The sequence below is a fragment of the Rhea pennata genome, chromosome 2 (genome assembly GCF_028389875.1).
Source record: "Rhea pennata isolate bPtePen1 chromosome 2, bPtePen1.pri, whole genome shotgun sequence".
Classification (NCBI taxonomy): domain Eukaryota; kingdom Metazoa; phylum Chordata; class Aves; order Rheiformes; family Rheidae; genus Rhea; species Rhea pennata.
Window position 1 is genome coordinate 51,923,021 of NC_084664.1, and position 144,179 is coordinate 52,067,199.

The 144,179-nt window shown below is 41.5% G+C and overlaps 1 protein-coding gene across 2 annotated transcripts; it reads left to right on the forward strand.

Moving 5' to 3' along the window:
- Nucleotides 1-11,953: 11,953 nt before the first annotated feature.
- Nucleotides 11,954-86,467, forward strand: STAC (SH3 and cysteine rich domain). 2 transcript variants are annotated; one of them, XM_062567892.1, is made up of 11 exons: nucleotides 11,954-12,231; nucleotides 35,942-36,218; nucleotides 55,134-55,234; nucleotides 57,530-57,611; nucleotides 59,354-59,469; nucleotides 63,810-63,891; nucleotides 67,606-67,670; nucleotides 68,718-68,806; nucleotides 70,637-70,688; nucleotides 70,815-70,952; nucleotides 83,961-86,467. In XM_062567892.1, the coding sequence occupies exons 1-11, from the start codon at nucleotides 12,115-12,117 to the stop codon at nucleotides 84,057-84,059; spliced, it is 1,218 nt and encodes a 405-aa protein (XP_062423876.1). In that variant the 5' UTR covers nucleotides 11,954-12,114; the 3' UTR covers nucleotides 84,060-86,467. The 2 variants fall into 2 exon arrangements, with proteins under 2 accessions (XP_062423876.1, XP_062423877.1); XM_062567893.1 differs by lacking the exon at nucleotides 11,954-12,231 and adding an exon at nucleotides 17,224-17,269.
- The last annotated feature ends 57,712 nt before the right edge of the window (nucleotides 86,468-144,179 follow it).

The following is a 144,179-nucleotide window of genomic DNA, read 5'->3' on the forward strand; positions in this document are numbered from 1 at the left end:
GTTCTATCTGATATCATGTGAGTGCATTTCATAACGAGATATTTTGGTGTGCCAATATAAAGTGCTGCCACCAGCTTCAAAAGCACTGCTCTGAATTCTACCATCAGTGTATCTGACCCAGCAAAACTAAATCCAAAAGTCACCTTCCTTATCAAGATCTGAGTTTTTAGGCATAAATAGGGGTACAAGATGAGAATACTGAGGGATAACAGAAAAATCCCAGTGTAATGGAACCATTTCAGTGATATAGCCCCAACACTGTGCAATATTTGATCCATTTTCCATTTCAAAGGAACATTGGTTCATACAGCTGACATCCAAGAAGAATTTTGCATCCAGAAGGAAAAGTTCATTTGAACAGTGTATACCCAGCAAATTCCCTCCTTTTATAGAAAGACCATCGCTCATGAGTACTTGCCTAGAAAAAATGGCTTATTCAAGGCACGCAATAGATAAGAAAGCAAAGCATTTACACAAGCATGCTGCCTTGTGTTCTCTTTTCATGAGCTCACATTGCTTGATCAAGGTCTAATGACTCACAGGTTTGAAAGGCTTTGCCCATATTACAAATGGTAAATGCTGGAGAGATTTGTCTGAAGACACTGGAGAAATTATGCATGAGGATTTCAGTGAAAGGCCAGGGTAGAATGTGGGTGAAAGAGAGAAGTTTACAGTGGCCTGGGAATGAGGGAATTATGAGATATGTTTGATTGCTCAATAAGTAGGTATAGATTTTAGCCTTCAGACTATATTGCTTAATGTTTTAATGTAGATGTGACTAAGGCATTACAATTGCAAAGCTGGTCTGTGGAAAGGCTTAACAGTCATTAGAAGGATACTTTTTTGTTGTTGATTTAGAATTTCAAGGAGTAAACAAAGCTTTTTTCCTCTTTGGTTTTAATGGCCAACCTTCCTGCTGGCAACAAGCTGGGAGAGAAAGCCTACAAGCCTACAAAGAGTAGATGTTCATTTCCAATAGATAGGGAGCAGTCGCTCTTCTCATCTCAGTAGCTCTTCTCGTCCACCTGAGGAGACAGCAGATTCATGACCAAACCCTAGCTTTATCCCCCAATATATCCTGAAGCTTTCCTGCAGAGCATTTCTGAATTCACACAGCGTGAACACGGGTACACTGGTTTTGTGTAAAAAATCCCCTCCATAACTCCATAGTCTCTCCTTTTGCCTAGGGAAGAAGAGAAGGTCCTTTGGCCACAACTCTGATCCACTAAGACCCATCTTTCAAGAAGCCTCATTCTTGGTGACTCCCTACTGAGTCTGCAATAAGTCTTTAATAAAGGTCAAGACACTCTCAGAACAACTCTCATTCTCCACATTAGGAAAACCTATCCAAATAGTAACAACACTATTTATCCAGTCAGCTACTGTTTCTCTATGTCTGCTAATAAATCCTACTATAGATTTGAGTGCAGTGGCATTCTCAGAGTAAAAAATACTTGGTTAAATTTGCTGAAGAGCACTGATAAATATTTGTTAGATTAGTCCCCAAGTATTAAAGCCAGCCCTGTGGGGAGTATATAAATCACTGACAAGTCCAGGAGCAATAGTGGAGTGTAAGGTGATAACTAAGGTGATTAATTAAAGCTGAAAATCCTTATTTCCTGAACTAATATGTAACATTTGGAAGGAATTAATAGGAACCCTTGAGGCTGAAATAGGGACATGGCCTTTAAACTATGCTGCAATGTGTAGGAATACTTGCACATGTTTGTGAGCCAAACTGCAAAGCAAAATACAGAAAACAAGAAAGTGTGCACTAAAAACAGGAACTGTCCCTTCTGAGTAGGGATGTCTGACAGCTAAGACGAATTAGTTCAGCTTTGTCATTTAAAGTAGTAACTGATATTTTGTCGAGTTACTCCCTCATGGGTAGACTCCTTCAAAATGAGAGCAATGATTCCATTAATTTGTGTCTCTTCTGCGGTCCCAGGTGGTAGAGTTAATATGATTTCTGTAATGCCAAGTTAATACTTACTCCTCCTATTGGCACATTCTTCTGTAAATTTGCCTTCAGCTCATAATATACCCTCTAGCAGTAGAACAGTTGCAAGCTGAAAACAGAGGCTTGATCTAAAAAAATTATAAGAACGATCAAAGTGAAGCTTCCACAAATGTCTTCAGAAGAAACTTGCGTGTCCAGCTTCCTTGCTTTCTAATACTGCTTCATGCTTCTAAACCTAGTTGCGTGAATTGACAAAGCTCCCTAAAATCAGCTGAGCTGTTTAACTCATCTGAAAAACCTCTGTCTCTGCCGCAACCAACACCTGGACTTTTCACAGAATTTTCCCTCTCCTTCCATTCATCTTTGTCTCTACTTTTCTTCTTTTCTGGAATGCTAAATCTGTGAAGAGCACAGTCCCAAGGCATCTTAATTTGGCTCGTGTGAATGACAGACACCTCAGTGGGAAGTATTTGGACAATGTTGCCAAATGCAAATCCGCTCCTGACTTGGGTAATGCTTCCCAAGAAACCAGGAGGAATGGTTAGTCCTCAGTCCTGGGACTATCTAGGAGTGGTCATCAGATGATCCCCTAACTAAGCAATTTTATTTCTTGAATTAGATGAAACAAGCTCTATGTCTATGTAGAGACAACTATTATGTTCTCAGGAAGGAATTTCATCTGACTCCTTTATGTATCTACAGCAACTAAGGAGATTGAATGGTTATTGATATTCTTCATGACTCTTGGCATCTATGAGTGGTCTCCTCAGAGGTGAAATAAATACTGGTGCAAAACTGTACTTTACAAAGTAATTTTGTATGCATTCAGGGCTCCTTCTCTCACAGTGGCTGAGAGAGATAACTGAGGTAATTCAGTACAGACAGATGGTGCAGAAAGTGCTGGAAGGAGATAAACATTTGAAAATAATATATCTTTGGTCACTTTTTTCCTTTTCTTCATGCCACTGGAAAAAGAAAAGTTAAAATGTAGTCAAAATTGAGACCGAGCTTTCAGGCTAATATTACCATGAGTGAAAAGTAAAGGGAAGTTTGGCTGTATTCCATTTTTTTTAATTCTATGTGCTTTTAGGGATTTTAATTTTTTCTTGGATAATTAGCTCTCTGACATTAGATGCATATAATTAACAGGGAAAATGGTTTTCATGCTGACTATAATAGCACTGTCTGATCTGTCTGGCAGATAACCGTAATGGCCTTGTTTTCAGAAGTGTTTTATTGCCACAGATATCACCACCCTTCCCTGCTTGGGACCCACTGTATCTGCTTGTGGGGATGAAATCCAGGCACCTCTTACAGATTTCAGCAGGCCAGGATTTTGCCTATGCCCTCAAGATTCTCCTTTAAGATAGTCCTCTTTCATAATATTTACTCCTTTGGTAGCTGAATGTGAATGAGTCCCCTTTGTCAGTAGAAGAATAGGACTGAAACTTCATGTGCAAAGTTGTATTGTTCTGGGAGGATGGTTTTCTTCACATTGTATTCCTGCCCATAGGCACATCTCTGTATTTAGAGCTGGCAGAGAAGCTTTTGCTGTGACTCTCAGAAGGTTCTTCCCTGGGTGGGAGGGAGACGTGTGCTCTTCAAACTAAAAATTAGCCTTGTCTGTCTTTGGTTAACCAACATTCAGGGCCCTGATACCATTCACATCTTTTGGAAAATGGGGCCAAAGTCTTTTTTAATAGCCTATTTACCAGCTATTAAGCAAACATCCAACAATAAAGTCTGAAAATAATATTCGCAGCTGCATGTTTTTGTGTGTATTGCATGTGTATTTTATGCTACTTACAATTTATGTCTTACATTTAGATCAGAATAAATTCTGGTTCAGGGGGAATAAAACTTTCAGTCATGACTTTCTGAAGAGTGAAAATATGGACACAAGGTAAATGAAGCCAGTCAGATTACTTCTATTTTTGTTCTTGAGTATGGGGTCCAGGAGTAATTTGTAGATGTTTAATGCTAAATAATAATAATAATAACAAAGGAAATAGACCTAGAACTCATTAGACCAAGTGGTGTTATAATTTTCAGCTAAGTGCTGGTTATGGTCCAACTGTTTAGTCCCGGTCAAAGGAAGACAGCTTTCTCAGCTGAGAGGAAGAGAAAGCCCCATGAAGCATTTTTGAAAATCACACCTGTGATGATTTGAGAATGGTATATTTCAGAACATGTAGGAATAGCTTTTAAGATGTATTGTAAGTGTCCTCATAAATCCATTGGCTGCAAAGGAATTAAAAAAAAAAAAAAAGACCAAAAAAAATCAGAACCTTTACTAACTATCTGCAGTTAAAACATATTGTTCACAGTTGTGCTCTTTCTTTGCTTTTCTGTGTGGAAGATAAAAATAGATTTGCTATACAAAGTTCTCATTAGGGAGTCACAGAAATACACAGCGGCCAGTGTTTCTAAATCGGATCGTTCTCTACAGTATTTCTTTTGATATACGGAGTTCTTACTGCAGTGATCTTTTCCGCACCTTGCTTGAGCATTACTGCCCATTATTGTCTACCACTCAGCGCAGTTACAATATATGAAGCCATTACTCTGCTGAGTCCGCGTGCATGAGATGTACATATATATAAAAACTGTTTAGCTTCTGCTCTTTTACTTTGATATCTTTGTTTAAGATTTCAGTCTTAAAAATACCATTGCAGGTTTATTTGTCATTTTAAAAATGTCTTTGTACTTTTTTCTCCAACTTCTAATAATCAGTTTAGAAAAGCATCTCAAACACTAGCCCTTCCTAGGAAGACATGAGGAAAATTTAATCAATTCTTCTATTAATCCACTACAGAATGCAGACAGTTAGGAACGTGGAAGGTAAACACATTTATACTTTGGCCAACTTTCCACTCCTTTTCTTTTATTTCTATTCTTTTCTGACATTTGTATTTCAAAAATCTTGACAGTCTCCTCTAGTGAAATAGTTTGCTCTTGCAGCTGAGCTTGACTCCTTTGAATAATAGGCAGCACTGATATGCACTTATCAAAAGAAGCAGCAACTCCAAAATGTTGTGTTACAATTTCAAATAGAAGCAAGCAATCACATTCTTTCCTGTCGCTTCAAGCAACAAAATATAACAGTTGTATGCACTAGAGCACTTTACAAAATTTATAACATTTCTGTGGAGAAATCTGGCTGGAAAGATTCTCAACTAGAATGCTTAGTGGGTTTATCACTGCTAGACTTAATAGTGAGACTTGGGGTTTTTTTTCCTATGTGAATTGCCCTCTCTGAGTCATTGTATAAAAGTATTGCTTATATTTGATAGTCTTATCTTGACCAAGAAGACAAAATTATCATTCTGTGATCGTTTTGCACTAGACTTTATGCCTTCTCATTGCTTTAAAATAAAATAACATACATCATACAGATAAATTCTTGCTGTGTTTTTAGGGTTTACCTTTCATTTTACTCTGTTGAAATTTTACTTCTAATTTGTTTCTGAATGGCTGACTGCATAGAGAGACAACAACTCATCTTCCATCAGTATTTTCTTTCAAATTTTGCATCTTACCAAGATTCAAGGAACAAAATGAATTTTGAGTTGTAAGATAGTCACCTTCCCACCAGATTTATAAGAGATTGAATATTTATATTCTTTATTTGTGTTTGAGAGCTGTAATAGATCATTGTGATAACTTACATAATGGTGGGCAACCCTCTTCAGATACACTCCTGTTCTATTTTACACATGCACTAATCTGATAGAGCGGAATGTTAATCAAGTTAGTGATGATTTCTGATATTTCTATGATGCCTTTCATCCTGTAGGATCCAAAGGTACTTAAAAGATTTATCATGTGTAACTGAGTCTTACCACCCACTGCAGAATACTTCCTCTTTCCTGACTAAGGTCAGGACATTTCCAAAGCAGAATATGATAGCATAACTGTTGCAGGCTTGCAGTAGGCAGTGAGGTTCATCTTGCATTCAGCATGCATGTTTGTGCCTAAATATTAGTGACAGGCATGCTGTAACTATCTAAGACAAGTAATGCTGTGCATGTACAGCCTTTTTAAAATTGATGCATAGCCATAAAATATCTGTAAGAAAAACATGCATATATATATATATATATCTCCCTGCGTTTGCCACCAGCTATGCTGGGAATGTTTGCCAAATCATATTTTGGATTCTATTTACAGCCTAAGCAAAACATTGCTCTCAATGCATTTTAACTGACATTAGCTCATTATGGTACAGTACTCAATACCAGACTGAATGGAGAAAGCAGGAACTTGAGACAACTCCAGTAAAGACCTGCAAGCTCTAACACCCAGTTCACACGCCTGGGAAGGCTAACAAGTGGAAAAAGGAATTTGAGGGAGAATTCAGGTCAGGGGAAGCTCTAGCAAACAAAGATAAGATTAAAAGCTCCCTCCTATAGAAAGCAATTGGGAGGGAAAAAACAAAAAAGACCATCATTTAGGGCAGAGACCCTGTGTGAGGCTTTTTTTTTCTCATTGCCTCTGGAAAAGACTGAGGAAAAGAGGTGGACAGAGCTTGCAAAGACTGTATGAGTATCTGAATTCTGAGTTGTATCTAGAGCTCTCTGGAAAAGTCTTAAAGGTGCGCTTCTCTGAGGGAGCAGGAGCGAGGATAAAGAAGAGTCCACAAAAAGTGGAGGAGATTGTATTAATTATCATAATTTTGACATCACCTTAAACTTTTGATGTATGGATACCCTGAAGGATACAGTAGGTTGTGCTTGCATGTCTAGATCTCCACCACAGCAACTGATTGAACAGGGTTGGGGCATTTGCACTACTGTCATATTGGACCAAATCCGTGAATGGCTACAGGAATTTCTGGGAGCATCTGTGAGTTGCAGGAAATGGTACTAGTGATTCCATAGGCGTCTTTTTATATCACGTTCCTATAAAAAGTGAGAAGGAATCACATTGCTAGCAGCAATGTAAAATCAGGTCGGGACTGTCGCTAGTTATTTAAAGGTATTGCTATGCTTTCTGTAAGACTGAACATATTACTTGCTGAATCTTGGCTAAATTCCATTTTTTATAATTACATCCTCTTCTCCCCTTCTCAGACATTTTCTGCTGTCACAAGAGGATGCAGCATTCTTTGTTTTCCTGAACTAGATGTCTGAGTAGCCGTGTTTCAATCTCATGGTGATGTCTTTACGAGATAGATTCAGGTTGCTCAAGATGCATCATGATCTCTGCATTGCTCCCTGTAGCATTGCTGCAGAAGGAGGAAAAAGATGATTTTGAAATTAATACTCAGGCAGAGGTTGCATTTTTCTCCCTGCTTAAGTACTAACACAAATCTGTTGGTTTGGGTTCCTCCACTGTTACTCCTTTGATACAGTATAATAATTCCTTGGAGCAATGGGAGGCTTATTACTTTAACTCTGCAAAGTACTTTGAGATAATTTTAGTCAAAATGCAAAGTACTGTTATCTCAATAGTACGGGAAATGCTTTCAGAGCATTGACTGGCTTCTGCTTCCAGCCTGATGAGCTGGTGATGGTAGCCCTTAGATGGCATTTTGATAAGCAAAATCCAAGAGCGCATTGTAACTCTCTTAGCTGTTTGATGAACTGCGAAGACAGCACTGAAAGCAAAAAAGAGGTGGGTAACTATAAGTAAATAAATATATATATACACATATATATATAAACTACCTGATGCTATTTAAATATTGTTTTCTCTGTGGGTACAGTGTTTGCTGGCTGAGAAGCACCTACAAACCTGTTACTTGGAAACAGGTGGATACTCCACTAAAGCAAAGTCTATTCTTTTCAGTCTAGTAGCCAGCTGTGGACTCTAGCTAATATTTGAGAGCACAGCCTGCTGAAAAGTCCACCAGTACATCTGGCTAAATGCACCATGCTGAAAATAAAATTCCCATCCAAAGAGGGGAATCCTGCTGCTAGTTTTCCAGAAAGAAAAAAATTGGCTTGATTAAGAAATCAAACCACTATTTCTCACCTGTAATGCTCACAGAACAGGACTGAGGAACTTGGAGAGAAGCTGACAGAGTCTCACTACAAGTGCCAGAACTATAACGTCATTTCTGTGTCTGATGCCTTTCTGTGGCACTCAATTTGCATCTTCTTCAAAGATGGACTTTCAGTGGACATCACTCATCTTTCCTCTGAGAGCTTTGCTTTGGTGACAGCTGGCCTGATTCCTTACTGCTTTGTACCTTTCTAAAGGGATGTACATAATGATTTAAAGCACTGCTGTTTGTGGGTAACATCATTTTATACACTCCCTTGTACTCTATTTGCTCTGGAGTACAAGATGGTTCATGCATCAGGTAGCAAAAAACCGACACCTATGCCCCCTCCCACTCCTTTATATTTCTTATTTTCCTCTAGTAAATACATGGGGTCTAAACAGAAATAACATCTTTTTCATAAGTGCTAATTTCATATCCTTATTTTTAGTGGAATCTAGTTGTGCTCACCTACCTCTTTTGTAGAAAGGGGCTCAGATATTGCAAAAGGAATGTCAGTAGTGGGAAATAAAGGTGAAGATGTGGCGTGTGAATGTGACATGTGGCACAATGGGATGTGGCATGACATGGCATGGACCAGAACACCTATGCCAGCTTCATCTTGTCACTATGGAGCTCCACACAGGAAGGACTTGGCAATATGGATTTAACTTGTGTTAATGATCAGAGTATATGCTCATGGTGCCAGGAGCTCTTGCACATTATTAGCAGTAGATGTTGTTGCTCTGTCTTTGCTGCTGGTGGTGTCCCATGAAGACTAGATGAAGTTAGTGGGGGTGTTCTACTTTCACTTTGCTGCATAAAGCAGAGGCAGAGCTGGGGAGGGAAGCAGGAGAGAATTAGTGTTGCCTCATCATGCCTCTCTACTCAGCCCTACCCAGGTGGCAGCTCGTGCCCTGTCTGTGCCACAGCTGGTGCCAGCCCTGATGGGCATCCCAAGGACCACTGGGCCAGGTCTGCTGGCTGTAGCCATTTAAGCCTCAGTGCAGCTGAGCAGGTGACTTGCTGACACCCTCCTGGAGCAGTGGGGCACCCCAGGCTCTATCTCCAGCAGGCCTGGAGCTGCAGGAGTCATTGAGGAAGAACTTCCCAAGCCCAGACTCAGAGGGGTGCTCTGCACTGCCACTCGCCACCCTGGACCCAAGCAGGCAGCTCCCCATCACCCTGCGGGGCAATTCTTGGCCGCAAATCCAGGCAGCGACAGAGCGCTTTCGTATATATAGTCAAACAACTTCAGCTGGGGCTGGGAATTTGGTCTCATGTTTTATTCATCTAAATTCCCTCTCCCCACTCCAGGAATCTACACCGATCTCTTTGCTAGCGAAGCTGTTCAATTTCCTCTCCTTTAGCGCTGTGCCGCAGCGCTGGCGTTTCCGCCAAGTACCTTCACTTAGAGACTGATCGACGCTAATCACAAGTCCAGCTTCTCAAGAGTGACGCGTGGGAGAGAGGGGGAAAATGTAGGTTCATCTAGTTTTGTCGATCTGTTTTGTTATGCTGAATATTTGATTTTGCAATACCAGCTCTTGTGGAAGCAAATAAAAATACAAGATACCCAGCTTCTTCCCCCCCCCCCTTTTTTTTTCTTTTTTGGTAAGATTTTAGGTTTGACTCATCTTTCCCAGGCTGATTGTCAAGTAACTGACAAATCAGTCATGGTTGACAAGTGAGTAATTTGGAGTAGAGAGGGGGTGCAGCAGGTGCCAGTACTAATTTGGTAAAACAACAAAAAAAAAGTAGAGAGTGGTATGATAGTCACTTACACAGTCATGATGTTACAAGCTTTTCATGCAAAATGTGTGCTGGATTTTACAACACTTAGAGCGTTAACCATTAACCAGCCACTTCAGCCCTATTTCAGAGGTAACTTACAAGTTCACTATTAGATGTGTTTGAACCTCTTACCACAGAAGACTGGTTCAAAACTCTCCTGGAAAACTGGAAAAAAATATTTCTCATATTACTGGGTTCACAGATTAGTCCTTGCAACAGATGTACCCACTGCCCTGTCCCCCAGCAGTGGTGCACTAGGCAGGACCATCAAGATGGACACTATTGCCCCAGCTGGAGCATTCAAGCACTACAGCCCCACCAAAACCTCCCACAGCTGCCTTAATTTCCCCAAACTGTGAGTCTGAGCAGCCTGTGTGCATTGCTAGAAGGCGGGATTTACAACAGCACCTAAACCTCTCCTCCTAGGTGGGAATTCCTCCGACTTAGATGGGAACTGGGTAAGATTCTGCTCTCTCTTAAAAATCACACCCTTGGAAATCAATTCTTTCACTCACCTGCCACTCTTGGCTCTGAATTTCCTTGCTTCAATCCTAGCTGTCATTGAAGCTGCCTCAACGAGCGACCAGTGTTCTCGTTTTGACCCCTGTAATGGTGTTAGTGACTGCAGGCCGAATAAAGGGTTATGCCAGCAGACTCCTAAGATGCACTTTTGCTCTGAGGTGCCTGTGCAAATAGCATTGTGGCATTTCATGTTTATTGTCAGGTAAAGACTTCAGTATCTTATTCGCTCTATCTTAGAGGACAAAAAGCATCTTCTTCCCCATCTAAGTGCCAATCCTGAAAATTCACTGGGGATTCAAAGAAAAGCTGAGTGTTTTCCTGGCTTCTGCATAATTACAAAGAATACAGAGGCTGCAGGACAATTTCTACTCTGGCTTTCATCCCTATCACTCCTACCGCTTTGAAATCCTGCCTTTCCTTTCACCCGTGGATTATTTGGGGTGGAGGGGGCCACAAGCAGCCACAGGCAGCAACTGTGTTTCTAAGGGATGGGACCAGAAGAGAGCCTAGTGTCCTCTCCTGAGCTATCAGTATTGCTCTCCGGCGCAAACCTCAGCAAATCACCTCCAAGTACATAGCAATGTATGTCTACGGGGCAAGATTTTTTTTTTTTCCCCCACTTTTCAGAACAAAAGTGCAGCTTATTGGAAACCTGTGTTTGGGTCGCTCTTTTATTTTTTTCTGTAAATGAAAGGCAAAGAGGCATCTCCTCGAGCTGTATGCGCAGCTCCTGCTCTGCAGAGCAGGACATCTGGTGAGGAGCGCGTCCATTCAACCGCTGGTGCTGTGCACCTTAAATCAGCAGGGAGGAGAGGTGACACGCACCTTTGCAGCGGATTAAATCAGTGGCAAACTCGGGCGAGAGTCAACACAGTCCGCAAAGTTACGGTGACCTTCTGCTGGTCAACCCGTGGCCCCAAGCGTGACTGCCGGGTGCCGTGTCCTCGCCTGCAGGCCCCTCTCACACGCTTGCTCCTCGCTGCCTGACGGAGCGCGATCCTGCTGGAGCGCGATCGCTATGGCAACCTGCAGGTATCGGATTTGTGCAGCTCCGGGGACCCCCGTCGCCTGCGTGGTTCTCGCGTGCGAGGTGCTCCCCTGACGGCGCTTGGTTGTGCTTTGGGGAGGGAAGAGCACATGGAGCCACAGGTGACTTTTCTGCAACAGTGTTTTGGGGGCACAAAGTGAGGGAAACGCTCCTCTTCCTCCTCTGTTTCTAGGGTTCTTTGGGAAAACGTTGGACCTGTAAGAATATAAAGCTGCACTTCAAACTCTGATTAAAAGGTAAAACGCTTGCAAACCTCATGCCGGCTGCACGCCTCTGCGCGTGCACGCGTGCGTTCATGTGCTCAGTACTTTCTTTCACTACTACGACAGCACACGCTCCTCCAGAGCGACTCAAGGCATCAGCAACACAACTCCTCCCTCCGGTGCCCCGTGCGTGCGAGCAGCTCAGGCTCGCGGCTCGGGCTCGCTCCCGCCCGACCGCGGGGCTGCCAGGCACGACCCCGCTCGGCGCCTCCGGGCTTCGCGCGGAGGGAAGGAGGTACCGAGGCAGGCGCACGACTGACCTACGGCACCAGCAGCTATTTGCTCCCCTTGCAGCAGAATTGCATAGGGGAGGAGGGGGCAGAGGGAGGAGGGAGAGGAAAAGAGAAGGGGAGGAGGAGGAGGAGGAGAAGAAGGGAAAAAAAAGAAAATCCAGAGAATTCCAGCCTGGCAAATATAGTGAAACAGCACGATCAGAGTTCATTCGCTCTAGAAGAGCAGAGAAGAGAGAGGAGGTTAAACTGAGCAAAGGGAGAAAGGTCTGTAGCTCTTTTCCCGATAGGAGCAGTGTCTCAGAGGTAAAATGATTCCTCCGAGCAGCGCGACTGAAGTCAGCGTGGACAGTGTGGAGAAGGAGCACGAAGTGGAGAGCACAGAGCAGCCCCCCTCTCCGGCGTCAACCACCAGCCAGGAATCAAAGGTATTCAGAGAACAGGATTTTCTTCCCTCCCCACCCCCCTTTCTTTGCTTTAAAAAGAGATGTGTTGCTTTGATTTTTATTTGGAGCCCTGTGGCAGGGTCTGGAACAGACTGCTATAAGCCATCTCCAACCTGACAGTCATACTTCTGAATGCTTGCCGGTCACCTGGGTGGCTCAGGGGTCTGAAACAGGAAAAGACCTGGCTTTTGAGATGTTGGGGTTTGGGGATTTTTTCTTTGTGTTTTCTCTTTCTTATTATGGGGGGTGGCGGTGGAAGGAGAGAGCCAGAGAGGGGATTGATTTCAGTTGATATTTTTAGCTATCGTAGGCTCAGAGAAGAGAACTTTGACTAGGGGGTCAGAGTGTTTCACCCGCCTCACCTCCTTGGCAGACCCATCAGTGAAGTTTCACCATTTAACAAGGCAGCAGTTGAAACAGGATATTAGTGACAGTTTTGGCACAAGAATCCTTATGTTCGCCACTCAAGAAAGGATTTGTTTTTCTAGCCTCTTATTTACTTATTAATTATTAAATGTGGTTCAATTTACCTTGCTGAAAGCCAACATCCAGCTTAAATGGCACGACCTCTAAATTTTTAATTGACTTGTATATGAAAAGTTTTTCTGTTAGATAGTGTGTGACTTGGAAAAGAGAGAGCTAAAAACCTTTCAGAATGAGTGCTCTTTATAGCTTACCTGGATAATGTACTTTTACATATCAATATCATGATAGCATCTGACAGCCCATCCCGTGGACCATATTCCTAGTGATGCTATGTGCTGTGCAAATGTGAAAATAGGGAGGTCCTTGTCACCAGGACCTTACAGCAGGGCAGTGCCTTGAGAAACACTGTGTGAACTAAACAGCTGTGTGACAGAGAGAGTTCGTGTTGCCCCTAGTTTAAAGGCACTGGCTGCCTGAGTCTAACGTAGGAAGAATCTACGTTGTTCTGAGTTATAACGAGGTTTCTGCAGAGTGAATTGCAATAATCTGTCTGTGTGGGTAGACTTCTGACGTGGGGTTCAGGATCTTTTTATAGAAGCTATACTCCAAGGAAGAGAGCTAAGGTATTCCCTGCGTGAAACAGCCTTTTTAAAAGAAAAAAAGGTCTTACAGCATCAATAGCACCCACTATTCACTATGCACATTCAGCACTACTGGGACATTGCTATGCTATTCCTTGATAATGGGGAGTGACAAGTAAAAGGGTTATTTGTTTAACCTCAGATCCCCAAAGGATCCAGTGCATTGATACCCTAAATCTCCCAGTGAGAGCACTTCCCTGGAGCTGCTGTATTGTTATTTGGCCAGTGGGAAGACCAGCCCTCTGATGAGGTCCCAGAAGAGAGTGGAGCCTCCATCGGATGGCCGACGCCACCTTCTCACCTATGCTGGGCTGCGCCGGGGGCCGTGCAGGCTGCGCGCTCCCTCTGCTGCGGCCTTCGCCCCCTGCCCACTGCACGGTTGCAGTGCTTGGGGTGCCGTGCTCACGGTCAGATTGCAATGGTGTGCTTGAGGGACTTCCCTACCAAGCACTGTGCCCAGTCTACACTGGCCAACAGGACTCCTCAAATAAGAGAAAGCGAAGTGCAACGTGCAGGATTCCTTTTGGCTGCTTGCACATTCAAGGCACTCATATGGATCACAATAGGAATTAGGCACATCTGGCAAAAAAAAAAAAAAAAGAAAAAAAAGAAAGAAAAAGATTACTCACTGGTTTATAATCAAATGTTGTTATCATCAGTTTTACCAGTCTTGTGAGTGTTTGAAGTGATGCAGGGGAACAAGAGAAAGCTATGACTGTCTGTGCAGATCAGTCGATGCCATTATTTGCATACAGATATTTTCAGTAAATGTATAATCTGTGTATTTACATTTTAAGACTGCAAACATGATCAGAAAGCCTGCTGCATTTTCTTTTCAATAGATGGAGTCAAAAGAGGCTTCTGATCACTAGGGTAATGAGATTACATTTGTTTTTTTTTTTTTTTTGTTTCTTGCAAACAGGAGGATGGAGGAATTCTCGGTGATTTTATAAAGATATTGTTTGTACAAATTTTTTCCAAGGGAATTGATGTGCTTCAGAAGCTAGAGGCTGTGACACATGCATAAGTCAGTGTGTGCCAAGGGCTTGCATGCAAGCTTTTATCTCGCAGTGCCCCTGCTGAGGGAGATATCCTGTCATTCATAGAGAACTCAGCTTTCTTCAGGTACCTCTTCATTGCGTAGAGGAACCACTGCATGTCCACTGCAGTTACTGCAGAAGAGTTTATGCAGCATCTAGTTACTAGGTCTTGTTTCTGTGGCAAAACCCTATTGTGACTCCAAATATAGCAATAGAAACAATACGGATAGCAGCAACCTTCAAAATGCGCTGGAAGCATTTCAGCAGAACAAAAACTTTGCAGAGCTAACGTAGCAGAGTTTTCTTGTTTTCAGTTCTGTATAATCATGGACAACTGTGACATATAATCCCTTACAGTACCAAGGTCCAGGAAATGTGTCCAAGCTAGCACACCCCAGACTGTACTCAGGAGATAACATGGAGGACACACAGTGATTCCTGACTAGCGTGAGTTTGAGAGGCAGAACTGAAATTTGGAAGATCATAAAGCATGACTCTCATACTAAAAATTACTAAAAATTTAGTAGTATACTAAAATATACTTCAGTCACACACCTCGTCCACAGTAATGGCTTTCACTCATAACAAACAGCAAAGCCTCGTGCTATCTCTACCTACGGATCGGGAACATGCTTACAGGTGAGCAAACTCAGATATTGAAAGTTGAATGACCAGGTCCTCATGCACATACTTCCCCTTATGAGCACCTCAATGCCGGTACTCCAGTGCAACTGCTCAGAATGAAGAAATTCAGACTAAGTTCAAAACTTACAATATGCCACAGTGCCTGGGGCCTAGCAGGAAGCCACAAATGCATTTGTAGAACCTGCCTGCACATTCTTTGTGCTGTAGTATATATAGTGTCATATAATGTGAATGTATCTTTTGGATTGTGTGTCCTCAGGCACTTTATGTGCAATACCCTAACACCCTCGATGTATTATCTCGTTAATATGATTTCAAATAGGTGTACAAAGTGCAGCAAATATGATAACTAGGCTTTCCTGTAGCAATACATATACTGCTGCTGTGTTAAAAATTCCACAGCAAAAATTTAGAAATGATGTAAAACCAATAATTAATTTATTAAATTAATTTATTGGCTCCCCAAAACATTTATTTAACACCCATCTATTACTTGAGTGAATACTTAAAGTATATTAGGAAAAGAAAATTATCAATTACATGTATTTATGTGCTATCCTTATAAATTTATTATGTGCATATGTTTGTGATTATAGCTCCTGTAGGTATGGGTCCTTCATGCCTGTCTTCCAAGAAGAAAAGTGGCCAGTTTATGGAAGAACTTTGTAGATTTTCTTCTCAGCAAGGGAGGAAGTTAGTAGTTAATGAATCCTAATGGGAGATTTCTTCCTGGCAGTAGCAATTAAAAGCACGCTGCACACTTGTACAATCACTGACTGAGCAATATAGAGGAAATCTACTAACAGCAATCAGATCTTATTCCTGATACCTCTTATGTAAAGGTACCTTGGAATTTAATAAAAAATAAAATTTGTGGGCGTATGGTTGAATCTAAAGAAAAGATTCCCACACCTTGTAATATTTCTTTACAATTTGGCATTGTTGGCATGTAACCTTGTTAGCTTTATCCTGACATTTCTATACGGAGAGGAGAGAGCCCATCTGCTGATTTCACTAATAGTGAGTCAAGTCACTATTGCTTTACTTCGAATAACAGCTGGGAGCATTCACAGGCGCTAGAGGTGAACACCTTAGAAAATACCATTCCTATTTTTAAGTTCTAGAGGAGCCTGAGCCTCCGTGATGTTTCAGTTAATATCAGCAGGGTTGGTCAGTACTGCTGATTTTCAAGCTCTTACAGTTTCATTTCAGGCATACTACCACTTGTCAGGTTGTCTCTCATATAGCATGGAAGAGCTGCTGGGTTATCTAGTCCATGCCATTGCAGGCCACCTGTCATGTAGAAGTTACTTGTTTGTAGATACCAGTGGACACCTGTGAAGGCCAAGTCCTCTTTTACCACATAACCCATTTCCATCTACTTTCTAAAAAGTCCTGTTATAGTTGCCTTGTATTGCAATCACAAATATTTGGGTGGGACAGCTGTAAATTTTTCCTCTGAACCACAGATTCGTTGGACCAACAAATTGCTTACACTTAGGTCAGGTAGACGGGTTGAGTAGCTTGAAGATGAGAAACTAGACCTCTAAACAAATATGGCACTTGGACTATCACAAAATAAATGAATCTGTCTCAGTTTGACACTTCTGTACACTGACTAGCCAGTGGCAAGTATGCAGGTAAATGCAGCCAATTATCTTCAAATTCAGTTATGGCAGTTCAGAAAATGTAACGTAATTGTTCAAGCATCAGCTTGTCCTGGTACGTAGTATATAAAGTGGAAGTTGCTGAAAAGTAGTAAGCCAAGAAAAAAGATCCAGCACTTACATTCAAGATGTAGACTTTATTTGTATCCTCAAATTGGCCAAGAAAACTGAACTTACTTTCTTCTCTCTGTTGGTCCAGTAGAGTAGCATCGTTGACATGAGGTTTTAGAACCAGGTGTTAATATTAGGCACTAAACTAATGTAAACAGCTTGAAACTCTTCGGATTTTAGTAAGACTTCATGGATTTAAATCATGCAGGATTTGTGCTATGGAGCTAAGCAGAGATCTTCCCTGCTTAAAGAGTTAATACTTCATGAGGCTCCATAGATGGTTACTGGTCAATGAATATTTAAAAGAGGCAGGGAGTGTGGCATAGAGTTAGTGTTTCACCCTCCACACTACTGATAAATATCCAGTATGCAAACTACTGCTGCAGTTTTCTTCAAGGAAATATCAAAACAGCTTTAACAAATCCTATGAAAGGCGAAGAAAAGACCAGCTCTCTTTCTTAAGATTAGTTACATGCCGCTGCATAAAATGGTGAGTACATGCTGTGAAGGCAAGACAAAGGAAAATAGTGTTTTTATATGCTACTTTTTGATGAAGTGTTAGAACAAATTACTTGAAGGAAGATTTCATTAAAAGCAAGAAAGTAATATTCTATCTCTATGAATAATTTCTTCAGCACACTTTTTTCTTGTGCTTAGGTTTATTTTGACTTTTCTCTTATCTACACACATCCTGATTAAAATACTCTGCTGTTGTTTTCTCTGTTCTTAAGCACATCAAGATATCACAGGCAAAATTCTCCTCTAACAGACATTTCACAGACATTCTCTTCTAACCACATTTTCTACCTTGCTATCAAAAATGAAGAATATGCCTATTCCCTTCCAACAGCTAAAGATGACTTGACTCAAGTCTTGTGTGGTAAAAATGGATTTACTAAAATATGATAATTTTCACTGAAACAAAACAAACTGTTTTCAAAGCTGGAAGACAGTCTAGTCCTACCATCACAATCTGTTATCCTCTACTCTTTTTCATGAGGTAATCCTGTTGAACCTTAAAAAATAATTTTTTTTTTACCATTATTTCTGAAAGGCTCTCCCAGCATCTGGATGCTCTAATGGATAAGGGACACTGCTGCCAACTCCACTGCCTCTGACTCGAGTCTCACTTTATTTCTCACTAGCTATATTATATATAGCTAGTTTATGTGACATTATACTTTTGATAATGTTACTTTAGCTTAAAAAGCTCTTTTCTACTCTTGGTGCATATCCCTATCATGTAGGAGTAGTCATTTATATCTCTTCCCAGCCTTTTACTTCCTAGACTAAACAAGTGAGGCTGATGTAAGATTAACTCTCCATTCTTCATTTCATCCTAATAATAGATCTATGCACCTGCTTCAATTTTGGATAATCTTTCTTGAAAATCGGTGACAAAAATTGCACACCATGTTATATATGAGGTCTTGTATAATAGCATTAGTACATCAGTATTTTTTCCAGAAATCCTGCTCCTGAAGTTTTTTTAAGGTTGTTACTTCATCTTGTTAGTGTCTCCTAGTCACTCTCTGGTCTACCAGGCACCACAGTGCTTTTTCTCCTCTGTCATTTTCAGTGAACAGAATAGATTAGACTGCCCTGGTCCAGAGCAGGCTGGGTCAGCTGTCAGGTGCAATAGCTTGTGTTTGTACTGCTGAACCACGTCACACTTCTGTGATTCCACCGCTGAAGTCCAGCTCCTCTTTGGTTTTGACAGTACCTTCACCCTCATGTCAGAAGGAAATGGCCTTCTGCCACTCCTAATCTTTGCACCAAACTCAATAATAAAAATACAGAGAACAAGATTGGCCCTAAGGCTGGGCCAGTGTTGTTCTTTGAAGAACACCACTATCAACCTTGCTTCAACCTAATGCTTCTTTCAACAGCGACCACCTTTCATTGAACTTGCTGTATGTCCCATCTTGTAACTTCTCTGCTAACCCCCATTTTCTCAATCTTAGGTAATATATTCCCATTTGGTACCATACAGCACAATTTTAATGAAATTCAAAAAGACTGAAGCTACCATTGACCTAAAACATTGTTTTTGTCTAGAAAAATGTTCATCTTTTCCAAGATAGCTGGTCTTGGATTACTTACCTTTAGTAGACTCTGGTTACATTGTATCCCATTTTCTTTTTACTAATGTTTTTTAATTGCCCTTTCCTTCAAGTTTATTAAGAAGATCTGGTCCTAGACTTGCAAAGTAGGATTTTGCAATGGAAATTATCTGGTTTCTTTTCTCCCTTTGAAAGTAAGATTTTGCAATAGAGATTATCTGGTTTCTTTTCTCTCACCTCAGCAGGTACACTGAACTGCTTGTTTTTTAACATCGTGTCTCCCATTTCTGCAACTTCTTTTCTATTTTTCATGTTATTTTGTCCCCAGGGTCATTGCTCTTCAAGGAAACTGAGACAAAGTGTTTGTTAGGTTCTCAGCCAGCCATTATCACATTTCTAGTGCACAGCAGCCTATATCCTCTTTTCCTATTCCTAACTTGTATCAATTCATTGATTTTTCCTTAAATACTTTGCAAGGTCTCACTTAACTTTCCTTGGCAATGAGCATAGGTAGACCTAAGCAACATAGGCTGAAAGGTCCAGTTTTATTTGCATAACAGCTTGAGGTTTTTTTTTTTTCTCTTTTCCTTTCTACACCTCCCCTCTCCACCATTCTTTGTGGACTCTTTGCTTATTTCCCATATCCTTTTTTTTTTTTAGTAACTCTTCATGCAGCTTGTCAGGAGCATACATCTAGACATTTATTTATTTCTATTCCAGTTTCCAGGTAGTTTTAACATACTTGCTTTGAAGAAATTCTATAGCTCCTACACATCCAAGCACATCCAAGTACCTGACAGTTTCTGTTCAGTTATCTTCATCAGTGAAGCATATCTCTGATCTGATAGCTCAAGGGCAGCAAAGGCCAAGCCTGGTCCAGAACTGGTGGCCATGCAAGTTCAGCAGCACCCGCTGCAAGCCAACACTTGTTAGCTGAGATGCAGTGACCTGCTTATGTAGCTATGCTGCTTTCTAGACCAGAGCTAGTATCTTTATGCTGTTCTTGATGCACATTAGTTCAGTCAGGCACCAGCTCAAGCATCTCTGTATCACTCCAAAGTGTGATGTGGCTTAAAATATATACCCAGGGAACTGAGAGCGCTGATGGCTTGGAATGTCTTCAAGTGAATTTAGTACATCAAAGGCTATCATCTTCTTGAAATCCAAAACTTTGATTAGAGGTTCATTTTCTTCCTTACACTTAATTTGATTTAAATGGAAGTAACTCATAATCACCTGGTCTGAGATTGTTCTCCATGATCTGCTGTTTTTAGACCAGCATTTCTCTTTTTGCCTGCCCAAGCCCTTGCTGTATACTCATGAAAGGTAAAAGATTCCATGAACTCGTATTTGGTGAGTTTGTCCTCATCTTTGTCAGACAGAAGACTATTTTTCAGATGCAGATGTGTGAGTTGAATATTCTTCACTTGTATTCAGTGCTGCACAGCCTCTGGTTGCAGAGGCAAATGGCCAATCAAAGTTAAATGAGCACTATCTTTTCCAGGCAGGTGAATGTCTATAGTCTAACTGAAGCACGAGCAAACTTTGCATGTTCATTGCCAAAGATGACCAACAGTGAAAATGAAAATCATAAATCATTGTTTGAATGACTGAAATAAGTTGACATTGATTTTCCTTTGACATATGCATCTTCTCGAGGAAACTCCTCTTAATTCAGGAGAAAGACTGATAGAGTATATGCTCCTTGACATGGAATTTAACACAGAAACTTTCTAAAACTTACCTGCAATGAACGTGAAAAAGACTTCTTGTGTCTGCCATCAGCAGTTATCTATGATGAATAGTTTGCAGACCTTCTTATTTAAAAAAACAAGGCTTTTATGTCTACTCTTGCAGAAACATGTCAGGCACTCAGAGAAGTCTTGTTCATGAGTGTATTTCTTAGCAGATCTGTTTTTAACTGAAGACAGTAGTATACAAAGCATGGACCAATAGAAGCGTCAAATTCAGGGTCTGAGGTGGTCAAACTGTTTAAAATGTCATAACAATAATAACTGCAAGAGAGAGGTGTTTCCCAGCTGCAGGAAGCTGCAAGTCTTACATGGAATTGCAGGCAGAAGCCTTTAGGTGAGTAACAGTGACAGCTTGAATGGTTTTCTTTTCTTGAAAGAGAAAATGCTCGTTTTCTCAGTGCCATTTAAAAGCTTTATTAAAATGCCACACACACATTGCTTTACTAATAAAGATTATTTTAGAAATCTGCAGTCCTGAATAGAAAAGCAAAATGCATCTGACCTACTGTAACTGATGATTAGGTTTAATTCAGAAAGAAGCAAAATACTATAAACCAGTGTTCACAAAGCTATTAAATTCAGCATTTGGGATATTTTTTCTTAGCTCATTCTTCAGAGTAAGACAAAAATGTAGGCTGTGTAGGCACAGCTCAGGTAACAGAGCAAAATCACCCTGACAGGTTGTTAGAGCAAATGCTGTTGAATAGGCTCTTAGAGACAGACTTGCATCTCCATTACTCCAACAGTTGACTCCATCAGCTTTTACACTTACTCATGCTCAGTGTGGAAGGCACCAGCTTCTGCTGCCAGAGAATCAGAATTCTCATGTGATGCACATTCGCCTCCTCAAATGTCACGTATGTAGATGTACTTTATTCATTACTGATTTGACAACGTTTACTCGGCCAGTTTAAATGCTGAGGTGTGATGATCCTCAAAACCAAGTGTCCAGGGATTGAATTGAAAATCCTGCTCCAGTTTCACTTGTCTCTGTGCGTACGCAGGGCGTCTGTCCTCACAAGTCAAAAAAATATGCTAGGCAAAATTCAACAAGGTAAACTTGGCAAACTGCCACTGACTTCTGTCCGGTTAAATCAAGGATAGAGCTCTTAAGAATTTGAGGTCCATGCTGATTTTTAAAATGTACCTTTTGTTAAGTCCTCAACTTGTATAAATCAACTCAAGGACCTAGCACAGGCCTTTTTTATTATAAGAACCCCTCTTAGTGTATTTAGTATAACTTATTTGTAAGTGCAGGCAGCTCATTTCTCGCTTATGTTCACACATGCTCTTTTAATTCAAATTCTCTAACTACAGAGATATTCACAAACAAATGGAAGGTAATGTGATGGTCTGCCAAAGATTTTTGGTCACAAACATTTCAATGAAATGTGTGCTTGTCAAGTGCTATTTTTTTCGTTTGTCAAAACCTATGTATTTGTGGAAGTTTTCAGTTTTCTTGATTGAGTATACTTTTGTCAGAAAGCTTTCTCTAGTTCTGGATTAAATTTCCAGTCAAATGAGGAGAAAAATACTTCCTAAGTTAAATCATATGGCTCAGCCTGCAATTAGAGACCTACTTGAGGCAGTTCAGTTAGTAGTTCAACCTCTCTGTATCATAAATGGGCAGAGATTGAGACTGATCGAAGAAGGGTGGTGTAGAGCAAAAGCTTGCCTTATGCACTCTGTATTAGCCTCTCCGAGAAGCATTCTTTTCTCATTAACTACTGTAGGCAGCTAAGAGCCTGAATTTAAGTAGGGTCAACACCACTGTGAACCTGCCAGAACAAGGTCTTGAACCTGTGTCTTTCACAAGTTGGTCATTTGTTCCCCTGGCAGGTTAGTCTGTCTGACTTTCCCCTCTTCTGCCCACAGCCCCCTCCAAGACATTTTGAAAGGCTGCAGTTGTTTTTTTTTTGTCAATGCAGAACAAAATCATTCAAACTTTGAAAATTTTCACTAAGTGGAATTGCTGTTTTCCAGCCAGCCTTGTAATGGAAAGTTATGTACCTATGACAAAAAGAGAGAAAAATGTGAGCCTATCCAGGCTGCAAAATGTGAAGTGCTGCTATTAAACTAGCTGCAAGATGAATCATGCACCAGCTCCATGAAGGATGGGCACAGAAGACTCTTTGGCAGGTTCACAGTAGTTAGATCCATCTCATCCATCTCCTGTAGTTAGTCCTAATGACAAATGTACTTCATTCTCATAGGCGTCCAAAACATCCAGACGACCAGTTAACTTTTTCGCTAGCTCACTCGCTCGCTTTCTGCTTCCAATGTTTATCCGTCTCTTCTCTCTGTTCCTATTCTCACCCATATGCTGTAATCTGGGACCAGGCTCTCTGATACAATGAGCCAAACTTTGTATTGTCTTTACGTGCCAAACTTCCAGAGGAGAGCTCAGCCAAGTTTGAAGTTGCCTACTAAGAAAATGGATGGTAGTCCTTCTGTTGGGGGAGGGACTGGTTATAAACACTACATGAATGCTGGTGCTCCTACTATAAGTACTCTTGAAAGAAAGCAAACTGCAAAGTTTGCACTTTCGCTTTTATCTGTACCCAAGCCCCAGTTACTTTCTTCACAAAGAAATGTTTTAAAAGTTGCATTTTAGTTTGCCTGAGTTGGCTGGTATTATGTGGTCACAAAAATTCAAAAAAAAAAAGAAAGCCAGACTTAAAACAAAAATTTTAACAGCCTCATCTACTTCTGAGGAGAACTCAGCTGTGACTAGATGTTGTCCAAAAGAAGCAGCCACTCCGTCAGGACGAAAAAGTCAGATATTCTTTAAACATGATGAGAAAACTAACTTATTTTTTTCTGGTACTGTAAGGGACACACTGCAATAAATACAATATTCCACAAGTAGTAATTGAGGTAACATCATTTGGTTTTTACCACCACCTCCTGCGTCACTAAAAATCTCCTTTCCATGAGATAATCATCCCTCCAGCGCACTTGTACTTGTGGCCACCACTGCATATAAAAAAATCAGCTGACAGGAGAAAACTGATATAAACCTCAGCAGTTAACTCTGCACTTGCTGTTCAGTCCAGCAGTGGTCCGGCTGTGATTTCTGCTGTAATCTGGCATGTGCCTTATAAATCAGTGCCACACCACTGATTCCAAAAACAGCGGTAGATAGGCTATGCTGACAGTAGATAGACTAGATTGAGGCGCTTCATAGGAATACCACTTTTGCATAGGTTTCTTATTCATAATCCTTGCAGCATGGTCTGTCCTGACCTGACTTTCCTCTCTGCTTCTTCTGTTCCCCTGTTCTCCTGCCTGCCTGACTTCCTCCATGCACCCCACTGCAGAATGCTGGTCCTGTTGAAGTCACTGCTATTATTTTTGTCAGACTAGGCTTCCCAGAGTTTTACTGGTTCAAGATCCCTTCATTTCCTATCATAAAAACAACTCCAACTAGTATCTGCTAGTGTCGTATGTCAATACCAACAGTTCTTTTCTCTATATATACCAAAAATATGAATTCTGAATATGCCGCATTTGTTAGGTGAGCACAGCCTTACGAAAACTTTATAGGACTTTTTTTGTTGTTGTTGCTATTACTATCTACACAGAGGGGAGTTTTAGCTCTTTTTGTGTAGGCTTTCATTAAAAACAGTTTAAATTTAGAGGATTCTGAGACACTTAAAAAATCTCTTTTAATATGAAAAAATGAATCTGTAGTACTTCAGAAGGAGTTATAGCCTTCAATTCTCTATCTTTCTGTTTGTTGCAGTCTCTATTTGTCTCTTTTTATACCAAGCTAGTATACTTCTCTCAGTATAAAAACACATTTTTGCAGTGTATTCAATCATTTTAATTTTGAACCTTTGACCATGGTAATTTGAGGAGGAAAGTTATCCAGCATCTCCCCAAAGTGTTGAGTAACAGTATGTTGTATACTTGATAATATTATCAAGTTAGACTCTTCACATGGACAGTTGCCTTATTCTTTATATAGGACACTAAACTTAGTTTTTGCTGGGCATCACTAAGCTGTAGTAGCCATAAGACAAAAGACAGACTGAGATGGAAACTTTCTGTACTAGTAACAGGTTCCTGGGAAATTGGTAACACAGGAACAGTTTTCCTCCAAGTTACTTAGAAGTACTTTTTGAAAATTAGAAAATGACTGGAGCTGATGTATTAAAAAAATAAACACATGCCATCATCTGCACTTTGAAAAGAGCTTTAACCAGAAAAACATGCCAGATCTGGACTCAATCTGAAAATAAATAGATCTCTGTCATAGCGGCAGGTACTATAACTGGATACAGAATGAGTCACGAGGAAGATGTTGCTGAGACTGGGGAAGTTTTCAATTGACACACCATTTGCCATGTATCTGTAAATCGCTTTAGGACTTCAGAACTGGAAATAGAAGCTCAGTGGCTTCCCAGGTGCAGCAGGGAAGCCCAGCAGCACGGCAGTAAGGTGGCTGCATGCCAGGACGCCTGGGTCCTCTCGGGCTGATCGTGTCAGAACAGACATGGTTAGTGCTGGCGGCTTGCACTGGCTGCATGCCCTGACCCCTCTCAGAGCTGTGGGGAAGAAACTACGTTTACAAGGCTGGACAGTGTCAATTCGCAGAAGTGATAAAAAGAAGACAGAAGGTAGAAAATCTGCCACCAGATTGCAAAAGTATGCACAAGAAGGAAAGGTAAGGGAAATAAGAAAAGTAAGAAAAATAGGAAGTGACCTGATGAACGTCTGACGAATATTTTTGAAAGCCTAAGTACCTACCATCATCTTCCCACAGAGAAGTCAGAGATGGTAATGAGTTGTACAATTCAGATTTGAATCTCTGTTTTCAGATGGGCAGCAAAGAAGAGCATGCAGGAATCTGTAGGATCAAATAAGGCAACGTTCAGATCTACATTCATAAGTTTTTTTTTAAGCCAACAGCCTGTATAGCACTCAAGTTCTGATACCGTAATAAGGTAAAATAATCTCAGAGTGAAGGCACTAGCTAAACAAGAGGTTTGGGCAGAATTAAGTCACAGTAAGCATAATTTAAAAACAAGTGACTAAGCAGAGACAAAAGAAGCCAGAGGAATAGGTGTCCCCTGGATCTGTCTATATTTGGTTGTGGAGAGGAAGAGCCTGACAGATAGAGTTTTTTTTTTTTAAGGGGGGGGGGGGAATTGAGCAGGGATGAATAAAGTCAGCCAGATAACAACATGCAGAATATGGCCAGGTGGCTCCACTTGTTGCAAAAAGCCTCTGTTTTTAATACATAATGTAAAACAGTAAAAAAGTAAAAATAAAATAAATAAACAAAACCGCAATCCAGCCAAACCCCAAGCCTGTACTCTAGAATTAGTCTCACTGAAGTCGGCAGGAGCTAGCAGTGAGCAAAGATCTTGGGATCTGGCCCAGTGACAGTAACTTTGTTGTAGAGCTGAGTACTTCTATACTTTCATTGTGAAGCAATTTTAACAGGCTAAGTTTGGAACCCCATAAACAGGAGTGGAAACACTGACAGAATATTAACTATAACAGCTCTCAGTGGATCTCGATCTTCCTTTTTGTTTTAAGACAATACAAATGTGATTATACAGTATGTGGGATCTGGTGCTGATATTAATTTGCCCTTGGTTATTATTGGGCTCCCTGCCAGATATATTTCCATATTTGCTTCAAGAGACATGCTACCATTTAAAGGATTACAAAACATCTCTGTTAAAAAAAAAAAAAAAAGTGGAAAAGCTCATGAGTTAAAGAAATTAGTGGAAATTATTGCCATAGGTGCACCAGAGCTTTTTAGCAGAAGGAAATCTTTTTTTCAAAGATCCTAGTGGGCCATATTGAGCTTTAATTTCTCACAAGAACAGTAGTAGAAAATAATGATACACACTTCTTAGATGGACAGACATGAGATACGATCAAGGATGACTGATTTTACATTTGCAGTCACATTCACTGCAGATTATTCATGAAAGGGAAAAGGAGTTAAGCTTAGGCCCCATTATTACTATTCTTTAAGATTCGCAGCAAGTGTATACTGACAGAGCTTCATTCGCCAAAGCAGGGCTGCCTGGATTTATATTACTCTCAAATCCAGCCTTTTAATCTCCAAAATTTGTGGTACCAGTTCCACTGCAGCAACGCTCAGTAAATGACTAAATCAAGAGTTACCAAAGGGAAATCACTGTTTCATTTAGAAGCTGAAATAGAAAAGAGATATCCAAACAGGGCAGCAAGACATGGGATTCCCAGAAGAGACCTCAGAGATAACGATCCAAATTCCTTGTACACCAAGAGGCAAGAGACATCCATATCATGTGCATCATCTCAGTGGGGACAAAGCATGGAGATGACCAGCTGCTTGGCAACAAGATGCCTGAAGTGAAACCTGAACTACCAAACCAGAAGTTGTAAACACATACCCATTTCGAAACTCAGAGTTACTGAGGGAGGTGAAAAATGGAAGAGCTATTCCTAACCTTCTCTTACTTTCTTCACCGACTTCTCTGCTGGTTTCAGGAGGAAAGCATGGAGAGGGTTTGATTACCCAGCAGCACAGGGAGAGAGGAGCCTCACAGGTTTGCAGATGGGTATTCCACCAGGCACCTTCTGTAGCCTGAATTACAAAAGATCTTCTGCAGCTTGTTCCGCCCGTGTTAGGACAGCCATTGGACAGCATCTGGGATTTACAGTCTTTTCTTCTACTCCAGAGAGCAGCAGCTCCTCTTTTGCTAGGTGAGGCAAGAGAAGAGATCAAAGGGGCAGCATGTTTTCCAACCCAATTATAAAACAAGCAACAAGCAACAAGCTTTGCTTGTGGCTGAAATGTTTCTGAGTTTGATCTGTAATGTGTTTTGACTTATACATATGTTTACAAAGGAGGAAGAACTAGCGATCACTGAGCCCAACACAGTGAACACAGCAGATGTTACTTTGGGACTACTAATCTGTTTTTTCATGATTTAGAGGATAAAACTGGGAAAACCACAGTAAAGCTTCTCTTGTTCTTGTGAGTAGTTAGCTTGATATACTGCAAACTGGAGAAAGATTCAGTGTTTTGCCTCTCTGCTAGAAGCAAGCTTATCACAAACCTTGATTAAGCAATATATATACAATGATAAAACATGACCAGTCTTCTATAAATATTTTCCCCGAATTAAACTTGAATCAAATCTGTTAGGAAATTTGAAGAGTGAATTTCAGTGAATTTCACCTTTTCTAATGGAGACTAAGTTGCTCAGGAATAGAAATAGTCTTTTGTTTCTAGATAACTGGTTGTGATTTAGCTTGGTTAAAAGAAAAAAATAGACAAATACACCAAAATAAGGCTATTCCAAAAAACAGAAGCAAAAACTGCTTTTAGATAGAAAGTTTGAAAGTTCAAGCTAAATAACTAAATATATTAAATGTATCTATTTTCAGCAGGGAAAAGAAAGATTTTGTTTGGTTTTAGATAAAAAAGGTTTAAAGTTTCTGGATATGATATGCATACAAATATTTTATGTTTATTTTGCATATGTTTCCTCTGTTTTACAAGCTATTTTAAAATGTTTAAATGACAGCAAGTCTTTCAAAGTTAATATGAAAATATATTTGGCAAGGAGGCTCATACAAGCTCAGGGTAAGCCACAACTGCCAAATAGCTAATGTAGAGCTTAATGTAGAGCTTACTTAAGACTAAATATATAGTTCTGAATACAATGGAGATCAAAAAAAAAAAAAAATTTCCCTTAGACTTAATGAAAATTGTTCATAAACTGTTCACAAACATAAGTAGTTCATAGACTTTGTGTTTCTTCAAATCTGCTACTCCCTAGATAGCATAACTTCATCCTATCAAACCTTATGCTGAATTTTCAGGATATATAAAAATATTTGGAGTACAGGGCAGACTTCTTCATAATACTTACCAGAATTAAGTCTTGGGGCCTTAAACCTTTCACCACTCTATTTCACATTTGTCTCACACTTTTGCCCATCCTGATTCCCTTTCAATATTAGAAAAAGAAGTGCTTGAAACTCTGGGGTACTTTCAAACCACCTGCAGGAGGATCTGTTGAGAACCAGATAAAGTTTTCAGCTTAGTTTGAACCAAAGTATGCAGAGAATTGTACAGTATGGACAAGTTTGATAAGCAAGCACACTGTTTGGCTACAAACGCAGACCGAATCTCTAGATAATTTAGAGGTCTGCCAATTACACATGCAAATGCACAGCTGCCAAGGCTGTAGTACATCAGGAGAGGGTTGAGAATGTGTAATTTGCAGTGACATTTTTAGGAGCAGTGACAACGGAACATCTCTTAGGATTTCGTGCTTTGGAACCCTTAGGCTCTTCCAGGGATTTTTGCTGTTACATCCTGACATGCCAATCAGTGTTGTATTATTCCAGCTAGGACTGTACATATGAAACAAACTCAAAGCAAGAGCCCTGCCTGGAAAAGTTTATAAACTAGATAAGTTGGAGGATCAGTGGGTGAGCTTCGAAAATAATGTGGGGCAGGAGGCAAGCAAGATGATGGCAGTTGGAGGAGCAAGAGCTGGCCACAATAGCTGGAGGTACCCAACAAATCACTAACATAATCATCAGGTATTACAGAAAAGGTCTCCCCTTTGAGTAGTCCAATACAGTATTCCAGTAGACTTTTTTTTTTCCCAACAGCAATAACAAACATACTTGTTCTAATGCCAGCTATGCAATCTGTTTGGGAAAATACACAAATATAATACATAGCAGATTCAGCAAGAATGACACTCCCTCTTTGTCTGTAACAGATTAGAAGGATAAAACTTCCAAGAAAACTGGGTAGAGCAGACACAAATTCATGGTAGGACCAGATTCTCGTACTTTATAAAATCAGCAGCAATTGAAGTCAGTTTAGCTAATTCAGTTTGTACTAGTAGAGTATTTGTGCTGTTCATTATTTGGAAAGGAGAAGGTAAAAAAGAGATCTGCTTTACTTACAAATTTTAAGGAGTCTTTGCCAATAAACAAAATGAACCTTGTAAGTGCTTTTTATGTTGTTAATGCTATAAGACATGGTACTTCTCTCATCAGCAGGCAAACACCCATATTATTTATGAAATTGCATACTGGCTTTATGGATATCGTAATGTTATTTTTGCTCATTAAAATGCCCAGGCAATGCATTTGTAAATCAAATCCAGAAAAAAATAACTTGTGTGTGCTCAGAAATCACTTACGTTTGTATCTCTCAAATTTAAGATCGTCAGCCCCTAGGCTCACAAAAAGTGAGCATTTCTTTTTGAGTTGGTTCCCCGTTCGCTCATAATCAGCAGAGCTAGCTGTAGCCCAGCACTGCGCCGAGGCCAGATAGCACCCTGGTGACATCCAGTTCTTCCACAAACTTAGTTAATTTGTGAAGTACGTTCCAGGGGATGCTAATGCAAATTGAATGCTCTTTGACCCAGCTAACAGATTGTGCTCAGCAGGACAACTTCTATTTGTCAACAATTTTGTCCCTTCCCTTATTTGAAAGACTCTTCTGGTAATGTACAGTGTACCCAGCACGCTCTCTAGTGAATCTATACAGCGCTGTCTGGACCCTGCGCACTGAAAGCCTATTATAACAATGTGACAGTCAAGTAATTTGGAAACTTAGGGTAAGAAGCACAAAGGAAGAAGAAATGTTTCCTCCTAGAAGGTGGATGTTTATCTCAGCAATGAGTTAAATCTGTTGCTGCTGCATTTTTTAGCCCATTTTTATAAACAAAATAAGTGCTTTTTCTAAAAACTGCAGGAATCAAACTGAGTCTGATGACAGCTCATTCCAGTTCTGTCAATACCCTGCATTACTTGTAATCCGTGTAATGATATTGCTAATGCTAGTGTAAAGAAAGGGACAAAAAAGAGCAAGCAAATTTTTTATTATTATTACTAGCATAGTAGCACAGTGACAGAGCTATGTCTGAAACTGAGGGGTTAGCTACATGGTCTGTCAGTAAGGGACAGTTGACAAGCCTGGTTCATTTGCTATTCTCTCATGGAAGACAATTAAGAGTGGAAACATATGAGAACAGTCTCCTTGTTGGCCTCATGCTGCACTGAGGGGTTCCGAGCCATCTCCTGCTGCCAACAAAGACGGTTAGATGTGACTGAGAGGGAACAAGACTAAATGTGCTGGGAAATCATACAATTTGGGCACTGTCCATAAGGGTTGCTCTGAACAGTAAAACTGATGATCTAAGCGAACCTAATGTGATACAACAGTTTGTCCTCCCGCTAGGCAGCATTCACCCTGAGATCACTGATGAGGGAGGCTGTGGTGTGCCAGAGAGAGGAATGAGATGTTTGCGTGTGGGACTTGGAGGGAGTGAGGCTCTGTCCTCAGCTTTGAATGGTGAGAAGATGTGATGGAGAAGTTATGCTAGAGAGATGATGATGGTAGTGGAGGTGCCTATATTGACATTTGATTTTGTTTGGGAGCATGGTTTCGAGATGGACCTGCTCAGGGCAACTGAGGTGCTTGTTGTGGAGCAGCCTGGAAGAGTGCAGGCTGCCTTACTCTGGGGCTTGGTTGTGCTCTAGCTGGGCACCTCATGCCTTACGGGGTTAAGGCGCATTTGGTCCACAGCAAGCTTAAGGTTTTCTGTGCCCTGAAATGCATACGGTGTGTATGTCGAGTCCTCGACACCAGCTGTGTCATTCTCCAGATCTGCTCCTAGTGAGCTGTGCTGTCTGCTAATGTAGATATAGCCAGAAAGGGCAGGGAGCTAGAGGTCCTAAAAACCAGGGGAACAGTTAAGAGCCTAAACAAATTATTCCTTGTGGTAGGGCAATTCAAAATCAGACTTTCTTATTTTCTTTTTGTAATTGCAAAGCCAGTAATTAGAAAACAGCTCAGATCACTGACATCTTCCCACCTTCCACGTGTTGCTTAAACCAAAATGTAGAAGATGGTCATATGCTTCCACTTTTTAAGTAAAACAAAGCCTTAGTGAAGGTAAGTACAGTTTCCATTCAAATCAAGAGCAGCTGTATCTGCAAACAGTAGGACTGAATTTCACCAACTGTCCTGCTGCCTCCTGTTTTCTGATTATAGCAGCTAAAGAATTGCAGTGCAAGGGAATTAGGGTATTAGGAATGGAGGAGGCACCGATAAGCTGTGGTTCTCCAGAGCATCCTGATCCCTTGAAGCATGAACATTCAGTAATATTGTGAGGAAGAAGGAGATTGTGCCGGATGATACTGAAAAAAAAAAAAAAGGTTAATTAAGCTCTGAGGTTTCGCTATTGTACTTACCTCTACCCTGCCTGCAGGGTAAGCATGTGCAGTCGCTGAGAGTTTGTGTAACTGACAAAATACTTTAACTTAGGGACAGACAAACTTTTCCCCAACTCTAATTGCAAACCACAAGAACATCCTGGATTTGAAATCAAAGGTTCATGTTTCTAAAGGGCCAGTGCTGTGAAGTCCTGCAGTTTTTATTACAAGCCTAGAAAAACTCTTGTGTTTGTGGAATCTCACTTCTTTTTTTTTATTATTGTTTAAATTAAAGCTAATTTGTAGCTTTCCTTGCAGAGAAGAAAATGTGAAAGGGCTAAGAAAAGTATCTCAAGTATGTGGCTTAAAGCCTTGCTTTGGGTTTTTTTTATTTGTTTTTCAGACCCAATACATGATTTTTCAGTGCATGTAGTCCTTCAAAACTGAAGCGATGAAGCAGCTCAAATGCGGAACTTCCCCAGCCTCATCTTTTTACGAAGTTTGGTAGTATTGCTATTGAGATTTAACTGTGGACTCATTAACTTTGTAGAATGAAATTAAGAATTCTAAAATTTGCCTTCTTTGACCCTGTAGAGACAGAGGAAGCTGATTTCTGTTTCGAGTGACTCCTACAGCAGCTCCATTTGGAGTTAAAGACATCACAAATGCATTAAATAAGTTTAAAGAAAATCAAAAACAGGCCAAATGCTATAGGTCTGTTTTTAACTGCATGTTTATAATCTTCCAATAAAAGAATGAGGCCAGGCCACAGCAAACTACACAATAAGGTAATCATGATATTTTAAGGAAGGAAAGTCATACTTACTTGACTATAGCACAAGGAAGCTTAGAAGCTTTCATAGGAGTTTCCATAGAAGCATAAGCTTCTCTGCTTTTACAATTTAAATTATTTGCACAACCAGCTGTCATTGCCCTTGTTTAGGCCATCTTTTCCTGGGTAAACAATCATACACCTGTACCATATTTCAAATTCTCTCCTAGGCTAGTTTTTCTTGCCCATCTAATATGAGGAAGGAAAGGTGGATCAAATTTTAAAATGTAGTACCAGATTTCTGTTGCCATGTCCTCTCATATACATTTATGCAAAATGGATATAAAACATTCGGGTATGAGAGATGCCCAGATACTTTTTTACAGGTATTTTGCAAGTACTGAGCAGAAGTTTGTAGTGATCTGTGCGAAATATTAAGCATTACCTGTGGACTGCATTTTTGCACACTCACTCCTGTACACATATAACCTACCCGGGATAGAATGACCACACACTTGTGCTGGTGCATTAAGTACATAATGCAAAGCAACTGCACAGGTGTCTTCCAGCCTGAATTCCGGCAAGTATGAAGTCCACATGTGGGTAACAATTAGGTTGATCACCTTGTTTGGGAATAGTTTAGGTATATTAGCACAGGACAGTGCCCAGGAGTCTTGGAGCGGTTTAGTAGCTTGTGCAGAGATGCCTGCCAAGTCTGTGGACTTGCTCTTGTGTAATTGTGTCCTGCTCTGTACCCCACTGGTGCCAATGCACAGAGCATATACACAAATTGTACGTTCACATTAGTGTGTGTACATATGTTCGGGCATGCGCTGCCTGGATGCTGTCCTACTCCTCCTTGGAAAACTACAGACTCTTCTGCCTAGGGGAGGAAGGGCTGCTGGTACATCCCTTCACTGCAAAAGAGAACAGACTAAGACTATTAAATGCAGAACTGCCTAAAACATACTGTATACATTGCCAAACTAGCAAGACAGTTGTTTCACATTAAAACAAATTCTGTATTCTACTGCTTAGTCCTCTTCCTGTGGCAGAAGCAATGTTTTTGAATTTAATTAACTTCATGTGGCACTGTAGAAATGGATGGCAAATCAATAATGAATGCCATTTCCATCACCTTGTGGTGCTGTAATTCTCTGTGTTTCACTACCCTAATTAGGTCTGACTTCTACGAGAACTGCTTCAGGAGCAAGGGGTGAATTATTGCTGAGCGCCTGACCGTCTCTAGGGAAATGAAGTAATCTCAGTTCTGAGTAAACTCAGTAATTTTAGGTGCCGGTAACTTAACATCCAAGTGGGAGAGGGAGGGTCCCACCATTTTTTGGTGCTGCCATGTGGTGGTTTTCAGGCTCAGTGAGTCCAAGAGTTAGGCTTCAGCTGAAGGAGTCTCATAAGCTGCTCTTGCCTCACACTTAGCCATGTAGTCTCTCCTATTTACACATCCTCCCCGAGACTGAGTGTGGGCAAACAAGTGAGCATTTCCTCTGTCTGAACCCAGGGCTCTTCCTGGGAGCCGGGATCACGTGTGCAGATGAGAGCAGCAGATGAGGGACCAGCCCCTCGCTGTCACCCATCCCTGCTCCTCGGGTCAACACCGAGGAGCAGTGCAGGGATTGGGAGGTTTCACTGTTAGAGAGCTGAGAAATCCACAGTGTGACAAACCCAAACATCGTCAACCCCAGGCAAGGTTGTATCTGCCTGGTCATTGGCCTCGGGGAGTTCACTGGTTTGAAAGGCGGGCAAAGAGGGTCTTTCTCCTGCTTGGAAAGCCCTGGGCATTGGAAGGTGGGAGAGACTACCGTGCAGGAGGGCACCATGCTTCTGTCCCACAGAGTGCTTTAGGCTTCATCGTTTAGAAAATGGACAGAAAGAACTGGTCAGAAACAAAAACGAGGGAGAGCAGTGCCTTGAGGCCACTATGTCAGTGTTACAGGCGGGTGCCATGCTTTTTTAGGAAAGTATGTGAACCTCTTCCTTTTATATTAGTGTGAATTATGGTTCCCAATCATCATTGTTTCTAACATAAACAGTTTTTAATACAAACCATCCTTGCTGCTTACCACCGACGAACTGTGTGGCATGGAAAATTTCAGTTGTTACATCAGGTTTGCCAGGAGAATTACCACAGGGATTGAAATCATTTTGCGGTGGTTGAAATAATACTGTGTGAAAGGAGAGATGGAGATATTATAGGGATAGTGTAGTGGTTATCACATCTGCTTTACACACTGAAGGTCTTGGGTTCAAGCCCCGGTGGAACCAGCACCAGCAAATCTTTGGGAGGTTGGACTAGATGATCTCCAGTGGTCCCTTCCAACCTTACTGATTCTGTGATTATAGGTAGCAAACATGAAGCAGAAACCAAACTGGCTCTCCCAAAGTGCTTTCCTTTCACCCTGACTGCACTCCTGAGCCTTCAGGGGTGGTAGCCTGCAAACATGTGTAGTCGATATCGTGATAGCTCCTATCCCTTACCTAGCACCCTGCTCAGCCTTACAAAACATCATCATGGGGAAGGATGAGAGGAGTTCTAATAAAGTACAAGACTGTTTACGGGTAAAGAGGCATAAAAAAAATTTGAGTTAATGATGCAATATTGTGCTAAATATTCTGACAACACAATATACAATACAATATACTAGAATATACATGAATGTGTGTGTTAAAAAGTGTTAGTTACTAAGTTAACTACTAGCTAATCAGCTATACAGAAACTACTGTTCTGGAGCCTCTTTTCCTTTAAAAAAAATAAAACAATAATTTCTCAGTCAAAGCTCCACATAGTCCTCGGTTTGCCAAGTTCAAGACAGTTAGGTATATCAAATCTGTTTGATGTATTAGTGCCTCCTGTAATGCCATTTAACAGCCTTTTTTGAAATGGCTTTACAGGCTGCTTAAGGACCAGGCAAGGGTGAATAATACTTAAATTTCTCTCATGCTTGAATACAGGGGTATATTCTGCTATGTGTACAACTTTGTGTACAGCTCTTTGCAGTGTGTAGAACTCTTTGCTGCATTTGTGCGTACAACTCTCTGCAGTATCTCTTCACTGTCACACCTGAAAATGGCAATAGGAGCATTCATTAGGGCTATCTGATTCATTTCCTGTTAGAAAATCTATGTAAAATGGTTTATTTTCTAATAGTATGCTGTTCTCTTTGCTCTGAAATTGGTCGTTAAACTGTAGAGTCAACATTATTTGAGCGAGCGGCTGCTCTGCTTGTGGACACTCTCCCCAATGTGCTGATAATGTCAACTGGGTTCATGCATCAGAAACGCACCCCAAACTCGAGGACCTTGCCTGGCTGTTCAAGGGAGAAAGGAAGTAATTGTAAATGGTTTGTTTGTTGCAGCTGCAGAAACTGAAACGATCCCTCTCCTTCAAGACCAAAAGCTTGCGGAGTAAAAGTGCAGACAACTTCTTCCAGAGGACTAATAGCGATGTCAAACTGCAAGTGGACTTGATGCCGGAGGTGAGCACAAGCACTGGCCAGCTCCCCAGCTCCGAGAGCCAGGCATCCTCCCCCGCAAAAGCCCAACAGCTGCCGGAAAACAACAAGGCTCATATCTTCCAGGAGCATATCTTCAAAAAACCCACCTTCTGTGATGTCTGCAACCACATGATTGTTGGTAAGAAACGATTTTTGAGCTCTCTGTGTGCCTCCCTTTTGGAAAACGCAGAATGACCTTTCCATAGCTCACGTAATCTCAGATGTGTACTTGAGAGTCCTAGTGCAGGAGAAATCTGAACTTGTGTCACATCTGCCTACTTTCTTGATATGTGCTTTTTGATGTCACAAACAGTGTAAGCTCCACATTTGCTCACTGATTCCTTCTGTTGCAGATGGGTCATAAAACATAAGTGAGGGCTTCACCTAGAGTCAAATTCTGCTCCCATTCAAGTCACACTGAGCACTGTTGCATGTTAGGCTAGAAACAGCAGAAATTGTTCTTGTGCATTTGGGTCTAGAGTCCTTATTCCTTCCCACTGCAGTAATTTTAACTCTCATGTTCCTCATGACTGGTGCCGAAACCCTGTGGTGCTTCCCGTTCCTGTTCATTATGGTCACTACGCCCAGCTTCCCAGCTTCCTCATGTGCCACTTTAATAACAGCTGGGGGGATGTCTGGGATACATGTTTTGGGAGGCCAGGTCAACAGAACAAATAATAGTTGAGTTCCCACTGAAAACTTTCTTAGGATTGTTGATTTAGGTCTTTCTCTCTTCTACCCAGTCCTTGTCACTCACAAAACCTCATACAAGCTTTATATCTTAGAAAGATCCTCCCCTCTCCTGTCTGAAACTGTCCATAGATATGTAAGTAACTGCCGTGAACTGACTGATAGACAGACAGGCAGACAGACATATATAATAGAGCTAATAACTTATTAACATCTCAGCCTTTGTAGTGAGCAAGGCAGGAAGTCCCTGTTGTCATACTCCTCGTTCTGCTTCCACGGTAATATTCACCACAGTGTGGAAGACCTACAAAAGTCCACCAGATGATCTGTGGGGCTTTGCAATAAGAGGTCAAGAAAGAAGTGTCAGCAGATGGCTGGAGGTGTAGAACACGCAACATCTGACAGAAGTGACCGTGCAGGAGCTGTTATTCAGTTGTCTGGTCCTATAAATTCACACCTTTGCAACTGGCCTGTTATGCATGTGATTTGGTCTTCTTGCTGCTTATTATCTAGTTGTCACAGCAAAAGGGAATAAGAATTAATCGCAGAATAAATTCAATGCCATTGTAACAATTTAAAAGTGTGCAAGTGATTGAATTTGCATGTTCCTGTATTTCCATAGGCAGTCAGTGGAGTGAAACACTGGTATAGTTTCATGTAGAAGTAGGAATACAAGTCTTTAAGTACGAACGATTGTCTCTAATTTTGTTAGCTTATTGTAAGAAGCTCTTGTCCATTGCCATGCAAGTTACTGCCTTTCAGATAACAGTATGGTAAGTTCCTGAAAGACATTGATTTTATTGCTTACCCTTTCTCAAAGAATGGTACCCCTTTTCACATGGGACGACTCAGTCTTCTCCCCCTGTAATGGAAATCATATTCTTTGGAAAAGGTAGCTGTCTACAGAATGTTAAATCTGATGTAAAACATCATAAATGCGTCCATAAATTGAGGTATTAAAAATATGAGGCCTGATTTCATCCTCACAGCATTGCTGTTCTACTGAATTCAGAGATGAGTTCTGACCACAGATTTTCAGTGTTATTCTCCAATGTTTTATGATTCCTTCTACTTTAAGGGGTAGAAAAAGTCAGAGGAGGAATGAATAAAGCATTAATATCAGGGAAGTTTATAGTTCAGAGATTGAGAGGAAGTCTGGAAGATAGGTAATTAGTTGCAATAGCTTCTTTGTATGGAAGCAGATCCAGAACTTGTCTCCTCCTCTCATGTGGATGAATGTGCTATCAAAGCTTAGTTTCACAAATATATACTGCAAATATAAATGCTTCACATTTCTGGGAAGCTTTTCATTGCAGTTGTATGGAGATTAACATGATCACAAATCTACACGACTCAGCAATACTGTTCCAAAACAGTGCTGCTCAAGACAGATTAGTACTGGCAGCAAACTTTGCACAGAGCTACTCCACTTCGTAAACACACATGCACTTTTGCCTTTGCTAGGCTTTGTGTCCTGCCTGAGATAGGGGAGTCCTGAAGCATAGCTGTAAGCTTCAAAACATCAGCTGTGACCCCACCTGCCTTCTGAACTTTTTCCTCTTCTCTCCTCTGAGGATTTCCCTTTTCTGTTCTGCATTTTAGCCCTTTTGTTAGAGAGAGAAGCCTTTCATGTTTGCTGAGTAGAAGATAATGCAACTTATTTTGTCAGGCAGCAGGCTGAATCAGCTGAATTGCTCTCACCTCCTCCAGCAGAGCTTCTCTTGGAGATATCACAGAAAAGCTGTTAAGAGTTTTACCTTATAATGCCTTTAAATCTAGAGGCCCTGATTCTCGTAGACAAGAGTCTGCCATATTCTAATAATCCTCTCTCTTTGATCCTTACCACCGTCATGCCTGGTTTCACTGTATTGTATTTTAAACAGCATGGGAGAGCTAGATGTTACTGTTTGCAGCTCAGTTAATCCACGTAAGTTGTGCAACTGCTGGTCATGGGGATGTTGAAGCAAAACAAGCAGCTTTTCAGGAAATTGTGTCAGTCCTACTCCCAAAGACATCTTGAAATTATTCATTTTTCTCTAGTGATTCTGAATATATCCCTGCAACACGGAGCACCATTTGTTCCCTCTATTTGCATGTTTTACTGACAGCGACAGCTGAGATTAATGAGTCTATGGCTTTAAATTCTTTATTGGTGAGAGTAAAGGCAAAGGCTGGTTATATGTTTTGAAGACTAGGGGAAAGAGTCCAGGAAAATCCCAGCTTGACTTTAGATGGCTGCAGTTTTGCCACCAAGGAGGGTTCCAGGATCACCTTAAATGGCTGTTTGATCTGTGAACTGAGTAGCGGTACAGCATGATGAGCAGTGCACAACACAAGCTTGCAGTATGAGCTTCGATCTTGCTCGTGTGCCAGAGTGGTTTTGTAGCTTCAGAGTGAGCAGGCCGCTTCGAGCACAGGCAGCAGGCTCCCTGTGCTGCTCTTTTCACTGACAGCAAAATTACAGCAAAGGAGCATGAAACATTATCTTCCTACAGAAAATATGTGCATCATCTCTCCTTGATCATTAGGGACTATAAGCCAAATTTTGCCTTTGAGATGCAGCACGTGCGCCTGTTTGTTCATTTGACAGAAGCACAGTCATAAGATAAAGGTCAAATATGTGTAATTGGTCTCAGCTTTCAAAGGAGGATGTTTACTAGGATCAGTATAATGCAAACTTACTCATTCAAAAGCTTTACATGCATCTCAGAATACACTGAAGTATATTCAAAAGAAGTTCTGTCTCTTTGCTCTGAAATAAGGTATTAATGGTGTGTTCTAAGCCTCACATTAAAGACATGAGTTCAAGTGTTCCTATAAACTGTACTACACTGGGGCAGAAGTTCCACCTCTAAACGAAAGGACTAAACAAAAGGATAATTTGCCATAGAAGAGCAATTTCCTCCCAAATCAACTATTATTTTAGGTTCTAGGGAATTCAAGAAGAGAATTCTCTTCTGCCATTATGATCTTCAAGTGTTCATCAGTTTGGGACTGAAGATTCAGCTCCATGGTTTGTTACGTATTTTCCTAAATACAAGGACATCCTCGTGTAGTTCACCCATGAATACCCTCTCACAATACGAATTTTAGAAACCACTTGATTTGTTGTTATTTCTGCTATTATTTATTACTCCTTTAGTATTTAGCCAGTGCAAGGAATCTAGTGGAATTTGCCAAAATATCATTCATTTAGAAGAAGCTGAAGTGTTTGCTTTACATCACTGTGAAAAAAGAAAATGAAGCTCAGAGGCATGTATTGACTACAATGTTGTGTGTTTTAGCAAGAATGCAGTAAAAACTTCGGCAATGTCCAATAAGGGGAGACAAAACTATCTGATGCCTGTAAAGATAGAAACTGTTAAATTAATGTTGCATCAGATTAGAGGCTTAAAGTATGCCAATCAGAAGCTGGTTCTTGGTCTTAGTCTCTGATGTGTCATCAGTCATCTCTGTGGTACTTTACTCTTGAAGAAAACATGATGTCAGTACTCTACTCTTGGAAAAACATTGTGTATTTTTAAAAAATCTCCATCTGTAGACTTCTTCTCAACATTTTACTCATTTGCAGTTCATTTCCTGTACTGACTCATGTGGAAAAAATTTTATTTTCCACACATTCCAAGCATATTACATGCAATTAATATATTCCTGTCTAAGTCAAATATAAGTAGTGTAGCAAAAAGTAAGCCACTTTGGTTTTATAAATAGCTGGCTTGGAAGTCAGTCCTTCAGAGTGTTTTAAGGAAATAGCCACTCAGTTTTAACAACATCATTGTATATTTCTCTCCCTCTCTCTCTGTGTGTGTGTGTGTGTGTATACATATTACATGTGTATATATACATGTAAAGTATATTGAAAGGTTTCATTCCATGCTTAACCTAAATTCTGACATGCACCTGTTTTACTGAGATATACATTGGGGTATCTTTGCCTCAAAAAGCATGCTATAATGCAATTAACTTTCAGAAAGACCAGACAGAATTGTGGTCTGCAATGACCAGTAATAGTCCAAAGTAGGTCCTTTTGGTTCATTCCATCACTGTGCAATCTTTGGATATTTTGTAATATTTAGACTATCAGCAGCAGCAGGACTACAAATCAATGCAGAGACAAAATGCACATATTTTTCATTAAAACATTGCATATAAGTAATCTATCCTCGAATAGATGTTTGTTCACCTTTCAAAAATTGCATGTTGTCATGGTTTTCCATGGCAGTGTAGATACTGAATTTAATTTAAAAGATGAATTGGACAATGTGGCCTGTGTACCTGAGGTAAATGTTTTTACAGTTAGTCTTAGGGCAATTAAGCTTTTGGCTGGGATATAGTCTCCAGACTTTTGCAGCCCCAGCACTCTAGTATCCTCTCTCAGAGAACTAACTAGGCTGCAGACAGGGAAACTTGTGGAAAGTAAGCAAAAAGAAAAAGAAGTAAAACCAGTAATCATGCCCTAGCACAGCTGACTTCCAATCTACTAGTCAGCAGCACTTAAGAGGTGAAACTCTGCTAGCTCTTGAGTATTGATTCATTCCTACCACTTTATTTTCAGCAATTTAGCAGTAATTTAGGAGTTTCAACCAACCAATTCAAAACATCACAAATATGTCTCTACAACCACATCTTTTAGAAACACTTTGTATTTATTTTATACATATATATACATATATAGTCTTTATTTAACTGTTTGGCCATATTATGCTGCTGTGGCTGTTAGAACTTTCAGCTATTTTCACCCCCGAAGTTGCAGTGTAGCATTCACCATAAAGCTAGGCTCAAAGTGGATAAACAGGCCTAGCTTTTCCAATGCTAGAATGAAAGAAAGAAATCCGAACTGGAGTTACGGTCCCTCATTTTCACATGTCGCTACATCTGTACCTCTTCTCCCAGGCTATCAGTGATTGCAACCAACAAGTAATGGAAAACTCCATAATTGGAGGGACTGTTTATATAACTGTAATTTATGAGGTTGTTTATTAAATATAACAAACTTCACAGAAACTATGACATCAGTACATTCTGTCTCCGGTCTGGTTGTCTCCCTCATAAAGAGTATTCTTGACATTTTTAAGCTTGCTTCCTCATTGCATTAAGCAAGTAAGTAAATAAACACTCTTTTTTAATCCAGAGCCTACATTTATTTCACTTGCTTCAGGTAGACAAGGATGCAAGAAACAGTCACGGGCTGGTCACCATTGCCTGACATCTACACAGGGTAGAAGTCCTGCTGGGCAGCGTAGCTGTAACTGAAGCTGTTCCCGGGACTATGGAAGTTTGGAGGTCTCCCCAGAGCTCTTCAAAAATGAATCCAATTTTATTTGCCCAGAATTTTCTTGCAGGCTGAAGGAAAAAATAATGAACACTGTTACTCAATCAGTGCTCATCCCTGCCCTCTCCTCCTCCCAGTCCCTATGACATCTCTCAGCTCCAGAGGGAAAAATACCTGGATTGCCACCACAACAACAAGGGAGTTGTCTCCTGTAGAGAACAGGAAGGCCACCAGTGGAGGAGATCCCTCTGGAGCAGCTTGCGGAGGACAGCTGGTGCCTACTCCATGAGTGTCATAGTCGAGCCTTCCCAGATCTGTTTCCCAGTTGGTACGGTACTACAGTGTAATATAGTGTGTCTATGTCTATGAATATTACATATTATTAATGCAAGAAGACAACGGACTTCCATTTGGAAATAAGTTCTCAAAAGCAACTGAATCCAGCCTTGTTTCGTTTTGATTGTGAGGGAAAGGGACAGTTTCATAGCTTTGTCAGTGACTGCTACCAGGTGCCATCCTATACATTATTAAATGGCCTAAAGACCCTGGCTCTTCCCCCCAGTAAATGCACTTGCGAAGGAGATTTAAGTTCTCATTCTACCTGACTCTGAATGGATCTGGGCACCTGAATCTTCTGGCACGTCTGAGAATCAATGTGAGTGAGAATTACTTCAGCCTCTTCTGATCTGTTGTGCAAGAGCTTAGGGCAAATGTAAACTTTTTTTTTTTTTTAACATGTATCTGTGGAAAATTGATGCAAAATAATAATTTTAACATACATATTAGCTTGAAGTTGAGCCTGACTCCTCCTAGAGTTTCTTTCTGGAGTTAATAACTCCCTTATATATAATGAGTTAATAAGCATAGAACTTCCCACTATTGAGAGGAGCTTTGTAACAGGAGCTTTACAAGAGCTAAGCAAGAGCCTTCTTGAGGTATGAAGTTAGGCAGTACATTAATCAAACTATACAGTTGCAGTTAAGTCTAGTGTTAGGCACTAATCAGGAATAGACAATATCATCTGGACTCTGTATAAACTTCCCAGGAACTGGATAGTTTGCACAGTATAATACATAAAATGTGGATGAACGGATAGGAGGATAGGTAGAAATACACACACTATGTATAATATAAATTTGCTTCATTGGTACCTCTCCTGTTTTTTCTATCCATGACTAGCAATATCCAATTCATGCAGCCCTACATTTGTAAATAATCTAAAGAGGGCCACAAATTATCCCCACATGAAATTATTATTTTTCTTTGGTAATAAGGAGCTAAACATACTTTAAAGCAATTATTGAAAAGCAAGTATATTTAGTTTGTTTATCCTCTGGGAGGGCTTCCTCCTCTGAGATGAGAATGTTATCAGTAAATTGGATAATCAGGAACTGCTTAGCTGAGAAAAGAGGGTGGAAATATATTTTAAATTCTAATTTGTCCTTAAAAAACATCAAGCATGTTTCACATTTGTTACTAGATAACTTTGTTCAAACTCTCTCTAAATTTCGGGAAATTGTGATTAATATTAAATTGCAGTTGCTCTCCAGTGAAAAAAAGACTTTAAAGATGTTGACCGACATTTGCTGCTTAACTAAAAGTAAAACAATAAAATTTTACAGTGCATCTACAATGAGTATTTTGAAGTCATGTTAGATAAGTCAATTTTGATGAAAAATGACATTGAAAAACTCCACCGTTGCTGAATTAATGTTTATCTTAGGTACTTTTGTGGTTCCCATGACCACTCAGTAGTGGCAATTTCTCCTAAAACCAGCCCTAGAGAAGAACATAATGGTAATCTTAAACTTTTTTGAAAATCTGGAATGAAGGAGAATGCAATACTTTTTATGTTCTATAAAGTACTCTTTTTCAAGCTCAAATGGGTCATTCGATGTTTCTAGACTAGCAAATTAAATATAGACTAGCAAATTAAATATAGCAAATATATTTATTTTATCTAGACTAGCAAATTAAATATATCTTTTTTGAAACTGACCTTCTAATAAAAATATTTTTCTACATGGAGTTTTTATCTACCAGGGTACTACTGTTATGTGGATAATTGTATTGCCAGATAGCTGATGAAGGTGTCATCTGGAGAGAAAATTATTAGGAGTTTCACCTTACTACAAGTTGTAGAAGGTGTAAAATGATGCAATTAGTAGAAATACTTCTGTGAGAAAATAGAACATTGACATCATATAAAGTTAAATGACTGTCCACAGTTGCTTGTCACTTGCAGAAGTGAACAATGTCCCTGTGGCTCATCTAGAGATTGCATGCTGAGACTTATCACCTCTGCTGGCCTCTTTCTGCTTTTATAATATGAATGCAAGTAGATGCGAGTTCAGCAATCAGTGCTAAACTAGGTAAAGTCTAGGTTGCCAGCTATACACAGTCTGTAACTTTTTTCCTCTGACGTAAGTTTACCTTATATGCTGAAGGATGCTCCACTCACACTGATCCCTTTCCCGGTTTCAAATTCTGAAGACATGCTATGTGTTTGGAAACTGTGATTACATTACAATTTCCTCTATAACATGCAGGCAGTATCCTAACCAAGACCTTGAAATATTTTGTTTAGACCACTAGAATGCTTAATATTACTGCTTAATAGAAGAGATGGAAGAAAAAGAAAAGATTGCTGTGTTCTCATCCCCACTGCTTGACCTTCCCCACCTAGACAGTAAATGGGATACAGCTCAGATAACCCCTGAGTCAGTGTGAACTGGGAAGCCATGGCCAATATTTCCCCAACTGACTTCCTTGGCAATGACAGAAGAGAGGCTGTAGAGTAAATGCCTAGGAAGATCTCACCAGATGAGGGTTGGTCATATTGATAAGGAAACTTGTATTTACACTGTAAATATTGCCCATTTTTCTAGCCACATCTCTCAGTAGCTTAGAGGTCACTCATAGCCCTAGATCAGTGACACGTGAAACACCTGGAAGAGATTCTGTGCTGGCATACATCTTTTCTGCAGCACAGGGAGTTGTGTAACTGGTACCACTTTACCTTCCCATTTGAGCACACACGCAGAATATTGGCATCACCAGGGATTCATCTGCTCATATGCTCACAGCTACACGGTGTGAAGTTGTTTGCTGTGCAGGATTTGTTAGAGCTAGTAAAAAAAGAGAGGTTATACCAAGATGCCTGGCAGATTTTGCTATGATGCTATCCCTCAACCCAGCTGAGGGTGGATGTCCATTTTCCGTTATTCAGCTCCGGATGGGACAAACAACCACTGAATATGACGCATCTCAAATGTCAGGAGAAGAGCAGATACAGGATGATTCCTCTTGAAGAGCAGCAGATGAGCAACAACCTCTGATGAACAATTGTTGTTTTCTGTAACGAGCTGATGAAACGCTCTGGCAGACTGAAATGTGCAGTGGTTTTCTCCCGGGACATCAAATTCTTTGTTAGCTGAAATAGAGATTTTTCTGAGGAGCAGTAGAGAGTTCAACACTTTGGTGGGACTTTGATAGGATTTGGGTGCCTTTCTCACAGATACTCTTTTAAAATGCCCCATCTAGGAAATTCAGGCTATTTCCTAACGAAAAAAAAAAAATCAGAAATGATTCTGAGCTCCTGTCACAGTTGAGACATAGTGAATGCTAACCCACAGTGATCTGGACACTGGGTTTTATTTAAGAAGCAGTGAGATTAGAGCTCTTACCCTACTTGATTATCTCATACACTCACTTGCTCACTGCCCCACACACTGCCCCTACATTCCCTAGGTCCGACCACATTTCCACTAGTCTGGGAATGCTGGGCAGAAAGTCACAACAGTTTGTGCTGTGCTGCTCCTCCCAGTCACCAGTCTCTGGTGTCACCAGCCATGGTCCCTGGGCATTTCCTGGCATTCAGCTCCACACATCTCCCTTTTCTCATGGATCTTCAATTGTTGCACCTAGGCTGAAAGTTTTCATTTGAACCTCTTTCCCCATTTAGTATTTCCATTTCTGATTTCAGGTTGGCTATGGAAAAGAAGTCAAAACACCTTAATTTTGCAGAAGCAAAATACTATAACTAACTGTAGGAGTACCTTCCCTGAAAACAGATCCCACAAACCTGGTATTTCAGAGGCTGCCGTTTCCCCTGCTGTGATAACCTGAGTCTTCTCCATTCAGACCAAACCATGCTGTCACTGGCACCCGCAACTTTTGATGAAGTCCTTCCCAGCTACATGTGTATCAAAGAGCAGAGCTGGCTTCAGAGCGGAAGCCTGCGTGTGACTGCGTGCTAAGTGTTTGGCGTAGATATGGGTGGTTATCCTCTGCCACTCCACTCCTCAGCTCAATCATCAGCTACTGTGCGAGAGGCACAAAACGAAGGGAGGGGAGTAGCGGTGACGGTAAGTTAGGGGCAGCTTTTCTTTTTCCAGTGCTGCAAGCACTGCCAGTCTGTCTGCGCTAACGAAGACCAGGTACCCAGCCGAGAAGCTGCTTTGATGGGGGAGCGTTTGTGCCAGTTGAGAAGAGCCAAAAAACTCAGCGAGTTCGAAACGGCAGAAGGCCAGAGAGCAATTGGCTGTTTACATATCAGGTTTTTTTAAACTAAACAACCTTTTATAGTTAGCTTGTTTTAGTCTTCTGGCACATTTAGAGCCTCTCATTTCAAGCCCATTGATAATGGAGCTCCACAAGCCACAAGCAATGTTAAAAGCCTTTAGCAGAGCAGAGAGGATATAAAATCTTTCACTGCAACAAGTGAGGGCAGGCTGTTCTTCTGTTCTGTAACTCTTTTACTGCATTTCAGCAAGGCCAGAGCCCTGCTCTTTGTTTTGCAGCTTAATCTTTGTTTGGATATTGGTTTTCTGCTTTCCAACTCCTCTATAATGATGCAAGGCCCTTAAAAGATCACAGGTTCTGCGTAGATAAGTTGCCCTAAAAAGTTCAGCTGTTTTTTCAAAGTGTCACAACACACAGAAAGGAACAAGCTGTACAGCTCTGAATGGTTCTTCATTTCAACACGTATAAGAACACAGGTGCAAGTAACTTGTGGTTGCAAATGTAAAGACCTGATTTGAAATATGACTTTCCTCATCTTAGTCTCAAGAAGAGTTACTAAACACATCATATATGCTAGTATTATTCAGACCAAGACTAGCCACTGATAACTGCTTGTCCTTTTGTGGGACACCAAGCCAGAATTAATTTTTCCATATCCTCTTGTCTATGCAGTTCTAGGACCCTCCTCAACACAGGAGAAAATCAGCCTCAGCCCCCACGGCCAAGTTCATGTCTATCTTCTTTAAGCTTCATATTTGCCATCTAGGCAAAACACACAGTACAAAGACTCACAAACACAGGTTCAGTAGTGCCAACAATTGTCTAGAGTAGTATCTGTTATTGACATATCAGCATCAGTTTGTTTAGAGCAAAGAACATTAGACATGGTTTATTGTGTTTGTTTTTTGGAGGACTGGATTTTTTTTTTCTTTCAATAATACATTTAGCTCATAATTTATTTATAACGGTCTTCCTGCATCTTAACTAACATTTAGATGATCAAAAACACAAGATGATATTTTAAGATATATGGAGGTGGATATTTCCTTTCAGGGACAGACATTTATAGCAAAGCTGCTGAATATTTAAAAAGTGCATTACAAAATCTTGTGGCTGATTTTTTGAGTAGGGGGCAGTGAGTTTCACCCTCTTCTGATCGCTAAGCGTTAAGAATGAGAATCACTTTGGGGCAAAAAGACAGGAAAAACCTATTTGTCTTTTTAAGTAAGTTTCACTGTTACTGAACCACAGAATAAAAAGGTTGGGAGCACTGTAAAGTCTTTGTAAAGGAGTTATAAAGCTGATCTGCAACAGGAATAAAGGCATTTTCTCTTGCTGATATATATATGATTTAAAATCATGATGTTAGAAAGGACCTTATTTTAACAGGGATATTTTTCTTCTCTGGAACAAACCTTGAAGAAAAACCTACCTATTAATGCCTCAGTTTCTGCTCAGCATTCTGTTTCTAAAGAAAACTATGTCACTAGGAAGTCAGTTCTAATTTTATGCACTGTTTTCTAGCCTGCCTACATACATGGCAACTTTTCTTGCTATTTCAACATTGGATTATTGTCACAAGAAGATGGGGTGGAATGGCCACTTGAACAGAACCACACCAGTGACATATAATCCAAAATTTATCAATTTGGCAGGAGAAGTGTAGCGGATGGATATCAAGTCCTATTCTATAAAATGCAAACATACAAATCAAAGCTTCTCACCACCACCCCCATTCAGGTTAGACTGACACAGGATGGACCCGGGGGAACGGGTCACTCACTCCGACCAACTGATGTGTTGGGTCCAGGACCAGTGCGGTGGGCCCGAACGTAGTGGTTCCTCCTTGGGTGTTAGCTTCTATACGTTGTTGACTATATCTGTGTCCCCTCACCCAAGGGGTTAGGACTTCAACCTCCCCACAACTCTGCACATTTTGAATTAGCTGCTTTAGCTATAAAAAAAATACCAACTAAAAGAATGAAAATTACTAAATCAATTTGAGGCTGCTGATCGCAGCATCGGCTAGGAAAACAAAGCGAGAGGGTGCCGGGTTTGGGGCAGATGAAGGGGTAGGTTCATGAGAGGGAGAGACGCTGAAGGTGGAGGAAGGGAGAGAAAAGGAGATCCCAGTTTACCCTGCAGACAAGGCCCCAGGAGATAGGTTGGGGAAAAGGCTGTGCAAGAAGGAGCCTGCAGGAGGGCAGAATTAACACCACAAAGCTAGACAAGAGCAGCAAATTGGGGGCTGCAAGAGTGGTGAAACGAGAGCTTGAGGCAATTTCAGTAGCACCATATGGTGGTATTTGGTGCTGCTACAGGTGTAGTAATACCAGCTGAGCATTTCAAAGGAAGCTTTTATAGTGAGAACAAGATTAAGGATAAAATCACTTCATATTACTAACCTCATGATTTGGGGAAATCTGGTTCATGTTTTCTTTAATTTTTTAAAGGGATGGATGTCTTGCATAGAAAATACCATTTTCTGATTTGGCTCCAGCTCCCGCACTCTGAGCACAACCGAGGGAGAAGGAGGGAGAGCATTTATCCGGTAGCAGCCAGCCGCAGACAGGAAGTAGCCATTGAGGAATTTTTAAAAATAGTCTTCATGTGTTCAGCATCAGAGCTTTTAAGTAAAAAGAATTAATTAAAAAATGTGAGGACTATGGGGGAGAGATTGGGCAAAGGCTAAAAGCTGGATATAGAGAAGCCAGTCCCATTTGAGGGACTTCTTGTTCTCCTTCTAAGGTGACATCCTAAATCACTCACAGCTACAGTAGTAGCCCAGCTTTCTTAAAAGTCTCCATTTCCCATAAATTCTGGCACAGAGACAGCTTTCTGGTGACAATTCCAAATGTGCTTGAGGAGAAAGGAGCAAGGCATTCATTATTTTTATCAACCTCCCACAGCAGAAGTTGAAGTTCTATGGAAAATATGTAATTTTAAATGTATTTATTTATCAAAGCTTTAAATCAAAACAATTTCTAACTGGCATGTTACTCTCGACTGGAACTACAAAAAATAGAGGTTGGGTCACAGCTGGATTAGCTGAGGTGGCAGTTGATCTGCGTCGCTCCCTTCCTCTTACTCCCTCTCTCTTACTGCTACAGATGCAAATTTCCCATGTATCCAGATTTTTTTTACCCCTTTTTCTTTTCTTCAACATGAGTGCCCAATATAGTTATCTTCATGCAGTCAGCGTAATGTCATGTTGTTACCAATATTTGCATTTTCTTTTCAAATTTCTCCAGGCTGTAAAAGTCCTTCTCCTTCACTGGCTATCAATCTTACTTTGATCTTGAAACAACAAGCATAAAGAACCAGCCTACCATGTCATGGCCATAATCATGCTGGCCAAGAAGATGATAAAGGTTCTTTTTGCAAGCATGCGACAAACCTAATTCTCATTTACATTCTTTGGGATAAATGTAATTTTCCTGAAATATAAAATAGCTTCCAAGTTACTTTTATGAGAGAGACAGATATTAAGACCTGGAATCAAATTTTGCCCTTTTCTGTCTCCTTTGTCTCTTTCTTCCTGCTAAGCTTCCCATTCGCCTATATTCAGATGTCTTGTTCCCATCTGGGTTCCTCCTAAAAAGATCTAGATATACAAAAGTGGTGCAGTGCGTGCTCCTGTCGAATCTACGGTCAGATCATCAGAACAGTTTAAGAATCAATTTTCTGTGAAATTTCTGAAAGATCAAGCCCTAGTTTAGATATTCAGGTGGGAGCTGACCCAGTCATAGAGTATTTCTGGCAAGGTATTATTAAACATGACCTGTTTTTCAAAACATTGTGACCTTCCAGTGCCAGATGTCTGAACGCGTTAGCTGGTACCTGAAGAAAATGACAGCAGCAGAACCTCATTTGCAAGTTTATTTAAGAGCTGCTTGGGTATCCTGATGTGAAATTCCCTCATTTGTTGACAGTGAAACTCTCACATTAAATAGGATTGTTTGTTTTGCAGTTTTACTTTTTTTTTTTATTTACAAAAGAATAGCAGACTTTACCCATAGTGAGAAAATCGTTAGGTACGTTAACAGATACGATGCAGAGCACACATGTGCACATGCATGTATGTGTGTGTTTTTATACGTACATGAATTTCATGACTAAATTGACAGGTACGTTAATGGACATTACAAGTCAGCAAAATGTGTGTAGTGTTTTTCATTCTAAAACTCCAGTATTGGCAGCTCGTAATTTTTACAGCCTAGACACCAGCTTTGGGGCCAAATTGTCACTGGCAGTGACACCCGTGACAGTTTTGCCCATTACTCCCTCACCTGGGAGCTGCGCCATGCAAGCTCTGTCAAACGAGCTCGTGTCGCGAGGCCTAAAGAGACCATGACAGCGGGCCCGTAGGAAAGCCCGTGAGGCTATTAATCACCCTGCATTAGGAAAGGGACTAACCCGATGCTTGGGAGGTGATGCATGAGGACGCACGCTGAATGGTGAAGCTAAAAAAGCGGCAGTGAATAGAGCTGCCCGTTCATTGAACGCTGTCCGCCCTGGTCGCTGAATGAAGAAGCGTGCCTAGCGTAAAAACAGCAGCGGTCACATCACCCGCTTGCAATCCAAATGGGACCTTCATTCTGGCACGCGCAACCCTTAACAATTTGATTCAGTAACCTTTATAAGGGTCTTTCGGGAAGAGGGAGGAGAGGGGGAAATGCTTACTTTCTCAAGGTGATAATAAAAATGCTGCCAAAGCTGTTAATCGTCTCCTCCTTTGAAAGAAAACCAGAGCAAAAAGTAGTTAGTGTGCTCAAAGTTTAGTTTTGTTGCTAAACCTTTTGTTCCTCTATTTCTGATGCACCGTAAATTGAAGTGACTGGCATGCTTCTGGTAGGTAAAGACATTTCAGTGAGTGCTTTATGCTGGTTGCTTCCAGCTGTGCTTTAAGGTTGACTTAGAGGCATATCTGCTAATGGGAATAAATGGTAGCCTGCAATCAGACTGTCAGCTATTTAGGAGGCAGGAAGCAAAGAGAGAGCGATGACCAGGCCTGCAGGCAATCAGAGGAGCGCGTTCACCAGGAGTCCGCGCGGGCAGCGTTTCATCATTCCAGACTTCCCTGGTCCTGCAGCACCGCCGCCGCCTCCGGATACTGCAGCAGCCGTCGCCACTCTCGCCCTGTTTTTTCCCCTGATCCATCCTTCGCTCTGCAGAAAGATTAACCCGGAGGGAATAAGCACAGAGCAGAGAGACTTTCAACTTCAAACACGTCCTGGTGCCCTATAGGAGATAAGGGAAACTATCCAAATTCCCCTCAGCTAGTCTGCCCCATGTGTCATTATTATTATTAGCATCAGCATTATTATTAGTATTTATACTTTTGGTTATCAATAACATTTATTTACTGTTATTTAATGTATACTCACAATGAATTCCCAGCTTTCCCATGCTCTCTAGGGAAATTTATTTGCAAATGATATTTCTATATGCTATGTTCCTAATATTCCTATATTCTGTGCAACTGCTTTAGACATAATGAAATATTTCTGTCATATTAGCATAGCTTTGCGCCCCCCCCCCCCCCCCCCCGTCGCCGCAGTCATGGAGCTTTATGGTTTATATGAAAGATCTGTGTGTAAGAAAGGTCCATGTTCTGTTTTTTTTTTCTCCTCATTTCATGCTACAGAGATGCCTTTCAAAATCAGCCCCATTCAGGCAACTGCAACGCCAACAAGCTTGCTTACATGTGAGGGCAAAAACCAGCACAATAGATCAAGCCTTGGTCATGGCATTACATGCCTGGAACGAATGTGGCTCTGGTCTTTCTCATAGTGTGAGCTGTGGCTGCGTCTCATCTTTGAATTTCAGGGACATTTTGGGCAGACATTACCAATGTGTAGTTGTCTAAACTCTGGCACACAGTTTTGAAGTGCTTAGCTGTGATTTCCTGAGCAGGTTTGATTTAAGATGATGGAGATCAGAAATTGGAAAAGAAAGAGTTATCCTGGGGGAAAAAGAACGTACATTCTGCAGAAATGCCTTTTTCAGAGCTTGGGGGGTATGGTAGTTAAGTGTCAATACAGAATAAACTCTTCTTTAAGCCTTTTGGTTATTCCACAAAGGGAAGCAGGGAGACGCATGCAAATTATATCTAGGCTGCCTGGTCACACGGTAAACTAAGTAGTTAGAAACGGCAATGAATTAGAGATTGAAGCTTTGGGTAGTTAAAGGCAATTTCATTTTGATTTGTAAAGACGTCTTGTAGACTCATGTGCGTGACTGAATTACTTTTCCTGTCTTTAAAGCTGCTACTTATGTGCTCATAAGTAACTAATGGTATTCAGCAATAGAAATATAAATGAAATATAAAATGTTGCTCTTCTGTAAATTATTTTCTTAAGTTGATTGTAGCTCACTTTTGTATGATCACAGATGTCTATTCTGAAAGAGCTGGGTTTTGTTTACTGAAAGTAGCTACTTTGCATTCATTTTGCACCTCATTTGGATGTGCAGTTACATCAACCAGTGAGTATCTTTTGTGATCATATCTTTATAACATGTAAATATCAATATCTGGCATGTAATGCCAAATTAAAATGGCTGGAATAGATAGCAAAGAGGACTGGGGAACTGACTGATAAAGCAAGTAGGATTTATGCCAGCATAGACTAGTGGAATTGAGACGAGGATCAGACCCAGTATAAACAGTGACATTAAATATGCGTTGTGTAGGCACAATGTTATGCCATTTTCCTTTCTCATTCCACACTATAAAATAATGTGAACAACATCCTGTTTTCTCATTGCTTTCAGTATTGGTCACTGACCACCAAGAAGGATGATTCAGTGTTTCATCCTCAGTAATATAAGCACACACCACAGAAGTCAATATTGGTTTGAGTGTAAGTTATTGGAAAGGACCAATATATAACTGGAAAAATCCTCATGCTCACAACACACTAAGCCAACTGCAACTGCACAGCAAAGAAAAAGAAAAACAGGGATGTATTTTTCTAGCATATCCTCTGTTTACTAGGAGAAACGATGCCAGGGATGGGGGCAGATGCCTGCGGGTACCCAGGTGGCGATGTGCAAGCCTCTGTGCACCAGCTCGGCCACACGGGCAGCGCTCGGGGCAGACTGGTGACCCATCGGGCGATGCGCCCCACAACTCAGGGGAGATGGGAAAGGAGCGCTCCAGAAGAGAAGGGCTCTTCAGTGCCGGAGACGTAATGTGTCTGGATTAGCTGCCTCTTCAGCTTCTCCAGTCAGCCGTCAAATAGCAGAGCGTGGCCTCTTTGCCAGGCATTGACGGCTTGTGCTGAATGAAACTTTCCCCTGACTAATGTCCGGTCCAGCCCCATTCACTCCCATCGGTTGCAGCAGAAGACACTGTTATCTCACCTTACGGGGGGCAGAAGTGAAATGCCTGTACCCCAGCCCACGGGGCCACCTCAGGATGCTGCTCGCTTTGAAAGCTGCTGCTTCAGGGTCCTCTTCCCCCCCAAAACAGCACTGTCAGTGCTCATATTTTGTCACCAACTTGATGCCCCCTTCCCTGAAGTGCTTCTTTCAAAAGTAGCAGCTCATCAAATTAAATCAGCAGTGTGTACATGGCCGTGACTACTCAAATAACCAACAGCTACATGAACGCTTTCAGACGTAGGACTCTTCTGACTAATATTCCTATCGTGTCTGACTAATGAGGGCCAGTTTAAAATGTCAAGAGATTTTTTTTCCTACCTAGTTCCTTACTCATTCTCATAGTAGATGATAATGAACTAGCATGTTGTTTACTCATTCCACTTTTACAGTCTTGTGGGGGAGGCGGGGAAGTTGCTGCAGCCTAAATGCTACTGTGTAGTTCAGGAAGTCTTATGGGGTGCATGAATAAGAGTGACTGCTCCTGCCTGGAAGCAGAGACACGCGCTTGGTCATTTAAGAGGAGATCTATGCTGAAGATAACGCAGAGCTACTGCCGTCTGAGTGGGAGAGGTCTTCTTCAGGCCCAGGGCATCCTCGCCGCCCTGCTCCGGGAGATACCAGATACTCACCAGGCACACGGAGCCCTTCCTGCCGCCCCCACACCGGGGTGGAGGACCTGCCATGGGAAAGCGCAGGAGCCTCCAAGAGGAGCCAGGCCTGGCCGGCCAGCCCACTCACATGCCACTGGTGCCACCAAAACCAGTGGTGCACGGATGGGCTGCCTGCCCAGGGCAGCCCCAGTGCTGGAGGCTCCTCCTGCAGACCCTGTGCCGCTCTCAACTCAGACCCCCTCGAAATGCATAGCCGGCTTTGACCCGGTGAGCTGATGCTCATGAGGCAGAGGCAGCACTGGTAGGAGTGTGACCCAACAGAGACTAATCCAGCATATATCCAAAGGTAGCATTGGCCTAGGATAGGGCCTGGGGGGGAAGTGCCTAAAATAGAGAGGCTGAAAAGAAAATGTGTGCGTGTATGTATGTATATAAAACAAAGCAGGCAAGATAAAAGCCATTGTCAATATTTACCCTGCTGCAACTGACCTCCCCCATCGGGTCTTTCAGGTCATTCATTAAATGCATGGAAACTATTGATTTTACCTAATTAAATCCGTGCATTTCACAGGGACAACCGCGAAGCATGGGCTGCGCTGCAAGGCTTGCAAGATGAGCATCCACCACAAGTGCGCCGACAGTATTGGACAGCAGCGCTGCATGGGCAAGCTGGTAAGTGAGCAGCTCAGGGCAGACCGGGCGGCCTGGCACACCAGCCCGCCCCCGAGCCACTCGCTTTCTCTGCATCACCTTCTGGCCCGTATTTAGCTGGTGCATTAACAAAACTGAACCCAGACCATGTCACTTTGGTGGGAAAAGTAATGCCAGGTGGTGGTTTATTATAAATTTGGGCAATTACTAGTACTTAGGAACCTGAACAGCATGCTACAACATAAATCGGTTCTGCTTTATGGATGTGACTACAAGGTCACGTAATTTAAATTTAACTAAATATCAGAATTAATTTCTGTGCTTTAAACTATGCTTGCTGTAGTCTCTGTAGTGCAAATATCTACAGATGATGCTATAAATTAGTGACCCTATTTCAGTGGAGTTTAACAAATGAAAAATCCTTCAAATTATATATTACTGTTTTTTCCACTGTTAAAAAAAAATGCAGTTCAGTTTAATGAGAAAACAAAGCATGTTTCATGGAGACACAGAGCAGGGTTTAAAGCATTTTTTCAGCAGGAGGGGTTAGGAGGAGACTTGCCCCCCTAAAACAACTCCTTAGCACCTGCGTCACCTTCTGAGCATCAAATTGTTGTGTTGGCAAAGGCAGAACACTACATCTGAGATTAGTCTAACCCAGCTTGCTGGCTCTTTTTATAGAAATATGATTCTTTAGTTTCCTTTGGAGAAAAATTTGGGAAAATGGCGGTATAGAATATGAAAACTGGTTGCAAATATTCACTTTTCAGATGTTCTCCATTTTGTTACAAGTACATGCCAAATGAAGGTACCTAAGACAAATCTGAGTTAAAAAGAAATAGCCAATAGCAATGATGACAAAAGCAGACATTCACTTCAAAAGAACTAAAAAATCCATCTCTCTGGAAAGATCTTTTTTTCCAAGTGTATTTGGGAAATCCTATTGTTGGTTATACACCTGAGGCAAACTTTATGCATTTAAACCTTCATCATAGACCTAGTGTGAGGCATTCTGGAATGGGAAATCAGTCTATAAAGAGCTGAATGAGCTCACTGCAGGTCTGGGACAAGCCAAATACAAAATCAGATGAATTGTTTCACACGATGCTTGATTCCAGTCCCAGCTCTTGTGGTCACTAATTTACAAAAGCAGAAAAGATGAGGAAAAATTTACAGCAGGAAGAAGCCCAGCAATGTCAGGGGAGTTTTATGGGCTCATGTTGTGTCCGAATTTGTTTGGGACAACCATGGCTAGGGAATCTAGGATTTATTCCTCCAAAAACTGAATTTATCCAACCTCTCATTTCTTCTCAATCCATACTGCTGCTCACTCATAATAGAATTAGTTCCATATGATTTTATAATACATTCTGGATGAAGGGTACTACTAATAAGCATATCCTCGTGAGGCTTTTCCAGTGGCTAATGGTTCTCACAGCCTGTGCAGTGGATGATTATTAGAAAATGGAGGGGACGTTCATGAAACCCTAATAGCTTAAAGGGCATTGCTGAAGATTTATGTGTTAGCACCATCATGTTGAATGCTCACCTTTGACTGAGGCATTTGCCAGTTGAGGTAATAAATCAAGAAGTAACAGAAAATATTTAATCTTTTAAGAACAGTTTTTAGAGTGGCATAAGACATCTAGATTCACCATACTGTGTTATTCCTTAATGTCATTGCTTAAGTTGCTCCAGTGCATTTCTCTGTAAATTGGCATTTAGGGGACATGATGATGATCTGGGGAGTCTTTTGAACTTGCAAGACCAAAAACCAGTGGAAGCTGCGGTCAGTAAGCAGCAGACTTTAGAAAAATCTATAGAAAGCCTCTATGTTTCTGGGGTTTCACACACGGATCCATGGGAGCATGGGGATTTGCAGTTAGGGTGGGGAAAGGATAGGTGCATGGTCTGCAAATGCAAACCAGTGCACCTTCACTCTTCATATATTCTTACGTTATCGTATTACATTACGTGGAGCTTTCTAGAAACTCCAGTGATTCAGCCCTTCTGCTGCAGCTAACTAGCTATGCAATTGTGCCAGGCAAAAGTAACAGAGGGCTTGAAAATGACCCCCCTGCTTCTCCTCCCAGATAAGTATAGAAAATTAGTTTTTTTCCAGCAGAAAAAAACAGATGAATCCCTGCTCTCCACACTCCACAGTGATTCAACAACAGCAGGTAGCTTACCAGCCTCACCAGGCTTTACCGCGAGAAATAGCTTCTGTTCTGCCACGGGCCAAAAAGCCAAGGTTATTTCTGTGGCTAAATGATGGCAGCGCCGCACTTCACGTGTTTCCGCTTTCTCTCCCTCCAGCCGAAGGGATTTCGACGGTACTACAGCTCGCCACTACTCATTCACGAACAGTTTGGCTGCATCAAAGAAGTGATGCCTATTGGTAGGTTTTGGTTGCTTTTCCCTTCAGTCTCCCTTTGGCGGTGCCATGCAACAGCAGCGGCAGACTCCCCGCCGTGGCATTTGCCCGCAGCAGCCTTCCAGCTCCTTTCGGTGACTGGATGTCCTTCTGCCAGCCCAGAAAAGGACCGCTTCAAAGATACAAAGCTGGAAGAGGAGCGGGTGTGTTTATCGTGCGTCTCATTCAAAGCACCGTGCAAATAACCTGTTAGCAATGCCTGTGTTTATAATAATAATGACCTGAGCTCAAGGTAGGAGTAAAAAATGGAGTAAACTGGCATACTGAGCTAAAGGTTTGAGCCGGGAAGAACCAGATGAGAGATAGTGATATTAAAACAGCAGGTGACTATTCAAGCCATTGGTCTGAGGTCCCTTGTAGGACTTTGTTAGCTTCCTATCCTTTTCCACCCACACTTCTCACTTTCCTTTTTTTTTTTTTTTTTTTCCGTGTTGAGCATTTCTACACACTGTTCAAGTATCTAAAAGAGCAGATTTTTTTTTTCACTGCTTTACCAAATTCCTGTAAAGAAAAATTTTGTAATGGAAATGTTGAGTTCTTTTTGGAAAAAATCCTTCCCTCAAGGCAATCTGACCAGTGCACAGCCTGGCAGTGCAAAAATGAAAGCCGAAACTAAACAGTCAGTTTAAAATGACATGTCTGTGAACACTGAGTCAGCTTAGTCAACTTTTTTTTTCTGAAATTGAAAAAAAAAAGTCAATTATGTGGGATTCATCTAAGATTCTGTTTCTGAAAAACATCTGTCCTTTTCATCAAAAAATCAAAACTTTTTGAGCAGACTCTGGCTGAAAATGAAGTGTGTTTTGCTGTGCTCAGGATTCAAAATGTATTTTCTCAGTACTTTGGCCAAAATTCCCTGCTTTCTGTACAATGTTACAAACTCACTGTATTCTAAGGGGCTACTATCTTGTACCCCAGAGAAAGCTGCGGTCTAATAACACAGTATATTTAAGAGGGTTTAAACCAGATGTATTCATGCCAATCAAAGATGCCCATTTAGCTGCAATGGGGGATGATGTCAGGGCCAGCTAAGTAGAGTGGGAGGCAGAAATGAATATATCAGTGGGGATGGAGGCATTTCTGGCTACACTCAGATTGAGTTAAGGAGTCTGAAGTGCATTCCCCCAAACAGGTGTTTTCTCGCATCTGCCTCCAGATCCCACATATCCCAATGGCAGTGATGTTGGTGCCTCTCTAGGAAGATCCAGAACACCCTGTTTACCCAGAATTAGCTGAGTAACAGCACTGAGAAGGTAGATGGCATAAAGGTGATGGCCCACCCACACCGCAGCGAAGCCCAGGCACAATGCAGATATTTACCTCCAAGCATCCAGTGCTCAGAGTGATCCAAGAGGTGAATGGTAGGAACAGGCATTAAACACAAATTAAAGTTGGTGTAGGCTCCATAAATAGTGATTAAGGAAGGAGGACTGCAGATGAGGAGAGATGAGGCAAGGATGGAGACCTGAAGAGCCTGCGTGAAGGAAGGGTGACTTTTATGGGAGCAGAGAGACAGCAAAAAAGTCACTAGCAAAAGCTATTTCCTTTAAGTTTATTAAGTACTTTTTCTCAGGATAACCTCTCAACTTGTATTTCTCAACATACATCCCAAAGAGTTGCTAAAGATATGTTTCTCCAAGTGCAGTAGGAACATAACAGGGAATGTTTTTGATGTGTTGATGTGTGTTTTGCTCCTTTTGTTGCAGCCTGTGGCAATAAGGTTGACCCTGTCTACGAAACTCTCCGCTTTGGGACTTCCTTAGCTCAGAAAACCAAGAAGAGCAGCTCTGGAAGTGGATCTGATTCTCCTAACAGGAACTCTGTAAGTATCTCATGTCCTCCTGCCTTTTTTTTTTTTTTTTTTTTTTTTTTCGTGGAGGAGTGGCACATATCCATTCACAGGAGTTCATATCAAAGTTCACAAAATTTGTATTTTAAGCTCTCAAACAAAAAGAAATATCTCATTCCCAGCTCACAAAATGGGACCAGCAAACACTTTATTCTTGTAAGCTCAGGTTTTAAGTATCTCTCGAGAAAAAGAAAAATTCAGAGTAAGTAGTAGAATAATCTTCTTTTATTAGATTTGAAAATTGTATGTTATTTTTGATGTTAAATATCTGTGTAAAAGTGGAACATAGATATTTAGCTGTAAAATATGTAATTCTAAAGCAACACTTACACCTTTTGTTCTGAACAAAAGCCTTGCAGCCAGAATGGACACATCCTGCTGTTAACAGTGGACATTTAACCCTACACACTAGCGTTAAGGATGGGTTGGAGTCCTCAGAGCCTAAATCTGCAAGTACAGTCATCTCCACTATTCAAGCCCAGCCAAAATGAAGTTGTTGCTACTGCAACAGGGCGATGAACTCATACCTGCATTCTTGCCCAGCATAGGCTAGTGAGGGACACATTGGAGATGTGGGCTTCTCACCTCAAAACTCCAACGCGAGGGTTTGTGTGCTCAGTTTGATGTATCCTCACCTTTGCCTCAGTCCCTGTCATTCACTGTCTTTTGTCATGAAATTCACCCTCTTCAAGACATGGCAGGATATGAAAGAGGAGCATAAGGGAAGAGAGACTCTCTCTTAAACTTGCCCTTGCCAAATCCATACCTAGTTCAACAACTGGAGCTATTCAAAACCCACCTGGACGCAATCCTGTGCAATGTGCTGTAGGTGACCCTGCTTGAGTCGGGGGGGAAGGAGGGGGAATAGATGATCTCCAGAGGTCCCTTCCAACCTCAACTATTCTGTGATTCTGTGAACAGTGCTGCTTGACTATTTGTGTAAGGAGATCAGTATTTCAATGCTATTGGGACCCATGCTGTCAGCAGCTCATTCACGAGGTTGAGGGAACATCTCATACCCTCCCACTCACATGAACAGGCATCTAAGCCTATGTTTGAGCCTCTTTTTCCAAGACATCATTCAAACAAATAAAATCAGAACTGAATCCACTGGAAACAAAGGCTGATTGTCATTTCTGAAAATCAGACCAAGGTTATCTGACAGTCTCTCCGAGTGGTAGTTCCTGCTCCACTACTCCTCTCAGAATTAAATTCATTCCAGACACAGAGATGCGATGGCGCTTCGTTTCCAGGCCTCAGAGCAAATATGTTTAAGCTTGGGCTAAAATCTATCTATGTTAAGTACAAAGGTTCACTGGCACTTAAAATGTATATTCTTTGACATTGCTGAAGTATAGCCTCAGATGGTACAGGTGGTCTCTAAACAGATGTTAATTTGTCTCAGATGGAAAGAAGACATACAAATTCAAACAAGGACCAAGCAAAATCTGCAAGGGAGTTATTACAGGACATGTCCTTCATCTAGTCTTATTTTTTGCCTTAAAAAGAGCGGGGTAATTTTTGTTCTTTTTTTTTAAAATTCAAAGTGACTCTCGCACCTGTCACATAGTGATTACAGTTTGTTCTTTCAATTATTTAATTTACTTTGAAACAGAAGTTCTACAAATGTAATTATTGCTTTCTGAATCAATAAAGCATTATGTTGAATTATGAATGACTATTCAGGCGTAGAAATCGTGAGCGCTGTGTCAGCTTGCCCTAGAGAGCTGATCACAACTAGGTGGGGTGTGGGTGTAGAATAAGGAATGCTGTTTCATTATGGGAATTTCTCCAGGGTACGCAGACTGAGAGAGAATGTGACACTTGTCAGTGTATGGAAAAGAGAAAACATTAGAGGACTGAATGAACAGATATGAGAAACTATAATTTCTGCCAGTGCAAGCTTGTGCGTTGAGACAAGGATAAAAACCAGGCACAACCCTGATCCAAATAATGGGGCCACGGAGCTTGATAACCATGATGTGTGACACAGGAGCAGGATCTGACTGGTGGCCAGAGCAGGGAGCTGACACAGAGCAGCACTGTGTCTCTTCGGCGGGGGCCTGCCCCAGCCCAGGGAGACAGAGGGTGCTTCTGGGATCTGCCATCAGGACCAAACCAGGGACACCAGTAACATGGTGACATCTGGGATCCTACCACACCTCTCAGGCAGCACCCAAGCTATTAAAGAGTTAGCTCTGGGTGGGAGCAGTGTAGCTACTTCTGTTGCATGTGATGCCAAGCTAATTAAAAGCAAAGGCAATTAGCTCAGGAGCCATGCTCTGCACCTACAGCCACGCAGCTTCCAGTATTATAGCTCGGGTCTGTGCACCATATAGAGATACCATCTTACTCTGAACCAGCCAAGGTATTTTTAACACGACTGAGCAGGGTGGATGCACCCACTGTGATTTTCAGCCTGGATACTGCATCTCCCATACAAGAAAACGGCCATATGTTCCAGATTTACTAGCTACTGCTTCCCTTGAACTGTGCTTCTGCAACCTACATTTATGCAGAGAGTCACTTGAGGTGATGTAAATGTGATATCAGTTCTTGTTAGTGTTTGATGGATCAGCTCACAGTTTTGTAAGTCTGTCATTTCTGTTAGACTATTTGTCATACATCTCCTGACAGAAAAGTTATTAAAGGTAACTGAGGTTACTTCAGGTGGTTTTGGATCAGGCTGTGCTGAAGAGATGGTCATTGCACTTCCATACACAATAATACACAGCAAAGTACTTAGCTAATCAGCAGTTATGAAGCTAGTTTATGGAGCTGAGGATCATGCCATAGTAAATAGCTGAAAAATAGCTGTGACCTACTGTTTCAACCAAGTCAATCTTTTCTTTCCTCACCACCTATCAGCTCGGAATCCCAAGGTCTGCTTTACCCTCTCTCCTTGCTAGTATTTCTATTGCAATGCCTTCTCATACAGGAATAACCCATTTATGCAAGATGCAAGACAAGCATCACCTGGTCCAGAAGGCATAGTCTAACAATATATAACAGAACAATAAAATAGAAGGCTGTGATAATAGCAAGGGAAATTAAATAATCACAATATTTCTGTGGCATAAATCTACTTACTGCCAACTGTCCATATTTAATTTAAGATATTTAATTTTCAAAGTGCTTTCCAAAAAAAAAAAAACACTTTGTTGTCAAAGTTAGAAAAAGGAAAAAAAATGTATAGAGAACTGTGAAACAATCCAGATTTTGTTCTCCTTGAACAACAATGGTGAATATTCCTGATCTAGTTTTTCTTCCCACAATGCAGGCAAAAAGCTGCAAAGCAGTGAGTAGAGCTGTGTGCACAGTGTAATTCTAGAGTGTCATGGAATAATTAAGTTAAATACTTCAATATGTCTTAAAATCTTGTTAAAAACAAATAAATAAAGCTTAGCCGTATACAAGGACTTACAGTTTTTTGGACTGTGAAAATCATCTGACTCTTGGATTTGAAAATTTCTTTTTAAGATTCTAAAAGATGCTTCAACCAAAAAAGTCATGGGTGAACAGTTCAGAAATTGAAGCTCATTAAGGTCAGGTTTGGACAGACTTGTTTGCAGTAGCTCCTGGTTCCTGTCGGGCTATACAAGGAGAAGCCAACTACTCGACAGAGGAATCCGGTGTTGTATGCAGAGTGTACTTCTGAGGAGTGGGATTATGTCATCCCATGTTTTCCTAGACCTCTAAAACAATGGGTCCCTAATCATGGCTGGCATTAATATGGTACAAATAAGAAATAATAGTAATCATAACAAAATTACTTGAGTTTCGTTTGTCTTTGCTATACCAGACAGATGACTATTTAAAAAGAAATTGAGAGCAGACATTTCAAGACTGACTTCACCAGCTCCTTCACACTCTAGCTCCTTTTTTCACAGCATATTAAAGGAATTAAATTCACACTTAAGTTGGAGTTATTTTACTGAGTTATTTTATTCAGGGTTAATAAATTAATAGTCAATGGTTTCAACTAACGGTCAATGAATTCATTAGACAACTATCTAGATACCTGCAGCATCTGTACATTCCCCCAGCTCCTTCCTCCTCCTATTTTGTACAGATGACCACATTGTTTAGCGTAGTCCTCTTTCTCCTTAACTTTCACTTCACTTTACTCTGCAGAAATCTTTTGCACTCTGGACTGGGAACTTGGTCTGGAGGTCTTTCTGGGCTCTCACTGCTCTCTGCTCTTCTCTGAAAGCACCTAATTGCTGCATTCCCCTGAAGGCTCTTGTGTAGTTTTATTTCTTTTCATCACTTTCTGACTTATCCTATGTTGTTTTCTCTTTCTGTATCCACAGACTTCCGACCTGGCAGAAGTTCCTGAAGAAGCTGATAGCTCTGGAGGCACTCTTGACATCAACAGGAAACGGAGCAACAGTGGTGAGTGCCCCCAGGCCAGCCTAGCACCTTCAAGTGTATTGGCCTCGTGCTAGGCATGAGCACAATCTATTTCAGACTTTTTTTCTGGCATGACCATGTTTTAGCAGTATTTTTGTCAAGAAGGCAGGAGGAGTTTGGGGCAAGCAGTTGGTGTAAGAATCTGGTGAGCACTCTTTGCCATTCAGAGGAGATCCAAGCCACTGATTTTCTTAATTTGTTGTGTCCTGACACTGGACAAAGGTTCAGGTCTGTTCTCTAGCTCTTCTGCTTCACAAGCATGACTTCAGACTAACCACTTAACATACCTCAGTTCCATATTGATGAAGTGGAACAAAAATAATATTTCCTTTCTCTTGCCATATGTCTGACTTGTCTACTTGTGTCTATATGCCATAATTTCTTTAGGACAGGGACTGATTCATATAATAACCATTTGGCTGCAAAATATCCAGCACAATGAATCTTGATCATAATTGCAACCTCTCAGTACAGCTATAATATGTGCCACAGTAATATTAATAGCCCAATTTGTTTGTCTGCTTTGCACTAATGTTTTTATGGCATTGGTATGATGGGATTTCAAGACCAGAGCTAAGTGATGAAATCTGACCACTGAGGGATGGTATTGATGACCCTGGTCTCAAATTCAGTCATTGTGAGAGAAGCAATAAGCACAAAAAAAAAGTCTGGAGCACTCACCAAAGCTTCAGGTCCAAATCACTTCGGTGTCTTCTCGATCAGCACGTGGAGGCTGATTTGCTGGATCTCAGCTGAGATGTACATTGCCGTTGTCCGTTCCTCTTTTATGCCACCTCCTTCTTATGCCCTCCCATTCCTCCTGGCCCTATACTTCTTCTCATCATGTTGAATCATTTTCTCCTTTCCATCTTGTGAACATCCCATCTTTGTTATCTGCCTTCTCCAGACAATGTATTTAGCTTTTCCGTTTTGAAAGTGTGAGTTGACCTGACTGGTTAAAAGATGGAGACTTCACATTGTACAATCCTGCCCACCTGAGATTAATGTGGCCATATTTGAGTGTTCAGATAACTTTTTCTCATTGTTGTTCAGTAATTTCATTTCTGAACCCCAAATAAACTTTTTTTCTATGAGAGCTGCATTCACTGAATGCACTGAACGGTATTCAAGGAACTTACTCAAAGAGATTAGTTTAAAAACTCAGCATGTGTCAAACCTCCAAATAACTTCCGTGGCATATTAACAATTCCTTTGATCAGCATTGGCTTTTTTACAATCCATCCTTCAGAGGCTCAGGCTATAAATTATGCATCAGACACTCCAAAAATTTCCCCTTGGTAGATTTTTAATAAACTGCCCATACTGTTTGCACAAGCCATGGAAATGGTAAAACCTTTTTTCAGCTGTCAAAATTTCCACATTCTTTTTTTCCTGCTGCTGCTAGGGCAAACAAATATGAAAATAGATGGATTTCTGTTATGTGGAGACATGAACTACATAGCTCTCTGACTTTCAGATTCATGCATTTCCTAGTAATATCCAGAGACTATGAGCTAAACAGAGATTAAAAATTTAACAAGTTCAAAATGTTACAGGGTGATTCACCACTCCTTTTTCTTTGGTTTTCCACCACTTCTTGGGCAGGCAGTGCCACACTAATACTTGCTGAATAAAGTCCATTCTAGGGGTTTTTTATTTTTCTCCATAATAAATCTGACTCCTTCAAATAAGATTTTAGGAAAATGCAGACTTGAGTCTCTTTGTTTAAAGGGAAACATCAAAAAAGACATAGCATACAGAAGGGTGGAAGGACTCAAAACCTGTGGCAGCGTAATCGTATCTATAGATAGATGACAGCAATTTCGAGGGAAACTGCTCTCATTCACACACTCGCACGCATACTGTAGCGAAGCTGCTTAGTTTACAACTCTAAGATGTCTTGCCTAATTTCCAAACCCTCAGCCTTCTCTAAACCAGTTATACTTCTTCATTGCTGTGAATTGCTATTAGTAACAGAAGTCCTGCAGGCCAGACTGTACTCTAAATGACATGTATGAGCCCATTTTCAACAGTGATATGAGCATTTACCTCCTTGAGTCAAATGTGGAATACCCTCTTCGCAAAGCCCAGTTTAATGAGCTTTTCTCTGTTATTGGAGTCTATGTGCATGTGTGAGCTCATGGATGTATGTTTATGGGGGCAGGTTTAGCTCAGTTGGTTAGAGCATGGTGCTGCTAAAGCTGAGGTTGTGGGTTCAATCCCCCTATGGGCTGTGCTGAGGGTTGGACTAGATGATCTCCAGAGGTCCCTTCCAACCTTACCATTCCATGATACTTTGTACTGCACCTTTCTCTTCCATGCGCATGCTCTGGCTGCCTAAAATGGCAGATCTTCCCTCTTTCACAACAGGAGCAATACATTTTTCAACATCTAAGTACAGATCTCTCTACTATTAAAGAAAGAGCCTTACTATCTAACTATAAAAACTTCAAAGACTATTTGCCTGGCTGTCATTTACAATATAAAGCAGCCACAGTAATATGTTCATAAAAGGACAGGTGAACAAGTGAAAATGAAAGAGCAGAGGTGGAGGGAAATTCAGGAGTTTGGTGGTTCCCTGACCCTTTTATTTCCCCTTGAATATATGAAACTGTATCACAGAAAAACAAAAGGAAAATACACTCAATCAACTGGCTTCTTGTTAGTGCTTTGGAGATTTCCAAATTGTTACTAGAGGCCACATAATCCAGCTTCTGTACATAAAGGCTGCAGAGGTAAATAGTAAGAGAAGACACTGACAGCTCTAGCTGCTTGAACACTCCAGCTATTAAAATCATACTGAGACTTCATCCAGAAGCAGAAAACATCAATCAATTCTTAGAAAGTGAAGGAGGAATTCAGTCAGTGTAGTAAAGCCACCGTGGGTTTCTGGAGAGAAGCTGAGGACAAGCATTAGTCAGCTCATGAAGCAATTAGGAGAGTGTAACTAGTTAGACAGCAGATACTGTTGGATGCTGCTCCACTGTGGCTGCTGTCTTATTCCCTGAGTAGTTAGTGGAGTTTCTGATTTAGTAAATTAGTATCAAATTTTCACATGTACAAGCTTGTATTTCATCCCCACCTAAAAGCACTAACTGTTGCAAAGAAGTCCTCAGTGAGCCACACTTCAGGTACATCTTATAAAAGCAGAAGTGAAGGTAGGGTGTTCAGTGCAGTAGCTGGAACAAATCTGAGATGATCCAAAGCAGAGGTGACTGGAGAGGGCAAAGTAGACCATCAAAAATTTAGAGACAGAGAGTCAAAGAGGGGGAAGAAGGGGTTTTTGGAGAAAAACTTCCATCTGTGTTGCTCATTTACATTTACCAAGTTTTGCAGTTGCTTTTAAATAGAAATCCTGCAGATCCTAAACATGATAATGCAACATTTAGTATGGAAAAAGACTGCTAGACTTTCAATAGTAATGTGATTGGGGCACCAAGGTTCTATTCCCAGTGCTGTGCAACCTTGGTTATTTATTTCATCTATGGATTTTATTCTTCAGGATAGGGATTGTGTAGTACCATCTGCCAAGTTCAGTGGCATACTTGCTTTTGTTTGGGGTATAATAGGATTCAGAAGAGAGCACAAGAAGGGATGGAAAGAAAGTAAGGAGGAAAGGGAAGAGGTTAACAAAATGCAGGTGATCCTGCTGAGGTGAAACTAATCCTAAAATGTCATGCGTCTGCTTTATTTCAGTGTTTACATACTCTGAAAACGGCACAGAACACTTTGGAGAAGAACCAAAGAGAATACATTCCCCGGTATGGGCAAAATCTTAGTAAGAATGCAATGGGAATGGGGAGTCATATAAAAGTTTTTTTTTTTTTTTACATACAGTAAAGGTCCTTGAGCTGTGAAATTTTTGTAGGACTCCTGGAAAACTCCTCTGGGGAAGGATCAATACCTGGCTACTATGCTCTTATACTCTTTCTAGACCATTGGCCATGGCTGAAAACAGTACGCAGGTTTTGATGGCTCTCTGAGCCATTGATCTGGACCCGTTATGGTCACTTTTATGTTTTTTCATCTGTTTATTACAAATTGAAACCGTGAGAACAAAAGATCCAGCAGGGAGGCCACATCATTACAACAGAGCTGCAGTAACAGAAATACTATGGATTTGACATAATTTAGAAAATTTTCTATGGTTTCTTGGAGATACTTTTCAACTCCAGATTTCCAGTGGTCCCAGTGTGAGTGAATATTAGGGAGAAGGGGAGGAGAGAGAGTAACCAGTCTTCTCTGTAGAAGGCACAGTGCAAACAGCCTTGAGTTTAAGAAAGTGCATTTTTCCCTCTCTCTTCTTTGGAACAGATACAGCTGTATAGCTGTATTTATCCGTAATGATGACTGTGTAATAAACATATTATATAATTAATTTTACATTGTGTGAGTAATATGAGGCTTGTACCATGCAGACATTAACAGAGAGCAAAAGGCAGATTCATTTTTAAGATCTCTCCCAAAAGACCAAGCATGCGCAGATTTCTTTATGTCTTTGGAAGATCGAAGTTTGATCTTGGGGTTCAAAAATCTTATTTCAAAATGAAGACCTTTACTACCTTAGTAGTAAAGATACATGGTGTATCTGGGCCACAGTCTTCCAAGGTGTGCATGCAATTCATTTCAAGATCCAACTCATTTCTTGGAAAATTGGGCCCTAGTCCCTATGTCTGTAGCAAAATGAACCAAATTCCTGGGTCTCCCATATTTCAGTAAGCTCCAGATATGGTACCCTGTGTTAGATCTCATTCCTAACACCATTCAGGACGAATATTTACATTTTCTCTTTATCTTTTTTCTTAAAGGGACCATTTTATAAAAACACATTACAAATGAACACCTATGTTGCCTTGTACAAATTTGTACCACAAGAAAATGAAGACTTGGAAATGAGGTAAAAAGCCAACATTTTTATTAGTTGATTTGACCCATGCAAACCAAGAATCATAGAGCTATATATGAGGGTTTTAGGGTGAGTGGTTTTTTTTCTTTCTGACATTTTTTCTAGACATTTTTTATAAATCATAAGTCATAGTTACAAAGAACCTCTCATAGACACATAGCCATAAAGCAGGTGAGCAAATTTTTGTCAAGGGCACAATATGTAAAATGTTTCAAAAACTCATCACAGGGTGGAAAAGTCAGGTTCAGATCCCACAGTATCAGAGAAAAGAGCAAGTGCCTGTTTCTCCACCCTTCAGCAGCAGTGATAACTGCCAGGCAACTGAAGCAAAGAGGTCCTCACTGCCGCCACATCCAGTTGCATCCTGGGCAGGTTCATATCTGCTGTGTGTGCTCTTCCAGGGCCCACCAGGTCAGACTCTGCAGTCCATCACATACTGTAGATGTGTTGTGCAGCCACCACAACTGTAAATTAAGTCCCACATTGTACGCAAGGAAAACTCGATAAATAGGATTCCACCATTAATTTTAATAAAACCAAAGAGATGCCTCTTATCCACAAAAATATGTTGAATCAAGTAGACAGAACTTTCTTAGATGAATCCATTTGGAAATGGACTGTCACATACTTTCTACAGTACAAATTTATTACAATTACATAGTAGTCTTGACAAAGTGCCACCAATGAGGGGAAGGAGGTCACACAACTGCTCAACTGTCTGCACAAAATCAGCTCAGCATGTTTAGCTATTAGCATTCCCAGGCAAATTATTCTCCTACCTCTACTTTGGAGCTAGTCAGCTGGATGCTGATACTTAGCAATTACAACCCTGCACCACACATTATAAAGGTAAATATGTCCCGTTCAAGTCAAAAAGACATTCCTGAGCAAAATTATATCCCTGCTGACTAATTGCTTTTTTCAGTTAAATAAAATTATTTTCCTGCTGCCTTCCTTCTGCAATCACAGCTTGAAAACATGGATGATAAAGTGATGTGTCCCAACAATACAAAATGTCTTCAAGTAACAGAATTATGCCTGTAACAAATAGGGTCTGGATTTTAAACAGTTTCTCCTTAAACAGGAAGCAAAAATTCCAGTTCACAGGATCTGTTGTCGTACAGTAAGGATCTAGCCCTAAGTGAAAATGAAAGATTGAGCATACAATATAAGGTCAGAAACCTGGTTTCACTGACAGAGGTTCAGTGAAGTCGGAATAAAATGTGAAATATTAGTGAGTAGCGGTGAATGTGTGACTGGCTGAAAGGGAAGCCTGCTGGGCCACACTGTGGGCACATCTACACAGACAGTGCGTGCTCTGAGCTAGCCGCATGTTGGTACAGTGCCTTGCAACCTTCTCCAAAGAGGAGACAATGACAAAAACACACATGGACAAATTCACAAGTATTATTTATCAGTTCAGCATCACAGATTTTATTTCTAGTTTGAATTTTAATTAGAACTAGTAAAACAATGCACCAAGATAAAGAAAAAATTCAAGACTTGGGAAATACCAAGACGCCTAAGAGTCAATACCCGATTAAACCCAAAAGGACAAAGCTTGCAACCAAACATCTTAACTTCAGCAGCTTTTATATCTACGTAACTGAAAGCTGAGAGCAACACTTGGCTGTTTTCAGTCGATATACAGAAAGTCCCTTTCTACATTACTGTATATGATTTGAATTCTTGTTGCCTCATTGAGTCTATCTATGCACAGATAAAACGACTAAGGGAGGATTGGAATGTAAATGTGGATGGTGATGTAGCATAACAAGACTTAAGAGTCATCTTAATCCATTTTTCTTCAATTAATTACAGGCCAGGGGATATGATCACTCTTCTGGAAGACTCCAACGAAGACTGGTGGAAGGTATGTGATCTTTATTTTCTATCTGTCTTATTTTCAAAGGAAAAGGAATGTTATTTTTCAGTACTGAACTGGTATTTAAGCTACTAGTGTTAACATCATTCTTTTGCCCATGTGTTTTCTCCACAGGGCAGAATTGAAGACAGAACTGGATTTTTTCCTGCTAACTTTGTCCAAAGAGTGCAACATGATGAAAAGATCTACAGGTGTATCAGGACGTTCATTGGATGCAAGGAACAGGGACAGATAACTCTGAAAGAGAATCAAGTAAGTGAACTTGCCTCCACTATGCCAGATCCCCACAGGACTTGAGCATCCAGGGCTCTGACTGAAGTGGCCAGAAAGCAAGCTGTGCAAGATGAGCACAGCTCATCTTCACCGTAATTTTATTTCTTCTTCAAGATTTATTAATTGCATAGTGATAATGTCTAGTAACCCGTCAGGAGCAGTGGTAGCCTTGTGCAAACACGTAATCCCCCCCTTACATAGCCCAAATTTTTAGTCTCATAGACATTCATAAAGAAGCTTAACTTTACGTATTATGCATTCTATTATTGACTCCAGAGGGACAGCTTGACGGACATAGAGTTTTAAAGATAGACTTCATATGACAAAAATAGTCTGCTTTGCTTCCCTCTAATTAGAGTTAATCTAATAAAAGACAGTAGCTGTCTCCTCAGATCTTGCCTTACCTAAATGTCTAAACACCACTATAAGCTTTGCAGATCACACTCAAGAGGATGCTCCAGCAATTGTGCATAACCTGTAACAAAGGAAAAGTGAAGGCAGAATTAGGGAAACAGCCCATAGAAAAGCAATTATGGAGAATTCAAGTTGCAGTTTGAGGGAAATGAGGTGTGCCTGCCTCCTCAGCCTTCCCCTCCTCTTGGCTACCTGCCATCAGGCCTCAGCAAGCTCTCTTCCTTCATCCTCTTTTTTCCTAGTCCCACTTCCAGACTGGCAGCAGCAGCTGGTAAGAGCCAGGTCCCATTAGGTGCCCCTTGCACTCTGTCCTTGCTCCTGATCTTTAGGGAGTAGTAAAATCTAGAGATTTCAAAATCATTCAAAGAGGGATTTATCAAATGCATCAGCCTCAGCTCACTTGCCGTGCAGCCAAAGCTCATTGCTTTGACTTCAGCAAAAGCAGAGTTAAGACAGCACTAAGCAGCTCTATAAATGTTACATTTAACCCACATTTACCAGATGTATCTGTAATCATTAACACCTTGTGATGCCACTTACATGCTTTCTCCACAGGCTATAATTTATTTTAAACTAAAATGCCACTGTGAATTATAGTACAGCATATGCAATGTAGCCTTGCAAGGTACATTCACCCTGGTGGACTTTCAGCAACTCCTTCTATTTACTGTTATTCAGATGGCTTCACAAGGTGAAAGCCATGGCCACCATTTTTGGGGAGTGTTTTTGATCTGATTTTAAATGTATCTTTTAACTTTGATGTGTCAAGTCTGATGATGCTGTTAAAGGATCTCTATGGGCCTTGCACTGGGATAAAGTGAAAGCAGAATATGGCTCAAAATCTGCATTAAAAAATAGTCAGGCTTTTGCATAAGCTCATATACACCAGATGATGGCTGACTAAGGTCTGAGCATAGTCTGGGTTCTCTAACATCTAAATGAAATAGAAAGCCATCTTTTTCCTGCTGAATCTTATGAAGCCTAATTTTCACCCATAACACATTCCTTTTCCTTTTGCATCAACAAGATGTGTTTGCCTTCCAGTGCTTGGAAGGTCATTGATTTTAGTAAGGTAGCGCAGAAAGCAGCATTCGCGTTGAATTCAGCACCATAGGTTTTTTAAAAGAGAACTTACGTAGCGCTTCACTATGGTGGTGGACATCATTAACTCTTCCTTTTGCTGCTGCCTTGCGCCATAGAAAAAAATATGTGTGCTGACAATCCTTGGGAATGCCCAGCTCTTTAAGGAAGCCCTAACAGTAGAGCAACCAGAATATATTTTAACCGTGCTCATATACATTGTGCAGCCCTGAAGTTCGTAGAACGAGATAAGGCACTTAAAATTTTGCTCACTGATGCAAATCAAAACACGTTCTTCACCACAGCCATTAACCAGCACTTTCATTGCTTATATATGGGCATACAGAGGGAAAAACATTATCAAAGCAGAACAAGAGGGTTTTGCACCCTTTGTGCTCTGTTATAAGCCATGCACAGAGCTTGGGGAAACTGGAGTGTGGGACCTGGATGAGCCAACACGAGGGAATGGTCACGGTCCGAGTCCCATCTTAACAGGGGCATGTCAGATCCCATCAGGTAATGCGGTTACTGCTACAAACAGGCTAATTTTCCTGTATCGTTCCTCGCAAGACCACAGTCTGCAAGCAGGCAGGTCTGGCAGCCCTGTCAAAACACGAGGACACCCTATGGCCCTCCTTTCATAGCAGGCTCCCAGTGGAGCTGGCAGTCGGGAGCGTTTCGCCATCTCTGTTCGGGGCAGGAGGTAAACGAAGGCCCAAAGCCATTCTTCGGTTAGCCCTTCCTCCCTTTTATGTGATCATATTCCTTTTGATCTCAGACCCACGCAAACGCCGAGGCTGCGCGGGAATATTGCCGGGTTCTCACACCACTTGGGAGACACTGCAGAAAAAGGAAAGGAGGTTAGTGTTTAGCATAAACCAGAGTGCTGAGATCAAACCCCTGAGTGCAGAGAGGAGAAAGGAAAGGAGTGGAGCCAACAGGTCCCGCTCCACCATCACACCAACTTTGCAAAATAGGGACAATCTAGGCACTTTTGGACTGCTTTGAGTAATTTCTAGGCAGGACAGTCACAAAGAGGCCGTGGCCACTCATCTGCTGGCCCTTGTGCCCCCAGGCAGGGCTCGAGCTCCGCTCTGTGATAGCCCACGGCGGGAGCTGGCAGCCGGCACTGGCCGCTGTGCAGCAGCAGGGGGCAGGACCACAAGGACACCCAGCCCAGCCTGCTGGCCGCGTGCCCACCACGGCACCCCCTGCCTGAACAGCACAAAAAGGTGACTGGTGTTCCGTTTGGGGTTTTTAGCCAAATACCTTAGCCTTCGCCATGGAACAACAGTTCTTGTTGTGAGAGATATTTTAACTGCTGCCAGGAGTTTTTGATTTTAAAAAATTATTTTACATTTCCAGAATTAAATTTCTTTTCTTCTTTCTGTTGGGTTATTTTCCATCCTTAATTTCTCCACTGTTTTCTCTGAGAAACAGGGTGGGTAGAAAAAGAAAAAGCAATCATTTGAATAGGGCTCCTCAGAAAATTTGGTAACTTTTCCTCGTTTTCATTCCATTTGGGGATTTCTGTGGGATGTAAGAAGCCATTTCGGCTGTGTCTGGGCACAGAGCGCAGAGTAATGTGAGTGCAATGTATGTACTATGTGCAAGGCACTGGCTTCCTCCAAGTTAGCAAGAAGGGGAGATCATGCATTGCTACCAGTTCCTGCCAGGCCTCACCTAGCTAAAAAAGCTCAATAGAAAAAAAAATCTTAACTCATTAACTGATCTAACAAATTCCTGTTATTGCCATGGGGCAGATTGTCTCTATTTTATATTGTTGATTCACTGAATTAACTCAATAGGCTGAAATCTGCAAGGTCTAACCCTGCAGAGTCCAGAGCTTTTCCTAGAAAAGGAAGGGGAGGAAGACATGCCAGCAGAAAAATTTAACCCATAACCATAGTGTAGATTTTGAGTATGCTGCCTGACATCATCCATGGTGTATACTGCAGGACTCTCTCCCATTTGTGCCTTGTATGAATGTTCTCAGGTTGGGCAGCTGCACTTGAAGGCAAAAGGCAAAAAATGGATATTTTTTACACAATATATGTAGTATATGGACATCAGTAAAGTCACATAAGTATCTTAAGATACTTTGCCATTTTAGGCAAGCCGAGACATTTTTAAAGTTTGAAGCACAGTGGATGAGACTTTATCTGGATTTGCTTCACACTTTCAAGCCCTGTGAATACTATTTTGAGTTTCTGCCTCATACAAAACCGATCCTTAGAGAGAGCAGGACTAGGGGAAAACAACACAATTTGTTCACACATCTTATGCAATATGCATAGGCTTGGCTTCACAAAGGATCCCTTGAAAATTTCTTTATGAAATACAAAACCTGGTGCGGAGAAAAGCGTTCTATTTGAGAGGTATCAACATTTTTGCAGTTTAGGGTTCATTGACAGATTTGTGGGTACTAAAGCCAATTCAGAAGGCAACTGGTTACCAGAAGGTTTAATCAGAAATCTGTGGGAGAGAAGGCAAACTCAGCCACTGGCATCTGTAGAGCAAGATTCTTAACAGGGAAACCAAAACCAGCCAATTTATGCTGGTCCTCCATTTGTTTAAGCCATCTCACACACAATACTGGCTGCATAATTTCCAACTATGACTGCACCATCACTCAAATATATAAAGTTTTATGCAGCCTATAACTTCTACTCCAGTCTGAATTCATTACCACACATTATACAAATGCTTCTTTGCTTGACTAAGGACTCTCATGTGACCAAAGGCACCATTTTGAAAAGGTGTATCTAAGTATCATCAGGGTTTGGAAAAGCATATCTTTTTATATGCCTTTAATATTTTTTATGGTGCTCATTTTTAAGCAAGTCATAATAATCTGTTGTTTGAATGTCTGTTTTTATTCCTCCCCTCAGATTCTACTTAAACTAAAGGAAATAACCTCTTAAAAAAAATAATAATAATCCTTCACTGCCAACCCCACTGACATCTACAGTCACATTAATATAAACCACTTCAGGGCTGAGCCTTTTGTGTTTAAATAACACAACTGATTTTAAAATGCACAAGTGATCTTATGCAATAGAAATGATCTCAAACTACGACCTTTGTTACAAGGCTGGCAGTCAAGCTCTCTGCTTCTTCCAAAAGTAGACTTTGATTTTACACAAACGTCCATGCAACAGATCCAATTTGCAATGGATGTATTTTCCAAATGTCACTAATGTAAACTAGCTCTGCTACAGAAGGAGTCTCCCAACTGGCTTTTGCAGTGACTGCAAATGGGCTGCTGTTACTGAAACAATCACAACCTTCAAAGCAGAGCTTTAAGCATTGCTGTCCCATAGCACTGGCTCTCAGAGGATGCACTTCACTCCTACCCCAACACCTCATCACCTATATTTGAAGATGAGCAACTTTTTGGCACATATACATTAGCAGCTGGATACAGCTCTGATCTTCCCCCGAAGTTGGACTTGAACACCGCTGATGCTGAAACTCCCAAACACACCCGAATAAAACAACTACCTTGGAAGAACCTGGGAATGGGCTTAAACCCAAGCCCAGCCTCTCCTGAGACTGAGTTCAACAAGGCAGAGTTGCAGCTGGGTCACTAGCCCCAGCTGCTCCACCAGGCTTAGGTTTTCTTCAGATTAGTCTGGGTGCTTTGTGATTTAGGTCCCCACATTTTTAATCCTAAACTATTCCAAAAGTAGCTGGACTTCTAACAGCATGGCTCAGCTGCCTTTGAAAACCAGCTGCATCACAGAGCTTTACACATCCAAACTGAACTATTTACACCACAAATCCAGCTCAGAAAGTGATATTGCAGTTCTTCATGTGCTCCCCTGCAATAAATGCTGCACCTCACAGGTAGGCTTAAGAGGAAAGGGACTTTTTTTTTCCAGCTATCTCTGATTTCCATTGATGTCGGTTTGGTGAACGGGGATATCTGTCCCTGTTCATTCAGAGATGCTCTGGCATACGAATTTTGGAAGAGTCCAGAGCATGAGAGCAACCCATTATTGATCCAGTCTAGTGTAAGTCAGCTTTAAAAACCTGAGGGCCAAGTGTAAAAAAAGCTGGTGTTGTCAGTCCAAAAGTTAATGAAACAGCTGGTATAAAACCCATCATGATCACAGGCACTATGATTGACTGGGCATGAAAGCAGAACAACTTATCATTTCCATCCATAAAGCGCACAGAGGCAAGGACTGTAATGCAGTGGCAGAAGTAGATGTAGAAACTGACAGTGCCACTGTGCTGTGTCATTCCTACAGATAAATAGATGACTGGAGCTTTCAGACCCCTTGGTCTGGCAGTGTCTGCAGGCTCCAGAACATCCCTTGAAACTGCATTGTCCTCATAACCAAATTCCTATTTGGTCAGAACTGCTCTTTGGCTGACATAAAGTTTAAAGATACAGGGAAGAGAAGAGTGAGCAAAAGGCAGCAACAAAAAAAAATAAGCTAAATAATAATAAAAAAAGAGTGTTCAAAGTTACTCCAAGACAAAAAGAATTTTCCATTTTTGCCCAAATTCAGAGTACAGGACTTAGAGGAACAGGAGAGAATTAATGAGCATGTAGCTTAAAGGATCGTTTCCTAATTACACAGAATCACAGAATGGTTGAGGTTGGAAGGGATCAACCAGGAACCTCTGGAGATCATCTAGTCCAACCCCACCTACCCCCCCCCCCCCCCCCCCGGCTCAAGCACGGTCACCTAGAGCATGTTAGACAACGTTGCATCCAGGTGGGCCTTGAAGATCTCCAGAGAAGGAAACTCCACAACCTTTCTGGGCAACCTGTTTCAGAGCTCTATCACACCCACAGTAAAGAATAAGTTTTTCCTCATGTTCAGATGGAACTTCGTGTGTTTCAATTTGGGCCCATTGCCTCTTGCCCTGTTGCATGGCACCACTGCAAAGAGTCTGGCCCTGTCCTCTTTGCACCTTCCCTTAAGGTATTTGTAGACAATGATAAGATGCCCTCTCAGTCTTCTCTTCTCCAAGCTAAACAGGCCCAGCTCTCCCAGCCTTTCCTCATAAGGGAGATGCTCCAGCCCTCTGATCATCTCTTTGTAGCCCTACACTGGACTCTCTCCAGGAGCTCCATGTCTCTCTTGTACTCGAGAGCCCAGAACTGGACACAGTACTCGAGATGAGGCCTCCCCAGGGCTGAGTAGAGGGGCAGGATCACCTCCCTCGACCTGCTGGCAACACTCTTCCTAACGCACCCCAGGATGCCATTGGCCTTCTTGGCCACAAGGGCACATTGCTGGCTCATGGTCAACTTGTTGTCCACTAGGACTTCCAAGTCCTTCTCCACAGAGCTGCTTTCCAGCAGGTCAGGCCCCAGATTGTACTGGTGCATAGGGTTACTCCTCGCTAGGTGCAGGACCCTGCATTTGCCTTTGTTAAAGTTCATGAGATTCCTCCCTATCCAGCTCTCCAGCCTGTCCAGGTCTCTGGACAGGCAGCACAGCCCTCTGGTATGTCAGCCACTCCTCACAGTTTGGTATCATCAGCAAACTTGCTAAAGAGGCACTCCATCCCCTCATCCAGGTCACTGATGAAGAAGTTGAACAGGATGGGACCCAGGACTGAGCCCTGGGGGACGCCACTAGCCACAGGCCTCCAACCAGACTCCACGCCACTGACAACGACCCTCTGAGCTCTGCCTTTCAGCCAGTTCTCAATCCACCTCACTGTCCACTCATCTAACCCACACTTCCTGAGCTTGTCTAGAAGGACGTTGTGGGAGACAGTATCAAAAGCCTTGCTGAAGTCAAGGTATACAACGTCCACTGCTCTCCCCTCATCTACCCAGGCAGTCATTCCATCAGAGAAGGCTATCAGGTTGGTTAAGCAGGATTTCCCCTTGGTGAATCCATGCTGGCTACTCCTGATCACCTTCTTTTCCACTGAATGCTTGGAGATGACATCCAAGATGAGCTGTTCCATCACCTTTCCAGGGATGGAGGTGAGGCTGACTGGCCTGAAGTTCCCTGGGTCCTCCTTCTTGCCCTTTTTGAAGACCTGAGTGACACTGGCTTTCTTCCAGTGCTCAGGCACCTCTCCAGTTCTCCAGGACCTTTCAAAGACAATGGAGAGTGGCCTGGCAACAACATCCGCCAGCTCCCTCAGTACCTGTGGGTGCATCCCATCTGGGCCCATGGATTTGTGGGTGTCAAGTTTGCCTAAATGATCTCTAACCCAATCCTCCTCGACCAAGAGAGTCTTCCATTCTCCAGACTTTCTCTCTTGTTTCCAAGATCTGGGATTTCTGAGGGCTAGTCTTAGCAGTAAAGACTGAAGTGGAGAAGGCATTTGGTAACTCTGCTTTCTCTGCATCCTTTGTCACCAGGTCCCCACCCCACTCAGCAGCAGGCCCACATTTTTCCTAGTCCTTCTCTTGCTACTCATGTATTTGAAGAAGCCCTTCTTGTTGTCCTTGACATCTCTTGACAGATTTAATTCCAAATGGGCCTTGGCCTTCCCTGTTACACCCCTGCACACTCTGGCAACATTCTTATATTACTCCCAAGTGGCCTGTCTCCTCTTCCACATTCTGTGTACTTTCTTCTTCTGTTGGAGTTTTGCCAGGAGCTCCTTGCTTATCCATGTAGATCTCCTGCCCCCTTTGCTGGGCTTCTTACACATAGGGATGCACAAATCTTGAGCTTGGAGGAAGTGATGCTTAAATATTAATCAGCTCTATTGGACCTCCTTTCTAGGGCCCTAACCCATGGGATTTCTCCAAGTAAGTCCCTGAAGAGGCCAAAGTTTGCTCTCCTGAAGTCCAGGGTTGTGATCCTACTTATTGCCTTGCTTCCTCCATGCAGGATCCTGAACTCCACTATCTCACGGTCACTGCAGCCAGGGCTGCCCCCAACCTTCACATTTCCAACCAGTCCAACTTTCTTTATTAGTACAAAGTCCATCAGGACCTTTGGCTCCTCCACCACTTGTGCCAAAAAGTTATCATCAGTGCTCTGCAGGAACCTCCTGGACTGTTTGTGCCTTGCTGTGTTGTCTTACCAACAGATATAAGGGTGGTTGAAGTCCCCCACGAGAACCAGGGCCTGTGATCATGAGGCTACTTCCAGCTGTCTGTAGAAGGCTTCATTGACTTCTCCTTCCTGATCAGGTGGCTTGTAGTAAATACCCACAACAGTGTCACCCATATTAATTTGCTTTTTAATCCTTACCCATAAGCTCTTGACTTGCTCTTTATCCACTGCTAGGCAAATCTCAATACATTCCGGTTGCTCTCTCACATAAGGAGCAACTCCACCATCTCACCTTCCCGGCCTATCTTTCCTAAAAAGCACATAGCCATCCACAACAGATCCATGACAGCATTCCAGTCATGCAAGCTATCTATCTCACTTGTCTCTGTAACTACAATGAGATCATGGCCCTGTGATCACACACAGATCTCTCTCTAACTCTTTCTCTTTATTCCCCGTACTGCATGAATTTGTACAGGCATTTCAGAGAGATAATCAAGCATGCAGGTTTCACAAGAAAGGTGCAAGAGGATCCTCCTTAGTCATGTCCTGTATGTAGTTCCCTGCTGCATGCACCCACTGGACGTATTCCAACTTGAGCCACATTTTGCTGACTACTCTGTCTCTATAACTCTCCCCTTCCGCCATCTTTCCCAGGTTAAAGCCCTCCTTACTACACTGGCCAACCTGCTGGCAAAGACACATGTGGCCCACTTAGTGAGGTGGATCCCACCACACCCCATCAATTGTCTATCTTCAAACAGGGTCCCATGGTCACAGAAACCAAAACTCTGTTGCCACCAGCAGCGCAGCCAGCTGTTAACTTGGAAAATCTGTCTACTCCTTCTCCTATCCTTCCCCCTCACTGACAGGATTGAGGAGAAAATGACATAGGCTCCCAGACCCTTAACCACCATGCCCAAAACTCTGAAATCCTGTTTGATAGCTTCCAATTTGCCCTTGGTGTCATTAGTGCCCACATGGAAGAGCAGTAGATGGTAGTAGTCTGACACATGGGCAAGCCTTGACAGTCTTTCAATGATATCCCACATTCAATAGCTATAGTGGCACTATGGATAGCTACACCTAGCTAGAGCTTCTCGCAGGAGGAGTTAAGGCCTCCTGTAGTTGTCCTTGCCTGTCTTTGCCTAGCTCTCAATCATCCTTGGGTCCCCAGAAAGCTCCCACAACTTCCAACAAGGTCCCCTGAAGTTGTAAGCAGAGCCCAGACACTGCTGCACAAACTGCTGCATCTGCTCACTGCCTCTGTTAGCTGCGCTCAATCGTTCATCTGCCCCATCTGCAGCAGAGCAGCCTGGTAGATGCGAATGCCTGAGAACAGAAGGTGTCGATAATTTCAGAGGACAGTCAGGATTCAGTTAGGTTTTTTGTTGGGGAATTTCTAGCAAAACTAGATAGAAGAATGTGTAAATGACTTTCTAGCATTACAGCTCATTTTCAGTTATTTCTGGGGGCTACTTGATGACTCAGAAACAGTTTGAGATATAGTTGCTTAATCCATGGCCGTTACTGATCTCTTGAGACAGGATCCTTTTTATTTTTGTTTTTTGAAGAAAAAAAAAATCTTCTTCCATTTGTGTTGCTACCAAATTCACCGGGGAGTTGCTGCTCGTTTACCTTGGCAGGCCAGCAGCCTTGCCCCAAAGCATGCCAGCCTGAGTAGCTTCCATTTTAAGCAGCTGCCCATTTACTGCAGCAAGCAGTTAGTGCCTGCTGGCAGCTGCAGTACCCTTGTACCTTCACAACGATCACACTTGCCATCTGTCACCAGGGCTCATCCACAGCGGCAGCTGCTTCATCAGGCCAAGCCCGAAACTCTGGATACCACTATTTAAATTCCTGGGTTTCCCCATGATTTACACCCACCTAAGAAAGCCAAGAGCCAGATCCCAAAGCTACAACTTGTGAGTGAAAACCTTGGGTCAAAATGAGCTCCAGGGCAGCGCTTGCAAAAGGTAAAGAGGACAAAAGTGGCTAAAGACCATGTTATGTTCTCTCATTTCTGAAACTGCAGCATTTGGAGTCTCTCCAGGGCTGCACAAAGCTCCAGCAGCTGCCGTAGCCCCAGAGGACCTCTGACTGACATAGGATTAGCAAAGTGTGGTGTACTGTGGCCATATTCTTTACTTCCTCCAGACACAGGCTCTTCCTTGGGAGGAAGTCAAAAAAAATCTGCCAAATGGAGCCAGTGCATGCAAGGACTAGTGTATTAGTGTGAGAGCATTTTGTCTGGAATTTGGGAGAATTCCAATTCATGTATTAGTATGTAGTGTGAGAGAAATTCTTGTGGAAAATATATGTACCCCTCATACTCAGTGAAGAACCCTCAAAACTTCTAAAAGGCCAAATCTACCATATTTTGTCATTGCAAAGAGGCACAACACAATGTTCAGGAAGTTGCTGCTTTTTATTTTGCCAACAAAACGTATCACTGACTATACAAGATATTGGGGAAAAAACACTGTTCTTGCAACACGTTGAGCAGAGCCTGTGGTTAAGCATGAGAGGCAGTGTTGCTAGTGAGCAGGGTGGACCTGCTGAGGAGCCTCATCTGGAGATGCTGGTTTGGGTTTGTTTTTTTTTTTTTCTCCTTACTCATGCAAAAATCTAGAGGTCTTGCAGACTTTAGTTAGAAAGAGAGCACAGAAGGGAGTCAGGTGTGCCTTGGGAAAAGCTAAGTCCATTTACAGAGAAGTTGTAATGGCTTTTTTTCCCCATATACAAATCAACCAAGGAGGAGGGTCTCTCAACCAAGATGCTGTTTCCTACTTTTGGACATTCTGCCATGCTTAGTCATCCTTAGTCCAGTTCTTTGCAGGTCTGTTCTCACATCACTGAAGGTTTCATAGCCTTTCTCAGAGCCACAGACCAACCTCTAGCAATAGTCAGAAAAATCTTCCTGTGTATGTGTACTTCACGCATCTCTTTGCTTTGACAGTGACATGGCCTGAAAGGGAGCAGCTGTTGTGCTAGGGATTCATTCCACAAATAGCTTGGCTTTTTTGCAGCAGTACCTTGACTAAGTGGCATAAATTACATGCCTCTCCCACTGTGTTCATGAGCTTTAGCCCAAACAAGAATAGATTATGTTTTCTAATTGGATGTCAGAATTATTGGCGTGCTCAGTCATTCTACCCCAGGAATCCAATTCAGTTAGTATTAAGTAGGTAACTTGGGTAAGAAAACTAAGGAACCCATTTGCTTTTTAAACCTTTGTTTGCAGGTATAGAGATGCACCTGAGCATCTCCAAATATTGGTAGTAACAAATATGCTGCAGCCCCACCTCTTTCTTATGACATTTCTTTCCCCACTGATAATGTTATCACACATAAATTTTATGTATGTAACTATAGGAGGTCAAACTGGTCCAGAGTTCAGATATGGCATTTAGATGTCACCATGTACTCCATAATAGTCATGCTAAAATGCACTTTAGTTGGGAACATTTTAGAGCCATTTCTCTTCATTTTGTACCTCCTGAATTACTAAAATTAAACACCGCAAATACCTATCAGATGGAGTTCTCTGAGTGTTAGTCCAGACAGAGGGCATTAAGGACCTAGTATTTGCATCATGAGAAATCAATGAGGTAGTCTTAATAGGGCCATCAGTTTTCTGTTTAATTTTTAATCTTACTTGAGAGGAAATACATAGTTCCTTGGCACAGATGTTTGAAAGTAGCTCTTAAATTTGAGTGCCTCTGTGCTCAAGTACCCAGGATGAAACACCTGAGCTACTAGGCATTCGGGCAACAAGTGCTCAGCTGTTACCAAGAGTGTCTCAGGATGGGCCCTAAAAAGGAGGTAGTGGAGATAACAAAGGTCTTTAGAAAATGCAAACCTTTGCTGTAATGTAGTATTTGTATTATTGTAAAGACCATATGGTCAGGCCATAATTGGCTCCATTTGAAGTAGGTGCTATGCAAACACACTCTCAGCGTATTCAGACTTGGCACCCAAGACCAGCATAAGCATCTGTTGGTGAGAGGAACGAGTGAATAAGACAACCTACTGTCCATCTGATGAGTACCTGAGCTCCTTACATATAATGCGGAGAATATGCTTGTGTTCAGATCAGATGCTACAAGTGACTCACCTTGGTATGACGATAACTTTTCACCACCGACTGTCAGGGGAGTCAGATAGCTCATGGTCTGAATTACCCACTTCTCCCTCAAATATAGACAACAACATCCACCTTAAACTATGGTAATTGCCATAGGTCAAAGTCATAATTCAAGTTTCAAAATCTTTGATCCACAACAAAGTTTTTACTAGTTTTAATGCATCTCATGCATATGCAGCGCTTTGGGAGGTGGGAAGAAGGTTTGTTGCTAAATATATGAGCTGAAGTTTCTTAGCAAAGCAGGGAAAGGATTGTTCTGCTTATGGGAGTAACTAGCAGGAAGTCTGGCCCAGCTGCTAAATAGCCTGGAATAGCATGGCAAAGAGTTTATTATTGTCATACCTTCCTTGCCTTCAGATCTGCGTGACTTCGGAAAAGGAACACAACGGCTTCATCAAAGTATACAGCGGGAAGAAGAAAGGCTTTGTCCCCATAGACGTCTTAGAAAACATCTGATTTCAACAGCCCGCTTGCTGCAGTAGGAGCCCTTTGTTGGCAATGCCTGTCTGCCTCATCTCACACTGTGTCAACCCAGATGGGCTGTCTTGCAGATGTTCAGGGAATAGCAAGAAAACTGCAACTACAAGAAGAAAAAAAAGACATTTAGACTGTAACTGCAATGCTAAGAAACACAAAAGGTGGACTGATTGAAAGGAAATATAGTCAGAAACCACTGGGGAAAGGAGAGGCCCTTGGAAAGTAATAGGAGTAGGGTAAGAGAAGGAAAAAAAAAGTCTGGACTGATTTCTGATGCAAGACAGCTATTACGACCCTGATGGAGACAGACAGCTGTTCTGAAGGACTAAACTCACATCCTGTTCTCATGTCTTAGAAAACTATTGGACTGCTTTCTTGTTTGAAGTGTTTTGGGGAGGGGGTATTCGGGAGGGGAGGGAAATACTGTTTAAACTGTCTTTGTACTACAGTCCAATGCTTGTAGCAAAGTGCAGCTGTGGTCCTACGGTTTTGTCCCCAGTACCAGCCGATCAGCCGAAGCGTTTTATCCTGGTGTTTAGTCTCATAACACAGCAGTTTGGAGACGCCGTGTTAACGTCGGTCTGCAGCGTGCACTGTGCCCTGCCAGTCGGCAGCTTTCTCTCTCTGCATCACCTTGCCGTTCGGAAGAGCAGCGAACGTCTGTGTCCTTTGTTTTCTCTGTATGCGAACAAAAGGTCTCCACGTATGTTGGGTGTGATGGCTGCTCAAAGAAACAGCCATCTTCCTACGCAGAAGCCCGCTTGGACACGTCCCTCTGTGTTCCCTGCTCCTTTATCTGATGACAGAGGAAATGGGAGAAGTAGTTTGTGAGAGCCACCGGCTTGAAACATTTTCTATTTTTCTGTGTTTATTGCACTTAAAAGATTTTATATATTGATCCTATTTATAAAAAAACACGTGGTTAACACTCCTCCCCTCCCCAGACTGGAAGCACTAGGAAAGGACAGACTATTCATAGAAGTGAAGTCTGTAACTATCGAAATCCAGAATTTGCAACTGAAAGGCACTGGGTATCTTAACATTGTATTGACACACCAAAGTCTTTTTCTTCTTTTGCTAAACAGGAGTTTCGCAGATTCTGCAGTAAATACATTGATGTGAGGTCCTCCTTGGCTTGTACTGCTGTGAGCCTTCCCTCAGTCCTCTCTGTCCCACCGAGACTGCACAGGGAGGTCTGTCTTGTCGATGGTCCATCGCATGCAGGCATCCACCTTCAAATATATTTGGGGTACACAAACTTTTTGGTACCTGCAGAGCAGCCCATGGGATCTGTGGAGCCTGGCCAATGTACACAGGTCAGCCAGCACCAATCCTGTTGTAGGTCTGGGATCTTACGATGTTTAAAGATAAGGAACCTAACTGCCAAGTATTTAATTGGATGTAATTGGATCAAATATACTTAAGTAGCTTATCATGTATTATGACATGGAGTTTAAGTCCTATCCCAAAACTCCTTGCTGAATTCATGCCTTATTTGACCAGCTTGAGACCAAATCCCAGTCTTTAACACTACTGGATCTGGCTTACACTTACTGCTTACACTTTTACATCCATACAGTGAGGTAGTTTGAATCTGTGTTGCAAAGCCCAGGTCGATAGGTGGGTTGCCCTATTAGAATAGCAGATCTTGTGCAAAGCCTTAAGGAAGCTAGTGCAACTCTCTACATGGTCAGAGGCTGACACGACAGATCAGTTTGTGAGCTCTCAGAGATGCATTTTGCAGCTCTTATTATCGTTTAATTGCAGAGGAGGAAGTTGCAGGGGTGTCAACTGCTGAAACCTGGTCCTTCATAGTGAAAGTGGTCTGTATCAATCATTAACGTCCTCCTGGCCGATCCAAAGCATCTGATTTCATATCTTCATCTACGGGAATATGAGCAATTTACAAATGGCTTTTTTTTTTCCCCCATGAAAACAATGAACTTCTGCTCAGCTCATTTTCCTAAGTAGCTAGTAAACTCAGTGGGAGGACAGAGGATTCTGATAAGCCTTAAAGATCAAGAGAAAAAGCAGCAGAGGCATGTTAATCCACCCTGCTTTATAAGATTTTTTATATATATTCACCAGTTCAAAGAAAAATCTCAAGCATTTGTTAAAACTAAAATATTTTCTAATTTTGATCAGGCCTATCAGGCCTTTCCTGTGGGCAAAGGAAATGTGTATTAATATATACATATGTGCTACTGTTTACATGATTGCATCATACTGTGATTCCCTCCTATTTCAGTCCTCCATGATTTCAATTTATCCCTACAATGTGCATCATACTATTCAAAGAATAATATGAATATTACCTACAACTCACAATGGCCTTTAATCAATGTCAGTTTGATTCCTTTTGATACTGAGCAATAAATAATAAAGTGATTGAGAAAAAATGAAACAAATCCTATGTGGTTTGTATTACATCTGAGCAAGCATTGCTTGTGAACCAAAGCTTTCATTGTTATTTCTTCTCTCTATTTTTCGTTTAGTCTTTTTTATGGGTTTTTGCAGTTTTTTGATATGGAAACATAATTTATGCTGAATTTAGCAAGATTCATATACATGACTAACTTTAAGCATGTGATACATTGGCTATATGAATGCTTAAAGATGAAACACTTTACTGAATTAAGGTCATTATCTTCAAATCGATTTTGGATGCTTTACTCTGAAGGCAGATGAGTATCCCATCATTTTTTTCCTACTATATGCAGTTCATAATAGATACTGCATTAACAAGCAGATAAAAGCCGGACAGAAGATTGATTGCACTCTGCCTGACTTTTGCTCAGAAAATTTGAATTTTAGGAGATAAATGATATTCACATTTAATTTAATGTTCTGCTTAATAAAGAATACACAGTGGTTGGAAGGAGAATAGTATGTTTCTTGGCTTCTTTGCATTGAATATTGTATCATTTTCAGTTAGCCACCTTCAAAGCATTTACTAGAACCATCAGCAGTGGATGTTACTGAGCACTTCCATTTAAAATCTACAGCACTTACTTTTCCTGTCTTTAACCAAACATTTCCAAAATAGTTCTTCTGTAACGTATGCAGCATGTGCAGAATTTGAGCTAAGTTTTGTGGTAGAGCCATCCTAAACATTTGGTTCCAGCAAACCAGAATGTATTTTAAGCCATTCCATTTGTTATTTCAACATCTCACTGCAGCATAAGACTGATTATGGAATATAATCCTAAGTGTTAAGGAGAGTTGATCAACATGAGGTGAGAATGAGCTGCCTGAATCATGATTGACTCTCATCCGTAAATAACACAGTATCTCGATGTATAAGCATAACATCTTTTTCCACACCCAACCATTTTGCTTCCATGACTTCCTTCCGGGACTGATGATGCAGAACACCATTAGCCTATGGGCTTATTGCCACAGGAGAACAAAGTTATTTATTAACTTATATTATTCCTTATAAACATTGTGCTTCTTTAGTATTACTTATGTGCCTTTTTCTCAGTAATCGTTGGTTGAGATTCAATTGACTAAACAGAGCACCTTGTGCCATTTTAGCTAACCTAGGACACTGGAGGCATCACAGTACAGGGCTGGCATGCAGTGACACTACAGGTTTGAAAGACCTGAAACCTTCTAAACAAGCCACTGGAGACCATGTAGATTGCTTAAATGGCACTAGATGGATATCTTCAGAAAATGAATCCAGCTCATTTCTTTTAAATATATGCAGATGTCTCATATATTGAGCACTCATATTACATATTTCTTCCCCTAAAGGCCACTGGATAACTGCAGCTAATAGTATTAGTCCTGACTTGTTTGAAGTCCACATAAAGAATCCTAGAATGCAACAGGGACTGAGTTCATCTATAATATTGGAAAAGGCTAGTCAATGTTATGTTCTTCCAAAAATCCATGATATCATTTATCCAAGCTAATTGTAAATGTGTACAACAAAGCTATTAATCCTATTTTCCTCCTTGCTCTTTCCCAGAAAACAGAGAGCAATGGACACTTTTTAGTATTGTGGTTCCTTTGACTTATTAAAGATTTCTGCTTTAGCACAAGCTATGTTATGCACTACAAGGGCCTTTTTCATCCATCAACAATCACGGGAGCCTGGGACAGCTGGATCAGATCTAGACATCAGCAGAGGTCTCTGCTATATCTGGGCAGAGAAATACTTGGCCCTGTTTTCCTGATAAACATGTAACACACACATCTGACTACCATGTGTCTGCTTGTGTCTCTGAAGTTTCTGATGGCATTTATTATTACAGACAAGAAAAAAGATGTATTTTTCTTTCCTGTTTTGATTTCATAAAATTTCCTTTACTGTCAGGTAGAAAAGGATGTGTTCCTAAATAAAATATTTTGCATTTAAGTACAAATATAATGGTAATGTAAAATCAAACCAATCTTATTAAGGACATTTTAATTTAAAATGCTGATCATGAAGAAGACTAGCAGAGCTGTATCCCTGTCTGCAGTAATACTGTCTGTCCAAAAGTACTGATAGCAACAATAACACACGCATACCACATGCCTAGAGAGATAGATCTGTGTGTGGTTCATTTTCTTTCAGTATTTCACAGTGGTTTTGCTGGACAACATTCTGAGATATTTTGAACCACCAGACTGAAGAGCAAGGACCTGGACAATCAGACCAGGTTGGGTGTTCCTATGCTCATTCATAAATAACAAAAAAAAACCAAAATATAGCTATATAGTTTTCTATTCATTGGTGTTATGCTTATCAAATAGTTTGTACAGCACTGAAAATAAGCACAAAAGAAAGTGAACGAATCAGGTTCTGTTTAAAATGTAAGTAAGGAGGATGTGAATGATATTCCCAAGCATACTCCTCCTGCACTTTGCTCTATTAAAAATAGGGTCAGACCAACACAAGTGTTTGATTTCATGTTTCAGACATTTCAGATTGATGTAGTCCCAAATCATCATACAGATTGTGTGCACTACATTTTGTAAAGCATAGAGAATAAGTATTTTCTTCAGTGGGAATATATGTCATCAGAATGTTGAGTTTTCCACTGGGGAAAAAAAAAAGAAAAAAAGAAAAAGAAAAAAAAAGAACAGCTGAATCTAAGAGGTACACAAGTGTTATTTTTAAAGCCATTCTTTATATAGAAAATTGTCATGTGCCTGGGGAATGAATACTTGGCTAAGTCTTCGTAAAAGAGGCCTAGAAAAGCTATAGTGGGGCTGCTTCAGGTCAGGTTGTAAATACATTTCCTGAGTGGTTTAAGGAAGTTCATTCACCACCTACCTAAATTAATGTGATTTGTTCTATCAGATGAGCTTAAATTAATTTCATATTTAATACACACACATATACACACACACACTGTATGTATATAATCATATTCATTAATATCAACCCAATGGCAAGAGTATTGTCCCTTAAATGTTTGTCCTGATTTTTTTTTTCACTTATCTTACTGTGCTCAACATCTAGATAATTGAAACTGGTGCCCTACAAGCACCAAAACTGACAGATATATAGGCAGAAAAGTGTAGCCTTGACAACAAGCTTTATCTGCATTACACAAAGCGTATAACGTATAAACACAGGGTTATAGGCAGTTGAACTGTGAATCCGCAATACATGGAGCACAGTCAAGGTACTCTGCGCTCTGAAGTGCATGTTGTTCATTAAACAAAGTTAAGATTGCACGCAGCATACAAATTGGCAGCCTGAAAACATTGTCAGAACAGCATGTAAATCATACCTCTTTGACCTAGCTGCCTGACAATAACGAGACAGTGAAAATAAAGAGCAGCTTCTCTCTAGAGGCCTGGGGGAAAGGAAGTCTTAAGAAAGAGACTTAAGAAAGGGGGCATTCCTATGCATTTAAAATTTTAAAAATATGTTGATAATCACATATATACACCATAGAAAGAGCATTACCAAAAATTTACCTGTGATGGAATCAAGCAAATCATCGCCTGTATAGTTACTATACAACCAGCATTTTGCTAGCTGACAGGGTCAAAAGGCTGACAACACAAAACTAAAAGACTGTGAGAGTTATTCCAGCTTTGCTATCATCCAATATTAGCAGGAAAAATGAGAGGTAGCTGCAGGTAAAAATTTGGCTTTTTAAAAAAAGTCCAATACTGGTACTCAAACAACCCTTTTAACATGCCTTGACTTTTCCATATGGACACCACTCTCCCTGGGGATGCTGACCCAGGAGGCAGACACCACAGCACTCATCCCATACTCTCATCTAACACCAGAGCTGTGGGTATGCCAGAGAGACGGTAGAGCGGGCTTCTGTGCTCTTCTCCACAAGTACGTTACATGTCAGCAATGCTTCTTCCCAGCCTCTTTTCCTTCTAGGGAACATGCCAAATTTTGTTGTTGGCTGACCACTGCTTGCCCTCTCGTCTGCCAAGAGAAAGGGCTCAAATTATCCCCAAGTAAACAGAAGCCAAGTAAAGCAGCCAATATGGCAGTAGTCCCCCAAAACCTCGGAGTCCAGCCTTGCTGCACACCCTTGCATTGCAAACTGCACCACAGAAAATGGTCAGTCCTTATGCTCCCTGCTAGGGCTCAGGTCCTCCCTGCCGCCCATGGTCCTTCGCCAGCTGGGCAGGTGCAATGCCTTCACTTGGCAATGCACCAGCCATCCTCGTTTTACATCCACTGAGTCTCATGCCCTCTCCCACTGGGAAAATCCCATCACGACTATCTAGATCTAATTTGTCAAGAATGTGCTGCCTTTCTTAAACCGTGTAAGCTCCACCAGAAAAAGTTAGCCACATGCAGCCCACAGCTCAGCAGGCTTCCCATATGTGTGTCTTCTGAGTACTGGTTGGAAACCCAGACCAGCAGAGAGAGATGAGACTGCTGCAAGAGACGCAGCCTCTCCACAGTATGTGGGTGTGGGTGAGGTGTGGAAATGTTCCATCAAGGCTGGAAGGGGAAAAACAGAAGTTACCTTATTTTCACCCTTTGGAAAAAGTCTAGGCGAAGTATGACATGAGTTGTACTGAACATGGGAAAAAAAACCTTCTGTGACCAGCCCAGTCATATTATTTACTACCCTGTGATTCCACATTTTGACTCAAGAAACATATAGTGAATGTAGACCTCTTTCTCTCCCCATCCTAATCTCTTGCTCCTTGTGTCCTTCTGCTTAGTCCTGCAAAGATCTTTCCTCCTTGGCTTTTCTTCTCCTGCCAAAGATGGTGGCAGGAGAAGAAAAAAGCCATCAAAGATGATGGCTTCTTGTGGATGTTATCTAAGCTGCAACAAGAAATTCCTCTTTGTAGGATAGCGTGGATAGAGTTTTCTATGTTAATAGTGTTCCCTGCTAAATGGCAGTTTCCTGCAGAAGCCCTTGTTCATGCCATAGACACCATTGCCCAAGCAGAAGGAAAGGAAAGGAATGTCCTTCATCAGTGCTTGCATTTACTGGCCAGCATCTGGAGCCCTTGGAAAGTGAAACAACTGGTCTCCAGAACTGCAGAATCACCTGTACCGACAGTCAGTTCTGAAGATGGGCAAAGCAATGGTGTGATTTGCAATTCAATCCTGTCAGAAGGGAGCATGGGGTTATATTTGGGATATTTTTTTTTTAACCACGGGAGAACCATTAACCAGAATTCGCTAGACCCTAGATGGGTACTGGGAAGGAGATTATTTCACTGGTGGGACTGAATTGTACAAGTGTCTTCAGGTTCCTAATCCCATGCAGTGGACTTGCTTGCTGCTCCTTTGTGCTTACAGCCAGGTATAAAGTATGTCATCTTACACTAGTGAGCACAGGGCAGACGAGGCTCACAGTACATATAGTACGTAGCTTCTCAGCACCGTTGTCCATTACTGAAACACTGGCTGTTCAGCCACTTAGGCTCAATCCTGTCAGAGTGAGACACTAGCTGCACCAGAAAGAAGGAAGCCCAGATTATTATATTGTAAAGAGAAGGATGCCCCCTAGACCACCGGAGTTCAGTTTCTTATTCGACTACAGACAAGCTACTTTATCTAACAGTATTTCATCCACAAGATGGAGCTAAAATGAGAGCTAATTCTGTGGTGGGACAGTCTAGAAAAGCATACTGGTGTGTTGCTTGCTGCATATACCTAGTTTGCAGCTCTTCACCATGTTATTCCACACAAAAATAGCCCACGAAATTATTCCCTTACTCCTACCCATAATCTTATAAATTCAACTCTTAGTCTGCTGTAAACTGACTTTCTATAGATAAATGTACAGTCTTCTAGCCTCTAGAGGCTACTGTGATACAGATCATTAGTACGAATGGCAGGCATATCAGCTTTACTGACATTCCTTAACAAACTCCCACGTGCCTGATAGAAAGAAATACGAATGGCATGGCCACAACCAATTTAATCCCTCTACACAATTCTTCTCTGGGCAGGTGGGCAGTAAAAGACATTTGCTACAACCTTCCTTATAAGGGCAAAAGGTCCCACATGCCCATATTGGAAGGAACAGATTTCTTCTTGGGCTGTTGCACCAAGACTGTCACCAACCATATTGCTCACATCCTTGCATCACCATTGCATATTGCTTGCAGGCTCTGCTTTTTAAAGACCTCAGAGATGCTGCAAAGATACTGTCCTGCCCTAGCATGTCAGGGGATGTGCAAGCCTGCTCATTGTGTTAACTTAGGACAATCTTCACTTCTTGCACGCTCATATATATTTTGTCTAAAAGAGCCTGTGGTGTGCTAGGAATCTACAAGGTATTCCCTGCAGATGTAATGAAGCTTTGGTTGTAGGCAGAGTCTTAGCTTCTCTGCAGCACCTCTGGTGCGCAGAGGGAATGCTTGATGTGAGAAAAGCACAGTTTTCTGGTCAGTGTTCAGGTAGAGGCAACAAACACAGTGATACAGCACATTTTTCTCACAAGTCACTGTTCTCTAGCTTGGTTCCTCTGGATTTCCAGTGGCCTTTATTTTGGGTGAGGTGACGCTAGTAACGGCTGCAAAATCTGAGCCTGTCTCTCTGCATAATGCCCGTACACAAATGAACACACATACACATTAACATAACACATCAGGTGTGAGATCAGATGCTGGAGCAGACACATGGTCCTTCATCAGACAATACTGTACTGACCAACCCCTTAGACTTCAGCTACACAACAATTGCTAGTTAAGAAGGAATCTCTATAACATCTTGAGTTCTAAAAGATTTTGAAGAAGACATGCTGCTCCTCTGTTTTGGTGCCCCAGTTAATCCTCTCATAGATTTAGCATGCTTGTCACATTTAATGCTAGCAATTACTAAAGCAATCTGCAGCAAACCAAAGGCATTAGAGATGCCTCTTGCCTGCAATACAGTCTCCGTGAATGAGCTCCTCTGCCTGTCAGGTCAGTACAGGTATCGGTGGTGGAGCTAATAGGAAGGGTAATTTTTGTTCTCATTTCTGTAGAGTGGTTCTGCCTCCAGAGTAAGCCAGGTCAGCCTCAGCACCCAAAGAGTAATTTTTCTAGGCAGGTATCACCAAGTGGTGCTCTATGCATGTTTTCACCTAAAAAACAGGTCTGTCAACACCAGCTAGATTTTTCTCCCACTAGGGGTTAACTCTTTGGCCCCTCAGAGTAATACCATTCTCATAACCAACTTTCAAAGATTTCACCCTCTTCTAAGTAGAATCATTGTGTTTGTGGTCTAAGAGCTGCTAGGGAAAGACCTGACAAGTAGATGGAGCAGAATCTAATCTAGTGTTGTAGCCTCTGAGTCTCTCCACAGAAGATGAAGGGTCACCATCTGCTTACTGGAAATTTAAATACAGATGAGACAAGTGCCTTTACCCCACCCACCCATCTTGGGAGCAAGGGAGGAAGAGCTGTCAGTGTTAATGAGATACAGAGCAGGTGATGCAATTATCATCTGAGAGCCTGAGTAGGATAAGACAGATGTTGCTTTCAGGGTTCATTGCTTTATTAGAGACACCTGCTAACCAACTTAGATGATACTCACAGCCATGCCAGATACAACCTAATATAAAAAGAACTGGCATGTTTAAAACCAAACTACTCCAAGCATTACCAAAGCTATATTTAAGGCTGCCCTTAAACAGTGGAAGTCCTGGTAGGATTTGGAAGTGATGCCATAAATTACTTTTCAATAAAATACATATACCTTTCCAACTTCCTGAGAATCTGTCTCTAAGCCTCTTCTTCATCAACTCTGTATCCTTCTTCCCAGACCAGGATCATCCTCATTCCCAGCACTATGCCTCCAACCTTTCCAGTAATCCTGCCACATCCCCAACTCATGCCAAGCTGATACCATCCTGATCTGATGCTGGGTTTTACACTTTCTATATTGCAGGCCTTGGACACAGATAACAAACTATGGCAGGAGCTCAGCAGCACATGTATGTAAATGATCCCAGCATTCACAGGTCAGGATGCTGAGGAGAAATCTCTACAACTGGTGGTGAATACCAACAGCAGGAACCCAGCTTTATGGGGGGGCTGATGAAGACTGGTGATTTCCTACTGATCTGAGGGCTAAGGAGTGACCTAATTAACCGTGTGGTTTGGGTTATTGTAAGAAGTCAGCCCTAGCTGAAGTTTACTCAGTCAGATTTAAGCAGTACTAATGAGCAGAGGCAACTTTCATTTTGGTGGGAATTATACAGGGACACTTGGGATATGTTAAAAGCACAGTGATGTGTCAAATCACAGTCAAGCATCAGAAACAAAGCCCAACATGACATATCATTACTCAAGTAGGCAATAAGAGGACTTTGGGAATGTAATTTTGCCCTGTGGAGAATGAAAAGAAGCAAGAAGACTATGTGGATCAACCGAAACTCATATGGCTCAAGTGGAATGTCATAATTAAAGTCATATGTCATTTGATGCTTGAATCTTCTTTCGTTCATGCTACCGAGCATGCAGGACAAACAGAAACCAATGACAAAATTCTCCGAAGTTGGTGCAAGATAGGTGAATTAAGTCTGTAAAGTGTTTTGAGAATCTTGTACCAAACATGCCACAGGAGATCGTGGTGTTATCACCAACATGGACATCTCGCACTAACTGATGCTCTGTAAATCACTATAGACCAGATTAGATTAACTTGAAGGCCATGTGTAGATAGGCAAGTCAGGTCACACCTTAGAAATGAATTAGTCTTTCTCTTAGCCTGGCTGAATTGTGGTGAGCCCTATAAGATCTTACATGAAAGGAAAAAACAGTGCCAGCAAGCACAGTAGAAATCTATTCTTGCTACCACCCCAACTTAACAAGAGAAGAGAATTTGTCTTTCTCAGCTGTGTTCCTTCCTTTAAATATTTTGGAGGTAACTAACACTGGGCACCAACATAGCTGGTGTTCCTTGAAGGAGAGTGAAGCACTTATTACCCTTCTCTTTCTTCCTGAAATGATCAAGGTAAAACGAAGGTTAGAAGGAAAGTCTTTTCTTGGTTGTCTTATTTCTCTTTTGTCTTTCACATCAGCTCCAGGAAGAGGAAAGTCATTAATCACCTATCAAGACAGCAAATGAGAGCTGCCTTAGGGTTAGCAAGGATTATAAAAGATCATCAAAGCATGCCAATTAATTGAAATGAGTAAGATGGGAGCAGACTATTTATTCAAAACCAAGTACCAGGTGATAGGTAACAGATTTGGGTTGATATCAAGAAAAATTGAGTGAGCAAACTCAGCTGACAAAGTCGAAAAGTAGCAAGTGAGTTCTAAGATAAAATGAAAAAAAGAATACATGAATGGAAAAAAATGTTTATAGTGATAATCCTAGTTTCTTATTCTTTTACATTACTTAAATAGAAACCTCTTACTCTTCATCTCGTCCTAATTGCATTAGTTGTGTCCGTACCACACAGACAAAGCAGTAGGAGCCAAACATCAGCCACTTTCAAAGCTCCAGATGAAGAATGTTGCAGACAGTGATTGCATTATGCATCTTTGTGATGATGTTTTCTCTCCCAGATAAGTTTTGGAGACACCACAAATGAATATCCTGGAATATTGCTGCCACAGGACTGCACAAGATCTCATTGTATCTTTTGCTGTTTTTATGTGCCCTGTCTCCAGATCAAACACCAAAATAACCTTTTGTATCCCACACAGGTATTTCCTTTTTCTACTCATCTCCCTCCACCCCAGTTTGATATGAAAATTCCTTGTTTGCATACATAAATATGCTGTTACCCATTCTGGATCTTTCTAGGGATACCATTCTTTTTATGAAATATGCTTGAGTTATGGGTATACTATACTGTCTCAGACTGGCAAAATAGAGAATAACAGAGATGCCACAGCCCTATCATTACAGCTTTTCTTTCCTAGCAGTGCGCTATTCATATGCAATTTACTTTGGCCTTGTGGCATAGTTAGCATAAATAGCACCATCCTCCTCCTCCTCCTCCTCACACAAGCCTTTGTGTGAAGGATTCCACATGAAGCCTTTGCCAGCTGCTCACCTCTCTCAGATTTGGTGCAAACTTTCAGTATTGCTGTACAGAAGCAGCCAGCATCACCAAAACCCCTTCTGTTTTTAACTCAGCAGAAGTTTGAGAAGGAGATGCCAAAAGCTGACAAAATAGCCTGTTTGAGGAGTCAACATAGAATAGTAAAACTTGTCCATAACCTAAAAAGACCTAAAAGATTCATGAAGCCTTTCCTCTGAAAACCATCAAAACAACTGGGAATGATCGCTGCAGCAAAAAGCCTGCATTCTAGTCTCTGTGAGATGTGATTTGACTAAGGTATCAAATGATCATTCGACCATAGTCTATTTCCATGTGGGTTACTTCTACCTGTTTGTTAAGCTCAATATATTCGCTGCTCTAGAAGCATGTATCTCATATGCATGTAGAAATTTCAGAATGGTATATTCAGAACTGGAATTTCAACCAGAGCGGTAAAATCTCAATTGGAATGCTTCTGTTTCTACAAATTGCAATTTCTAAAAGAAAAATGGCATTAGAAAAATTTTAAGTCAACAGACAAGGCAATGAGTGCTGTTTCTTATGCAGTCAAGCTTTGTAAAGATGCAGAAGGGCTACAGGGCACTGTGGTGTCTATGGCTGAGTTTGCCATGTTTCACTGTTGAGCCTACCTAGATTTTTGGCCCAGGTCTGGTGCAACGCAGTAAGATCACACCAGAGTAGAGAGCAACCAGAATCCCAGGTCATCACCTCAGTAGCTGTGAAAAAAACCTCTGATCTCAGAGAAAACCTGTGGAAGGAAAGTTTTCCAGAAGGAAAAACTAATTAAATATACTGATAGCATCAGCAGTTGTTACTTTCTGCCAGAAAGGAGAAAATAGGAGTGAAATTGCATCTCAGACATGGAGATATGTTCAGAAGTCAAAATTTTTCTCTTGACTGTTAACTGAATAACAGTCTTTAAATTGGGGCAGAGAAGACCAGAACTGTCTTCAGCTTCTCTATGCCCAGAATATGTATTTTCCCAGTGAATTCTGAAATCAAACAGACAAAGATCAGGGTCTTCTGGAAGCTCTACCTTGGAACAGACCTTTCTCCTAAAGCAGTGGCTTCCAGATAAATTAGCAGTCTTTCAGACATCATTCTCCTTTTCACCTTCATCCAAAACAAAATGCTTTGAAAGAGTACCCTTTGGGCTGTAACCGTTTACAAAATAAAATAACATTCACCTCCTGCAACTGACAACTGATCTGTGTGCCACTTGTGTGGAGCATTCAGTTACGACTTTTTTCATTCCCATTGAGTAAAAGGCCAGTTTTAATAAATCTTTGATGCCTTCTAATCAAAGCTCAATATTTGATGCAAAATTTTTTTTTGCATAAATATCCTGTTCAGCTGCTATCTGGAGCACACAGAGCCAGGTTGATCTAAAGCATCAATCTTGAGAAAATTGGAGAAGTTCATAATAAGCTCTCAATCATATTTGCAATGCAAGATTAACACCATTTCTGCATGACTTGGCTCAGTCCAAGTCCTGAAAGACCAAAAACACCCAGAGCAGTTGTGATTAAAGTTCACACACTGCACTGTCATTTAGTGGGCATTAAACTAATTACAATCTTGCTGGCTTCAGAGAAAAATGGTTCTGGTGTTATTTAAGATACCAAGGCTGTTTTATTGTATTCAAAATAAATCTCAAAAAATAAGGCGAGGGTAGCTACTGCATTAAGACTGGCAAATTGAAACTAGCTGTGCTGCAACAAGGCAGATTCAACTGTAAAAAGATGATGTCTTCTTCAGATATGCCACCTCCTATAATACTCTTTGCATTATGCTATTACTGCACAGTATATGAGGCATGACTCATGATACATCTCAACAAAAAGTGATAGCTAAGGAAAATTTAACTTACGGAAAATGAGATTAAAGGGGAAAAGCCACAGGAATAAATAATACAACGGACAGGTATTTTGGGGCATATAAATGAGCAGTCTCAGAATAAGTTTTGGCCTGTCATATAGCCTTTGGTAATGGTCTGTGGACATGCTTTATCTTCATAGCATATAAGCATACTTGCCTGAGGCAAGTATAAGATAATTTTAAAAAGTGAAGTATGAGCCCTTCTACTACCAGTTCCAGGTTTGCTGGTGCCCGGTGGTCAGAGACAGGTGTATTTTCAAACTCCCCATCGTTTTTAATCCTCTACACTACTAGAGTAATAATGAAATTAATTATTATAGTAACAATGAGAGGCAAGAGAACCTCAGTAGTATAACTTCAGTATGGAGTTCTTGTGGAAGACTGCCAAAGAGAAGGGATGAAATGTTAGAAATATGCCACCTAGCCCTGGAGCATTCATACGTCAGCTGAACAGTGGATTACAGCTAACGCCTGGGCAGAGCAAGGAAACACCCTAGGAGAGAGAGAAATGCGTGGAAAAACATGCTACACTTGTATTTACTCTCCAATGAGCTGAGAGAAATTTGTAGCTTCTGTGTCCACCTGGGCTCGCTCTGTCCCTGTGCAAAAGAACAGCCATGGACAAACTTTCCGCCTGTAACCTACAGAAAAGCCTGCAGCAACTCTTGCTAGGGTTGGATCTAGACATAGCAACCCCTTTCCACCCAGTAAACTCCCCGACTTGGTTACTGCAGCTCTGCCCTACGGAAGATGCGATGGGTCTGAGCTCAGCCCCTGCAAGCACCTGGGGCTTGCTGCAGTCATTTCACCTGCCAGTCCTCGATGTGCTTATTCCTCATCTTCTGTTGCTTTTGCACTTTAGCATCTTTTGCCTATTTGAACAAAGGGTCAGTTAGGGCAAAAATTACACCAGTGTTTTCAGGAGATGGCAGCTATGTTATGACAGCCTTTCTTGGTGTCATCAGGGCAAAAAGCAACACCCACTTCTTACAGGAGCACAACTATAAAAGCATTGTCCATACAGACTAAACCAGACAGATAGCTAGACAGAAAAATAGCTTAAACACACAGTTAGGGGACCTACAGAGCAGCCGTTCCTACCTTTTCTACATTCACACTTGATACCAGGGCAATCTGGCAACACTCTGTGCTCCTCTTCTCTCCCTACAAAACTGCTCCAGTTCGAGTCACGCTGAAGTTGTCCTGAGTCAGTCCAGCCTATCTCACCCTTGAAATACTGAATCCTTCCTCCAAGAGGAGCTCCCCCCCTTTCGCTTGCAGTCCCTATCATCCCCTGAAGTCCCAGTCAGACCTTCCCAGCAACTTCTCCCCCACCGATGTCACCAGCACCATTCTCATCCTCCTCTCCATGGGCCATCCCCTCTCCTCCCATAGAGCCCTGTCCATCACAGCCCAAACCAACTCAAATGCACTAACCTGTTTGCTATAAGTCCCTTCAACCCCCCTCCTCCTATTTCTTGGCTAAGCTCAGAGAAAGGAAAGTGAGGCAGTGGACAGAGGGCAGCTGGAGCCTGGCTTTGTCCCCTTAACCATTCTGTAGAGAGATTCGTACAAGTGTAAGTAAGTACTGTCCTCCTAGAAATTCTTTTTCCTAAAAAAGAAAAAAAGAAAAAAAAATAGTCTGACCTAGAAATCTGTCTTGTAGGTTTTTCTTTGAATTTTATAGTAGATGGTAGATGGTTTCAAGTGATGTTTACAACTAATAAATCTCTTTGCAAACTTTGCTTTAGTTTAAGGAAAAGACTATGCGTTCCTTCCAGCATTTCATACACCTCTATTTCTATAAATGCGTGTGCAGAGCACAGTGCCTGAGCAGGGCAAAGCATGTTTTACTACCTCTGCAGCTTTTTCTTGGGAATGAAAGAGATGGTAAGTCTGGCAGCTGGAAGGAAACCAAAGAGGAAACAGGGAAATGTCACAGAGCAAAGAGAAGGAACAGTCCTCCCAAATGCTCTGGTTCTGTAGATAAACACACATACATAACTTAATTACTGGGCTTTTTTTTTTTCAAGATTGACTCTCTCTCAGTAGTGAGATGTGGAGGCTGATATTATAAAAGGGTGAATGGCTTCAAATTAAATGAAAAGAAGACAATAACTTTGTAATGGCTTTTCCAGAACATAGGCATACTTCCAGTAGAAAATAATCTGGTCTTGTTGTAAGTACTGTTACGCTTTCACACCCCGATTGCCCCAGCATTGCAAGCAAAAATTCTTGCAACTGTATTCTTTGTCATTGCTTCCTATCCTTGTATGGGGTATGTCATCTGCCCTTTTGTTCTGCCTTGCTTTCCACAGTTAGAGGCAAATTATCAAAATACTTCTCAGAAAGGCAGGGATATATGTGCATAGGGAAGTCATCTCGTATCGGCCCACCCACACATCCTCCCACTTGACAGACATCTTTTGTTAAATCAATACCACAGAAAAGCCAACAGTAAAGAACATGTCTTTCTTTGTACAAGTGTATATATTACACTCAAGCTTTGATCACCTGCAATACCCATGAAACAACTGAGAGCAAAATAATCCTGGCAATAAAAGTACTGTTTTCCTGGAGAATAGATGGAATTTACTCCCAGAGAAGTAAATGAACTATCAGGACTCTACCTCCATTTTCAAATGATGGCCTTCATCCCACAGTGAGCAGAGCCAGAGCAGAGCAAGTGGGGTTTTGTGTGAGCAAAAAGGTCCAACTGCCAAGAGCTCGTGGCAGGGTGGAGGTCACAGTCAATAGGTCCTAATCCTACTTTCATTTAAGTAAATCAGCTGAAAGACTCCCACGGGGAGGGAAGGAGTGGGATCCTGCCTTCCACTGTCTGTATTTTCAAGCTGAAAAGAACTAAGGAGCAGGTTAAACAAGATGGATTAAGAACATGTAAAAAGTGTTGTGGAGGAGGAAGCTAAGGAAGGGAGAGAGACTGATGTATTTGGGAGAAAAGCTAATATTTCAAGACAATGAAAGACACATGAATGAAACATAATCATTAATAATTAGGAGAATTTTTTAAGCTGAATGCCTACACACATATCTCTTAAAATAACATACTGGATTCAATAAAAAGCATGTATCCTCACCTCAGCAGATCTTAAGCCGGGATGAGGGTAATGTTGTACAGACCACCAGTGAAGGATTATGAGTTAACTGGTCAATTTTGTGTAAGGTGACAAGTCATGGGAAAAAAGATTCCAGCCACAAAACTCTGTAAAATCACTGTCACTCTCTATGGAAGGAATCCAGCACAACAATGTGAAACTGAAGGGCTTGGCTAAACACTCACCTTGTTTCAGTAGTGAAGGCAGTAATTGCTGATACTACAAGTAAGAAATAAAAGGTGAAGACAACATAAATTGATACAGGCACAAGTTACAATGCTTAAAAATGACTCTAGATTCTTCCTTAGTGTCTTTATTTTCTCCTATTAATTTTCTACATATTAAATCATGAAGTGTATGCTGAAAAGATCAGAAAATAGTCTAGGACTGTTAGGATCAGGAGCAAGGAGTTTTCAGAGTGTATTTGGTATGAAAGAAATTGTATTAAAAATTGCTAATGCTGATGCTGAAGGTTCAGTTCAGTACCAAATAAATATGTATCTCATCTATTTGGAAAGAAATGGCAGAGTGCACTTTTGTCAAAGAGACTGCTGAGTCCTCTCCAACCACCAGTAACAAAAATAGATGTCAAATAGCAGATCTGATTTCACTTCTTGAAGGGCATACACATTTGGTTCAAAATTTTAATTGTACAGATGTTACAGGTAGACTCCATCAAGTATTTTCCTTGGTACTAGCCAATAAGAAACAGCAGTGTCCCCTTCCAACAAAACATACAGCAAAGTGGTGGTCAAAGAAAATCAACAATCAAGAAGAATCCTTCCTCTGAGAAATGTTTCTGGTGAGGCTGGCACCTTTCAGCACTATTCAATATTTTCAGCAGTTATCTGGAAGTGACACCTGCCATGTCACATATTTGAGGATGACACAGATTTTGGCAGAGGCTGGCTGGCAGCGGGGGCAGAGCAGTCACACACAAAAATGAGTCGCTTGTAAGCTGACCCATTCAAACGTGCTATGTATTAGCACCCACAGAAAAGAATTCTTAGAAGAATGAACAGAGACATTTCTCTATAAGAGAGAGAAACCATAAACCTTCAGATTGGGAAAGATGCATGCTGAAACTCATTGAAAAGGATTTAGGCCTTACATGGTCCTCAAAGAGCACAGAAGAAGCTTCAGCATGATGTTATAGGAGAAAGAAAAAGTCCTAGGATAAATTTTAAAAAGGGGGTATGTGTAAGGGCGACCGTGTTAAAACATATATAAGATGAATACCAGTTACAGAACTAGTTGAAGTTTAGATACTGAAAAATCTGAAATCATACTGGAAAAGGAATCAAAAAGCAAATTGTCAAAAACGTCTTTCAGTCAGATTTAGAAGCTTATCAAAAGAATACTGAGTAATTTGATCATGTAGTGTTGTTACTTCTAGAGAGCAAGGCCAATGCCAGTAACAGGTTCTTCAGTCCAATGAAGACTTAAAAAGCACCAAGGACTCAGAGATGAACAAGACATCTTCAAACTGGAAATAAAAACCCATGTTCTGAGGAGCAAGGGTAACTAATCAGGTGAACAAGAAGAATGGCAGAGTTTCAGTCTCAGAAAAAGATGGCTTACAAAATAGTCTTCATCCAGCACTAAAGCAAGAGACCTCAACAGAGAAGTAACAAAACTGGGAAGACCCCAGGAAGTGCAGGAGACTGTAATGGTCACTTCTGAACTTAAATTCTCTGAAGCGTTCTTGAAAATCATTGTTATTAACCTGAAAAATAAGTGGGAATGAATCACTGAAAGTCTTTGAGAGACCTTTCATTATAAGTAGCCTTGCATCAAGTTATTGAGTGTACTTCAGAGAAACAAAGGAGCAATTGTGCTATCCAGGAACAACGAGTGGAAATGCTTTTAAGCCTTAAAAGCAGCACTTACTTTTCCAAAAAGTGTTGCCCCAGTGTTTGCAGCATTAGTCAGAGATTTCAGTTGTCTAATCACAGTTATCTCAACCTTGAAACCTGTTATTAGCCATCCAGCCACTGGGAAGGGGACCTGCGGAGGCAGAAGGAGGGGAAGACTTTGATGTCACTCTGGTGTCCATGCGAAATAACCCTGATGAAACCAGAGGAATCACAGTAATGTAAGACAGGTGGGAAGGAAGAGTGTGACTCTAGGGATCATAGTCATGCCAATGTGACTAAGACATGAGGAAAGAGCACTGAGAAACAGCCATGTCTGTGCAGATGGCACCTGGTCTGCCAGGCCTCCAATATGCAAAGGGCTCCCAAAAACCCACTCTGCTAGATGGTGAGCAGCAGCAAGCATTTGCAAAAGCAGTGAGGATGCAAAATACTGGGAACTGATCCAGCAGCTTCTTGTGCCCTGATGTACCCTGAGCAACTGGTTTTATGGAGGAACAGATGCTCAACCTAGGCAGGTTCCCTTGGTGGGAACAGCTGTACAACCACACTTTGAGGCATGGCCGCTATTTTAAAGACTGAGATCTGGATCAAGGCACCTGGGGGCCTGCAGCAGCAGGGTAGAAGGGGACTAAGAGCCATCGTGGGTCTGGTAAACATCTGTGTTTCTGTCACTCCTCCTATGTATGCCTGAACAATCCAAGCAACAGAGATACTGACATTTGGATAGTATCAGTTTATTAACTTTGGAGTTGTATTTTGCAGCCCTAGCTACACATGACCACACAAAAAAAGCTGAGCTAAGCTAATGGAGCAACTACTGACTTAATCTTTTAGCTTAAGGATCTTTTAGCTTAAGGACACATGCATGGAAAAGTAAGGCCCTAATTCTTCCAGAGGTAAATTTGCTGTTGGCGGTGGGGATGGGGGTGGAGGATAATAAAAAAGCATTTTAAAGAATTGCACCATGCAGTCCCACCAGTTTCTTAAAGTCTGATGGACTTGACCTGGCATTCATTTTTCAGCTATATGAGTTTATAGGTCCGTGATCTGAGCAGAGCAGAAGACATGCTGGTGCGTGTCTGCTGGAACTGACACAGAACATTCCCGATCATGGCTTTGAAAACAGATTTTCCCCTCCTCTACATAACTATGTAATCTTTTAACATGATCCTGAGAATTATCCTTTTTCCAGTACCCCATTTGACTTTGTTGTTGATGTCATGGAAAAAAAGCAGTCAGTTGTTTACCAGAGCATTCGATTTCTTATCAGCAGATCTGGCTATGAATAATTATACCACATATTAATACCATAGTAAGCCAGTTAATGGGCTGCAGACGCCTAACAAATAACAGGATGGGAGCATAAAGGGCAGATTGGCAGGAGGTTGTTTGCCTTTGCGAGGGTTGAATTATAGAACTGGCCAGGCTTCAAAACTATGAATCATTAAGAGCAGGCACACAGCAGTTTTACATCAGTGAGCTCTATTGACTGTTGAGGAGCTAATATTGATCCACGAAACATATGGGAGTGGGGAAGCAGGTCCCACATAGTTAAAAGTGCTGTATTTTAATGTCTGTCCTTTGAATTGTGTTGGTTCCCTGAAACACACACACATTTCTGATACCATGCCCAGGCTCCATCCAAAGTCTTTGAAATGGTAACTGTTTCCTTTCAAATTCACAGTGACAGAAATCTTTGCAACACAACTCAAAAAGACTGTTGTGAGATACCATGCTTATCATTTCTTGTATCTGCCTTATTATGTTAACTCAGTTTGCAATACATACATTGGTGTTCGTATTCATAAAGTTATTCATGGATATCAAAAAACACAGAGTTCGCTTGTCTTTCTTTAGCGGTTGGGATTTATCTTCCTTTGTGCAAATGGGGCACAAGTGTTGCCCCACTTGCCCACTGACATAACCATTATAAACTATGACCTGAGCAACAAGAAGGCATTATCGTAGTGCTCTGTCCTTAGTCCCTGCTAGGCAGGAAAGAACTAATAATTGTTGACTATTAAGTCGTGCTGACCCCAGGGAAGGGAAATGAGATATGATTGCTTTTCTAACCATAAGTTCATTTCATTGTCCATTATAGGAGCTAATACAAATTAGCACATTGGCTATTAGAGGCTATTTTACGTGGCAACAACAGAAAAAAAAGAGGAAATCATACTTAGCTGGTTTTACTCATGTAACTTAATGGAACTTGGACTATCATCAATCAAACCATGAGCATATCGGTTTTCATAGGTATATTCTATCGTATCTTTGCATACAAATGACATATAAACAGTTTGCTTGCTGGCATGCAGTGGGTAAGCACTGAATTTATGGTCTTAAATATAACAAATTATTTTGCTTCACGTATTCAGCTAATGCAGCTATCTGGTAATACATGGGGTTTTATAAAACATTTGCATCTCTGTTTGAACCTTAACATTTTCTTGAGTTTGGTCTCAGGCCCTCTCAGTAGAACTGCTCCTCTTGGCAGCAGTTTCTCCTATCCCCGGTGACCTGTTGCTAATGACCTCGTGCTTTGTTCTCCAGAGGATCATGCTCACGTACCTGTCACTGTAAGCCATAGCACAGGGCTAAAGAGAATGGAAGCTGAACATGGCCCTCTTCTTTCATTCTGACAAACAGGCACACATCCATGAAGACTTAAATGCCTCGGCAGCCTCCAGTAATAATAATCAGACAATCAGACCATTGAAATACAGAAGAGAAGCTCTCTGAAGGGTAAGGTTACGTGAAATACAAGACAATCTTCATTTTAAAGGCTGATTTTCCATTTCTCAGTGGTAAAGAGGTAGTGAGTGTCTGAAATGCAGCTGTTCTGAGGAAAAGTCTATTTGCAACATGACCTCCACACATTGTGGTCCATGCATCAATAAACAAACTAGTCATGATGACAATCTATCCTTTCATGTCTGGCTATTGAAAGAAAAAAAAAAGAATATATGTGATCTAATTTTCAGCTGTTCATGAACAGGATGAACAAGTCACAAAGGTTTTTCATTTCTCCTATGAATCCAACCTACCTCACGGAAAACCTGAGCTGTGGCCTTTTGTGACCCTTCTTCTTTGTTTTACATAGGAACAGGAAATCAGAGGAAATTAGAAAAGCAAAGGAGTTAAAATGATGTCTCAAGTGACCAAAGCATTCAAAAAATGCAGAACCAGCAACTCGCCTTGAACGTTCCAAGTATCTGGTTCTCAGGACCTTTTTGGAGAGCCAAACTCTGTCCCTTACCATGAGGCACAACATTGTTGTTTTCTTCTCTTTCAGAGAAAGCACATTCTCAGTGGTTTAAAATGATGAGGGACATATAAATATTGGTTCTAAGATTAATCTTGACATGGAAGATCCCAGTGAAGGATGAATTTATGGCTGACTGGCTGCTTGCCCCTTGCACAAACATTTGGTAATTTTAAACTTGTTCTTTTTAAGCCACTTAGTCACGATAAAACTGTAGGTCAGACTGTGTTCTTCCCTTAAAGTGTTCTTGGAAACAAATGAGATCATTGAAAATATAAATTAGTACAGAATGTATTAGATACTTAGAGTATATCTATGTGCAGGCAATAAATGATTTCACCAGAGAGAAGAGAATGAGAGCTAATGGGAACAGACTGGTCATGGCAGAAGACTTCATTTAATATCAATAGTATTTAATACAGCTATTTTATTACACACTTCTAAATGAAATGCAGTTGACTGCAGCTGACCTGCACCTGCAAAACTGAGAAGGAAATGTGGTTAGAGAGCAATGGATAAAAAAATAAACAGAAACCCTTATTTTCCTGCAGTAAGCTGTGAATCCTTGAATTGAATCTTGTCAACTTTCAACAACAGAAAGCTATTTATGATATTTATATATATTCACACCTTTTGCTTTATGATACATTTCACCCCTGTCATTCAAAACCAATTTGATTTAAAAAGCCTTCATTGGCCTAATATGAATTCTAATTTTTTGGAAAAGGGTTTCTAATAATTCTAATTGTTATTATAATTCTAATAATTATTAATTGTCCTTCATCTCAGTTCCACATTCTTCAGCTCAGATGAAATTCTGATAAAACTTTCAGACAGATTCTTCTCAAACCCTGTGGTTATTAGACTTAAAGCATGGCACTACTACATTCTACTTCCTTGCCTTAGTAGATCTGGCTCCTGCTGGGTCTTGAAAAAACTCTAAGGGAACTCAACTAAGGCCAATAGGAAAAAGGAAACTTATTCTGCTTCAGGTTATGAGTTCTCTTCCACCATGGTAGAGTCACTTGGATTGCTGGAAGGAAAGAACTGACCTGCAAAAATGTTAGGTAGAAGCCAGAAGAGAGTAGTCCTTTCATGCTTTGCAGTAAATTGCAATGCACTGTCCTAAATCTAGTAATAACAGGGTTGGGGAAAAAATATTTTAAAAGGTATACCAAAATTTCATCTGACTTGAAGAATCCTGTGTCTGAGTGGTCATCAAGATGTGGAAGAAGACAATGTGAGATGCTTGCTCTGCCATGTCTGCATCCTGGGTAATAGGAGACTGCTGCATTTCAAGCTTCATTTTTCTCACCGTCAGTCAATTTATTCAGTGCTGTTTGAAGTAATACAATCAAGCAAAAGAACATATCCCCATCGCTCCTTTTCACACTGATCCTGCACTCTGCTTAGGAGCTTGGATTTCAAGGTTTTTTTTATTCATAGCTCTGCATACAGAGCTAATTACTTTGGCTAGATGACAGGCCATGTTACTCACAGAGCAACACTAGTGAACTCGGCAAATTAAATGAGGATCACGTAACTTCACAGTCTCCCTTTCAACGAGACATTAAAACTCTTTTCAGAATTCTCATTTTCTAGCTCATCTCCACTTTCCAAGAGAATTTTGCTCAAAAAAGGTACTACAGAATTGAGATCTCTATAAATAAAAATCAAATCTGCAACAGAAAATTTTGTACTGCCAGCTTCTCAGTGGAAGATTTTGGTTAACTGTATATTTAGATTTTTTTTTAATAGCAGTAAATATCAGAGAAATTGAAATAGACATCAGATTATAGGAACTGAACTAAAAATACCAGCCCATACTCCTATTCATATGTAACTGTTCATACAGCATTGTGCATAGTAAAAGAAGATGTATTTCTGCTGTTTGGATTAATAGCCAACAGAACCTGCCATCTACTTCTCCCATTTTTATTTCCCTAGCCATCTTTACCATAATATAGGTTCACTACATTGGACCCAATTTTGAATATCTAATAAGAAGCCTTCTTTTATTTATGCACCACTGTTGAACCCAATGAAACTATTTGTGTATGAATTGTTAATATAGTTAAGGGTGGTGCTTCAAGCTGTGGAGTTGACTTAGTATCATGATCTGTGTATTTATTTCTATTAGCATATATATTAACCAAATCAATATGTCTGGGTACATAATAATTATAATTTCATCTTCTTGCAAGTAGGGAGAGAACCTCATACATAAAATAAACACAAAGTATGTCTCAAAAAGGAAGGAAGGAAGGAAAGGATGGAAGGAAAGGGAGGAAGGAAGGAAGACATCAAGCAAAATAGACACAGAACAGTGGATCCAGCAGAGAATAGAAAAGCAGAGAGAAAAAAAGGATGGATTATGACCAAGCAACAACTATGGTATGTTACAATTTTGTAAAGCAGTTAATACTATGTCACAAAATCTTGCTGTCAACATTAATTCAAATTGCTTTGGATGTGAACATGGTCACCTGGACAGAAACTTGGTCAGCCAACTATGAACAAAGGGTAATGACAGAAGGCAGCAACATGAAGCCAAGAGATGATGTATATGGCGCTCAGATCTGCCAGGATCTGAGGACGTGGGAGCTTGGAGACTATGGAAATCATACCAAAGGAGTAAATTGAAAAGGCTGATTGAATAAACTGGATGATAATTACTAATTTACAAGAAGGAACAAAAGGTGTATTAAGGGGAAAAAAGGAGTTTGAGGAAATAAAGCAAATGTTACCTCATGCAAATTATAAACTCTGGTCAAGATAAAAATATCACAGTGAGCAAACCTTTCACAATGCACAGTTACAGCAGATGCCACATGGGGACAGCTTTGGCCCTGACAAGTTGTTTATCCCAGTTACTCATCTCCAGCCCCAGTGAGAACCGATGAGAGCAGCAGTCAGCGGCCGGTGCTTGTGGGAGCAATAAGCTTGAGGCAAGCGGAGAGTGATCCTTGTCCTGTTTTCAGCACACTGAATCACATCTCTAAAGTGACATTTGGGCAGAGCTGTCTGACTTCTTACACGTTGCCAGGGGCGAATCACAGAATGGTTGAGGATGGAAGGGACTTCTGGAGATCACCAAGTCCGACTCCTCTGCTCAAGCAGGGTCACCTAGAGCACGTTGCACAGGAGCATGTCTTTTGAATGTCTCCAAGGATGGAGACTCTACAAACTCCCTGGTCAATTTGTTCCAGTGCTCCGTCACCCTCAAAGTAATGAAGTTTTTCCTCATATTCAGACAGAACTTCCTGTGTTTCAGTTTGTGGCCAATACCCCTCATCCCACCACTGGGAAAAGATTTATCATGTACTTCTATCCCAGTCTGTAGAGAAGAGGTTGGGTGACAATAAGCATGATGAAAGGCAGGCTTCTCTGGTAATATCCTTGTCTCCAGCCTCTACAGAACTGCCGTAAATAGACGTGACTCTGGGGAATAGAATTGTTCTCCAATCCTTCTGAATCTGTCCCATGCCTGATTCCTGATTTACGGCAATGTAGCACAATGAAAGTGGTGGTTCCTTTCACCTGAGGGAAAAGATGGGGAGCCAGAGCTAGGGAGGAAGATGTAACAGGCTCTGCTCTCACCTGTGCTCAGAGGGTCTGGTGTATACTTCTAGTTTCCAGACCAAGATGAGGTTTTTCCCTCACAGCATGTCATCACTGATGCCACCTTCAGACACTCAGGGCCGTGTTCATAACCCACCAGGGCACTGCAGCAGTGACTTGCTCCTGGGTCTCCATACACACACTGTTAGAGAGGATGGCATGTTCCTGAGGTCACAGGAATGTTTGAGTACTCAAATGACTTTGATTACCGCCATGGCTCTCAGTAGTCCTTCCTGGCTGGAAAGAGCAATTTTTGTGCTCTCATGCTCCATGAGGCAGGAGAGGTTAAGATGGAACTGATGATTGCAAGAAATGATAGCAAGGAATATCCTCAACAAGTGCTCCTCACTGTGCTCCTCACTCCTTCCACACCTCCCTGTTCAAGAGGCAAGGAAAAGAAACAGAGGAAAAGCAGAAATTAATTCCAGCTTGACTTCAGTGCACTTGTTAAGAGGGCTCCGTGCCTGACAAATAAAAGCACCATGGTAACAGCAACAAGCGAATTAATGAATTAGAAAACATTGATCTTTGCAAATTGTAGCTGTAGCCACAAGGCCCCATACAAGGGAAAACCATACAAATTCAGAGACATGAGACGCAGATCTAATACACAGCTCCCTTGCCCAGTCAGAGAAGGATGCCAAATCACAGCCGTATTCAGGGAGCTGAAGGACAGATTTCAGACTGTGTTTTGCCCACTCTAAATTTTGCTTTTATTGCCAGTAGCTTCTTGCCATGGGAGTCTGTAGGGCAAATGTAAGGTGGTGGGAGAATTTAATCTTTGTTACTCTATTACTAAATTAATTTGTAGTGAAAATCATTAGACTGTTCTCCATTTCAAAACACATCTTTACAACTGCCAGCTTCTTGTTCAAATACTCATACAAGCAAATGTATTAAAAATTCTGAAGAATTTAAGAAAATACATATAAAATCTTGATGTTTTAGGTATCCATGAGGTATTTGTTATTTCTGGACTGTTTTTTGCTGGCCTCAAAGCAAATGAGAGTTTTAATGGGGAATTCAGCAAAAGATTAGAGATCACTTTTTTGGATGCTTAAGCAGTATCCCTTGATGCATAACCAAAAGACAAGCAGAAGCCCCAGAGTATTTGAAAAAATATGAAACAGGCAACCTACTGTATAGCAGAGCTGCCCCAAAAAGAGAGTGAGAAAGCTGATTAACAACTAAGAGTTTTGATGAAAGAGGAACAGCTGAGTTTTAGCTTTCTTGAACTAGAGCTGATGATGACACATCAAGAGGAAATGCCAGACAGACTGAGATTTCACTTGGACACAAGCAGATGGGACTGAAACAGAGAGATGGATCTGGGACTTGCCCATATAAAGACAATAATTAAATTTGTACTTACAGATGAATCAGGTACACAAGAAAAGACGAGGAAATCATGGGCAGGCTGCTCTAGAATACCCAAAATATGAGTTAATATTTTCCTACCCTGTTTGTTTCCGCATTCTGTAGTACAGTGAGTGCACTTTCATGTCATTTGCTTCAGTGATTCTATATTTTAACACAGAAATCAGATTTTCCAAATATGCCAGCTTTCAGCAGAGCCCTGCAATACAAAAATAGGGTGCTGGCGTTTCATTTTCAGAAAAAAAATCAGTTTCAAGAATCTAAAGGGGTACTGACATATGTGACAGACAATAGCAAGTTATGGTTTAAATGTTGCGTGCAAGTGAGAAACATTTTGTGTGACACTTTAAAAAGAGAAAAATGAAGTTTCCTGACAATGCCTTACTGATAGACCTGGAGAATGACATTACTGATCTTCCTTTTTACTGGCTAGCCACAGTAGTGTGACTCAGCCCAAGTGACTAGGCCCACTCACTGGGGAGTGAAATTGCTGTGGAGCCTGAAGAAGTTGCCAGGAGGGCAGCAGGCTCCCTGAGGTGACAAAGGGCAATTTCTTTCGATGTAGGATTTGTGTGTGCAACAAAAGGGTTCTCCAGTTCAATTCCTGCAGATGCTTGGGAAACTCGGCATCAATCACAGGATGAGGTCTGGAGCATGCTCTTGCCGGCTCACTTTCACAGATGAGCAGGTACTTCAGTGTGGGTCCCAACAGGCCATGAAAGACATGGAGATGACTCCTCTTGGCAGCAGTAGGAGACCTTGACTGCTACTTGAGCCAAGACCATAACTTAGCGACATTTCAGCACCCCCAGCTCGCCTCAGCTACTGACAAATGTCAGAGCTCAGAAGCCGTACTCTGACCATTCAGAGATTAAAACTGTCTTCAGATCATGTGTATCTTTGGTGCTTAAAAATGCACTTCAGTTACGGTACTTCTAAAAGTCCACCCTCTATCAGAACCAGGCACATCCATGCCAAATCACATCATTTTATTGTAAGTCTCTGGCTGCTTTCTGGTTTTGGCCGAAGTCCTATCACCCACCACAATGTTGCTCTCAGTTGATTTCAGCAACTGTGGTCCTGAGTAGCCACCAGCTATTCAACACCAATAAATATTTTCATTGCTGTTACTTCTTCTAGCCACCCATTTTGGTGTCCCTTCCCTTTGCTGCACCCTGTCCTTGAGAGTGTAAGTCCTTGGGGAAGGGCAAGCTTCAGGCATGTGTTCAGTGCCTAGAGCCCTGCACACAACACATGCACTGACTGTTTCAGGCTATACCACAACAGTCATAATGACTGTAACAACACAGGTACCCCCAGGTGATACTATGGATATGGATATAGGTGAATGCATACGTAGGCATGCAGGCAGCTTGGAAGAGGTGCTATTGCATGTGCATTTTTCAAAGCAGCATTGTATTTTCTGAATAAATCTCAATTTTACTAGATCTAAATTAAACATATAATGTTAATTTAGTTTACCATTAAGCATATTTTCCAGTAATCTTCATTAAGATATGAAAAATTATTAGAGCTATATTGGCTAAATATAGCTACTTTCATTCCAGTACCAGAATTTTATGCAGCTTCTCTGTCTCTTCTTTTTTTTCCTCAGGTCATTTGATGATTGACAGTTCAATGTACCGCCAGAACATTGGAGGGTGAAAGATTACTGAGTGCTGCAGTCGCAAGATCTGTGCTGCATAAAAATGTATTCTCTTCATTATTACCTATTTGACAAAGATTTAAGAGGGCTTTGCAGCTGAGGGCCACATGTAAGAAGACTGCAGATGATTTCCAATAGACAAATTGCAAGAAGCCTGGGTAATTTACAATGAGACACACTCACCTTCATTAAGGAGCTGGTGAAAACACATCTTAGGGTACGCTACTGGTGCACATCACATCAAGGGAGTGAAACTGGAGTAGAAGCCAGCATCAAGACTGGCTGAGAATTTTAGGAGTAAAATATTCTTCTGCTGAAAACTGGGATTTTGCTGGACTGAAAACAGGAAAATCCCTGACATTTCCTTGTTTCTTAGTTTGTTTTCTTATTGGCAAAAGAAAAGGGACATGTTGTATGTGCAGCTGTGTGGAAAAGAAAATCTGCTTCTTCCATGCAGCTACAAAGCACCATATGAACTGCAGTTCATTTTCCCACTTTCCCCATGGGTCCTGGGCCTCAGGTGGGTTAAACCTCCCTTGAGACCCCCTGTGCTTCCCAGAGGCTCAGCTGATTCAGTGCCTGGGGCACCAGCTCTCCCCAGCGAGGCCTGAGAGCAGCTCGACCACGGGGAGACAATGTGGCACCACAGGCTCAGCAAGGCTGGTACTGGTACCAGGAACGAAATGCAGCCTCCCATCCTGCTTTCCTCAACTTTCCATACCTTCATGCCCTGTGGCTGGGCCTGAACACTTGTAGTTCGTGGTAGTCATGCCTTGGCACAGCACAGCCTGAGAAACAGGGCTTGGCCAGCGAGGAGGGGAACAGCAGAGAGAAGGGACAAGGAGCTGCAGCTCCCATGAGGGAAGTTCAGGCAGATGGAGAAATTAATGACAGTTCATAATGCGAAAAGCATACAGAGGGAAAGCCAGCTCTACATTCTTGTATGTTGATCCAGATTATGGGAATCTACATTAATCTCTTATTTGATATATGACTACTCTGCAGTACCAGCCGCCAGGAGCCTTGTGGTGCTCCCGGGGCTGTCTATACAGTTCAAAGATGCAAATAGTCATCCTCAAAGACCTGAATGGTCTAAGAAATGCAAATTCACAGTGCTGTAAATCATCTTATATTTTACAATAAAAATTAAGCTTCAACGGGAGGTTTGACCTACCATGAATTACAGCTGACGACTTGTAGTGTAACAAGGGCAACAAGGTGCTGTCAACAAGCCTCCTAATTCAGGCTGATCCCAGTGGAATACACATCTTAGTCTGTGGATTTCTTTGGAATACACAATATGCCTGTTATTAAATAAAAGACACCGAACACAACCTAAATGATCTGTAAAATCAAATTTACATTTTTGGGGGAAATGTGCAAGGACTGTATTTCTTTATCTCATATTTCATTTGCTTTTAGTGTTTGGTTTTGACTGGCACTGAAAATATGCTTTCATCTTTGCCACTTAGAAAAAAAAGGCAACTGATCAGTATTACAAATAAATGCATAAGAAAACAAGTATGTCATCAGAAATTTCCCTCTTGCCTAAATGGACACGATCTCCCTCCAAAATTAATTCCATGAACAGTTTCCAGTGTCTCTTTCCTTTAGAGTCCCTGACGTCTGCATAGGATGAGTTTACTGCCTCTTTTCTGCGGATGTACCACTCTCCTCTACCTAAACATTTATTCTCAGAAGACTTGCAGGAACTTACGATGTTTGAGACAGATACCTCTGTCTCAGGTATGACTGACATTGGCAAGGAGTTTAGAAATTACCAGGTAGGGAGACACACACATTTACAGAGCGTGATCACAGACTGCATTTCCATAAAGAGGGAAACCTAGACACCACTAGGTCAGGCTACTGGTTTGAAGAAGGTGCACCAGGCAGAGAACCTACAAAATATATAATGAAAGGGCAGGAAAAGTGATGAGAAGGCAGAATAAGCAATGATTCAATAGTGTGCCTTGGCACATGCAAGGAAGTGCACAAACTCTCATTTCTCACAGCATTCCCAGGACTTGGCCAATGACACTTTGCCTCATAGACCTAATCAACACACCTCACAGCAGAAAAATCTCCAGAGTACCAGACAAATTCACTTCCTGATCCCATACACACATCTCCCCCTGCTGTTCACAGGTGACCAGCTGAGATCCCACACAAAAGAGGGGCTATGGTAAGCTGTCAGAGGGAATACACTTCCCTCTTTGCCGTTTTTTGCGCTGCTGGTAACCTTTCCCAGCTAACACTGGAAAGCCAACATCTACTAGGGGACTGGTGGCAAGAGCAGGATCAGCGCAACATTGCTGCGAGGCCACTGCGCTGCAGAGGGGTTCAGCCCAAAGAGCGAGATGGATGGCCAGAGGAGCACTTGGTGACTGGCATCTCCACCCACTCCTGGGGTGGCACACAAATTCATGGGCAGTTATCATCTTGCAGGTAGATTTTTGCAAGGGGTTTTCTTGCCTGGGACCTTGCGCTCAGTGGGAACGTCGAGCTGGTGAAGGAGGAGTCAGTACTTTTCATCTCTATATGCAAAAAAGGAAAGAATCTAAAGAAAGAAAAAGACATATTAGTAGGCTAAAAAAAAAAACATTCCTTGAGAGCAAAGTGATCATGACTACCTTGGGTGTCCTCATCACAAGATGGAGAATGCAGCTGAACTCCCTCCCAAATCACAGGACTCTCGTGGTCTGATCTCCTTCTCCCTTGCTTAGCAAATTACAGATCTACGGATCAGCTACATGCAATTAACACATACTCTGATGGGGTACTGGACCAAGCTGCCCTCTTAGCCTGAAAGACTAGATTACTCCTTTTTTTTAACTGCATCTTTTGTGTCTGTTTTTAATCTCCATTCCCTTTCTTTTCTTTTTGTTTTTATATCATCTCACTGGAGTATCTATGGCACTATGTCTGTGATAGGGAGTCTGCTGACTCTTAACAGAACATGTAAATGTCAAATCCAGTCCTATTTTGGGGTTGTCTTTCCTGGCACAATCAGCAGAATTGCATCAAAGTTAGCTGACCCTAAAGCTTTCCTCCTCTGAGCTGGCTTCCTAATATTCTCTATTTCTGGGAATATTCCCTTGGTGGTGATCTACACGACACAAAGGAGGCAGACAAACTTCCAGCAGCTTTCTAACAAGTTAAATAGCGTGGGTGTACAGAATAGCACTGCCACAGAGGTCCATGCATGTGTTTCTCTGCTCCAGGAATTTTTCTTTGCTTTAACTATAAAGATACATACATCATACTGAGGAGCAAAGGAAGCCCACATGATGTGTTTATAGCAGGTGTTTCAATTCCGTGTGATCCATCAGACAGTCTATACAGGTCACATGGCAATTGTAGGGCAACAGCTCTTTTCGGTGCCAATTCATTAACTTATTTATAAAAGATGCTTGTCTGCTTATGTAGAAACTTTTCTATCTTGAAGTCAAGTCATCAAGAGACATAAGTATTCAAACCTTCTGAAAGTGACACCGGGCATCTCTATGATCTTAGGGTATGACCTTAGCCTAACCTCTACAGGATCCAGTAAGCAGGTTTTGATCTTTATTATGTTGACTGTATACTTCTGCCTAAGAATGTAATCCTGTCCTGTCATTTGCCTCTCCCAAAAAGGTGCAAATAAACAAAACAGGAGTGACTGTTTTCTCAGGAAGAGAGAAAACACATGTTTTCTGTGAGCCATCAAAACAAATGGAACGGTCTAAAAGATTCCCGGCAACTCTAAATTTTGTAAGTGTCAGAGGTGATGCCTAAGGTGATGCTCAAGGGGTGGATGGTGTGCTGCCATTCTGAACACCATCTACTGAATAAACCACTAATGTTGTCAGCATCAACAGGCAGCTGCATCGATGACATTGCCTTGCCTTGCTCGCAGCAAGGCCAAGCTTTGGCCAAGCAGAAGAGGGAAGAGAGATTAGTCCAAAGGTGCTGCGGCTTGGAGCCAGAGCCCAACACCATGGCTTTACAGTGCAATGCAGGCAGGAATGCCCTAGCTTCATCTCAGGTTCAGTAAATATCCATGCTCTAAGTTAAAGTGATACAGTCCTGAGCTAATCTCCCTTGCTTCAAATAGGGCAATTTCACCTAGACAAAGGTGCACACTAATGCAGCTATATTGCCTGCAATATATGAGTGAATCCTGAATGAATGTTATGTAGGCTCAACTTCATTTTAAACAGGCTAAAGTGCTTAAACATTGCAAGGAGAAAGAAGCAGTTTTCTCTGCACCCATGTTGGTGTTTCTTCTTTTTTCTTAAACCCAGGATTTTGTAAAAAAAGTTGGATTTTTAGAAAGATTGGATTAGAAAGACATTGGATTAGATACAGCAAAAGAAATACTGAGAGCTTATCCATCTATTCATCTTTTTTCATTCCTTCTCACATCATCTTTGCTGGATTTTATTTTCCATGGAGCACTGCAGACACAGCAGCCGAATAGTTCCTACTGGCCGGCTCCAGGCGATGCCTTGCTGAGTGTCCAACTTTGTCTGAGTTGGTCTTCCAAGGCTTTTGGAAGCTTTGCATGTCTCTGACTTTCAGGTCTCAGATAGAAACTTATACAGAAATCTTATATAAGACTATGCAAGCTGACTAGAACAATGGGACGTTGTTGGATGTCAAACACTGTTAAAGCAACAATGTCTTCTCACCTTTGTTGTATATTATTGCTTAATCTTATAGTTCTACAAGCCAGTCATCTGACCACTTTTTGTTATCATTGCAAAACAAAAGGGAGCTTTGTAAAACTTCTGATTTTCCCAGAGAATATGAATAAAATCAGCTAGTGTTAAGGACAGTCTGCTGATAACCTCAGCTAGCGGGCAGAGAGTAGGAATTTGAGTCAGTCAAACAGCAACTTAGGATGGATCAGTGTGAAAGTACAGGCAGTGCACATTACTCCTGACAGTGCCAAAACACACTAGAACATGTGCTTGACTGAAGATCAGTGTCCAGGGCGTCCTTGGACCCCTCTATTCACGTCAAAATAGTGAAGAGTTGGAATAAGGCGAGAAGACCACCAGAAGACTCGCTTGGGAGAAGAACAAAGAACATAAATGTTACCACAGAAGTAGTCTCCATTGCCTAGATGATAGGGAAGTGATATTTAATAAGGGGATAGTTTTAAAACTATGTCACAGAGTATGAATGTCATGTTCTGTTTGTTAGAAGCCTTCACGTCTCATCAGGAAACAGTTCATTAGAAATTCCTCTGCAGCTAGTACAAAATGTCTGCTCTGAATGACTTGAATATTCTTTAACCTTATTAATAAGCTCAAATATAAGTGTAGAGTGCCTAGACTTGCGGTGGCACATATTATAATAGTTATTATAGTGCATGTATGAACTACTATATGACAGATACTATAATGTTAGTAATTAATGAGGGTGCTACTAGAAAAGCAATTCAAACAATGTGAGTTTGAGGGTTGTACTTCAAGAGAGCAATTTATCCCACTTTTTGATAGACATCTAGGACATCAACAGCAAAATAACATACCAGCTAAAAAGTCACTAGAAATTGAAGGGTATTATTTTTAACTTTCTTTTTCTTGGTACCAGTATCAGATTCTTTGCTCAGGCTAGTTCTCATCCAACTCTTCACCAATGCAAATCAGATCTCAATGTCTTTACGTTCAGAGGGAGGATGTGGGCAGGGGCAGGTGTCAGTTAAAAATGTGCATGTGTCAGCAGCATACATTGTAGTGCAGAAAGGCTGCCTGGCCAGCTGGTCCCGTCAGACCCTTTTGCTCTCTGCTATGAAGGGGCACCACCCTTCTGGTACCTGTCACTAGACGAAGAACTTTACTCAGTCCTTCAGCTCTGCTGGTGTCTGCCAGGCCTCTGCTGCATCATTGGTACCTGATCTCCAGGACTGCAATTGGCATAGCTGCAACCTCCTTTCAAGCAATGGATTGCCACATGGCCCTGAGCTTGGCATCTTCAACCTTTCTATATAGTGCAGAAGAACTGACCTTTTCTGTTGCCTGTGTGCCTTTGGGCAATAACAGTAGTGAGAAATAACCTTCATAGGGCGATGTTCATATCAAAATGTTTGTCAAGATTAACTTCTGCATTGCCAGGTTTGGGGAGAGGGTGATAGAAGAAGACATACCTTCATTAGAGCTTACAAAATCAGATCCTGTTGTCATTCATCTGGTAATGTAGAAGTTAATCTGGACAAGCATTCTTTTTCTGTTTCCTTTTCAAAGAGAAAAAACACAGGCAATATCTTGCTATGGTTAAGACCTGAGTGGATTACTCTTCCTTATCAAAAGCACTTTTTGCACTTCAATCAGACTCTTGGCAAGTTCAATTTAATTAAGATTAAGAGATACTTGTTTTTTCAACTGAGGTTCATCTCATCAACCACAAAAAAATCAAACACATGCCTGTTGCTCAAGGATACTGGTGATAGAATCAAATATCTTTTTCTAGCTAATAATAATCTGACAATTAGGAACTGTGACATCAAATTAAAAGCTAACACTATCCACATACCTGGGATAGTGTGGATTTTCACAGGACAACCAATTTTTAGATCCTCCCTATAGAGAGACTAGAAGGCAATAGCAGCATCATGTCACATATTTTATACATTTACATCTTTTACATTTTACCAGTCTTCATGGTCTGTGAGTTCTGGAACGGGCTGACACAAACGCAATGGGGCATCATACGTACCTTTTACTGAAAGAGTATTCATCCTCTATTTCACATTATCTCTAAAACACAATCATTGTATATTTTACCCTCGTCACTCATGAATTAGATTATTAGAGCAGGGGATATAAACTATCATTACAGTAACCTCTATGGAGAGTGCTGGGTAAGCTTTGCTCCTTGTTGCAGGCATCACCACACCCAGCACTGAAAGATCCAGGAAATAGAATAAGACTACTGCTGTGAACAGCAGCTACATGACAACTATTTAGACCAAGACATGAAGAGGAAATTGGATGCAGATGAAGCTCCAGGGAATGTTAAATATGGACATGGTATCATGGAAGAGAAAGGAGAAGATGTGCCCTGGTCTTAAAAAATGCACTAGGTTGAAAGATTCACTGCCATAAAAGAGGGCACAGTCCAGTACAGTTAGAGACCTGCTCTATTACCTTGTGAAACGCAGTTTGACAGTCCTTTGACAGATTCCAGACAAGACCTATTCATTCTGAAAGAGTGAGAGCAAAAAGGGGGGAGGGGGGGGGCAAAAAAAAAAGGAAAGAAAGAAAAGAATTGGAGCGCTTTTTTTAGTGCCTGCTGCTTCAGAATAATGACAGCTAATTATAGCAACCGCTGCAGACAGGGGTGACCTCTGCTCACTGTGAAAGGTACCTTGTTACGTGAGCAACCTGGGGAAATGAATCAAATCATTCAATGTAGGTCCCCTCAAAGCACAGCAGAAGCCCTTAGTTCGCTATATAGCCATCCTGCCCCCAAAAAACTTACTCTAGAAAGGACCCACTCTGACAACAGGAACTACTGCAGCAGTACATCTCTGGGGCACTATATATGACCTAGCTGAGCCTATGAAGCTGGAAAAAAAATTTAAGAAAAGAGATTGCCAACATGTCCATGGCCTTACTTCATGTTACCTTTAGGGATATATTCATGGTTGCTTTTATTCTGATGGTTAAAGGAACATATGTATTCTTGACGTGTTTTCTTCTCCAGAAATAAATTCATGTCACGGACAGCCTGATTAGCTGGCTACTCACAGACATCAAAGGAGAAATGAAACTCGAAGGGGAGGAGAAGGAAAACAAGACATCATTAGGAAAGATGGGCAAAAAGTATTTCTCCTGCATCTTTGCTAACTGGTCATGGGAGAGATTCTTCTGTCCCTTCTCTGGACAGAAAAGAAAAGATGTTCATATCTTTCAGGAAACTAAGGAATTCTACAATATGCTCTTTTGGCATTCAAACGTCTTATAAGAATCAAATCCTTTCAGACCTCAAAATATCATTTTGCTTTGAAAAATGTTAAAAGGAGTATTTAGACCTTTTTTTTTCCAATTCTTTCAATTGTAATTTCAATTCTTTCCAATGTTTTCTTTTTTTCTTTTAATAGAAAGTTTTCATCTATGTTGTAATTACCCAGCAGCCAGCTTTGGCCTCTTTTTTTTTTTGTTTTTTTTTTTTTTGTTTTTTTTCCATAAGAATTTCCATTGCGCTCCAGGCTTTACTTTCTTATTCTAAGTCAAAATAATTGAATTGCGTTGTAGACCGGTAGTTCATCTTGAATGTAACAACGGAACTGTGATAAAGCTAAAGTAATTTGAATCCCATGTTACTGTACGCCAAATTACTTTGCTCACAGAGAGAAGAATTCAAAGGCTATACAAATGAAGACTTTTTTTGTTTACAATTTGTGAAATTTCTAAGCAGCTTTGTGCAAAATTCAATAACTATATTCTATAATAAAACACTAAAAATAATGATGCTCACATACACTTGAAAAAGTAGTCTAAAAGCTTTGATAGAACACTTCTCAGTTAAAAGACTTTGCATGTAAGCAATGCAGAGGGTTAAAAACTCTACCAATTTGATCAAAAAGAGGAGCGAGAATGCTTTTGTATTTTATTGTGCTATACAACAAAGCAACATATCTTCTTTTCTGAAAAGTCTAGGAGTAATATGTTCACAAAATATTAGCATTGCTATCACCTCAAAAGGTTAAGAGATGGATTTACTTATCTTTAATGATTAATGGAACTGACGAGGCAGTATACAAATTTGGCTAGGAAACACATAGACAGAAAAGCTTAGAAGGAAATCATTGTGTCAAGGCTCAGAGCAGATAGATCCTTTCTATAATGAAACAAGTGTTCTGATTCATAAATCAAGTCTGTCAGAAACAAATACAAACAGAATCAAAGTTGGTACCTTCAGTCTTTACCATGCACTGAGCAAAAAGGTTCTCTCTCTTGAGTATAACAGAGAAGGAAGCATTATCTGTCGATCTACTCCAACAGGGCACATCTAAATGATGCTTTCCAGTCTTCATGTTGTATTTGTGCTGTATATTATCAATATCGGCTGCTGATGCCAAGGTCTCTGTTGCCAGCTAAGTGCTCTTCCGTGACTTGGATTTTAAGCAGGAAATTGCCAACGTGCCTCCAAGAGATGGACACTGCAGTAAAACCTGTCACCTATGTTAATGGCCTACAGGTCAGAGAGAAGTTTTGTCATGGCAGATGAAGCTATCTGTTAATCCTCCCCTCCCTGAACAGAGAGCAATGGGATTGCTGTGCTTACCTGCCTAGCAAAGCTTCCCATATAAATTAGGCCAAGCAATTTCCCAAAGTGTAATAAATAAACATCAGCCTCTCACTGACATTCACTGCAGGGCATTGCAGATAAGATGCACCCACGGACATATTATTTTGATTCAGCACATCCTAACTTTGGGGGAATAGCAATACTTGACATCATGCAAGAACTGACCAAAAAAAGTTCTCATCCACATCTGGGATAACCATGGTTCGAGTATCCTACTCTATACTTCTTGTAAACTACGACATTGATACAGCTTAAATCTTGGACCAGTGTTAGTTCTTCCCAAGCCACTAAAAGAGAGCAGTTGGTATTCCAAAACTGGTATACCATATACTGGTATATCCAAAATTTATTCAATGATGTTAAGCTAGTTATTCGGAACCCTTCTATAACTGACAGTCATCTCCAGACAGCAGTTTGTCTTACCTATTTTAGATATTTATCCTAGAACGTTCTTCAAAAGTGCCTTTTTCTTACATGGATACATTTAAGGGGGAAAATGTTTACTCACGGTGTTTGAGGTGATTGCACATAAAAATGCAACTGTGGGATTGATAAACAGACACTTTTTGTCTGCCTGAGACTGCTCACACTCTGCAAGTCTTCTTCAAACAAGAAGTGCAAACAACTATGCCAAAGCTGTTGAAAGCTGAACAGGCACTCTGGGTCCGACCAAAAGTCTAGCTAACATAATACTTGGTATCTAACAGTGGTCTGTAGAAGGTGCTTAGGGAGACATATAAAAAACAACGCATAGTATTTGTTTGCCTGATGCACCTGGCCAGAAGCTAGTATAAGCTTTATTCTCAATACAACATTACCTCTCCAGATATCTTTTGAGTCACCAGTTTGATAGAGTCAAATCAGTGAAGTTTTAATCAAAGGTGAGGCAGATCTTCTGCATATCTAACTTAGCAGTAGTATAACTTCTTGCCTATACAGTCAGTGCAGTTAACAGGCACCCAGTTAAGCATTTAGGTAGAGACTAAATAGCATGCAAGTGTTTCTAACCATCTCTGGTTATGGAATAGAATTATATCCATCTCCATGTGCTGACACTAAGAAATTAAGCACATTACCCCTACACCAAATTATGGGCAACATCATGATCTCCACACATTCAACATAATCAGTAGTGTAAAAAAGGGAAAGCAACTCTGATGGAAAACATTCAAAAATGCAGTTACCTGCAGAGGACCTTAGGTTGGGGCAAATGTAGACTCAAAGGTGAAGATGTTAACTGTGTTTGCTGTCAGTGTCTGAGACCGGCTCACCTCTCAAAGTGAATGAAAAAAGAAATGAATCTAAGCAAATCTTAGTTTTTACTCAGGAAAATAATTGGATATCACGAGAGTCACAAGCAACAACAGAGAGGCAGATTTGTGCCACCCAGAATGTCCTGTATCCTTGTTTGTAAACCTGGTGCCTTCAGTGGGACTGCCACTCCTAGTAAGGGTGTAGCTTTAAAACCATGATTTTGCAGGTTTGGGCCTCTAGTTCGTATATTTCTGCATAAGACAAAACTCAGAAAACTCATAAGGCAATTTTCTCCTAGGCTCCTATTAGCTTTGGAGCAAGTCTGTCTGAGGAGTCAGGCAACCATGTACAGCTGCAGACATAGTTTGAGCTGATGATCATGTTGAGAGAGCACCATCTTTGCTCAGGATATGAATATGATGGAAAAGGGAAGACAGTTTGCTGGGTAGTAGGGACAGCAACAAGTGTCAGGAGCTGAACAAACAGAACTATTAACTACTGGCAATTTTACAGGCAAGAGACAACTGACAGAAGAGAAACTACATCCCCATGGAGGTAGGGATGCCTTTGGCCTAGGCAGAGGAAAGGTTGAGCAGTCCTTGGTAAATCAGGGCACTGTCTGCATGCCAGCGTAGTCTACTTCCTCCAGTAGGGGTGACCCACTCACAGCCCCTTGACGATGCTCCCATGGAGGATCTACCGAGCCATTAGCAGACTCCAACACGCGCACAGCACTCTTGTCAGTGCAGAGCCGTGATGGAAAGCAAGATCTGTCATCCCTGCACAAGGCACAAAGGCTGCATTCAGTGTTTTCAGTGAGCAAATGGGGGGGAAAGGCTTTTGTGCCTCTTTCTCCCTTCCTGAGGAACTCTCAGTAAATGTGTATTTAGCAAAGTCTATGAAAACTGACAAGCGCTAATGCTAGGAAGCAGAAGCGCTTTTCGTTGACAGTGTGCTGGGACACTCTGCGTTAGCCCTGTCACTAATGTGTCACTTTCATTTTTTCCAGCTAGGAGATAAAGAGCCAATAGGGCTTTCCAACTATTCCAGCAAACTTTCCTCTTCCCAGGTTCACCAACCACACTTTAGTCAACACTGTACATCACTGCATCTCACTGATCACTCTTTTATTCTAAAGAACAATGTAAAAGATAGTTGCAGGGGTGACTTGACCCAGCTCAGGCTTAAAACTGCTGTCCGAGCACTATACATTTAATTAGCATTTCAGAACACCACCTAAATGATTCAGAATACTAAATAAAAGAAGAAACACCAAATAAGAACAAAATTGGGCTATTCCATTTCATTTCCACTCATGCTTGGGCCACATAGTAATATTTCTGAATCAGAGTACAACATCTGGTTAACCGATTATGCCAGATTAAAAGCTATTTCTCTCTGAATGTAAGGAACAAGCTGGAAGATTCCTTTATTCCTTCCTATCTCACACGAAAAGGTGAAGGAAGGACAGAAACTACATTCTTTTGCACCAGGAAAACAGTGCCAATTGCCCAGGTTCACGTTTGTTCTGACAACAGTAGAGATGAGAAACTTCCTAGGTCTAAGATGTTTCTCATTTCCTTTATTTCTCTAACTTTGCTCCTAACCATGCACATTACATATACGAGCAGAAAGGAAAAAAAATAGAGAAAGATGGAAATGTTTTTTAATATAAAGAATTTAAAGCTTTAGAACGCAGTTCAAAATTCTCAGCTTAAACTATTTCTCATTATAAGCAAGTTGGCTCATCAGTTTTTAACCCTACCTCATGTGGTAGCATTGGCAGAACTTGTTAGCTTTCCATCAGCTGAAGAAATCAGGAATCAAAATAACAGCTGGCAGTTTACATGTTGCATGCACTCTCCTATTGTGAAATGGAACAATGATAAATACCATATGCATGTGTGAGCTGTAGGATAAAAATAGTCTTTGCCTTTTTCTATCTGCTCCCAAAAAAAAGAACAATTAATTTTCCAATTAGAAGTCCAGTTCTACTAGATTCAAGCAAGTACGCCACTGTGAAAGTACTCAGATACTACCAAATTTCCCACTTTGGCAAGTAGACAGGGACCGTCTTTCATTAGAGCTAGAGAAAAATGCTATTGAATTGGGCTAGAATATAGTCAGAGCTCATTTTTCCCCATTACCTTTATCAACCTGTGGCACACACAAAGTTCTACCTTTATATTTTAATGTCCCAGTCAAGCCTATTAAACAGATCTCTCACAAAACTTTGTGGTAGTTCTCCATTAGCACCACAAAAAGTGCAGTGCTGGAATAAGATAACAAAACCCACTAACCAATTAAAAAAAAAAAAAAAAAAAAAAAAAAGCAAACTGTGGTGAGGAAAATTCATCCTGTTATCTGCATCCATCTGTGGATAGCTCTAAGAGATGATACCTCACCCATCTCAGAGCTCACGCAGCTCTGGCACTATTGCTAAATACTCAGGAAATCAGTACACATATCAGAGATTCAGTTACCTCGCTTGTAGCCAGGTACGTCGATATCTTTATATTTGAGTCCACTTTCTGCCTTGTTGGGGCCGGCCACTGATTGTCTCTATCTGTTGTTGAACTTAACAGTCAACAGTATGACTTTGCCTGCTTTAATAGGACAAATGCTCAAAGGATACATATCCTTAAAAAAAAAATCACATCAGTAAGTAACTTGAGAGTTATTTTTACAGATAAATTATGGGTGAATTTTTCCTTAGAGATAAATCCTTTAAACGTGCCTATAATAAAATACATTGGTTTCGTACACCGCCTCAGAACTTGCTCGTTCCCTTTGGCATTTTTCACAAACAGATCAACAAGAAAGGAAAGAAAGTATAGTGAGAGCTTAAATTAAACCTTTGAAATACATTGTTCTACAGATAAGCAATGCACTTTTGTTGACAAAAACATGGCTGAATTTGAGCAGGAGGATGAAAAATCTCAGTGAGGGCAGGAAGCATGTGGAAATAAAGGGGAAGGTGGCTACCTCGGACAGCTGCCTGGGAATGGGGAAGCGGCACCCACAGCTCTGACGTTCCCCTCTCCATGCGGGAAATAAAAAGCAGCGTGCACAGTAACCTCCTATAGCTCCGCAGGGATGGCTGACCTGCAGTGCCCACTCTCAAGGAGGTGTGACAAGAAGCCACGTGCCTATGCACTGACAGTCAACGTGCCAACCTTGAGTGACATCCCAAGTGGTGGTCAGCCGCAGGATTCGGCTGTTGTTTGTAGATCCTTAATTTCCTGAGACCTGCATGCGCTCCATCTCCTAAGGCTCCACACCTCTCTAGAGAGCGTGCCCTTCGTTCATTTTAAGCTAATAACAGGCAATGGGGATTCTGGGATTTAATCATGTGTGTCAGTCGTTGCAAGTCAAGTCACCAACTCCTCACATGTGACATCAAACCATCCTTCGCTTAAGAAAGTGACAGTGACTTTTACCTACTTCCCTCATAGGGAATCCCAGACCAGAGGTTTGGGAAGTGTTGGACGAGGGGGAGAAGAGGAGTTTCCTCTACAAGAAAATGCAAAAGTTAAGGTTTTGCTTTTTGAAAAGAGCCTCCAACTGAAATGCCCCACAATGCCTAGGAGAAGCTGTTCTTCGGATGTCTCACAACTTCATTTTCTCCTGGATTCTGTGCCGTCCAGATCAAGCTGCAACTTCCACAGTTCACTACAGTCTCTCTTGCTAGTCTGGAGGGGCTGGAGATGGCAACAATTGCACAGTAGCTTTGGGAGACAGAGAACAGCTGTGGTGCCATAGAGGAGTCTGGAGTAATAACAGCTCTAATATAACAGAAGAATGACATTTCAGAAATGCTTTGAGTTTAGGCTGAAGCATTTCAGTTTTCAAACAAAAAAAATACCTGTTTTTTTGACTTTCAGTTGTTCCATTTTCTGATCAAATAAAAGGTCCTGCATAGCATAAATGGAACATTTCACATTGGTAGAGAGAAATGCATCCCAGAAATCAATAATCTTTGATCATGTTCTTCCAACAATTGCTGTTCTGGCAATAAATAAATAAATAAATAAATAATCCAGAGATGGCAGGGCAGGGCTGTCTTGGAGAAGCTTTAAACAAGCTATATCCTACTCCCTACTGCATCAGGATACCTCCAACAGCAATTGCAGTTGAGTATCACGAATTTCATGCTTAAGAAGCCAAAGGAGGAAGATTTTTGCTGAGGCCAGGTAAAATGCAAGATCTCCTATCAAGAAAATGAAATCGAGCTCATGGAAATATTTTGCTTCTCACAATACTGGGCACACAATGGACAGTGATAGACACGATACGCACAGCATTGATCTGAGAGCCATACTGGGAATTTTAAGCACTTTTACTCTCTACAGACACTCAGCTCCACTATGTGGAGCTGAATGTCTCCCTTGGCAGAGACGATTTTTATTCAATAGTTCTGCAGTTCCACGGACATCGTTGCAAAGCACTGCCACATTTGAGTGAACTCCTGATGCTCCCACAGCTAATCCCAGGGAACACTAATCCCATCTATGAAGCTTTTCCAGGGGGCTTTATCAAACGGCGCTGGCACCCTTTCATTGGAGTTGTATCGATACTGCTGCTGTGTTCTGCCACTGACGTAGCTCCGTACCTCACTCCACTGGAACCAGCGGGTTTATTCCAGGAGCACCACGCATGCTATTGAAGAAGGACCTGCAAGCTGTGAACTTTAATCATCACTGATACACTGAGTTCAATTACCTCACTCGGTGTTTTCATGACAGACCAGTCATCAGTCTGGCATTAAAACGCAAGAGTCTTAATACCTGGCCCCCAGGCACCTGTGGTAATGCTGTTCATTCTTAGTGCAGAAAACATCCATTAAAAGGAGACGATACTGTTCTCTACAGCTTTAATAATGTAGAAATATTAAGATTACATTCAATATTATATGTCCATTTATAAATTGTTAAAATTACTTACAGACCTTCTGAAGAGATGTTACATCAGTAACATCTGTTACGCTGAACAGTTATAAGGCAAATTTACAAGGAACCTATTGAGTTATTAAATTTTGTGACAACTGACAAACTTATTAAATCAATACTTATTGAAAATTTATAGATAAGACTTTCTACGAAATGCTGCCAACAATCCATTGGACACATGCTTTGTTTAGGAGCACTCTGGAAAATTAGATTGTGCAAAATAAGGAATAATAGTTTAGAAATTTTGATAAAGATTTTCTGTTTTCATCAAAAATAATGTTTCTATCCGAGGCTTGAGTACTCAAAAGAGTTTTTTCAAGGAATATTTTACTGGAATTGTAGTTAGGTTAGATGATCTAAAGGCCCTTCTGGCGTTCTCATCTGTGAATCAGAACTCATATTAAATAAGAAATTCATTGGAAAGCAAGAGGAAAATTTTCAAATGAATGAAATTGTGCAGTAGATTAGAAAACACTATTCTCAATTAAGGTTTTGAACAGTGATGCCGTCATCTCAGATTTTTGCAACTGGCTAGGATGTTAGCATTTCAAAACATTTCTAACTGTTAATACACACAGTAAAATTCAAAATGAACTGTCAGGAAATACATAGGACCCCAATGGGAGCGTTCTGCTTGAACCCAGTGGTTGCACTCTCCCTCTGCATGGGTTCCTGTGAAGATACAAAAGCCAGCAGACAAAACAAGGGTTAAAAATAAGAAGGCCCCACTCAGATTTAACAGAGCAGAGACGATTTTCTTGTTGTGCTTAAATATTCCTAGTAGAGCGTACAAACTTCTTTAAAGTGCCACACAAGCTTTAAGCCACAGACAGCATTACTAGGGTCATCCTGCACTTTAAGAAAATGTTGCTTTGGAAGCAACATATTGCACATTGTGGTATAGCTAATAAAGGGGATAGTGGAAGAGGACTGCAGAACACCCTGTAGTTAGAGTGGGAGGGAGGGAAGTTAGGGTAAAGCACAGCTCCTGGGGAGAGCACCTTTCTCCCTGGTGCCTCCAAGGTGGGCTGTTGGCATCATCTTTGCAAGACGAACGAGGGCTCGAATCAACGCAGAAAGTGTAGCTGTAATTCCTATTTCAGGCTTTCCTGTGGCTTCTTCTTCATTTTTCCCTGCCACATCAATGTCCTCCTCTGATCTCCATCACTTTTTTCTTCTCAATCAACCCATTTTTCCCTCCTTTTCTCCCCCTTTGTATCTACGCAGTCCTTTTTTACTTCCCCACATAGGGCGTAGGGTTGTGGGAGGGCTACGAACCCTTTCCTTCTCACTATTTTGGGGGTGATGCTCCCACCATCGCTGCCTTAAACAAACATTTAGGAAGACTTTGCTGCTCTGCAGACGTGTGGTAAACACAACTTTGCTGCTTAAAGCGTGCACAGAGAGCTTGCTGAGAACAGCACCTCTTTTGTTGGGTATGAACTAGGTCCATCCAGAGTTTTCCTTTGTAATGTTTTGTGTTCACTTCAATAATGAAAAATGTTATAGCCTTCATAATAATTATCTCAAACAGAGACATTAATGAATCATTCATCAAACGAAAGGAAACAAGTGTTATATAAAATGCTTTAGAAAACTTGCCTTTGTTCCAGTAATTTAGCAGCTGGCAGCTGCCTCATCTTCACACATACACAGGGTTTAAAACAAGGGAAAAATTGGGCTTAAAGCTACTGTGGCCAAAGGCTAGAGAGTAAGACTTTTGAGAGTCTACATGATTTATGCACTCACATCCTACTCAAGAGCATGAGTTCTGACTTTCGGTGATGTTTCTCCTCTTGCAAAACCATCATGCAGAAATCCATTTCCCCTGTTCGTGCAACAGCCAAAAGCAAAGAAATATTGGCTCCACTAAGCCAACGTATATTATCAAGCTTCACTGGCCGTAGGAGCCCCTGCACCTACACGTGTATCCCACAAGGGTGAATCTTCTCAGTGACCAGCCCATACAAACGCAAAACAGTGCGACCAGAATGAACGCACTGCTCCACCCCATGCCCAGTGCCGCCTCTCCACGCCGAGTGTGGGGGGGTTTCTCCTGCACGGTCCTATCAAACACTACAGCCAAAGTGCTCCTGCTGCCAGAGGGTCAAACCTGTCCACTTGAACAGTCATATCCGCTCGCCTAATATATGCACTTTATCATCCTTAGCTACTTAAACTGAAGACAGATGACTGTGCTGTTGGGCAGGTTTGGAGATTTTTCCATCTCTCCTAAGTGCGATGGGTAGTACGTTATTGAACAAACAGATGAGGCAAACCCTGGGAAAGGTCACGATTCGTTATGAGTAAGAGGAAACAACCTCTCCCCCACGCGCGCATAATTGGGCCTGACTTCCATTAACACAAAGCAAACAGGCAGCTTCCAACCGGGTACCTCAAGGGAGCACGACAAAAATAGCTCCAGGCTAAACCAAGTCTAGCCGGCCGGGAGCAAGGACCAGCACAGCAGCTAACTAGAAGACACAAAGAAGATCAGGAAGAGATGTAAAGGACTGCCAGCGAGTGCTTCCCCCTCTCCCCTCGATGAATAGCATATTTTGCTCTACTCATCGTGAGGTTCCTTCTGCTCCCCCAGATTAATCTGGAAAAACATGGCAGGAAATGTTTCTGAGCAGCTTCGTTGCATTGTTTGTGAAGGTCTGATGCTAAAGTAATACAGCTGCTTCTGGCTGACACTCACACATTTTTGTCATCATTCCTTTCCTGCTGTTAGTTGTCAGCCTTACTGAGACCAGCCCTGTAATCATTATCCCAGGAAGATCAACTGCTCAGATGCCTATTAACTTTAGGAAGGCAAGAGAGTCAGCACAGCTGATGCCACAGCCAACCCTCCACTCGAGTCAGATGTAAGTAATTGTAACCCATATTTCCAAAGAAGTTCATTTATTTTTTTGTGACAATCCCAGAGAAGATAAGCAAGAACAGCGCATTTCTATTTTGAACTGAGAGGACCACCGCAAAACATGAAGAAACTCAGGCACAATCCATCACAGAGAACACAGAGCCCAAATTTAAGCTAATTACACTGTTGCAGCTCCCAGGGTAAACAGCTGCACTTGTTTAAACCAGTTTAATTTACGTTTGCTCAACAGATGTTTCAAACAAATGTAAGCATTCACTGTACAGCTTCACAACACCGTCTGGGTTTGTACCAATATATTAAAATCACCTTAAAATGCAAAAGGTACCTTCAGCACGTGGGGCAATGTGACCTGCTTGCCTCACTTACTGCTGCTGTGGCATCCATATGGGAGGAGAGGGGGGATCCAAAGACACACCAGCATGTGCTTCATACAGGACACTGAACACCTCCTGCAGCAAGAGCACATCGCCACCCACACCAGCCAGGGTCCCTTCACCTCCGTGCTGCCTCAGAGAGGGTAAGAGTCAGCTATGCCTCCGTTACTTCTCCATTCCTGTAGGACTGCACCTTCTTGCATTAAATTGTCCTGAGGTATAATAATCCTCAGTTTGTACCACAACATTTTTAAGGAGTAGATTATATGCTCTAGTAGAGGCTTGCCCCTGAATTTCCTCACGTCTTTCGCAGTCGGTCGCCTCTGTGCAAGATGGAGGCCCTACCACGGTAGCTAAAGATAGGCTTCTCGGGAGAAAAGAAAATGAAATGTACATAATTTCACAAAATTCCCTTTAAGAAAAAAAAACAAAGACATATGTTTAATGGAAAAAAAAAACTCTAAACCCACTTCATATGAGATCTATGAGAAGAAATCAGCACTGATTACAAAAGCAGTGGCACTACAGAACAAGAAATTAAAGTTCTGTCCACACTTGAAAGAAGCGCAGTGCAATTTCCTGGTACACAGAGTTTGTGTCACCCACCCAAACCTTAGAAGATATGAGACTCTGCTGTCCTGCATGCAAGGTTAATCGCATAATGTTCAGCTATAATGATGAACCTACGAAAGACCATGAATGAAAATGTAGGTTCCTCAGAATGGTAATACCCAACAGTTCTTAGCCTAATCTATCCCTGAATCTGAAATGATGCAACTACATAGTTAAAACCCAGGAGACTCACCTACTTAGTTTCTTTTTTCCTCATTTCATCCCCTGGGAGAGTTTAATTTTTTAGAACTTGATCTGATGTGTCTGCAAATAAGTGTCCCAAGTTTTAGCAATTCACATCTAATTGGAGGAATAGCAATGCAAAGCAATATAATTGCTGCATGCCTTCCACGTGGGACAGTGAAGAATGTGCCCAGAAAAGTGAGAAATTGCCCTAGTGTCTTCCTTTGCTGACAGCAAGAAGTATTTGAAATGAAAAATGCCTCCTTTCGCTATACCATACCTCTGAAATTATCGCAGTCATATTGAGATAATACGATAAGATAGCAGAAAATAGCACCATTCAGGAATGCATACTCGTTACATAAAGCATCCTAAACATGCAATTAAAGTTAGAATGTGCTTAAGTTGCTTTGATTTCAGAATAGATTTCAGTGCTTTTCTGAATGGAGGCCTAAATACGCTGTAAGTATCACGAAGCACCTCCAGTCTCGGAGGAGATCCGAGCGGGCTGTAGCAGCGCAGTCTGTCCGCGGGGCAGCGGTTGCTTTCTCGCTAACCTAGCACACGCTCTTTGGGCACGGCAGCGATGATTTGAAGGGCTAGCTTCCTCCGTGTGCTCATATCTCCCAGGAGCCTGCCTCCTCCCAGGCACACGACATCCAACAAGGCATGTCACAAGGAAATTAAGGCAGAAAATGTTCCTAGTGCCATCTGCTCCCAGGCACTGCTGTCATTTATGGGAGGTCAAGGCAACTTGCCATCAAAGGCCTGGGCTTTCAACGTCATCATTCAACACTGGTCTGCGTTTTCCTCGGCTTTCTTCAGGTAAGGGTGATGTGAAAGACGGGCTCTGCTTTTGCAGTGGTCGAAGCAACCTTGTTACTGCTGAGCCCTGGGGAACCGCAGGTGCCTCCAGCCTGCTGGCTCCTAGGGCCATAGGGTGGTACCAAGGGGTATGCAAACCCCACCTGACAGTCACTAGCAGTACTCATACTCATAACTGAAGCAAAAAAAAACTTCCTAAGTAACAGATAAGACTGATCTGGCATGGACAGTGGAGAAACATCATTTGCTCCCATGGATCTAGCAGAGAAAGGAATTGAAAAACTTCCTGCATCTTTTCCATAGTTCCTTGTGAACAATGTTGTATTCAAATGCATAGGAACGTCCCTAAAATACAATAAAAGCTCTGAGCATCAGTTTAGCCACTATGGAGAAAATTCTTAACATTGGGAAACTCAGTTAAGAGATTACTGCAGGTCTTTGACAACAGAAGTGGTAGATGGGAGGGAAAAAAAGAAGAAAAAAAAACCCCACACTGCAAGAATATCTTAAGAAATGCAATATGGTATTTTGCCAATGAAAAGTGATTACAGACATTGCTCTGCCCTCTAAAACATTTTGGCAACCTCCACAAAAGAGATGTGATATTTTTTCTGCTTTAATGGTTCTTAAGTCACACAACAGGTTATTCACATAATTCACTAAGCTACATCACTGCACTCCTTGCCAGAGGCAAGCAGGAAAACAGGGACTTGTCCTTGCACCATTTTTGTGCCTATTGATTTTATCATTAGGTAAGCAAATTGGTTACCTCACTTCAGATCCAGTGTTAAATCACAGTCACTAAGGTTTGTCGTCGCCTTAATAGGGTATCGACTGCAAGGAAAAGAATATGTTGAAAATCCCTTTGTCCCTGGAGAAGTAATTGTGAAAGAGCATTCCCAGATGGCTCCAGGTAGCTCAAATATGGGCCATAGCAAGCAACACACTGCAAGAAATTGTAACTTATAGCAAGCTCAAAATTCAAGCCATTGTATATGCTGCAAGCACTCGTTTTAACAAATTAAGTAGGCTACTCATCACATAGATATTTTCCTCATAGTTTAGCTTCTCCGAAGCCCAGCTGTCAATGGGCACCACTGTAGCCTCCCTGCAGACAGAAGTGCTCACGATGCATTTGCGATGGATGGACTTCCTAGGAGGCAGTGACCTGGCAGATTTACACGAGTTTCCCACAGCACAGACATAGACCTGGTCTGGCAGGTCAGATTCCCAGGATTTAGCTCTGGCTCTGCCCCTGATTTTACTGAGGACTTTGAGCTCTGTTCACTTCTCTGCCTCCGTGAGGAAACAGGATCGCGTTGCTCTCATTTATCTGTGTAACAGCCCTGCCATGGGGAAAATTGTTTGAAGAACTGACTGGATCCCATCAGACACAGGAGTATCCTGACCCCTTGTCTACTCTCAGGGTGCTTGCTTTAAATCTGAACTACAGTCAGCAAATCTGCTGCAGCCACAGATCCACTTTTCACCTTACGGCACAGATTTAACAGCAGTGTTTTCTTTCCAGGTAGATCAGCTTAAAATCTTCTAAGACCTCAGAGGGGTACACTGAGTTGGGGCCTACAGCATATCCTGACTTCAGCCCCCAAAGACAGCATGTTATCACCTCAAAAATGCCCCAGCGCGCGTTGAAGGGGCGAAGGCGTGAGGAAGATTGCTTAGATCCTAAAAGTAGGAAGGTGCAGGGAGATGGCTGTGGTTGCTGTCAGGAAAAAGAACAGACACCTGAAGACAAGGTCTCTACCTAGCAGCAGCCCACGCAAACACATTTTCTACTTCATCTGGGCCAACAAACAGAGAAAAAGTAGATACAGTTCTCCATTAGGGCCTTATCTGAGCCCACAGAAGTCACAGAAAGGTTAATTGATTTCCATTGGCTTTTAGATTAGGCCTTAATTGCTATTAACTTAGCCTGGGGGTTAAAAAGCAACTTAGCAACAAAAAGGATCCATTTTCTCCAGGCAAATGCTTGAACTGCTTGATCATTCTGCACAGTGCTGTGTTTGGGCTTGGTTCAGGGTGGAAGTGCAGGTCCTCTCCTAGTTAACCTAGACAAACTAGATTATCTGCTTCTTAGTTTTATACTCTATCTCACACATATTAATATGCCTTCACCATTTCCACATACATTTTGCTAAAAAGGAGATAACATTAGCCAGTATGTTGCTCATATTTCCCCCAAAGCATCATTAGTAGTTAACATAACACTCTTGCATGCCCCAGCCTGCAGAAATTTGATTCGAATGTGTCCTAGGATGCTTCACAGGCTGGCAATGAGACATGGACACCGAGCAGAAGAAAAGCAAGAAATGGGGTAGATGAGGAAATGGGGAGGGTCTGACAGCAATGCTCCGCACAGCTGTGGTGTTAAGGTGGAGGGAAGATGATCATTTTGTCATTCTCTAGGATCTCAACCACCATTTCACACATAAGTGAGAAATGGAAGTGCACTTCATCCACCATGATGAAAAAATGGTGGACGAAGAAGCACAAGGAGCTGTAGTGATGTAAGAGGCCACAGGTACAAGCAGCACAATGAGTGTGGGGAGGTTCCTCATCTCTGCACCTCCCCTCCAACCTCTGGACCAGTGGTACGGGAAACCATCGTTAGAAAGGAACTTTTCATACCTAACCCCTGTACGCTACCAGAATCATTCATTTCAGCATAAATATGTGCTTGGTGTACAGCTCCCTAGAGCACGGTGGCTGGATGATTTCAGTTAGGTTTCTTTGTAAAGATATTGAGGAAGCTTATCATCATCTCAGGCATTGAATTCAATCAAAAATTCACTCAAGCAAACACAAAAATCCAAGCAACTTCAAGTAAAATAGATAACTCTGACTGACCTGCACCACAGTAATTAAATAGTGTGATGCATATTGATTCATGGAACATATAGTCCATAAAGAACAGCCTGATGTTTATTGAGCTGACATCTAAAGAGCTTTATTAATAGTGGGTCTATTTAATAGGTATCCTTTATGAGCTGTCAAGATTAGAAACATTAGACTTTGTGTAAAGACCCATGAATATGCTCAGAAAACAATCCTGTGCAACCAGCTGACACAGATCAGCTGTACTCCTTCTCTGCCTTTCGAATTTGAAAGGAAATTGGGTTTTTATGATCTTCAGTTTGTTTATTTCCATATTCCCGTGAAGCTGAAAAGCTCTGTGCTTGCTCTGGCAGGACTCGCACATCACAGAACAAGGTGTCCCCTGTGCTCCACTTGAAAATGAAAATGCAAACACACACACACACGCACCTGCACGGGCTGTCTGTAAATACTAACGCCTCTCTTCAAAATGTACCGGAGAAGAGAAACTGCATAGAGAATAGCATTGCTGCCTGGGAACTAAATCTGTCTCCAGGGTTAAACAGTGCCTGGGTGATTAAGCACGCAGCGCTGTAAGGAAGCCACCTAACCAGCACGTCCTCGGCTGCGCCAGAATCAATGCCAGGCAGGTGAACCCGCTGCCTGGGCACCCCCACAAGGAATTGATCCCATCGGGGACTTGAACATCGGCTCCCCACGTCCAAAAGCAGTCATTTTCTGCTGCCTAAAGCAAGCGTGGAGTTTCCATTAGCCGTCGCTCACAGAGACGCAGCTCCTCTCCTGAGGGGCCTTTGGCAGAGGCTGCAAAAGCACCATAAAAGCTCCCAGCAGTTTTCACTAGAGAAGCTCTTTGCTGCAAGAGTCTTTAGAGAAAATCACAATCTACATGGTTTTCACTATTACCTTAGAACGCTGAGTCCCAGTTTCAAAAAGTGGCACAGTTTGGCATGTCTAAGCCACTCAGGGGCCCTAAAAATAAACCAGAAATAGTTTTCTTTCCTTCAAATTCTAAGGAGAGGCAGAAATTACACTTGTGGGGGCTATTTGCACAGCCTCCCCTTGGGAAAGCGGCCTGTGCAACAAGGCATGGCATGAGAGGGATGCAAGTCTAAACTGCCTATGAATGAAAGACCCCAAACGGCTGCACTGGGAGGGCATCTGCCCAAAAATGCATCTTGCCACAAGGACGTTAATGATCACAAAGTTTACCTAAGACAATCATCAGCTGAATTAAACAGTAACCAAATAGGGGGGATTCACAAGAGACTTCTGAGAAAAGAGTCAGCTTGGAAAACAGTATAAAAGCCACATTAAAATTCTCAGGCATGGGGAGAGAAGAGGTAGCAGGGCAGCGGTGAAAACCTGGTCTGATGCTGCCAGAGGTCACCTCTGGCCCTACCCCCTCAGTCTGGCCTAATGAGAAATCCTTATTTAATTTAAACCATGTGAGCTGACCAGGCTTTCCCCATAGCACAACGTTTTCCTGACCGTTGAGGGGAAACGTAAGAGGAGGACCAGGCTTACGGGTTGTGACTCACCTGGTGGTGATGGTCCCCATCATCTGGAATGTTAGAGCACCATTTCAATGCTTCACAGAGTGTTTTGAGATAAAAGATACCGTATAGAAATATTTTATGTTTAACACTTTGGCAAGTGTGACAGTCCATCTAGTAGAGGATAATCAGAGATATACACAGGATAACACATTACAGCTTTATCTTATGAATCAACCACAGCAGAGCTTAAGGGCTTATCCAGCAAGTCAGACAGAGGAAAAACAGAAACCATCCAGGGGATTTTTAAAATGTTATATTTGATTCCCCTTTAAACCAATTTTGTTCTATTATTTTTTTAAGAGCTGCAAGAAGCCAGATTAGATGGTTAAACTCCAGTGCCTTTTCAAATGGAAACAGATAAACTCAGAGCTCAACATTTAAAGCCTACATAAGCATTAGGGGTTTTGGTAGCTTCAAGCAGAACCCAGTTGCCATTTCTGCTCCATTCAAGGCAAGACAGACGCAGGCCCAAATTCAAATGTGCCGAGATAATAAAGTCTGCTATAAGTCAGACATTTTCTGAACTGAGGGCTGATACTCCAATACAGACTACTTGCCAGACTTTATTCCTACAACAGTTTAAAAAGCCCATTCCCGAAGTTTTTATTCTTGTTAACTTGTGAGTACTGTTAATTTCAACCTTCCTATAATTATGTGCTGAGATTTTTTTCCTTTAATCTTTTCCAGGTGATTTACAAAGCTGGCATAGAAACAGCCTAGGAAGGGAGAAATTTGTACACAGTGCAGTCAACCTAGTCAAGCATCACATTTTTTTTAAATCAAAATTTTAAATGTGATGGGAGTCAATAAGGCATTTTTTTGCCAGGAAGGAAAGAGACCTCAGGAGAAACCTGACTCAAAGCCTTGCTCATAGCGCAGGGACAGAGCAAGACATTAAGGAAGGAGAAGATTGACTGCTTGTCTTCTGAAGCGTCTCTGGATCCTCTGTAGATGTAACCAGGGTGCAAGGAAAGGACTGCAGCAAAATATGTTTATTCCAAAGATTTCTTATTAAACTAAGGAAAACTGTATGATCCCTAAAGGTCATCAGTCTTGGGCACTCTTGGATAAAAGAAAGCACCTCTACTTCCCTCCAAAATGCATTCCTAGTAAGCAACTCAGAGCTCTACATGGTCTGTAAGGCAGACTATCAAATTCACCTTTCAGTGGTCTACAAAGGGGTTTATCTGCTCACAGATGACATGTGCACACAGGTACTCAACAAAATCCAGTTTTTGGTACAATATGAAGTCCCCACCCCTTGTATCAGGAACCCTGGCCCTGTTACAAGGACATGTCTGGCACCTGGCAGCTAGCTAAATAACTTTCAGACACTGCAGTGACCTACTTTTAAATCAAATCTCCACAGCATATCTATGAAGTTAACCCTGGTCATTCTCATGGCCTGAATGTTCAGGCCAGGTAGCAAATGCCTAGAGCAGAAACATATTTTCTTCATGGTTTCATAAAGTTCTGGCCACTTTCTCCCCTAGGCTGGCAAAGCAAATTTCATTTCATGTGTAGTTTTTTTTTCCCTAACCTGTGCATCTGAACAGCTCCCATAACTCTTTCAAGAGCACCAGCAGGAACATCATTTCTCATTAATAGTGCTCTAGATAGGAAATTTCTTTTAAAGCAAATTACTTATCAGCAATCCAAATCAGTCCTTTAATTTCTGAGCTGGTGAATCAACAGGGTCACAACATCTTTCAGTACCCAAAATCTCCTTTCACTTATGCCAGTATTACACTGATTTGACCACCAACCTTGCTCATACAGGCTCCTGTCTCCAGAGGCACCTTTTAGTCCCACCACAGGACTTCTCAGGAGCCAGTCAAACCCCCATTTAGAAACACCTTGGCCTAAATATTGTTCCTTTTACCAAGAATATACTGTACCAAGAAGACATATAAGGTGCTCTAGGATTCATGTCAGAGAAGAGCGAGAGGTGCTGAGCTAGCTAAGTGCCAACCTCCAGCCCAAGTATCACCAACCTGAGCCCTTCCTTGGTTTCAGATGTCTATAGGACTTGGTCCTTCAGGCACTTCCAACACAGGAAGGTCCCCAACTTGCCACTGAGAAATGAAAATTTTAAAAATTAATGTTTATTTTACTCATGGTGTTCATAGGAATTTTCTTTCCCCTTCCTCATATCTTATTTTTGCTGCAAGCATTTTCATGAGAACTAGGGTTGTCTGTGAGGAGTTCACCAAGCCTTACAGCTCAATGCCCACTTCTAGTCACAAATCTCTGTCTCTGACTTCATTATCGCTTCCACAGCAACACACTTCCTCTGCAATGTTTCTTTCCACAAAAAAATGCTGCTGCTTTAGGGTCTTAGGTCCTGTTTTCAGGCACATTTGATTTGTGACAGACCATGAGGAAGAGATAACCAGAAAGGAGGCAGTATATTCAGAACTGTTTACAGTCTGATTTCACAGCTGCTGAGAAGTCAGCAGAACTGTCATTATGGTAGGTCTTGTTTCTGGGTGTAAGACAACTAATTAAATATTTCAGCTGCAAGCGAACAATACCTTCAATCTCAAAAATTGAAAATGTCTTAATCTACTAGATCACAAAGCCTACTTTTTGTCTGAACAAAATGGCTTTAATTCCATTTGATTTTAAAACCTAAAAATTCTAATGACATGCTGCTAAAGGGGGATTTCACATGGAAAAAGATCACAGAGATACACGAAAGTATCAGCACATCCATGCAGGAGATACTTCTGCAAATATAAAAGCTGTGTTCCCTGCCATTCTCGGGAGGACAATGCTGAAGGGGTATTTAATAACACAAGAGCCTCATATCTATTTGCGAAAGCCCATCTTAGCCTGCTGCTATTTTAATTACTTGGATCACTAAAAATATCTGTAAATGGGCTTCCTCAAGGCTTGACTTTTTACCACCCAATTCAGCTTATCTGAAATTTGGAACAAGACAGGGAGACCTCTTGTGAAAGAAAAATGTATTGCAAGCAAACGTATCATGCAACTTTCTTCTCAACATCTTCCTCTTTTCTCTCTTTTCATCCTAATATGCTCTTTAGTTAACATGCTTATTTTCTTCTTCTCCCTGATTCATCTCAGGCACCAGTAATGAGTTGGGAAGAATATATTCAGGGTCCCATAGCTACAAGAGAAGCACAGAGTTTCTGCATCTTCAGGAAATCAAGAAGGGTTTGGAGCTTGACCAACAGCTTTTATCATAAGTTAATTTAGTGCTCAAATGGCAGCAGGAAATGCTCTCAGAGGAACTGTCCCTCCCTGCCCTGCCACCTTCTGTAGGATGGCCCAATATGAGAGTCAGTTTAATCCAAGACAAAAAATGAACTTTCATCCATCATAAAGATTCCCATCGATTTCAACAGACATGAAATCAGATCCATATATATTTTCACAGTGCTTTACAAGTATCTTAAAGTTTATCTTATTTTTTGTTTTGGTCTCTTAATGAAGCAAGTAGACAAGGCAGAGACAGAGGAGGAAAACAAAACTATTGTGACAAGCAAAAGACTCTGAATAAAACCAAATACTTGTATGCAAACTACATTTCTCCAAAATGAGCAGCCCTTCTGCATCTTATGGAGATTCATCTTTGTTTGCTTTTTTATTAGAACTGGGTGAGCAAGCATATCAGTAAATCTAGCTCCTTGGACAGACCTATAAAGACACATTTTTGGTAAATAGGACATCACAATAGAATTAGGTGAGTTGTCTTCATACTGGTACTCAAACAGCTCACGTACCCTAACCTAATTTTAATAATACCTATATGGTTATCACAGCTTTACTCATCAGAAAGCTTTTTGTGTAGCGCAAGGTTAATTTAGCAAGCCTCAGTGTCATGCATTGAGCTCAAAGCTCATACCATCTTTCACAGGCTCAAACTCTAGTTTCTCAGCGACTTCAGGATGCCCAGGCTAGGAAGTAGCACCATTTGTACCATATTTTGTGTATTTAATGATGATTTAAGCTCAAAGCTTCCATTAGCATTTCTCAGGACCTAGCTACTCAAAGCAGCAGAAAGCAGGTTTCACTAGAGATAAATTTGCCATGAGACGCCATATAGCCAATTGTTCTCCCTTCTTGGTCCTCTTGTCTTTGTTGCAGGATTCCCATGGTTGCATCATGTCCCTGTGGCTCCTTCCTCCACCAGGGAAAGAAAACCCAGAAACGATTCAGATTTGTTCAACTCCCTCATCACATTAGGATTGCAGATCAGAGCATCTTGGGGAATAATTTCCTGTGAAAGAACCAGAAAATCACTGAGAAACAGTTCTCTGCACAGGGAACATCTAGACCAAGTTCCTATGGGGCTGCCACTATTCCTCACTCATCCCTGCAGTCACCATAGGGCAGGTACATCCAGTAAGAGCCTTGGCTCTGCCCAGCTGCTGTGTGAATCACAGCAGCAGCAGGTGTGCTTTAATGGGAGCAGCAGGGCAGCTTAAATCTGAGATTAAGAGATCAATTCTCAAAGCTGGGGCTTTTGAGCCAGCAGAATGCCTGGTATGGCCAAAAGAATTGCCATCTGCAAGAGCAAGAGGTGGCTGCAATTATTTTATTAGCCAGTATGAGGAAACTATAAATAGCTGAGGTTCCCCTAGTGCAGCCTGAAAATAAAGGAAGAAATAGATTTACTTTCAGACATTGGCTACTCTTTTGGTTAAAAGCACTGATGAGCCATCAAAGGACAAGTCTGCTTACAGTTAGTCCATTCTTTTGTTCTAATGTTTGATCATTTTTAATGTAACCAGCTACAACATTAGCAGTCATGATCACTTTTTTTATATATATTGAGCCAGCTACGCCCTAGCTGTAATTTGGGAAGGCCAAATGTGCTGTGCCAGCTAGTGACCATGTCTTCTACAGCAGGGAAAAAACTGTTCACCAGCATGGCAAAGGTGTTTCCCTTGCACCTCCCAAGGTGCCACTTATCTTCAGGCAACATCAAAGCCCCCATCCAGGGAGGAAAAATCCCTTTCAGATGTGTCTTGCCTATCCCAACAATTTCAGCTGGTCAGAAACCCAAGCTGGGACCAGCATCTGAACCTCCCCAGCTCTCCCCAAAGAAGCCAGCTCACTGCCTCTGAGGCCAGCAGCGTAGTGCTTGGTACAACTAAGGCTCTTCAGTTCTGACTCACAGGAAAGAAAAAAAAAAACAGAATTTAGCAAGGCGCAGAGCAAAATAACATACTGTATCTCCAAGAATCTCCATTCACCCTCAATCTATTTATCACTCAGAGACACAACTTGTCCATCCCCTATTCACCTCCGTTTGGTTTCTTCTTGATATCCAATGGTGTCAGATGGTACATTGCTAACAACTGTTCTGCTTGTTTTGGAAATCAATACAAATCTCTCTATTTCTGAAAAAGACAAGCTGAACTAGAAGTGAGAAGCTGGCAAAAGTGGTCAAGCCTTTTAACTGCAAAAAACAAGGCGTTATTTGTTGCACAAGTGGTTTTGTTACTGGCACTGTTTGTATCAATCAGTGCAATTCTGAAAAGAAAAACATGGCATAGGGCCTTGTCCACTGGCAGGAAAACCTCTTGGGATTCGCATGGGGGAAGATGAACCTTTGCACCCACGCTCTAGGTGCCAGCCTGCAGAAGTGGCTGTGGGCTCTCGCTTAGCACTGGCACACACAGCTCCGAGTGCCCCACCATCCTTGCTGAGATGGATGCTTGGTGTGCTTCCACATGGAGCAGCCCTGGCACTTGGAGCCAGCACGAAGGGACTTCCCAGAGAAGAAGACAGAGGAAGGACATCTCTTCAGTGTCGTCGTCGTGTCCCCCCCCCCCCCCCCCCCCCGGGAAATTCAGATGAATGTCAAGCTATTGCATCCCTTGCTCTCTTCTAGCTTCCTCACGCATTCGGGAGCTGTGGCATGTGCCCCTAAAGCTACATCGGTGCACACAGCAGCCACGTCCACACTCGTGCAGAAGCAGGGGCACCACCACAACGGTCCTCTGGACCATGGTTCCTGCCAAGGAGGTGTCAGGAAGATTCACATTTTTAAAACACTATTTTCCCCCCACCGGAAACACTAGG

Excerpts from the sequence above, each read along its gene's own strand:
- STAC (XM_062567892.1), top strand. The coding sequence starts at position 12,115 with ATGATTCCTCCGAGCAGCGCGACTGAAGTCAGCGTGGACAGTGTGGAG. Across the intron at positions 57,612-59,353 it reads CAAAGAAGTGATGCCTATTG|CCTGTGGCAATAAGGTTGAC; the intron begins GTAGGTTTTGGT and ends CTTTTGTTGCAG. Across the intron at positions 70,953-83,960 it reads TAACTCTGAAAGAGAATCAA|ATCTGCGTGACTTCGGAAAA; the intron begins GTAAGTGAACTT and ends CCTTGCCTTCAG.